Source organism: Leuresthes tenuis, unplaced genomic scaffold, assembly GCF_036924035.1.
Source record: "Leuresthes tenuis unplaced genomic scaffold, fLeuTen1.0.hap1 SCAF_23, whole genome shotgun sequence".
NCBI lineage: Eukaryota > Metazoa > Chordata > Actinopteri > Atheriniformes > Atherinopsidae > Leuresthes > Leuresthes tenuis.
Window position 1 is genome coordinate 18,930,296 of NW_027325377.1, and position 144,179 is coordinate 19,074,474.

Sequence of the window (144,179 nt, forward strand, 5' to 3'; positions counted from 1 at the left end):
GAAATGAAGGCAGCATGGCACCACCTTCTGGCTACAGTCTGTTATTTCATCATTTTTAAGCCAGCTTTAAATCCTATCAAGAAATGTAAAAGATAAATAAAGATAATCTAAAAGAAACAGTAACAGTATGGTAATCATTATATACATATGCAGAATACATAGAGTCAAATCAATGCACAATAAAGATGCTTACTTTGTACTGATATTTAATATTTAGACATAGGGCAACAGCCATTTTTACAGCACATTTTGCATAATTTATCAATACCTCCTGTGTACAATCACAAAACCATGACAGTAGATTTTTTTTTTCTGTTTACTTACAAGTGAAAAACCAGACAGGTTTTACAAGCATAATCTTTGTACAGTCAGCATACATCATCAATAGTTATAGGTTTTCTTCATAATCTCCTCCTCTAGGACATGTTTGCTCTAAATCTTTCTCTAGCTCTTTCTTGATATTTTCTGTAATAATATCTGGACACAAAAATAGTATGAACCACCAACAAAACATGCAACATCCAGTGTGAGCACATTTAAATTCTCCTGCAACTAGTTGTTAAGATAAGACTTCTGTGTTAGACTCTGGTAAACTTTTAGTGTTTAGTGTGAAGGGTTGGGTAAATTTGGGCCCCTATAGACAGACAAAGGTTCCTTTTTCCATCGATTCCACTGTACAGTGATCAAGAGATATACAACATCCTGTTACCTCTATGATCACACAAGGTTTTTTTTTGACTGCTAAAAGACCTATTGCTCCCCAAACCCCAGTATAAAAAACTATGTATTTACAAAGTTGGAAACAGAGAGATGGCATCTGTGTGTGTGTGTTAACATGTGTAATTCAGTGTGTGTTACGAGAGATTTTCAAAGTTTTTGAAAGTTTTAGACAACACTTAAAAGAAGAGATATGCATTAGAAATAAATTGCATGCATGGACTGGGTATGAAAATGCGACACACACAAGCACATAGTTGTAAAATGAAGGAAAATCAAAACAAATACAGACTTTAAAACTACTGCTTCAGGTATAATGTCAATTAATTACATTGCGTTTTTGTCAATTCTGATACAGAGACTGGGAAAAAAAACATTTAGGGGATGTGCACAAAAAAGGGATGTTTTCTTTTTCATAACTGTATAGAAGTTTTCATGTTAGAGTGTGTGTGAGTGCACAAGGGCAAAAAAGATAGGTCTCTGAGTTTCAGCCCCCCTAAACTGTTGTAAACAAGCACTACATTGTGTATAAAAACAAAATTTCAACTGCTTTTCTGTACACCTGATATGCACTGTAAACAAATTTAATACAACATATGAAATAGTCTCACAGGCAATAAATAAAGATTTGTATTGCAATACAAAATCACAAGTTAAAATAAAGAAAGAAAAAATAACTTTTAAAGCAGTAACCATTTTGTGGAGAACATGAAAAGATACAGCAGTGCAAAATAAAAGTTTCAATGTTTCCTTTCGGGCAAGTCAAGATGCTGCTCTTACGTCTTTACAGTGGATGTTGCATAGAAATCACTAAAATGTTAAGTGTAGTTTTACTGCTGAAGTCTGACTGAATATGAAAATGAACCAGATGTACTGTCTCTTCATCCCCACAAAGCACAACTGTTTTCAAGACAACATGGACGTACACAACTTCATAGACATAATAGTGACAACTTGAAGAAGATAACTTGAATATGAAAAGGAAAAAAAAAGGTGGGACTGAACCTCAGCATGGTGCTGTAACATCAGTGTTGTGTTTTAGGATGACAACAGTGCTTTTTCATGGATAGTTCCTGGCACATTTGTCTTGTTCGCTGCAACATCTCCAGCGTTGCCTTTGCCTCATTTCATCTCTCTACTTTCTCACACAGATGAGAAATCTCTATTCTTAGCGGGATGTTTGTTTTACATTCTAAGCAGAAAAAGTGCAAAATACCACAAAAGCCGTGCGTTCTTGAGTCAACTGCCCTCATGAACCAAAGCAAGACTGATGTAAGACTCATAACGTGCTGGTTGTCACAAAGAAAAACATGAAATCTCACGCTGTCAATGTCTCACATTCTAAGGGCGTTGTGGATAAATAAAACTTCTATGTCACAATCATCTAGACTTGATTGTCTGTGATAAAGATATTTATATCTCTTTTTATACCCATGTTAAGTTATGACACTTCACTATATACAAAGTGAATTAGGTGGGTTTTTTGTGCAGAACATATGGCACTGCATGCCACATAGACTCTTGTGCACAATATACTCTAAAGTGTCCAATTTGATACATATCAATGTTGATTCTCTATCAAACAATAATCACCATTTGATAAAACTTTGAAAAGGTACTGGGAAACAAATAGTCTTTGTCGCTAAAATCAAAAACATGCCTATTTTTATTTCTTAAACTGGAATGCTAGGTAGTCTCTCAGAATATATGCTTCTCTCCAATGATAGACTTTTAAAATAATTTACTAAACGAGCAGAAGACAAACCATAAAGCTCTACATGGATATCATAATACAAAAATAAACAAGAGGTCTCTGTAGCAGAGTCATAAATATCTCATTCCCAAAATGCTTTGAAAATCAATCAAATTCCTCAGATCATAATAAAGCAACGATGAGCGCACATTTCAAGAATCTTTACTGGATAAAACATCTGAATAAATCAATTATACTCTACAAGTGTGTCCTTTCCCTGTATCTATTAGAATTAAAGTTCCCCCTCTATGTAAATGACAGTGTGCAAAGTAATTGTGTTCATGTTGTATGTTTGTGAATTAAAGTGTGTAATACCTGGTTTATTCCGAGCTTGACCTCTGAACTCAGCACCTGTGTTCTCCTCAGCCCTAGCTACACAACCGTACACTTCATGTCTTGTAAACATGTGTTCGTTTTCTGTAAACATGTCTCCTCCAAATAATCACGCTGAGAGCATCGTACAAAACTCCAAAGCAATCCCAGCCCTGAAACAAAGGTTGAAGACACCACCCTTTCCCCGAACAGCCAGACAATAAGATCAGTCTTACAGATGTTGAGACACAGTACCCCCAGATGTATGACACCCTTTGCCCACCAAAATCTATTTCTTTAGACATAGCAGCATCCTATGAGTGGATCTGGGCGGTGCTGGCAAGCAACTTGTGCCAGCTCACCACACGCTTGCGTAGGTCAATTTTGTCCAGCCACACGTAGGCCTCCCCGATAAGGGTCTTCTTCATAAACTTGCCACCATTTGACACGAGGAACAGCTGGTGTGGGAAAAAAAGACTGCAGTAAGTCATATGAGTGACTACTTGAAGGAATACACAAAGTTTACAAGCAACTGCAGTTTTAATTCTTAGGCCTTTTGCTCAATTTCACTATTAATGTGAAGCCTCTTGGAGTGAATTACTAATAACAAGTATTATTAGTGATTCACTCCTAGATGCTCACACTAAAAAGTGGTTACAGTTTTCTACATCCTTCAATGGTATATTCCAGCTATATTTTTTGTGTGTGTGTAAGCAACCAGTGTAACATTACCTGTAGTGAGTGTCCGGCTGGGTTCATACAGAAGCGGAAAGTTTCATTAAAGGATGGCTCACGGTCATGACGGCACACTCTGGTCTTCTTCTTGATGATCCTTTTCTGGGTGGCAATATTCACTACATAGAGCTTCACATAAAGATCTGTGGAGACAGACACACATATGTATGTATGTATATCATTGCCAGAAATCATGCCCCTGTCCCAAATAGTTTGTGTTGCTGGCATCAGATTAAAAATAATCTGAAGTTTTCAAGGAAAAAAAAGCACAAATTCTGGTTTGTTTGGCAGTGCCAAGCCATTAAGCAGAGATGAAGAGACAGTTATCTGCAGCAACTGCCAAATAAAGTGGAATGAAATTGCTAAATATTCCGAGGAGTACACCACTCTTTGCCAAGGGCATAAAAACATTGTGGATCCTGGCCAGCAAAAGGGCAGACTGGGAACTTGCAATTTCCAATATTATCGCTGATATTTAAAACTGTGAAATAATGCTTTGTGATTTGGTTATTGTTTCAGTATTGAATCAACAAGAATTAACCAAAATAAAGATATTTATTAAAGAAGTTTATAAAAATGTTGTGATGCCCTTACTCAATGTGCACACAGCCAGTAATGTTTCTAAACAGGAAACGAGGATTTTTTAATCTGTATTTTGACAGAATAAATCCAGCACCCAAACCCCACCCTTTTCATATCTTTAAATGGCTGTAAAATAGCATGAAATCCTTCATGCAAATTGTGTCTTTTAAGACAAACATTTGCACAAAAACAAGATGTCATAAACTAAATAAATAATAGGTAAGATGTGGAAAAGAAACAGTAAAGAAACACACAAACCCTTCAAAAAGATGGAAACCTACAACCAAAGCCATGATAACAATAACCTGGTAATGTTATGTGTCACAGAAGCAAACCCTGTGCTGCAGAGCAACTATACATTGTCAGAGGGAAAAGGCAAATGAATAAATGGCAGGCAGCTTGGGTATTAGAACATACAGTAAATATTACAAGAATAGGTGCTGTGGGAAATCTGTGATTTACAAGGGAAGAATGTCTAATAGGGTGTGCACACCAGAATGCACGTTCTGTGATCATAATGTGAGGCTAGCATGCAGTCTTTCTTCTATATATTATATATTAATAAAGATAATGATAAACTGCACGGTCATGGATAATGAAACTGTATTGTTTTTTTAATTTTAGGTCTGTGTCCACCTGTCTTTTTATTTATCTATTATTTTAAATTTTCATCATATTTCCTGCCGGTGGTTATTAGCTGAAAACCTACTGGGGACACATCGCAGACCTTTAAGACTTACTGTTTTTTCTAAAAGGGCTGTCTTAGTGGAAGTTTTAGCCATGCACGTGTATAATATTCAGTATATTACTGGAGACATAAATGTTCTACATGAGAATGTGGGCTGGAAAACATTACACACCAGCTGTTCTGCTGGCAAACACTCGGGGGATGGGGAGGTAACATGTTTTTGTGTGGGCTTTGCAACTGTTACATGTAAAGAAAAAAAAGAAGGTAATGAAGAAAATCTGTTTAAATATGGTAGGGACTAAATGGGAGTACTGACATAAGTGAGCAGCAGTAGTGAAGATAAGGAGATCAGGGTGTAATAACTGATAACTGACAATGGTTGATAAAACCATAGCAGTCTTGCATATTAAGCCATGAAGGCTTCGTTTTTGTGTTGAACCAAACATGCATCGCAGTGTGCATGTAATCTATCATGTGTGTCAGTGTATTCTGTTACCAGGCAGGTGGTCTGGAGACTTGAACTTGTAGGTGATGTTGCGACACTGAAGAATCTCAAGGACCAGATTCTCACCCTCCGTCTTCATCTCTTTCTTCAGAGCAATCTTGAGCTCCCCCATTACCTGAGTCTTACCTAAACAGAAACACAGAAGGCGTCAAATATACATACTGGTATATATACTGGTTTGAAGCCGACTATCAGCTAAAAATGTCTCTGTAGTCTGATCCAGTGACTTTTCTACTGCTCTAACTGTAAGAGCTGGCCTCTGTTCTGTCAGAGTTGCTTCCCTTTAGTGGACACTAAGATAACTAACATAATGAGTAATATCAAACATGGCCTGCAAGAGGTCACATTTATTTGTTTAACACAGGTGAGGAGAAGTTATGATGAGCCCTGCCTGGCCTCTTGTTGCCTTGGCAACAGAGTGAAAATGACAGTCGTGAAACTTGGGTCAACAAGACCCTGGCAATCGACAACAGCACTCCATGTGTGCATGTGTCTGTTTGACTGTATTACTCATTTTGTGGGGACATGAATTGAAACAGAGATTCCACCTCTGTTATGTGGATAAAAATTTTTTATTTTACTGTATAATTATTAAATTTTAGAGACTTGGTATCTACTGGACTGCTCGAGGTAATTTATCAAAATGCTGTGATAGCACAAAAACATATATACAAATAATACAAAATAACAAAATAATACAAAATATGCTTGTCCAACCTTCAGTGTCACTGTGCCCCATTGATGATTTCATGACATCAGTGCCATTTGGGATCTTTCCACTAAACAGAGAAATGAAATGAAAAAAAAATTACACAACATGTAATTTACAAAATGCTTTGGATTTTTTTTCTCTGTTTTTTCACCATGAATCTGATCTAAAACTAAAACATTATCAAATTATCGCACCAGAACTCAATCAAACAAAGAGGACACAAATATTATATCATTAACTGCTTGCTTCAGGTCCCTCTGCATCTCTGACTGAGCCTTTTCAAAACTGTAACTTTATTCTAACTCAAATATTCTTTGGTAGAAGTACTTGATGCATGAACATATTTCTCCGTTAAAGCTCAGTTCACAGACAGATGTTCTGAAATTTCCTTTAAAAGGTCACAAAACTAATTATTTCATCATCATTACATCTCTTTTCCAGACTCTGTGCCTCTTATTTGTCACAGAGAGACTTCTTGTTAAAACTGGTTTGATTCTTACTTGGCTCATAGCTTCAAACTGATATGGTTCCGCTCCACAAGCTTGGGGGAATGCATAAAGATATGACCTTTATAAGGCTGTGAAAAATGTTTGTTTTTCCCCAGATGCAGCAAACCTAATATAATGCTGTACAACAATAATTAGAAAAGTTTGACTCATCTAGATACACATCTGGGTGTTTCTGTTGGTGTGAAGCACACTTACAAACACACACACGCAATGATTCAGCACAGTCATATTACGCTAGAAAAAAAAAAAAAGGTGGTGTTTTGACAGAAACTGTATAAAATCCAGGTTCTCAAGACCAGGCCATAGTTACATATCACATAACTTAAGTTTTTTCGAACACGTTTAAACTAGAAAAAATTACTTACAATCGAGGCACCTGGAAGATGGCACTGTCCACCTCATTTGTCTCTCCTTCTTCATCCAATAGGCTGTAGGCGCTGCCACTTAGTCCACTGTCCAATGATGCTGCTGTGACTGGGGCCTCGCCAGATCTATAGCTTGACCGAGCTGTGCAGAGATACAACCACACGTGTCACCATGAAGAGAAAGGAAAAACGAAAACTTTACCCCTGTTAGCTCCAACATAAAAACTATGGCCAAGAAGGATTGGTTCATATCTGCAGTGAAAGAAAGCCATTATAGTAATGTTAAGACTTCAGTTTATGCCACAGTCAGAATGGAAACTTATTTAAAGAACACAAGACTGGACCGTAATGAATAGCACACAAACACTGAGGACTAGCAACACGCATGTGGACAATGAGAGTCTCTTTTAACAGTAATTTGTTTTAACATAAAAGTATAATGTATATACGTTGATGAAGAGTATACAAGAGGTACAGAGATGCTACTGACATTGTTAGTCATCTATATGAAATATTAAGTGTTTTAATACTTTCAGCACAAGATTAGCTTTGTTTAAAGAGACAAATTGCTGGATTACATAGCAGTTTCATGTATGGAGTGTTTTTTTTTTAACAATGTTTATGTCCTTTTCATAAATGAAATTTTAAAAAACCAAAATTTAATTTCCTGTTTACATACAAAATATTTAAAATGAAATGTTTTAGGTTTTATCTTTTCCTTTGTCAAAAAGCTGATCAGGCAGAGTGATAAAGTATGGATGATGTAAGATGTGTGGATGCAGTGCAGAACAGGATCCATGACAACACGTCTTTCTTTCAGGCTACTCGACACAACATTACTCGCTGAATGTAAAAGCTCACTAATAACAGTTTGATAAAACCACAGGGAGCCCCGAAGCAGCAGTGCTAACACCCAGTGAGTCTTATCATAGCTTAAGACACCGATTTCCTGGTATTAGTGAACTGTGTTGGTAGCCATAAAGAAAGTGTGTCTCGCTGCATGAATCACTGGTGATGTGGCTGAGTGCAACTTTCTCTCTGCCTTCCTGTCCCTTTTTTTAGCTTATAAGACTCCCCTCTTTCTTTCTGCAGGTGTGCGTTAGTAGTATCGCATCCTCTCTTTCTCTCACTCTCTCTTTCTCTCCTTGCTCCATCTGTGCTTCAGTCACACGACAGAGGGGGAGACTCTTGGGCAAACTCTCACCTCCGGTGCTCTGTGGCCTCTCTTCTGACACAGCTTTCCTGAGGGTCAGGTGTCTGCCGTCTGCTCTGCTCCTTTTGGCCGACACAATCGATGGCAGGGCAGGGAGCCAGTCAGACTGGGCTCTCTGAATGGTGAGCACGCCCACTACGCTGTGTCTTTGGTGCCTCAGCGAGAGGCGGCCTCTTTGGCCTGGATGTGTTTGTTTTCACAGGCACAGGTCAGATGTTGTGGGAGGGGAGGCCAACGCCAGGGAACAAAGTCATGGGGTCGCAGTTCAAAATGGAAGGAGGGAGGAGCAAGATGGAGATTCAGAGAGCGGTTTATCTTCACCATGGTAACCAGCCTGACTGTCAATCACATGCAGCCACAGTGTGCAGTGCACATTTACCCCTCCCACATAGCAGGGTGTGCAGCATCTACTGAGGTGCATTGTGGGTCCGGTAGTTGTTAAAACAAAAAAAGGGTTGTGGTGGACTGCATGCACAGCCTATTTAGTAGAGGAGCTTCAGAAAAGCTGATCGTTGTTTTTGTAGCAACAAAAAGAAAATCATAACAAACGTCCAGAAAACAAAATAAATAAAAATATAAAAATAGGTTAATGATAAGAGAGGAGAGGGGACTACAACTTTCTTCTGTTTCTGTATATTCAAATATTAAAATACCTGGCATTAGAAACCTAAGATGTTTTTCTTTCAAACTAATTTTTCTCCATAAATGATCTTTGTAGGGTTAGGGTAGCAAACAAAAGTTCTGACTTTGCTTGTTTTGCCATTTGAGGGAGCTAGAATTGTCACAAACATGCATTTAAAGAGTACTCTCTTTCCTTCTTCCTTTTTGCCACTGTTGCCCTTCTACTGGTCCTAAGCAATGTTAACGAAAACTACAGTTAGGAATAACAAATTAGTTTTAATTTCATTAAGACTAATTTTAACTCCCAATTAGATTTTCAGTCTTGATATTGTTGATATCATATTTTATATTTTCAATTGTGAAAGGATTTCTAATAGTTAGAGTAGACCTTTTATGTGCAACCTTATGCCTCTTTGGGTTCATTGAAAGGAGGACTGTGTGTTACTGTACAGGTGAGGTGCTGGCTCTGAACACTTGTGACTACATATAGAGGAGAAGTGATGAAAAGCTGACACTGGATAAAAGGGGGAAAAGGACCAGTGAGTGTAAGGGGTGAGAGGTAACCAAGAATAAAAAAGAAAAAAGTAAATGACAAACGAAAAAAAATAACTCAACAGAACGTAGAAGAGATGAGTGCAAGGAGGCCATGCTGCGTGGGCTTTATTTGCGTCTTGGTTTACTTGGTTGGAGGCGTTGTGGCTGCTGCTGTGACTGCTGTTGGGCTTCGCCCGTTGCTATGGCAGCGCCTCCGCTGCTTCCATTGTTGCTGTCCTGATGGTGTTGCCGAGAGGCGCTTTTGCTGGAGCGTGAAGTGCCATGTGAGCGAGAGTGTTGGCTGTGCCCGTGGCTTTGGCTCTGGCCCTCGGACGGGGAAGGCTTCGATGTGCCAGGACTACTGTGAGATTTCTCGATAGTGGGCACCTGCGTGTCTAAAACAACCAGATTCACCAAATTACCAAAAAAAGCTATCTTCTGCTAACTCCTTGTGGTGAAGGACTCACTGGCTACTAATATATTACATTTAGCCAGATTGAAAGTGCCTTATCAAGTCTAAGATCTTCTAGCATTCTTATTAAATTTGAAGTTACTTTGCTATTTTTGTTCATTAAGGGAAGCATTCAAAGCCTTCCACGGCCATGTAGCCCTCTGCATTAGTGGAAAGATAGAGGGTAGCTAAGGCTAAGCTTCTGAGCTGGGTGATATCACAGCAACCAAGAAAACAGACCACGAGAAAGCAAAAAGCTTGAAGCAGAAGCTACAATGGATGAAAAAAATGGTCAGAGAAAGGTGCTGGTAATACAGGTGATTGCATTGCAAAGAGAGTAACAGGTGGACAGGTGTACACTAAGGTAGAGAAGCAGAGCAAGATGGGAGAAGGGGAGGTGACAAGAATAAAGTAGAGAAGAGCATAGAGAGGAGGAAAACAGAAATAGCAGGGAAACAGCAGAGTACGGACGGCTGTTTGGAAATGACGGGAAATAATTCAGGTTGGTTTGGGGAATTCATTGTGTCCTACCCTTGGCTGGATCTGGAAAGATGCCGTGGCTTCGGCTCTTGATGACAGATGATTTGGGAGAATCCTGATTATCATGCGCAGAGGCAGTGGTTTTAGGGGATGAATGCAGTGAGGAGGGTTTAGAGGAGCCATGTCGGCCCTGGCTTGAGTGGGAGCGTCTGTGGTGGTCCCCCTCACTCTGTTCCTTTAGGGGGAGCCATCGCGGGATGTTGTCCAACTGGGCGGTGTTGGACAGGTCAATAAGAACCTGGGAACAAACAAAGCAGTTTAGCAAACATGGCTAAAATGTAACTGATTCACATTTTGTTGCTAAAAGGGTTTACCTCTCCTAGGAAATCGTTAGAGGAGCACTTGTCATAGTCCCACACGCTCACCTCCAGAGTCTTCTTTCTCAGCTGGAACACACATAATTACACACAGTTTAAAAGCTAAAATGTCATTGTGTGTCACCACTGTTAACTGAAGGAATAATTAAATAAAATTTCAAGAAAAAGAATGTTAAGAATGTGATCAGGTTCCAACAGTAAGTGGCTTAACCCATTCACACCTGATGCAATATATGTGTGCTTTTACCTTGCAAGCTCAGGGTTATATTTTTTCCAAATGTACACAAACAAAGTAAATTATTTACAATGAGTTTTATTTCATGTTTCTTCAGGGTCTGAAAATATGAAGGATTAAGTGGAAAGCTTCAGAAGTTGTTTTTAGTTGTTTGTTTTTTAATGAGACCTTTGGACTGAATCTATTAAAGGGAACAAACAGAGAATACCAAAGACATTAACAGATTTGCCGTGACAGATCTGGGACAAAAAAAAAATCTAAATTGGTATCCAGAGTGGTACAATCTAATCTCAGTTGCACACATCAGCTCTGCTGAAAACTAATGGACAGTTAAACAGTTAACATGTCAGCAGATTACGTTAGAGCTCATACACTTTTATGTTATCAAAGCCCACTGACTTTGAATTAAGCTATCAAAAAAAAAAAAATGGAATCTAATTTGACCCCCAGGTCATTTTAGTGACCCACATGCTGCTTCTGTGCATTGAACACCTCTTCAAGAATGTGTGCTGACAACCACCAACTGTCTTTGTGAGTCTGTACTTTAGTACACAGCAGTGGTTTGACCTAATCCCAACCATTAACCATTTTAGTTAAGTGTGCATATTGTTAATGAGTCTACAGCATGTTTGCTCATAAACTCAGTGCTTTATGATAATGAATTAAATCTTCAATCTTAAAAGCAAAAGGGTCACCAGAGTCATAACAGTTGATTCACCAGGGGGTGTCATTTAATGGCCTTTCACTGGAAAACTGTCAAGACACTTAACGCTACACTAAAGCTTTCAACTAAAGTCATAAAGAGATTAAAATCTGTTGGATATTTCCTGCAAGACTCATGAACATATGAACAAAACATTATACAGTGGCAATCCAGCCTGTATTTTTTATGAGATTTTAGTCTGGATCAAAGTAACACGCTAGCATACAAGAAACAAAATACTGTCAAGAACAGATATTGCTGTGCCCACACAAAAGTCAGGCATGGCTGGTAAAGATGTTTCAAGTGTTCCAAAAAACTTCAAATAAATACGGTACCTGCTCCAAGTGGATGTTCTTATAGATGACAGTCTGGTTCCACTCTGGATTAAGACTTTTGCCAGCATGTTTGGATTTCCTCTTGTTTTCAGCACTGCGGGAACACATCATAGAAAATACCAGCTTGGTCAACATGCATGCTAACATGCAGGTTAGTGGACCACCACACTGTAATGAGCTTAAGCTATTAGAGTAGGGCACAATGTGACAAGAAAGAGGGAAAATAATGAAGGTGAGGCACATTGTTTGGATGGTGAGAACGTATGGGCCTACGTGCACGGATGGAAGGGTATGTTTTCAGAGTGTGCTGCAAAAAAGTCCATTCTGAAGTCCATCAACTCAGTTAGCCTCATAAAATGTGCCAACAGAGTAAAATGATGCCAAAGAAACAAAGGCATACCAGAGTTTATAATTCTGCTGACTACAGCTTTGCAAATATAATGACTGTCATAATAATATAAAACGTCCTGAATTAAGTCAGCTTGATAATAAAACACAACATAATGTTGACTTGTTTGAGGAACAGAATGAATGACACTTTATGATGGATGTTTTTTGCAGAGCGCAGGGTTTGATTTAAGACTGTAGGATATGAACAAGTCTAGGGAGTTAGTGTGGGAAGGAAAGAACGATTTACTTTACAATGAAAAACAATGGCATGAATCAAGACTGCAGTGCAAAGTAAGTACTGAATGTGGAAAGGCATTAATGATGCAGTATGATGTTGGGGGACAATGTAAGACATCACTGAGGGATTTTAATCACAAAACAGAGATAAACTAAAAGATATTGGGCTCAAGGTTAGGGTTTCAAATAACAATGGTTAGGGACAAAAACAAACCATCTACCAAGAGAAGACAACAGCACAGGGGACGATTTTCTTATGTGTTAGATTCAGGATGTTTAAGGACTTTTCTCGTTTGAAAGACACTCCCAAAGTTGAAGGGAACATCATGACAATATTAAGAATAATGGAATACGTAGCATTATTGACGGGTGAAGGGAGTTAGTGGGACTGATATAACGGACTTATTAATAAGTTTCCAGTCAACAACATGGCCATCTTGTGACCAAACTGACAACCAATTTTCAACCAAAACAGAACCAAAGTGGGCAAGTCACATACCTGGCATTCTGGACAACCATGACCTGACTGAGGGGTCCAGCATGCATTAAATATAGAGAACAACATACAGAAACAATAGTCAGAGGGAGGGTGGGGGAGCGGGTCAAAGAGTGTTCGTGGACTATGAGTGTTTGTAAGAAGAGGAGGTCAAGTGTAGATTTTGGTTTACTCTGTGACTTATTGTGTGTTATTGAAAAGGGCCCAAGCAGGGAACTGTGGTGTGTAGCAGCAGTGGAATAAAACTTAGCTGTGGTTCAATATGAATTGTTTGTGGGTGTGCAGAGTGGATTTTAGGTCACGTGAAGCAACTTTTGGCAATGCTAGTGGATATCTGCCACTCACTGACTCGAGTGAACCACATATTCAATTCCTCACTGATTCAGTAACTGCCGTGGGACCTCTTGATAAAGTACATAAATGCAAAGACCCATTCCCAGTCTTCCGTTTGGTGAAGTAGTAGGGGTCAATAAGCGATCCAAATGGGCCTCAATGTCTTGACTAAATGGCTAGATTACTTCTATTCCTTGATCCCCCTGTAAAAACAGGACCACTTTCCCAGCAAAATGAATGAGTAGGGCGGAGTAAAGGAACTAGGTTTGGGCCAAAATCTTTTTGAATTTGTTTGTGACATTGTGTATCTTGACTAGAAAATTACAATTACTTAATCACGTGATGCACCTTGAGTAGTTGCAGTTGCAGAAAGGCAATCCCAATTTGTATATAAATGCGAACTTACTGATGAACGTGCACTCATAAAATACAGTTGCTATTCTGCAGATACACATGTAAAATATTTGTGGACCCATTCAAAGTTTGTTGGTAGTTGTAGGTCAGCAGCCCAGAAAAGGGAATTTTCAGCTTTGTACATTACTTTCAAGTTATAGTATATTCTTATTGCTTTTTGGTCGCTGTATTTTTTAGACATTGTTCTCGACAACAGCAGGACCTTTTCTGTAGTTGCCAGGGGGTTGACGATGCAAGTGTAACATCCGTGTACGGACAGTTGTGAGAATCCATGTATACAAACACAGGATATACATGAGAATGTGCACACATGCATAAGTGTGCGTGTCTCCATAACCAGTCTCAGTCTTGTATTAATACTTTTATCTGAAATGATCGATGGATAAAAAAAATACTCTCTAAAGGGACCTCATCCCATACAAAAGAAAAGTTGGGAAAGTCAGTTGCATTACAACGCAATCAAAGAGAGAAGGAAGCCAAAGACTTGTGAGGGAGTGTGGATCGCATTGCAAGTAAATATGAGAGCTATTGATTTTGACTGCACTTACACCTACAGTACAACACCCATCGACAGAGGCAGCACAACTACACTATCAACCTCATGTTATTTACATAACGTTTATGTAATTCAGTGGTGATAAGGGGCTGATGAAGCCTGTAACAGGAAGTTCAAGTGAACCATTATAAAACAGAATGTTTGATGGGCCCAATGTGTTGTAGTGATATGGAGTTGATATCAAACAAAGGGCATGTGCTGCACATTGAAAGATGTCATGGTAAGCCAAAAATCAATTGTAAATCGAATTTAAAATGAATGGAAATTAAGTTTGGGCTTAAAAAAGCTGCTGTCTGTGCAGCATAGATGGAAAAATTTTAGTCAGCATATACTGTAATTAATACTACTCCTGTTCTAAGTCTGGCTGAAAACAACAACTTGAGATTCTAAAAGTCACCTCTTACACACCTGTCACGTTTTTTTATCAAAAAATTTGTGTGCCTACATTTCTTTAATCTTGTATCCTGTAGCCCTAACTACCCTTGTTCCTGCTATGAACCACTTAACATCAGCTCACAGTTTCCAGTCTCCTGACTCACCCTCTCCCTGGTAGGAGATACACTTTCACAAATGGATCAGAGTAGCCATTGTTGTCCCGCGGGGCAAGGTTCCTGGCCTGCAGGACATGAACGATCAAGTTGCCAAGCTGCTTGTCATAGTGGATTTGAAGCTGTAAAAAGAAACAGAATTGAATTAAGTTGGATTCAGATGTACTTGATGAAGGATGGAAAGTAGACCTCAAAGAGTTTGAATTTAGTTTGCATTGCCTTGCACTTATCTGGTTTCTGAGATGCTACATAAAACACAGTAAGACACATTCCACAAAGACTGCAGAGCTCATCGTTTCATTTCACAGACCTGTATCTCTCCAGAGATGGGTTGGGACTGGATCTTCATTCCCTCTGAAGTCTGTTGGAGATGAAAACAACATGCTAGATAAAAATCTGTAGGTGGTTGTTTACTGATGAGTGTGCATACTGTGCTTAACCTACTGTGCTTTGCTGCATTTAATGTATTGCTTAAGGCAAAACTGTAAATATAACTCTTGTAATCAATGATGCATGTGCTGCAGTATTCACTACGGATGAGTTACAATAACTAGAAATACACTTTTTACCCTTTTATGTTTGACACATTGTTGGAATTAGGTTTGAATATATATACATAGAGCAGAAAATTTAGGCTGACAGCATCGACCAAAGTTTTGTGGGAAATACAAACTAACTGAATAAGTGGGCTAACTCGTACTGTGTTCAAATTCAGTAAAATATGTACATAATCATATTTGAAACTTAAATTGTTAACTTTAAACAGCAAACATATGAAGGGCAAGTTATAATCCAGCTAGCTTTTTAAACATATTGGCATGAGAGCTGTAACATTGTGGACACTGTGGATCTAAGAACTTTGCTCTACCAATATCATATATTTTTAAGCGACACATTACTGGGAAAATAACCCAGCGCATAATTATGTAGTACCACTGCATTCAAATAGCATCCAAAATCTATCACCAGCCGTCTAACCCTGCATTCTATTGAGTCCATTATATAGTAAATACCAAATAGCGAAAGAATAATAGAATAAGAGATTGGAGATGGAGATTCAAAACAGAGCCTCAGTCATGCCTATGAAGGATAGCCTGACATGTTTATAAGTAAAATATTGTGCTTTTAACGGCCTGATTGACTTGTGACCAAAAAATATGTGTGAAATGTTCTAAAAACTCTCCAATGATCTCACCTTGCTGCTGTGGCGTTTCTTGTTGACAGAGGGGGATCCTGGCTGAGCCGGACTGGAGGTTGCTGAGGTTGGGGCAGGCAGACTGGAAGAAGAGGTGGACATTGGAGCCTGTTGCTGTGACACTTTCTGTAACTCAGCTGCCAGCTGTTTGGGATCAACACCTGGAGACCTGGGAGGTCTGTCTCCTAGAAGGTTCACACATGAAGTCAGTCATGCAAACGCATGCAGGAAGATGATGGCAACTGAAGGGTATGGACTGCATCCAGCAAGGATTTGGTCAGGTATCTGCTTCTTTAACTTTTAGGTCACATTTAACTGTAAACTAAAGTCATACGACTTTCTGTTAGCATATTCAAACATAAAACTTCAGAACACTGGCAATTCTTTAACACTTGGGCCCCCTACAGTTGTGGGACGTAATAATACTGTCATAAAAAAACAATACATGCACAAAAAACCATACACATGAATTTGATGTCATGTTGAAGAGGCCAAAAAATTGCCATTAAAAGCCCACAAAAATGTCAAGCAACTATAAAGCAAAACTGTGTAGTGCAGGACTAGAAACCAAAGTCGTGAACTGCTGTATCTCAGGCCCTCCTGGCAGTTTCAGGGTCAAAAAGTGCATGACTAAAGTCAATGTACTTCGAAATGATTTGTTGTTTTAAGGTTCACAATCTTCTCCATTGTTGCTTTAAGTAAATAATCGACTGGGTGGGTTCATGGTTATCTCTATTAGTGAATATTAGTATTTAGATTTTTCCATCCACATTTAGTTAATAGGTAAAAAGTGACTACTAAAGCAAATTCATATGGAATACAGCCTTGAATATGCATGTTATTTATTCACCAAGGATATTACATATATTTAATTTTTTTTTTAAATTTGTCTTAAACAATGTATACATATATACATATATATTTTTTTTTGTATGTGTATGTGCATGTAAGCAGTATGTGCATTTAAATGAAAAAAATCATAATGAAATGTACCAAGGTGACCATGAATCTCTGGACCAATTGCATATATGTCCCCATAAGAAGGATGTTAACTGTGAAGTAATTCTACATAACATTTTTGAAATCATAAAGCTAATTTAGTCAATTTATCTAACATTTGTAAAAGTGGCAGTAATTTTATCAATTATTCCAACAACTCTCCAAGACCTAGCATTTCTTTATGATAACAATTCACTGTTCACCCCCACAAAAAAAAAAAAAAAAAAGAAATGTAAAATGTTAAATCGACATGTCGGGACTGAAATCATAGAAATAAATACTGAAACTTACCTTTGCCGTGCTCTTGGAAATCCAGGTGGTGAGACCCCTCAGACTCAGCTAGCATGTTAAGATCACTGAAAAATCCAAAAGAAATGTTTCATATAGCTAAAAAGTAAATGTGAATTGAATCAAATCTGGTAAAAGAAAACAAAGCTACTAAAAAAAAACAGATAACCAAGATCAATGAAACAAGACTCATAACGATGACCCGTATAGAGGACCAGCAAAACTAACAATTATGACTGGCTGTCAAATGTCTGAAATCAGAAATCAATTCTAAAAATGAAGTGTTAAGAATGGATGCTGACATTGAGAAAATATAGAGGCAGGGAATATGGTCTGATTGGAAGGAAGTCAAAAAGAAAGGTCTTTGATCTAGTTTGACAAATGAGATGAAGCAAACCTTAAAATAACAGTATAATACAATCAGTATGGGATGCTATTAATGAGAGGGGGAGAAAAGAGTAGATAGTGACGGCAGTCATACTCACAGTCTGACACACACTTCTGCCTCATTACACAGCTGTCCGACAAGCCCCTGTACTTCTTCATAGGTTTTCCCCGTCAGAAGAACACCGTTCCACTCCAGGACTTGCATTCCTTTGATTGATTTTCACAAAGGCAGACTTAGCAGAACAACAACTGATTCTGTGTTTCCTCCAATATGAAACAATAAGATAAATCGATAAATAGATTTATCTCTTTAATTGATAAAAAAGATCAGTCATTGAAAGTGGACCAAATTGAATGATGAGTTTAGGGTTTTGAACATCTTCACTTCGACCAGTTACAGCGAGCAATCTGTTGTGAGAAAACAAGCTCTGATTCTTAGTCAGGAGACATGGGCATAGAACTGCACGCCAGTACTGGAAGTTAAATGCTGGTGACAGCCCAAACAGCAGCTGCGATACAAAGCTGCTCACAGAGCATCCAGAGATGGCTAGAGATTAACTAAAAAATGTCCTTGTGTTGTTTTATCTATAGAACTATCATTTGCAGGACACAATTCAAATATAATGCATGCTGGAAATAAATACTAAATCAATCCAATTAGATTGCATTTTTCAGCTTTTGCAAAAGCCTAACAAATGTCTCATTTCTTATTGCAAATTGTATGAATCCACTCAACACAGCAAACCCACTGCATTCTAAAAAAACACACCCTGCACATTGGCAGGACTTACACAGATTGAAGCAGCTCATCAAGAGGGTCTTCTGTTTGTGACGATACTCTTGAGCTGCATGTGTGTGAATGACAGTTAAGCTACTAAGTCATTTCAAGCTGATATCGCTCATCAAATTGATACTATAGTGTTGCTTTTTAAAGCTGAATTTCAGCAACCAGAAGACAAAAAAGCAAAGATTTACACACATACACACCTTCCCTCCGTGCCTCTTTGCCAGTTGAATTTGACAACATTTCTCCATATTCACACCAAACAGAGACAGTGAGGCACCGTGTTCCCACTGGCAGAACCTGAGTACTGACTCTACTGCCATTCTGCTCAGTGTTGATGACAGGGATATGGGTATTATCATGGTTGAGTTGCCATTGCAATCAACAACATGGCATATGCAGCTAGACTCTTGGGACATGGGCAATCATAAACACCACCAGTATATTATATTGTACTATATTTAAAAAAAACATTTTTTTACCCAAGATGGCATAAAATACATGCAAGAGGACAAAGGTTCGGTTTGTGGGAAATTACAGAACTTGTTGAATCGTCTGCCCTTTGAATTGTAATATCAAAATTACAACCTGAAAAACACTATAAATACATTCAGCAACGGCAACATACTACAGTAGTTTTGTGAGAACAAACCATGCTGACACCAGGCTGCATTTCAAAGTTTACATATTGGGCAGAGAAGATTATATTTCTCTACTGACAAACATCTGTATTTAAATTTATTTTGCTCAAAACTGGTAAATGAAGGCCAGTTACTCGGATAGTCCCAAAGGTTCCCATCATCTGGAACAGAAATGTTTGAGACAGTTTGGTAGAAAATGTTTATATGAGTATTTCTGCTTTTTTTTTTTTTTTTTTTTAAATAAACAGGTTGTCACTTTTTCCAGAAATGCAGACATGTGCTGGTCCAATTGGCTTTCTCCTACAGTGTTTGGACCAATCACCAAATAGTTATGTCATTGTTATGTCATGGTATTTCTTGTGATCTACACTTAATTTCCTAATTTAGAGTAAATATTTACTTTCGCATTGGAAATCATTTGAAATCTGAGGACTTTCAGTCAAAGAAATATATATATTTCTTTGCTGTATCCTGTTTGGAATATTGTTTCTAACAACTGCAGAGGGAAAAATAGAAGACAAAAAGAAGACTTGACAATGAACCAAAACTGCCCAGGAACTAACACGCATACACAGATCCACAGAGCAACGAGAGATCATCATCAATAGTATATCACACCCACTATTCAGGTTCAAACCTGACTGGACTTTTTCTTTCACTGCCCACAGATCACCAGCATGGCAGCTTTAAAATGACACAGTTTTACCAATTGTCCAACACCCTCAGTCCAACACCCTCAGTGTGCCAGAAGGAGTGGGAGGGTGATGAGGTTAACTGTTTCCAGACTATCCCATGTGAAATCAATAGCACCTTGTGAAATGTGTTCCTGTTAATAAACCACAAAGCAATATATCTTCAGGTGGTGTCAGTGAGAGGTTTTGGAGGTCATATTTATGTGGCTTAAAGCACAATGGTTACACGGTGACTGGCTGTCTGTGGCATTTAGTAGTAGTTTCATGACCGTTTGCATTTTCAATGAATAATCACAAGGAATAAATTTTTGCAATGAAATAAAGCAATTTATTTTCGGAAAAACACGAGTTGTGTGGTTATGTCCGGTATTAAAATTGAAAAAATAAAAGAATAAAAAACATTATTGTTGCTTTATGCACTCTTCTACTGTAAAATTGACATTTTTCTACATTTCCAAATATGAGTACTGTTCCTTGCTGAAACTGCATGTTTCATTCCCTATGTCTGTTTCTTTGTGACTGACGGCAAACATACGTGCGCTTGAATAACATGTCCTGGAAAAACTTTGCAGGGAATGCTTGCTGGGATTAGATGGCACGACCAATACAACTCTGTGTGGCAAATTAAAATGTACAGCCAGCAACAAAAATATGAATGGCTTTATGAGGTTAAAAACATCCATTTATGATGGGGACATCCCAGACAATCATTTGGGGGTCTTTAATGACAGGGATTTTGATAATCACAAAATAAATTAAACTGCAGTTAACTGCACGGTCAAGATCAACCCTGAGTGATGAAATTATTGTACATCGATTATTCCAACACAACTGCAGTAGCAAACATGAGTCTCTACACTCTCCTCTCCTTTAGGAAAGCCTACTATTTGAGATTTGTGTTTTTTGGGGAAGAATGTTAATATCACAGACTGAAAATATTTTCCTATGAAAGATATATAGTATCAGAGTACATATATGCTGATACAAATAATGTTTTTACAAGACAACTAAATAAAAGCAATTAAGGAGATGCCCACAGTCTACATACAATAACATCCATCCATCCATTTTCTATACTTGCTTAATCCAATTGGGGGTCATGAGAGGGCTGGAGTGCCTGGAGAGAACTCATGCAGGCATGGGGAGAACATGCAAAGTCCTGGGATTTGAACCAGGAACCCTCTTGTGATTATAAAACAACTCAGCCAGCACCCTGTCATATATTACATTTACCAAACTAATAAACTAATAGTAACTCTCTATGTCATCAGCTCCTTTTAAAGCCCATGAAAATAGAATTGAAATAGTATAAACAAATTAGTGCCCATTTTTGACATCTGAAATATTCATAATCTAATGTACTTCAGTTCACAAAAACACTTTTATTTTTTAATTTAGCACATGAATTAAAACTAAATCCATTATGATCTTACCTTCAAGAATCTTTCCTGTCTGTTCTGCAGCTCCACCTGGAAGGACTTTGGCAACATAAGCTCCAATGTCTCCATTACTACCAGGGACTTCTTTTCCTCCAACCACACGGATACCCAGACCATTTCCTGTTTAGCCCCAAAACAAAGACTGGTGAGTGGGATTATTGATTCATTTAGATATATGCTTCCTTTTGATCCTGCGTACAATAATTACAACTTAATGTAGCCTTCTTGCTGAGTCCTTTCTTGCAGTTACCTTTATCAGATAAGAATTTAAAGCAATAATGGTGAGAAAATGCAACTCGACACCATGTTGTGTCAGCTTTGAAATTTGGGATTCTTGATCCTGATAATTTTATGGTGTATCAGTTTCATCAGTGGATCAGTGGAGTGTCAAAAGCGTATTTAACAAATGTTCTTTTAACGGTTTCAAGGTTTTTTTAAATTGGAAGAAATTAGTGTGTAAAATGACACTGGAGTACAAATTCCTCATAAATTGTTATTTCCATGGCTAAAATAATCTGTTTATTTAAGGTTTGCTTTCCACATAATTAAATTTGAATAGTTAGCTAACTGAGTCCTTTTAAATGTTAAAATGTCACTCTGTTAGACAATATTACGAAGAGGGAAATATAGCTTTATTTAAGAGGAGATGCTATAGGTAGGGTTAAAAAAATTAATAACTCATTTCATTAGTAAAACAATGAAACTTCTCCATGCATAACCTTTAAATATGTAGAAGTTGGTTAATTTGACACAAAATGTTTGATGACAGTGTTCTTTTTGGAGAGATTCATCCAAAACCAGTTTCACCATGATGTAGATTAAATGGCTGCACATACGCTGTCTGCTACTCAGTTTACTGGTCAGCTGAAAAACTTCAAGCCAATTTCTTGATTTCAAAGGCAAAGAGCAGTGACTAGACACTGTGGTAAAGTCAACAGCATAGATGTCCATCTCTCCCTCAGAAATCCCTCTTCAACTTCTGAACAGCACCAGAACTTCTCTTATTTTACACTGTGAGATAGTCTAACATACTATGGAGGCCAGAAGAAAAATGACTGAGGCAAAATTACTCAATTCAGCACTCGCCATTTGTGAACAAAATTCTTCCTATGTGGACTGTTTGTTAATTGCATGAGATAGTCCTAAGCGCCAGGGATACGCCATTTTGAGCATGGCAATGAGTGATGAGCGTGGAGAGAGGCCAAACAAAAAGGGGAGCCAGGAAACGTCTGCCTGCTTTGTGCATGAAATAACGGTTAGATGGAATGTAATGGCAGGAGATGACATTGACAGTGGTCAATAACACATTAATTTACAAAATGTATATGTCTCTTAAAATGCATTTTATCTCTGTACTTAGCATGCTACTGAATTTGACCATAGTAAAACCCTCTGGTACTTTACCTGAGACACTGCGGTCTTTGGGATCCCTCCGCAGTTTGACCCTGAGGTGAGGGAATGGGTAATATGGACCTTTTCCCTGTGGCCCATACACAACAAAGATATGTTAATAGAATATGTGCAGATACTACTTTAAGATATGTGCTTCATTAAATGTGGAAATATTCATTTTGTGACGTGATTTGTCTTGGAACAACTCCAATCTCACTACAATGCATATGGGTGATTTTTTTTCTTTTTTTTCATGTTTCACCTGTCTGTTCTCCTGTCCGTTCTCTGGCCGTCCATCTCTTGGTTTGTCAAACCAGTCAGTCTCTTCTCGTCTAAGGTGGTAAGCTTCAGGGATAAAAACAAGCACTACTTTAAAACCAGTCTAATAGTGTGGACATATGCATCCAACTAGAGAGGATGGATTGCAGATCATATAAAAGTGATTACATGCCACTGGGTACAACTCTATTTGTTAAAAGTGAAAACTGATTAGTGATTGGGATAAGAACACGAGAATGGCACAAGGGCCAAACGTAAGTTTTATCTTAAAATAAGGAGAAAATGAATACAGTTTTAGGGTGAGTAAAATATATTAATACAGTGTGTATGCATAATCTTAATTATGGTGAAAAAATCCTCTAGGAATGTAAATGTTGGGTTATCAGTAATCACCAATTGTTCCGAAAAGAAAATGTAGTGTGCTCTCTCAAAACATAAATTTGTATATTTGAATTTCTTTTACACTTAAAATTAAAGTGTTAGCAGATTGCCTTTTTGTTTAATCTCCCCAACATTTAGGCATCATTTCATGGTGATGTGCATCTAATTTGTGGTGCAGGTTAAAATATTAGCCAATGCATAACTAGAAAACTAAACTAATACTCTACCATTGGTTGCATCGTCTCTGTTCAAAGCCATCAGGGAATCACTTAGGGCTGGAATCAAGGCAAATGGGTTTACATCGCAAAATAATTGGTATTAGCATATTTACACATTTGAACCAGATAATAAACCAATCCACTTTAATTTTGCATTCTGTTTCATGAAAGTACTGCAGTAGAGAACTCCCTCTGATCTAGACTTTTGGTTTTGCAACTTTTCAAACCAATTACAAGATCAAAAAGCCATACATAGTATTGAAATGTGAAAACCAAAAAAGCAGTAAGTTATTTCGATATCAAATTTCTGCAAGGCACTATATATTTCTTCTTAGATTGATAAATAGGCCATTGGTAATGGTTGAAGTGCAAACCAAGAACCTTCAATTTCTCTACAATGGTGCCTTTTACTGTAGAATTATCAGGCTGCTTTCCAAAACACTTGGTGGAGCTGTGGAGCATGACCAAAGGAATCATTCATTAAAATGTGATGCAAATCCAGATCACTTTCTTTTAACCCTTTTTCTTCTTCATCTTTTGATTAAAAGATTCCCAATTTTTTAAAATCAATATTATTAAAAAAAGAATAATGGCTTACTCTTAACACATTTATTTTGGTTAAAGTAAAGCAGTAATTCCTTTAGGAAATGCAGGATAAATAGATAGTAAAGAAAGATGGCATACACTCACTTCAGGCAAAAGAAAGTCATTGACATATCACACGGAAACACAGATTTTAAAGACAAGACATGCAGGGTAAAGTTTTATATTTATTACACACACAGTAATGTTGCCACCAATTATCATGCATTTCAAACATAAACTATTCAAAATCCCTCTACTGTAACAACATCCTGTTTTAATGTAGTTATTATTTTTTCCAATTTCACACTGAGATAATGCCTTGAGCTTTCTTGCAGTTTTATATTGTACTAACTTAATCCAAAAATAAAACTCCAACCTAAAATGTGATCATAAAATACATAACCAGTGTCCAATATCACATTACTTATCAACTAACTAAAATATATTTAATGTTGGCTGTGCGATTACAGACAGCACAGTAACATTTTGAAAATTTTTAGAATAAAGAACCTTCTCAAATGACAGAATTCTTGGCCAATTATGTAAATTGTGCAAGTGGTAGAGGCACTTTTCAGTTTATCACTTGGGAGGGAAATAAAATGAAAAAAGTTGTTTAAATCTTAACAAAGTTTTCAAGGATTATTCTGCCATTGCGGCCTAAACCCTATATGTTTAAGACGCAGGATTTGAAAGATTGGAAATCTTCTTCCAGACAGCTACAGATGACAACATGCTTGAAATGAAATGCAGATAACAACAAGTGAACAAATACTATTGGATGGGAGAATTGCCTTTCATAACATACACTTCAATTGGAACAAAGGTTAGACTATGCAGTGTCATGCAGTAATGAAAAAATGACAGAAACACAATGCAAGATATATTCAAGTTTATGCGACATAAAGAAAAATCACATACAAATTCATGCATGCACGCCAGATCTCAACATACAAACTGAAACTACTGACAACACAAAGTAAAAAGACACATTTATCAAAGTTAAGGTCAAGCATTACAACACAAAAAATCCAAGCAGAGACATGCAGACTTTAAATGGACACAAGGTACATTCTATCTACATAAGTGCTAAATGCATGCAAGGCAAACCATAAAAACAAAATCTTACTAATAAAACATTGAAAAAGGAAAAAAGTGACAGTATGACAAGTCTGTTTTTTACCTTCACTATCTGACATTGTGCCCTGAAGATCATCCAGCAGTACATAACCCCTACCCCTGGTTGGCTCTTCCCTGACATGTTGCTGCTGCTGGGAGTCCTGCAAGGACAGGCAGGAACCAAATTGGTCCCTTGAATCCGCTGAGATGGGGGGCAGGGGTCCCGCTGAGGCACGGGCCATGCCCATAGGCTGCCCAACAGGGCTTAATGGACTCTCTTCTTCTGAGTTCTGGGCCACTATGGGTATTCGGCCACGGCCACTTTGCACAATGGGAAGGCTGGTGGGTTTGGTGCGACCAGAGGGGGTTTGATAACTGGGACCATCTCCAGATGCTTCACCGTCTCCTTTAAGCCTCAGTGAAGAGCTGGAAGGGTCCCTTTTGATGGACAAGTCCAGACCATAGCAAGATGTGGGCCTTGATGAGGGTCTTGACCGGCTACCACTAGGATAGGCAGAGTCCAAACCCAAGCTCTGGCCCAAGTTTAGTGACCCAGCTAAGTTTGCTCCTAAAGTGGATCCAAGGTACTTTTGTTGCTCTGCAATATTCTTACGAAGACCAAAGGTAATCTCATCCTGCATAAGCCGGCTGGATCTTGGGGATGCACTGGTAGAACCTAGATAGCTAGTATAGTCAGTCTCCAAACCTCTGCTGTCTGAAATAGAGGAATACTTGGAGGAAATTTTAGGATCTATTAATGGGGTCTTGTGTTTTTGGTACAACATTGATGCTGGGAGTTGTTTAGCTGCCTGCTTCTCAAGAGTAAGTCGACTGATGCTGTACTTATCTGACTTGGGATACTGTCTTTGGGAGTAACCAGAGATACCAGAGCTTGGGGTATAGTAATGTTGGGAAAGGCCTGTCAGTTGTTCTAAGTTCTCTGTCCCACCTGTGCTTCTCCTAAACTCTTGCTTGAGCTGCTGCTTGAGAAGTTTCAGCTCATATGGTTCCTCCATGGTATCCTCTTCATCAGGAGTCTTTCCAAAAGTATGGAGCCTGGACGTGGATCCCAGATAGTCAGTAGACCCCAGATCTGCAGCACTTCTGCGCAACATCTTCTCTGCCTTAGCCAGCTCCCTCTCAGCCAGACTATAAGATGAAGATAGACCTGTGGAGGTCTTTGCCAGCTCTGCAGCATCTTCCAGTAGCATGTAACTACGAGGTGTATGATGGTCTACATCTGTGTAGTAGGAATCAGAGACAGCTGACATTGGGCTACTTGCGATGCTTCCAACTTCCAAGGCTCTGAGGTCAAGGTGGTTCCCATATTTATCATACTTGACACCAAGGTAAGCCGATGATGTAGGATCAGGCTGACGGCTAATGACATCATATTTTGTTGCATCAAGTTCTGAGAGGAGGGCTGCTTGTCTGGCAGCTTTCTGCTGCAATAAAAGCATCTGGTGGTAACTCTGCTGTTGAGAGCTAGTGAGCGAAGGGACAGAGGAGTAGATAGAATGAGATTGGTAGGACTGGGGAGTCTGGTACATTGATTGCTGGTATTGACTTTGAGGGTATGGGTACTGAGAGTATTTTCCAAATTCATGCTTTGTTTGAGGTGGAACAAAATCATCCAGTTCTGACTGAGGTGCTGTCCTGGGACGCTCAAGACCGTGATCCTCAATTTCCTCATCATCACCACCCGCATGCCCACCTCTTGTCTCTCGGATATTACTAACCTCACTGTCTGACATATAGTCTCTGTCCTCTGCAACACTCTGTAGATAGGCCCGTTCCCTCTTCTCTCTCTCCTTTAAAAGGGCATCTTTTCTACGATTAATTCCCATTTCTAAGTACCTAAGCTTAGCATCAATCTCCTTCTCTTCTTCATCTAATTCTGCCTGTCTTTTGCGGAGCTTGGAAGACTCCCGCTCCACCAGATCAAGCTCACGATCAATGTCTTGTAGGATCTTGGCACGAGCCATATTGGTATTACGGCACATTCTTCGGCGGGCAGAACCAGTGCTATATGCTGTCTGGCCACTGGTTGTTGACTCTTCCTCTGATGGTGGGTTGGGGAGAGTCCTTTTCACCTTCTTTTGAGTGCCTGTTGGTGTACCACCTGAGCCCTTCCCCTATGGAAACAAATAAGGATTGTAAGGAATTCAAGAAGATAACTTTTCAACTGAAAGAGCCAATTAAACTGCTTATTCATGCCTCAAAATTTTCTAAAGGTCCCATTGCATGTTTTTCCATTTTTTTTGGCCGATCTGCAGTGTTAAATTGATGCATTAACACTTTGAACATTATCCAAAGATAAAAAGGTGTACATACGTTTTAGTATTTCTATGCAGGAAAAACTCTCATCCAGTAGTCTCATATACTTGCTTGCAAAACTTTTTTTCTGTAACTTTTTACTTATTTGTTACTTGTTACTGTATAACAATGAGTGAAAGGGAGGATCGGTGGAATTCTTGTAGCAGTGCGTACCAATGGGAGCTAGAATGTGCATGTTATCCACTGCAAGTATTTTAAAGGTGGAACTCATTGAGCTGCAAGGAAAAAGCGCTCTACTTGTACTGTTTTTGGTTATGAGGGCATGTTGACCTTTTTCTGCTTCCCCAAAGCCCAGCAGTTGGTGTTTGATTGAACACATACAGCACATGTGTTGTCATTCTTGAAATATAATGGGTTTCTCAGAGTTTTTGGGAGTTATGAAGTGTGCAAAGCTTATTTAGAGGTACACAAGATGTATTACAGTGCAAACATAGCATTAAGTCATAAAAATAGACCATGGTTGGTTGTTTTACATTTAAGGTTACTGGAAAACACAATTTATTATTCACTTTACAGGATTCAGATAAGATATCTACTTTTGACTCTTTTGTCACAGATCACTAATTTGCACTCAGCAGTCTAAAAGTGTTTTTTTTTTTACATCAAATGTATCACGCTCTGAGAGTTTGTGAATTACCTGCAAGATCAACTTACTTTTCCATCTATTTATGTATGTCCAAGATTCTCAGGCAGAAAAGTAGCTTCCATATAAATATAGTATTCAACAGATAGTCTGAAGTTGGAAATACCTCTCCAATAAAACCTCTGAAATGAATTGCACTGATGCAAAATAAAACCTTGAACACAAATTGCACCTTCATCCTCTGGAAATTAAAATAAGACTGTGTTTTTGTATTGCATACCTTTCTTACATTTATGTAACTGAAAGAGGTACATGTATTAAGAGTACTCACTGTATGGCCGTCACCATATTGGGTGCCAGATGTTGCTCTTTCGTCTCCAGTTGGACTCATGGGCTTAGGATCAGACATGGATCGCTGCATGGGTTTTGGTCCTCTGGGACTTGCTGGAGAGACTTTTGATGGATCTGCATTTCCTCTTAGTTTTTGTGGGCTTGTGTCACCAAGTGATTTTTCATAGGACACAAACTCAAGGGATTTGCTAGGTGATATACAGGGGGATATGGGAGAATAGAGCACTTTGGGGGATTTAGGAGGGGCTTGAAGGGTAGAAGAATCGGGTTTGAGGTTAGGAGACTGGGCTATTTCTAAAGGAGTGGGTCGCTTTTTTGGTGATGTTCTCTCCGAGTCAGACAATTCCATCCTGGTGTCCATGTGAATATTTCCCTCTGAGTCAGTTTGAATAGAAATTTCAGTGTGTGCATTAAGAGATATCTCTGTGTGCCCACCCCTATCCCCTCTGGCAGTACGTGGCCGACTTTGTCGACTTCTAGTCTGAGCCTCCCATTCCTCTTGATCCTCATCATCAGTCTGCACACAACTATCAACACTCTTTTTAGCGCTCCTCTTTTTTCGCCCTGCTGTGTAAGCCTTGCTGACTGCCTCATCCTCCTCATCTGTTTGGCACCCACTATCAGTGATCTTTCGGGCGAGTACTGTGCCATCAGGTCCCAAAACAACTGCCTCCTGCAAGCCATGCCCCAGCATGTCCCCACCTGGGTACATTTGGCGAAGCTTTTGCTCTTCCAATTGTATGCGCAGCTGTTCTTGGAGTTTCTGTATCTGCTCAAGCTGCTGCTGTTGCTGAGCATAGGTTTCTTTTTGCATCATAAGGTGAGCCTGTCTTTCCTCCTCTTGTTGTGAAAGTATCTGCTGCTTCATGACTTGCAACTCCTCCAATTCCTTCTGTACCAAGAACTGTTCTTGTTCACGGAACCGCTGGATCTCCTGCCGTTCCCATTCTAATTCCTCAGCCAGGCGTTGCTGTTTGAGTTTCTCCATTTCTAGCCGCTCACGTTCTGCTTGATACTGACCATCCCCAGGTACCATGGGTGAAGACAGAGCCTCCAGTGAAGCAGCTATAGCCTCCAGGGATGCATCAGTGTAGGTGTCAAGCGTTAAAGATGTTGTTGCTGTAGTAGTACCATCAGCAGCAGTAGTTCCACCTCTAGAAATCTCCAGATTGAGTGGAGCATCTCCTTGCTCCTCTGCTGTAGTTATGGAAATAGTGGACAGAAAACTTTGGGATCGTGTAAGTGGCAGATTCTGGATGTTGGACAGGGAAGGCATGGTGTCACTTGTGTGCATACCTGACAGGGTGTTGTATGTTGTACTAAATATGGATCCAGGCTGGGTAGTAATAGCATATGTAGATGGGATTGGTGCTGCAACAGAAGAATAAACCACTCCATTTGATGACCTCAGAACACTGCTTGTGCCGAAGAGTGTGCTGACAGCATTCGTGACTCTGGCTTGAGAAAAGGGTGGAATTGTCATTCCTGTGTAAGTTCCTTTCTTGGAGTAATCAACAGCTTCACCTGTCAAAAGTCAAAAATATGAGTTCAGTCCCAATATTTCAGATCTATTCAATTATGAAGAAAGCCATGCCTTATGCAAATTATGAAAAAGATGGAACAAGGAAAAAGAAAAATCCAATAATGAGGTGCAACAAGCAAAAAACAGCATGCAAGCACATGCAAAAAAAAAAGTCCATGCAAAACAAATTAAAAGGGAAAAAATAAACCAAAATTGTCACATTAGCCATGAATGAGTGGAGGCAGCTCAAAGTGACATTTAAGAGACAGGTCTGCAATGTCACTGCACTGACCTGCATCAGAAATCTTTGCTGAGGTAAGATCTACTGCACCCTCTGTAGTGCCACTGAAATTATAGCTGTTCTTACTCTTGTATATGAACAGGCCAGCTTCTGCGAGGTTTGTGTCTGACATTGATGGTTTAATTCCACCAAACCCTCTCAGTCCGTAAGGTCGGTCATACTGGTAATGATCATCACGATATCCAAAACGATCTTCTGGCAGGGGTGTGGTAGGTTGCTGAGTAGCGCAACTTCCTGCAAATGGGAGCTTGTATACAACATCACAGCATACAGCTCTTTTAGAGGCTGTCAGATCAACCGGTTTGCCATCATCTGTTATTACAGCTGTAACTACTTCTGCAGATGTAGCATCCACTGATACCACAGTATTGAAAGGTTTTGTGGTGCTGAGATCAACAGCTCCTGCCACTATGGTTGTACCAGTAGTTAATCCATTGGCAGCACAGTTTGCAACTGAAGTGGGTGCAGTAATGACAGGGGTGACCTGGAAACTTCCTCCACCTGTGCTTGATCCAACTGAGAGGTTAATTGGGATCTCTGTTGTAGCAAGGGTGGAAGGCTGAAAATCAACTGGCCGATAGATAATTTGAGAAACAGGTTCAAAAACCTTGTTTTTGGTTAGCTGAAGGGGCACTGAAGATGGCTGAGAGATGTCTACATTGTCACATCGCTGGACTGTAGCAGCACAGGTCACAATGGTAATGCTATCAGTCACTATAGAAACAGTGGATGATTCAGCGCTGAGATTGACCACAGGTGACTGCACAGCACTGTTGTGACGACTGATTTCACCAACAAAGGACTGACGTCTTGACTCCAGGCCAGAAGACAGATCAACACCAACAATATTTGAATCTGAATCCATTTTCACAGTCCTAAGATCTACCACTTCACAAGGTTGAAAAACCTGTCCATTCTGTGCTGACACCTGCGGCTTAGGTTTCTCCATCGAGATTGGGACACCATTTGCCCTTGGAGCTGGCACTGGTGGTGGTGTCCTTTCATGAACAACAGAGACAGTGGTTCTTTGAAGTTCTGTAGTGACCACTTGAGAGATGAGGTTAGGCATTACTACAGGTGGCTGTGCTGAAGCTGATATAGCCTCAATTATATGACAAGAACTAGATACGTGTTTTTCTGGGCCACAAATCTCTTGACTTTCAATAGATTCTGTGACACGTGTATATGCCAGAGGCACCCTGGTTGTTTGAGGAGGAGTTTGTTGTTGATGATGTTGTGAATAGGACTGAGGTTGAGCATGTGGTTGATAATAACTCTCAGGCTGAGCTTGGCGTGAAGGAGATGCAGGCCCAGGGCTGGAGGGAGCTTGAGTTGTTACATTGTCAACTGGTGAGCTAGGCTGGGAAGGCAGTGTGATGACCACATATGTGTCACGTAGATTGCTGGCATATCTTGGAGAAGAAGGTGACTTTGGTGAGTGTTGAAATGACTTGCTCTCAGTAGAGGGGCTCAGATTGAGGACTGTGTCATTGGGACTAGTGGGAAGTGCAGTGGGTCTTGGTGGATGTGGGGTATGGGCCGGCGAAGATGGCTGTGACCCAGGCTTTGGTGCAATTGGTGGTTTGACACCATGTCCTGGTCTGTGAATGTCCCCAATCCCAGCAGCAAAGGCTGGCTTTGGAGGAACAGGAGGGGGAATGTGAGGTTTGTATGTAGGAGTAACTGCTTGTCTTATGGGTGAGCCCTGGGATGGAGTCATAGATACTGGCTCTGGTCTTGCTGGAGTTGCTGAAGCCTGAGGTGGAAGTGGAACTGGAGCTTTCCTGGGAAAAACAGTTGGTTTTGGTGGGGTGGGAGGAGGCAGAGGTGGCACAACAGGTTCCTCTGCTTTTTCCTGAGAACTGGTCCTACGCAGGACACTTGGCTTCGGGGGCACTGGTGGGGCAGTTGACACGACACTGGGTGTACTGGGTGTGTACTGAGGGACTGTGGGTAAGGGTGATACACTGGCAATCACAGGAGTTGATGTTCTTGGTAATGTACTGGATAAATCCATAACATCAGCCTGGGATGGTGTGACTGTGGTTTGAGGTTGCAGCTCTGATGTGGATGATTGGAGAGACTCAGAAACCTCTTTCACAGTCTCAATTTCTGATGCTGATGTTGTATCAGTTTTCTCCTCTTCTTTTTTAACTATACTCTCATCATCAGAAGACAATTCTCCTGAAGAGCACTGTGTCACTTTTAAGTCTGGAATGGGGTGAAGTGCCTTTCTTGATGCAGTAGCTTCCACCTCTGGCTCTAGCTGAGTTGGACTTGTTCCAGGAGTCAGGACTCTTTTCATTAGCTCCTCATAGGCAGTTTCAGCATCTAACAATGGCTTCCCATCTTTGCCTAATGTTACATTACAGCTTATGGAAAAGGTATTCTCAGCAGGTTGTAGGACAATTTCCGGGTTAGTGTTTTCTTTTTTTGGCTGCATATTTTGGTATTCCTGCTCCAACTGCATGAATTCTTTTCTCTTCTTTATCATGTCTTCGTAAACTTCATCAGGTGATCTCAGTGTTTTAGGCAGATCAGGCACAGTTATTTTCTCTGAATGTTCCAGATCAGCAGTTGAATTATCAGTAAGAGATGAATAGGCATAGTCTTCAATGAGTATGCCTCCATAAACAGACTCTTTTCCTGGTTGAATCTCACTTTTGTCAACTGTTGGAGACTTCGCCTTCAACATTATTTCTTCATAGGCCTCATCAGCAGATTTTAGAGGTTTTTTCTGAAGTTTCTCAATGTTTTGATCATCTGTTGGGGAGTAAAGAGATACAGATGTAGGTAGTTTAAATGTTTTCTGGACTTCTGCAATCTTTTCTGCATGGATTTCAAACCCTTCAGGATCCGATTCAATACTTGGGGAAAAGTCTGAGCAGGATGACCGTCTGATCTCCTCCATTTCAGCCTCCTGCCTCTGTTCTTCAGTTGGTGAGGCATCTTCAATAGGAGAAAGGTTGCTTGGTGGTGTCTTTGTATGCTCTCGCCTCCTCTGAGCGCGAATCTCCTCTTTGTCTTTCTTAGATTTTTTCCCTGAGCCCTTTTGTTTTTCTTGCTCCTTCAGTAGTTCTTCCTCCTCCCGTAACTCTTCTTCCTCTGAGGAATCTTCAATAGTTGGGAGCACCTGACCAGTCTGTCTGTGCTTGGCTTTCCTGTGCTGTTTTCCCTCACCGGTACGGACATGGCCCGGACTACTGCTGTCGCTATCTTCATCCAGTGACGAGAGAGATGTTGGGGATGTTCCAGGAGTGAAGCTTGATGCATGAAGACTGGATGACCCTTCACCTTTTGACCGATCATCTGGAGAGTCTGTGAGACTTTCCATTTCAGGCTCTCCGTCAGCATTAGGAATAAGCATAGGGCTGCTGGTTGCATACAACTCTATAGATTGGAATTTGCGAACTGCAGTACCACTCTGATTATCTTCGTTCATGTCTGGTCTTTTCTCTTTGTCTAGATCAGGTTTATCAAACGGGGAGGTAAGTTCGTTATCGTCATCATCTGGACTTATGGTGGTTTTCTTGGTTAGTCGCCTGACTTTCCCTGATGTGCTCTTCTCTATAGTTTTCTTCTGTTCCATCTGTTTCTTCTCCTCCTCTCTGATCTTTCGTCTGACTAGGTTTTCCTCATCAGATGGTGAACCATCCTCATTCTCACTCATTTCAATAATCTGTTTTCTGATAAATTCCTCATCATCTCCTGACATTGGACTTTCTTTTCCAAAGCTTTCACTGCTCTCGTCCAGAGAATCTGCTCTGACATCCATGGGCACAAGGAGCTTTTTCTTAGAGATACCATTGGTATTCTTCTCTGAAAGTTCTTTGTCCTCTTCTGAACTTGGTGAGTCGAGTGAGAGGGTAAGTACTTCCAGTTTGCGTCTGGTCTTGAGAGTGTTGGTTTGTTTCTCCTCCTCTTGTGTGCTTTCTTGGGCGTTAAGGATGGGAAGGACAGTACTTTCTAGCTTTGCTAGGTCTGAAGGGCTGGTAGGACTGCCCTCCTTGCCCACCACTTCTTTTATTTCAGGCTCTTTTAAAGTCTCTGCTGTTTTCACCTGATTGATTAAAAGAAGAGAGTTATTTTCATTTTACAATCAAAATGATAATATAGACAGAACAGTTTTAAAGTTTTAGCACAATACTTAATTGCACATACATTTAGTAATGGCAAAAATGACAAACAGAAATGTAATATGTTTCCTGAAATTCAATAACTATTTTGTATAACTGGCATATGGTATATCTTTGATACATATTTCAAGCTACCATATTAGCCCTCTTCCTCAGAGACGTGACTTATACATCTTTCATAATGTTCAATTGTATAGTGTAGAGTTTTGATACTGTAATAATTTTTGATATGGTAAAATATTCAGTAAACCCCTTCCATAACATTTATCTTGATATATACTTAAATTACTCAATCAATTGTTGCAGAATACAGCAAATGATGACAAAAGATAATTAAAAGATCTACTGCTACATCTACTAAACACTATGGTCACCTCAGAGACTGCATCTTCATCACTGTGCTTTTCCAGAGGCTGAGCTTCAGCCTCCATTTTCTTCCCCATGTTCTCTTCCTTTGGGCTTTCATCCTGATCACTAACTACAGACTGGATTTCAGGTTTTGCTACAGGGACTGAAGCTACTGATACAGACATATTCTCTGATGCTTCATCTTTCTTTGATTCAGTGCTCTTTCCTACATCAGACACAGTAGTGCCATCTTTGTCGCTCTCTGCACTCACTTTAGATACTGTGACAGTTTCCTGTGTATTGCCAGCAACAGGTTGTGACTCATCCTCTTTCTTGTCGTGTTCTGTTTCCTTCTGTTTGATTGACAGCTCAGATACTTTCTCAGGCACATTTTGATTTTCAGCAGCACTTTTTGCCAATTGTGAATCAGTCTCAGCCTCACTCAGAGAGAATTTCTCCTCACAGTCTTTATCACTGGCTTGCGGCTTACTAATAACAGCTGAAGATAACACCGGATCCACACTTTGCACACTGACCTTTTCTTGCACTTCATATTCGGGAGGTGGGGGATCAAAGATAACCTCTGCTTTGTCAGATTTTTCATCTGCCTTTAACGTAGTATCCTCAAGTGTTTGATTCTCCTCTTTTTGTGCTACCTCTGCTATGACCTGAGACTTTTCTTTCTCCCCTGACTTCTCTGGCAATAATACTGTCTCAACAAGGCTTTCTCCAATTGGTTCGGACTTTTCCTCTGGTTCTACTTCTTTATTAATCAGTTCTTCTTTTTGTATTTCCTCAACAGTCAGCTCCCCAACCTTTTCAGATTCATTCTTCTCCATTACAACACAGTTATTTTCTGTTACAGAACTGTTGACTACTGGACATGAATCTGTTTTATCAACCTCATCCTCCACAAGTTTTTGATCATTTGCGCTTTGAGCTGTTTTTGTATCCTGTTCCGAAGCTTTAGGTTCATCAGCTTTTACCTTGGTAGCCCCTTCTGCCCCCTCATTTATTTTCACCCCAACTGACAGTTTCTTGTCAGCATCCCCAAGTATTTCCTCCTTATTTGTGTCCTTGTTATTAATGAGTTCTTTAGTTTCAATAGTATTCTCTTTATGTGTTTTCTCAAAAGCTTTGGTTTCTCCTTCAAATGGAGAAACAAGAGGAGGGTTATCTCCCATATCATGTGGAGAAGGCTCCTTCTCTTTATCTATGGGTTTGTTTTCTATTTCATTTGCCTGACTCTCTCCCCCTGAAGCTGAGGCAGAACGTTTCTCTGCCTCTACTTGGGTTTCAGACTCTAAATGCATTGAGGGTTCTGGTTTTAATTCTTGCTGTGTTTCATCGGGTTTAGGGACATCAACTTCGTTGACAAGGGTTACAGGACATATTGCTTCTTCTACCGGCATTATTTTGCTTGTTTCATTATTTGCAGCATCTGATGTAACACTATCAGGCCTGAGTTTTGCTGTGATGTCTGTTTTCTCAACATTTAGTGGTGTATCTACTGGAGCTGATGGACTTTCATCAGCTGGAATGACTTGGGGTTCGTCTGTCAGCAGCTTTGCAGTTACATTCTCCTCTTTCACATCTGTAGATGTAAAATCTGGTTGAACAGGAACTTCAGGAACTGAAGTTTCCTCTGTGACAGCTTCAGGAATCATGGCAGGCATTGGCTCAACTAAATTTGTAATTTCTGGAAGCTTTTCTGGAGTCACCTCTAATTTCACATTGTCTGCTTGGTGAATTGCGTCCTTGCTTTGTGTAATTTCAGGTTTTGGCTCAGGTTCTACTTCAGCAGAGGCTGTTGTCTTGTCTAAAACTGCATTAGTCAATGGACTTTGCATCTCACTTTCCACAAGGGAAGAAAGGCTCTTTGTCACAGTACTGTTCTCAGAGTTATTTTGTTGTTGCATAACTTCTGGGATTTCACTGACAATTTCCCTCTGTGCTTGTAATTCAACATTAGATACCTCTGTGTCTGGATGAGGATCATCCACTTTCTCAGAAATACTCTGTTGTTGTTTCTCAGCTTCTGGCATTTTACTAGTAAGTTCACTCTGTGCTTGTTGCTCAGTGTTAGATATTGCTGGATCAGGATGAGGATGATCTTTTGCTGCTTTCTCACAGCTACTCTGTTGTTCTTTCTGAACTTCTGACATTTCACTGACATGTCTGCTCTGTGCTTGTTGCTCTGTGTTAGATAGCTCTTTGTCAGGATGAGGATGATCTTCTGCTGCTCTCTCACAGCTACTCTGTTGTTCTTTCTGAACTTCTGGCTTTTCACTGACATGTTCACTCTGTGCTTGTTGCTCAGTGTTAGATATTGCTATATCAGGATGAGGATGATCTTTTGCTGCTTTCTCACAGCTACTCTGTTGTTCTTTCTGAACTTCTGGCTTTTCACTGACATGTTCACTCTGTGCTTGTTGCTCAGTGTTAGATGTCTCAGGGCCAGTATGAGGATGATTTTCTGCTGCTTTCTCACAGCTACTCTGTTGTTCTTTCTGAACTTCTGGAATTTCACTTATAAGTTCACTCTGTGCTTGTTGCTCTGTGTTAGATAGCTCTTTGTCAGGATGAGGATGATCTTCTGCTGCTCTCTCACAGCTACTCTGTTGTTCTTTCTGAACTTCTGGCCTTTCAATGACATGTTCACTCTGTGCTTGTTGCTCAGTGTTAGATGTCTCTGGGCCAGCATGAGGATGATCTTCTGCTGCTCTCTCACAGCTACTCTGTTGTTCTTTCTGAACTTCTGGCATTACACTGACAAGTTCGCTCTGTGTTTGTTGCTCTGTGTTAGATACCTTTGTGTCAGGATGAGAATGATCTTCTCTTGCTTTCTCACAGCTACTCTGTTGTTCTTTCTGAACTTCTGGAATTTCACTGATAAGTTCACTCTGTGCTTGTTGCTCTGTATTAGATACATCTGTGTCAGGATGAGGATTATCTTCTCCTGCTTTCTCACAGCTACTCTGTTGTTCTCGCTGAACTTCTGGCATTTCATTGACAAGTTTGGTCTCTGCTTGTTGCTCGCTGTTAGATAGCTCTTTGTCAGGATGAGGATGATCTTCTGCCGCTTTCTCACAGCTACTCTCCTGTTGTTTCTGAACTTCTGGAATTTCACTGACAAGTTCACTCTGTACTTGTTGCTCAGTATTAAATACTTCTGTGTCAGGATGAGGATGATCTTGGCCTGCTTTTTCACAGCTACTCTGTTGTTGCTCAACTGTTGGGACTTCACTGATACTTGCACTTTGTGTTTGTTGATCACAATCAGATAGCTCTGTCTTGGGGTTAGGATGGCCCTCTGCTATTTTCTTAGAAATGTTCTGTTCTTGTTGAACTGGTGGGATTTCTGAAGCACTCTCAGCTAAAGTCTCTGAATTTGGATGTTTTTGTTCAGGATGAACTACATTTTTAGACACTGATTCATCTACTTGTGACTGTGTTTGTTCTTCTGACTGTGGTGTTTCCTGAGGACTGTTCTTAGCAGGTAGGGAACTAAGTTTAGGTGAAATTGGTGTACAAGAAGGTGTAGTTTCAGGTTCTACCTTGGTCTCAGAAGCTGGTAGGGTTACGTCTGCTGCATCTTCTACAGGTTTGCTATCTACAGCAGCAGGGGCATGGGTGGAGGAGGGGGCAGGAGCAGGGGAAGGTTGTTTCTTTGGGGAGGCCATAGATGTTGGTGGCATATCTCCCAGCTGGCCTGACATGGCTCTTTGGGTCTGACAGTTCAGGCAAAGCCATTCTTTCTGTAAGACAAACATGAGAACAAATTGTTAGTACACAGGGAGAACAAGCAAAATCTTCACAGAAAGGCCCCTCATCGGATTTGAACCAGGAGTAATGCTGCTGTTAGGTGACGGATCTAGCCAACACACCACCACGTAGACCCTATCAATGGTAATTGAAAATAGGGCTATCACAATAGCTGTATTTCACTGCATGATTATTGTAGCCAAAAGTATTGCGCTTTAAAAATTGTACCATATATAATCAGAATTCAAACATTACAGATCAAAACGCAACATAATCATACATATCCTTAACACAATATCAATGTTTCATTCATTTAATGTCACAAGTATCATTAGGTGCATATATGCACCATCTAAATATGGATATGCTTTAACAATTTCAGCACATGTACACATACCAACATACTTACAATGTTTATTAAACCACTTCAGACACTTAACACTGAAAACAACTACTGCACAACAATTGTAACTGCTTTTCCCAAGACCCTTTGCTGTCCAGTCCAAATTACTTATCTGTTCTAATGAAGTCCAGCACAGGGAAATTCAAATAAAATGTTCAGTGCTATCATTCATTTAAGTTCAATAATTGGTCACAATTCCCTCCTTAAAATAAACTGGAATGGCTGACACTTCGGTTATTTCAAATTGTGCTTCCCTGTCTTTGCTATTGTATTATTGCTGTATGTTACCAAGTACTTACTAAAGTACTTTAGTAAAGTAGTAAAGTACTTTACTTTGTAAACTAAAAGCCCTTCAGGAAGCTATAACTTAAGAGCTGCAGTTATTATTACGGTTTATTGTCTCCTTCTGCTTTGCTTCAAGTACAAAAATGATAAACAATCAATATGCTGGAATTTGAGAGCAAAATATAGTGAAAACACATCCTACCTAATAACGTGGAGACACTAAACCAAAATAGAAACCTGGCACTAACATAAACAAACACTTCAGTTCACATTTTGACAAGTGTGCCAATATTCCTCCGTAGCCCCTCTCTTATTTCTCCTTGCTTAACAGCAGGGTTTATGCTAAATTTGAGCTTCACAGAGCCTCTGTGCTAAGTCATGCAGCCTCTCTCCAAGCACAGAAAACAGAGGAAGAAACAATGAGAAAGGAGGGGGTTGGAAGAAAATGACAGAGGGAATGTTGCAGCGACGTGGTTACATTAAATAAGGCATGAACGGCCATGTTTAATCCTTTCCTAAATAGTATAAATCTTACTCTGTAGAAGGAATGACACACCTACATGCAAATGTGAAAAGGCAGCAAAATGTTTAAACTTAATTATGTATACAGCGCATATATAGGTAATTGTGTGTGTTTGTATGTGTATGTCAGTCCTTCTATCAGTCCCTGCTGAAAGGACTTGAAATGTAAGTCTCTTCAGCTTGGCAACTATATCAGTATATCCAGAAAGAGCTGGCACTGAAAACTGGAGAGATGGCTGCCGATAGGAATTGCTGAAAACCAATTCAGTCAGACAGTTGGTTAGCCTCAGCCACTTAAGAGCCTGTCATCACAGACATTATCAAGGAATCACAACAGGGATGCTTAAAGCTTTTACAGTACATCAGTGTGCCTCTTGTTGCAGTCCCATTTTACAGCTTCTTTAACCCTTAGGAGTCTGCGGGTGTCACATGTTTTATTGATTATATATATGTTTTTGATTATATCTATTATGTTGTATAAAGAATCCTATGGGTTAAATAGCTCTGATATTATACCATTAGGGACACCAAGGTGGTATGGTGGTTGGCGAGAGGGTTTCTGGTTCAAATCCTGGCTACAACATACATGTTACCTAACTGGTGATTCTAAATCCTCCCTCAGAGTGAGTGTGAGCGTGCAAGGTGGTTTGTCTTGTTTGAGTGGCCCTGTGATGGACTGGCGACGTGTCCAGGGTGTACCCTGCATCTCATCCAATGGCAGTTGGGATAGGCTCCAGCCCCCCCCCCCCCCCCCCCCCAAAAAAAACCTGAATTTTATTAAGTGGATATAGGAGATGGATAGATTATTCCATTGGTCGATTTGGCAATGTACTGATAATTTTTACAGTGAGTCTAACAAATCAAGTGATTAATTAAGTTGATTGTCTTGGCTAACAAGGGGTTCAGTGTCTTGCCCACGGATAATTTCACACGAGTCAGTAGACAACCACTGTATGACTCGAGCAACCCCACACCCACCCAACAGCAGGACCACACCAGTAAAGTTTGATTTATTTAGTGACACAAATTTAAATGAGCAATAATGGTTCACTCCTCACAAAACGAAAGACATATATCTTTCTCTTTTTTTCTTGTTTGTGGGGCCTGCCTGCTTATATCTCTGACTATTTTCTATGACGTCTTCTGCAAACAGCAATAAAGATGATTCACACAGTCAGAGCAGGGGCGTCAACACTAATCTAGCGTCACATCGACACCAAAGAGCTGGCGCATACCATCACCCACGGAGATGAGTTTATGACAGTACTAATGGCATACATACAGTCATACAAAAGGCATGACAGACCTTTGAGGAAATCAACATATCGCTGCTTCTTCCGACATGGCGTTCAATAACAAAATCAAGCTCATACATCAGAGAAAAATTCAGAACAGATTCAGAGTGAGTACTCAGAACATTTGACTCTTAATCAAAGCTTCCTCCAAAGGTCACTGGGAAAAGACAATTTGAAAACCGCAGACAGGAACCAGATATTGGGATGGGATGGGATGGGCCTTACTCATGTTAGGTTAATGTTTCCAACTGAGAGCTGGTTTGTTGTGAAGGTCATAGCAGCTCTTTGATTAAGATGAGGAATCCTTTGAGGCATTTACTCATCTAAATTTAGATATAGCAGATCAATGAGAGCGTGTGAATTCATTGTTTTATCTCTCAACACTGCCTCTACTTCATACATTCTTGCACATATTCTCATACTTGCTCAGTATTTTGTATAACTTTAAACTATTGTTTTGTTTTATTACTTTGTTTTGTGCTGAATTTTGCTCAATATATCTTTTTTTTCCCTACAGCAAAAAAAAAAAACTGTGATCTTAAAGGATCAAGTGGCAGATGGGTTGATGGAAACAAAAAATAGAGAAAAGGTTAGGTAAGTTAAACATGATATAAAGAAAAGAGGGTGATAATGGTGTGAGAGACAATAGAATGGAAGGAGGATGAGTGAAGTGGATATGAGCAAGAGGAAAAATAGAACAAAGGAGAACAGAAAACAGACTCAACTAAAAGCAGGAGGAGAAAAGGAACATGATTTTGTGAGTTAAAGGGTGAGGCAGTTAAGGACCTAAATGGTCATTGGAAATGGCTCAGCACCAGATACTGCCATCATGCTTAACATTATCACCCTGTCAATCTGCAAATCAATTGCCAGGAAGTAAGGACAAGCTGCAGTTGATGGTGACTTCAAAGAATTACCTTAAAATGTTACAGCACTGGCTTTGTTTAGAAGTATCTACATGTAAAGACCAGGTTAGTTATTTCCACATTTTAAGCCTCCATGATAATCTAACCAGCAGCTGGATTTTTTTTTTTTTTTAGATACATTATGGAATAATCACATTTTTTCCTGTGGTTGAGATTTGGGGGGTTTAAAGTCAGTGTTAACTCAAAGATTTATTGTTTTCAAATATCTGAAAATGTGTCATTCATGGAGCCATTCAGATTTACAGGTTATCCTCTTCTAATTTCAACTTCACATGATGCTGCATTTATTGCACCTTGAAAGTGGGAAGTTACCATCATAAGTTATATAGTTAACTTAACTGAAGAAGAAAAAATATCATGATGCTCTACCAGTACTTTGTTGTATGTCTTATATCCCTACAAAGAAATGTGAAACATAATTTACTTTTCTAAATTTCTATCAGTTGGAAGTTGTAAATTTGAATTTCCCATCTGTTACTGAATGCAGCATTAGTATAGCAGTGGCCAGCCATTTAAAAAACATTAAAAAACAGCCATATCATCTGTTCTTATTGTTAAACTTAGAGGGATGGAATGAAAGTTTAAGATGGAGGTCCCAATGATGTTATTAGCCAGCCAGTAGCCGTCATGGCCTGAGCTGCAAAATTGAACAACATGGCTCACAATGAGACTGTTCCTAAAAGAGGGACCGACCATCTACCAGTTGTATTTAGTTGAACTGCAGACAAGGGGAATTAATCTTTTTTTAGGAATACAACTGCCAGTCAAGTATATACCACTTTTGTGTGTGTTCACAGATCCTGAGCTATTTACTGTATGCTTTCTCATACCACAATAATGTGCTCCAAGGGTTATTGAGTATTACATGCCTCAAAAGAGACAAACCCTGAGGAGTGGGACAAAGGGGAGTCGAATGTCTAAAATTATCTGCTTGAATAGTGGCATAAATTAATGTGAGAAACAAGGGCTACTGGGCTGTGTCTGTGTGATATTTTTTACCAAAGGATTTTACAGATATTTCATTGAGACCTCTGGAAATTGTGTCAGCTTGTAAAAAAGGGCATAACGTATCTATTTTAAGGAACGCATTTCAAACTGATATTTACAGCAGATTTGTCAAGCACAGCCTTTGTAATGAAAAATAAGAATAACAAGAATGACAAAACCCTGGGAAGTAGAGACTTGTCAATTCACCTCTCAGCCCTGAAGCTTTTGCTGAAATTAAAGTCTTCAAATTGCTGTCCTTATTCTCATTGATTAGTGGCCAACTTAATTGTAATGCACAAGATTGCAAGCTGAACATCACAGCATCAGCTCCTTTGCAAGCCAAAAAAGATCTTTCTCTTAATAAATGCAACATGGTTCAAGATGTTCCCAGACCAGATTGAAGTACTGTATTTGTCCATTCTCATGTGTTGATGGAATTCTCATTGGACTCATGAAACGAAAGGTTAGTAACCTAATATTAATGGAGGTATTGCCAAACAAGAAGCAAACAGTGAGGGTAGAGGCTGAATATTTCAATTCTACTGTCAAAATGCCTTAATCACAAGTTAACTTTACTCAGAAGTCAGCGTTAAGTGAGCCTATTCTTAGAAAACTCCCAGGAGAAACACGGATTGAGCAAGTTGATTATCCCCTCTAAATACAAAGCTTTTACCTGGCTGAAACCTGACAGATGACATCTGTTTCAGAGGATTTTGTTATTTTTACTAAGTTGGTTTCTCTCCAGAACCAACTTCGTAAAAATAACCACATAAGACAGCTTCCCTTTTAAAAGTAGATAAAATGATAGAGTTTGCTTCTGACACAATAGCCATTCAACAGTCCATTCAGCATAAAAAGCCCCATTAACACAACGTTTCTGATTTTCCTGGCACCAAATAGCCCCACAGATGAAGATCACAACTTGCCTATAAATATTGCATCACATTTAGTTTAAAATCAAAATGTGGCAAATCAAAATGTATTCTGGACAGTAGACATTTTCTGAAGTTGGGTATACACAGGCAACTTTTGTAGATGTTAACCAACAACATCATCAGCAGGTAGAAAGTCTTCATGTAGCCCCCCAAAAAAACCATTAAATTAAGGATTATTTGCCAACAAAATCTAGGTTGAGAAAATCTAAAACTTTGGTTTGGACAAATAAAAAAGCATCATTACAACCATCCGCTGTTGTTGACTGCTTTGTAAAGAACTGCCTTTGTGATATGTAACTGTTAGCTGATGTTGTAGCTTTCTGCCCTACACTTCCCTAAAAATCACTTTAATGAGATTGATGAGTTTATTTATATTAGTGTCAGAGGGTGTGAAGACCAGATACCTCATACAGTATTTGTCAGACACAGGACAAAAAGTGTTCTGCCTATTCACCTGCTGATAAACATATTTGTTTTCTGTTTTTCTGCTGCCAACTATCAGTGCAAGAAAAAAAACAGAGAGAGAACCATCCATTATTATTATTTTTCCACCCACTTAAAAAAAAGACATCTAAAAGAATGTGTAAGCCTAAAGAGCTTTGGTTAACAAACACATTAAGAAGCTTGCAGTTGTCTAAAAAAGGATGTGAGGAGGTGGGGATACCCACTCAGATAAGAACCCGTGTTTCCTTAAAAGTGTCTAGCAATGTGATGTAGCATGCAATTATGCAACATGGTTTGTAGGCAACTTTTGTATTTTATGCTCTTTGATCAATTTTAGATATACTTGCATGGAATGATTTATGGTTCCATTACATAAATGACATACAAAAAATACACGGTGAAATAGTGAAGTATATTCTTGTGTTAAAGCACATCATAGTCCAAAAAATTTAATTTCTTTTAACTTTTTCATGGAAAAATAGTTTTTATTTTTGTCCAGTTATTAATTAGTCAATTACCTGATGTAAGTCAGAAAACCACCTTTGTCATTACTACCCAAGATGGTAAACACTGTGCACTTGTAAATGCCATAAGCTGGGTTCAAATAGGGGGCTCTTTAGCACAATTTAGACTTGGAACCCTTCAAAAGTGGTAAAAATGTGTGGGGGTCAAAATATATAGATGTCATCTTACTTGCATATTTAAATATGGCATGCTCATTTATGGCTAGAAGAATTCTGTGACTGGCACACTGAAAACACTGAAAACAATACCTAGTTTGGAGCCCTTAAAGCAGCTAGTAGAGCTCTCTGTCCCTGACAAAATCAAGCAAAGGTTGACTAGTCTTGTCCCTTTCTTTATGGAAGGCTTTTTTGTGAGAGATTGTGCCTTATTAAGTGCAGAAAAACTTGAATATTTTGCCGACACCAGACCACACTGCAGGGGCTTGTGAGCATTAACATGCACACGCAGTCAGCTTCAATGCCACAACATAAAGGACGGAAGCTTGGATTACAACACGCACAAAGAAAGTGACTTCTTTCTCTTGAAAGAATGCCATTACACTGCAATATCTTCAGAATTAAATGGGTGTTAGCTTATATTGGGAATTTGTGCTTTATGTTACAAGTTAGCTAATTTAAATAGTCTTACTCATTGTATTATGATAATTACTTAAAGGCATAAGCCACATCAACATTTCACAAAATTTCAAAATCCTTAAAAAAAAAACAGAAGCATCTCCAGTTCTTACACACTTATCTACTAATAAGCTGTATGAACAACTTCATTATAGTTTCAGCCCCCTCCATAGCACAGAAACTGCTCTTGTTAAGATTTCAAATGGCCTCCTCATGGCTGCTGACACTGGTCTACTAACAATCCACAGTCTTCGTGACTTGAGCGTGGCTTTTGACACCATCTCACACAGTATTCTTCTTATTCAATTGGTATCACTGGCACACCCCACAACTGGTGTAAACCCTACCTTTTTGGCTGCACTCAGCACATACAGATCAATACATTAAAGTCACAGTCATTTCCAGTCACCACCAGTGTTCCCCAGAGCTCTGTCCTAAGGCATCATTTACTTGCTTCCGCTTGGTCATATTTATAACAAATTCAATATGATTTTTTAGTGCTATGTGGATGACACCTGGCTCCACCTATCCTCCAAGTCCACAGCTCTTCTCCCTCCTTCCTCCCTCTCTGATTGCCTAGCTGAAAAAAATGTTGCTTCACAGCTAATTTTCTCAAATTAAACTGTGGTGAAATGGAAGTTCCTGTCATTGGCACTAAATCAACCATATCCAAAGCAAACAGTTGTATCTTAAATATGGATAATTCCACTGTTTCTTCCTCATCTCAGGTTAACAGTCTGGGTGTCATCCTCAATAGCACATTCTTATACTGCTCACATACATAATATTATTTGGTCCACTTACTTTCATCTTCGCCTATACTTGTTCACACCCTTGTTAAATCCTGCTTAGATTACCGCAACTCACTTCTCTTTGGTCCACCTATCAAGTCTTTATACAGACTCCAACTGGTTCAGAACTCTGCCACCCGTATGCACCCAGAATCCCCTTCACTAACCATATCATCCCTGTCCTGAATGATTGTCAGGACAGAGGGGATTGATTGTCCTTGATTTTAAAATTCTACTCCTTACCTCCAAGGCCATTCACAACCTTACCCATCCCTGTCTGAACTCATCCACATCAGTACACCCAACCGCACCTGGCTACCATGGGAGCTAGAGCCTTCAGCCACTCTGCACCCCGCCTCTGGGAACTCTCTCCCACCTGACATCGGCAACATGGACTCTCCTTCCATCTTCAAATCAATGCTGAAAACTTACTTATTCAAATGCACATATGGCTTGTGATTTTTTTTCAATCTATCTGGTATTCCCAACTAAATGAAAGATTATAGTCTCTTAACATTATTAATCGCATATTATCATATTTTTATCTTTTGTATTGTAAAGTGACCTTGGGTGTCATGAAAGGCATTGTATTTTCATTATTATTATTAGTAGTAGTATTAATATTATTCTATCAAAACTTTGTCATTATTTCAAATAGAATACTAGATTTGTAAATATCTAGACCATACTTGCACATTCAAGTAGTGATAAACCACTACAACTATAGTAGTCAAAACCAGATCCTAAAAGAAAAAATAAATATGTGTAATGGATGAGAAACAGACGATTCACGCTAAAAGTCTGAGATGTCTCAACACACTGCACAGATGGCTTCCAGCTGTTTTAACATAACAAGGCAGCAGTTTAATCTAACAGTGCTCTTCGTCAGGCATTTTTCAAAAATATGAAGAATGATTAGGAATCTAATAAAAAAAAAACAAAGAAACAACTATTCAGCGGGATTTCAAGTGCAAAGAAGCTGCTTTCATATATACTTTACAACATTTTCAATGATGTTACGGTTCTTACAATGCTGTCGATGTGACTCATTGGCATGAGTCACGACTGCTAAAACAAACTACAATAGTCAGGTTGTCATTGTCTGCACAGCTTAAGGCTCCATAGAGTGGCACCCATATCCTTTGTGACACCACCCTTTCCTCCTCCTCCATCCTCTATTGGACACCCTTTCTTGTCACAGTAGTTTTTCATCTCCTCTCCCCTCTGTTTTGTTTCTGTCCTCCCCCACACCACACTGAAATGTAATAAGGCTGTGTGTTTATTAATCATTTCATGCCTCTTTTACTTTTTTTCATGCATCCTTAGAAGACATATGATTGTTTTTTTTATCCAGGGTCTTACAGTTCTTTCATGTTGTAATTTAGCTGTCAATTAATTTAACCTGTCAATCAAATAAGTGCCAGCTTTATATATATACTCCATTACAGATGAAAGGCACCACTGAAATTGAGCAATAATACATCCGCTTGCTTCTTAGTTTTTTTTCTTTCTTTCTTTTTTAATACACAAACATGATTTTCAAGAGCGAAACTATTACCTCATTCAAGCAGAGCTTCTGGCTTTGCCAACTGAATATTATTTGGGTGCATTAAAAAAAATCCTGAGTGTGTTGAAGGGACAAAGAGAGAGCAGCAACAGTCAGGATGTAACTATAACAGCCTGTGCTAACAAGATGAGGTTGATGCCAGAGTGTGTGTGCTTAAAAGTGTTTGTGTATCTCTGCCTGCCTGTCCTCCAATATCTGTCTGACAAGGGCTCAGTCCTGGCACGTCAGAGTTCTTGGCTTTTCTCCTCCCATTTTTTGGCACTAAAGTCTCAGTGAAATGTGACTCTGGCAAATCATGCAAAAATTAGTAAATTAGTAAGGGGATTATTGGAAATCATTCTGGAGAAGAGTTGGAGGGGGTGCTGTAAGAAGAGTTAATTATGATCATAGTCATTTGGTATGGTAAACCAACCTTAGAATGAAAGGTTTAGGGAAATGCGGTGGACTAAAAAGTGGTCTACCAGATGTATTGCTCAGTCAAAGAATAAATACATTATTTCTATTCAGGTGCCAGCATTCACGCAGTGTAATATAGTAACCTATGTACTTCCCAATGAACAGATCAAAGTAATGCACACACAAAATCACTTCAACTAAAAACTAACTAAGAACTAAAAATATCCTGCTAATGTGGCCATCTGTAGGTCTCTGTGGACTGCCTGGTGCTGCAAGACCATCTTAAAGGAGGAAATATAAAAGGAAACACAAAAGAGCTACTAAAGGCTGTTAAAGGAGGGGGGGCTGCCCTGAAGTCCCTTGTGTTCTCCCCTTTCTCCCCTTTGTGGCTCTCCTTTGTGGCTGTGCCTATTTTTGTACAGTTCAGGCTCCTGGCCGAGTGATAGGAGAACTGTGAGGCAAGTGAACTGTATGGGGCAGATACAGTTAAACTCACAAACGAATCCGTGTAGTACAGAATGCAACAGATCAAATGACTGGGTAGTATATGAAAGCTGTGATGTAGATCAGTTACACAAAGCTGAGGTTGAGAGTGTGCCATTACTGTATGACAGGTCTGTTTTCTGCATGTCCATGAGTGTATGTATGATCAGCTTTTATCTGCCAGTACAGACTCATGAAGGTTCAGGCTGTGGAGGAGGTGAGGACACTATCATAAAATGACAATGAGGAAGAAGGAAACAGGAATCACCATGCAAGTGAGTGTGTGCATTAAAGTGTCAGACCAGTGAAATGTGAAAAACATGCATCAACACTCAACGCAATAACATATCTTTGTGTTACTTGCAACATCGAATTGATAAATCATTATATGTCCAAACCCAACTTCCCCAATGTTTGTAAAAGTTGTGGAATATATGGTAAACTTTTTGGAGGCCAGCAATCCTCCACATATGATGGTTTACAACTTTTCATATTCATAAGGAGTAGTTCAAGGAAGGGTTAGCATGACAAAATGCTACCCAAGCTTCATCATACAGCAATATTAAATAAATCAAATAACAAATAAATATCTCATATATTTTGACTTTTTTTGTCTGTTGCCATACATTGTTTAATAATAATTAAGGCAAGGGAGACTATTTGAGACACATTAAAGCATTAACACTGTGTTTTTTCTAGCAATTTACAATATATTTAACAAATTCAAGTTACAGTGATGAAAATGTGCTTAATGTGCAAATTCTCGCTTTTATTTTCGGGTATTTTCATGCTAATTGGAGGGAGAGTTTAAGGATTATAGCTCTTTGATATGCAATACTCAGGGATCAAATATAACCGGACACTTGACTCAAAAGATGTGTCAGGAACAGATGCTGATTATTCCTTTCTCATTTATTCACCAATTAGGCAGATAAAAGGTCTGCAATTGATTCCAAATGTGGCATTTGCATTTGGAAGCTGTTGCTGAGAACCGAAAATGTGATGTCAAAGTGGCTATGAACTCAAGCTAATCAAGTCATTCTGAGTCTAAAAGACTGGAAAAACAGATCAAATCTGTATAGAGATATAGCAAGGTCCTTAGCAGTGGCCAAATCATCTATTTGGTATATTCTAAGGAAGAAGAATGCACTGATGGGCAGCATTAAAAGAGACAGATTTTCAGAAAGGAGGAACGTTGTGGATGATTTTCATATCGTTTCCATGGTAAAGAAAAACCCCGTCACAACATGCAGCCAGGTGAGAAACACACTCCAGAAGGTAGGTATGTCATTCTTCTTTACCATAAAAAGAAGACTTTATAAGTCAAATACAGAAGGTTCACAAGAAAGGTGTGCACCATTCATGAGCCTTAAAAAAGAAAGACCAGATTAGACTTAGAACCACATTCTTGGATAAATTGAAGTGAGATCAACCTGTCAGTGGGTGAAAAAATGTCTGTGTTCAGACATGTGAAATCACCATTCGCAGTCGGAAATTATCCAATCTGAGGAGTGCAGACCATTCTGATCACTAGACAGAATCACTCCTGACAGGAAAAGCGACAAGGGTTGAAAGTTTTCAGATATAGCATGAAATACTTACCATGCTCTGGATGAAGGCAGGCACGGTTTCTGTTATATCTGCGTATCCTGATATGAATGTTTTTAAGCAGTGCTTAGCAGAATGAAGGGAAGAAAAAGGTATGACGTAGGCCTCAAACAGCTCATGATCCAAGTCATACATTATCGCCTGAAATGAACATGGAGGCAATGCGACAGCAAGGGTCCACATGGGTTCCAGTGGGTCAATAATATTTTTTAAGGATTTGACAGAAGACAGAAATATCTGCATGAATTTTAAAGTTTATATATTTATACTGTCCATTTAGATCTATCAAACTGCTATAAAAATGATTATGGTGCTTTTAAGTTCAGATGGACAACAACCAAAACACGATGACACGACTAAGGAATTATCGAGTACATGGATTATTCAAGTCAATCAACTGATCTCAACTCGTTGAGATGCTTTTCACTTGCATGTCAGAAAGACTCATGAACAGCAACAGCAACCAATGATGCCTGAAGCAAAGGCCTGGCAAAGCATAGACAATGTGGAAACATATTCTTTGGTGATGGCTTCCAAACTTCAAACAGTCACTTCCATCAAAAGATTCTCAACAAAGTATAAGAAATATTAGATATTAAACACAATTAGAAATATTTAATTCATGTTGATGTGAATTTGTACAACAGTATACCATAATCTTCCAGCTGTTGAAACACATCAGCAGGATCACTTTGCTGATTCAAATCAATATCTTTGGTAACTTCAAAGATTTGTAGTTATTGACAATGTAGTAGTCACATCGATCAACCAATCGGATGCAATTCAGCAGGTACAACAGTAGGTGAATGTATTGCTGCTGCAGTTTGTTGACAGTGCAAAAATAAATGAGCCCATAGCTTAAAACCCTGTAGTTTACAACTCAGTTATCAGATACTGATGATGATTCTGTAGCACAGACTGCTTTTTAAAGAGGAAGTAATATCCTGTAAATAAATTGCTCTGCCGATAACCAATGAATAGAGCTCTGCTGCTAAAAGCAACTGATTACGGAGCGAGAGTTGTGATTCAATATGCTGTTCACTTAGAAAAATAGACTTTGATTATATTGTACTGATTATGAACACCACTGCTAGTGAATTTGGAAAACTGCTAACTTCCAATCAAACCCCACCACAAATTTTAAAATTCAAAGGCTGTGATTTGGAAACTGCTTTCTGTAAAAATTTGTGAAAAAGTAAAAATATGATAAGAATTTTCTTTTTGTGATACAGCACATAACTCACAGCTTTTCCCTGAGCTCCAATTCTTTGATTTGTGCTCGTTAGCAAAGGGGAGCCTCTCCCATCTTATGTAAGACATCTCCAGCAAGCACTCTTTTTTACTGATAAGGCCAACATGACATGGAGCCTGAGCCTACAGTAATGTCGCTGAGCAGCACTAGACTCACATTTACAGACTTCCCCTACATCAAAGGGAGTGACAGCAGGACAAAGCAGAGGGATAGCACCACTAAGGGAGAATCTGTCAAAGAAAATACTTTCTTTAAAAAGGTTGACAGGCAACCAAAAAGCAAATATTGCTGGCATGTCTTATATGGACAGGAAAAGATCAAAAGATGCTCGGAAGAAGACCTAAAACATCTGGAAATGATACATTAAAAAAAGAGACAAAGTGACAAAAATGCCAGAAAGTGACAGAAATGGACAGAAACAAAAAGACAGCTGTGACAGAAAGAAAGCGAGAATAAAAGAGAAAACAAAACAGGAGAGCTTTTCCTTGTGGGGTGCCTAATTTCAAAACTCATATTGATGGGGATTAAGCAAAAATACCTGAGAGAGGGATCAGGCCTCCATGGAGATGACAAGCTTCCTGTTGCCCTTTAAATCCTTTTAGGAAACAGAGATTATGCCCACACACACACAAACTCATTACAGTATGCCTGCACACTCATTCAACAGCATTTCAATATAAAAAGACCATCAGGAGCATACTCTTACTGTTAAGACAAAAAGTCACTCAAAAAGCACCTACAATAGCCTGCACCAGTCTGTTGTTTCACATCTCATACACAATAAGTCTAAGTATTCCTAATAAAACAAATTACTGTTAAGAACTCCCATTTCTGCAAACACACACAGTCACACTCGCACACTCACTTGCGTCAGCAAATGAACCCTTGCTGACAGCTGCCATGATGACAGCGAGTGACACAGAGGTGAGGCACACTATGTAGGGGGTAGATGACTCAACCAAGGTGTTGTGTGCACGTGTGTGTCTAGTACAGAATATTCCACATACATGCTCACAATTGAACTTGTTCAAATTCTATTGATTTTACAATGGCACTTGCTCTTCAATATTGTGGCAAGCATGCGCAATTAGAAAAGCTAATAACTGTCAAAAGAGGAATTCTAAAGCTTTTAGTCACGTGATTATGCCATTTCAAAAGAACCTTTTTAAGCGTGCAGGAAGGTCGTTCTAGTTCTTTCAGTCTGGGGTACATTCTGGCATGTGAAAAGTTAAAATGGGAAATACAGCTTCCTGCTTTTTAGACTGGTGACCAATATCTAAACATGCAGATGTCCATTAGCTTAGCACATAAAGTGGATATGCTGAAACAGATGTGGCGTTTTTCTGTTACATGGTACGGTGCAGTACGATTTGACTTGGCGTGGATTTTCCATGCATTGTTTTCCTTTTTACATACAGTATCCCCTCTCTGTGAGCGGGATCAGCTGTTTATCAGTGCAGCTGCAGTGACAAAGGCGACACATAACAGATATGCTTATTACATTTCATCAATTCAGCAGACGCTTTTATTCAAAGCAACTTAGAAGTTAGGACTGTAGAGGAGTATTAGTAGTTATTGCAGTAAATTAGTTTATGACAGGCTTTTAGTACAAAAGGGTTTGAATGTCTTTTGGGAGAGGTCATTAACAACTGAATGCTACAGAGCTCAGCTCAGGTCAGCAGAGAAACCAAAATCGATCTGTAAATCCATTTTTGCAGTTAATAAACATGTTCATGTATTCATTAGCCATGCACGTAGTGTGGTATCTGTGTGCACAAAATGAGATATTTATTCTCTAAATGGTCGACTTCATGGGACAATGAAGTGTCTCACTGTGAGCAGGCTACTCTGGAGATATTGTTCACACCCATTCTGTCTGACCAATCAACACTATGCAATGTTTCCACATCACCATATAGTTTTTACTCAGTTCACTTGGATTTTCAGATGATGTAGAACCAAAAAAAAAAAAGAATTGGACAGTATCCATTACATGGTATAACCTAAAATAGAAAACAACAAAAAAAATGAGCCAAGCTGTTGTTTACTATGCGGTACTATGAAATTGAAAGAATCCATGGATTTTAAAAATAAAGAGTCTGCTAGCCCACTATAGCTCACTAAATAACATACATCTTAGTTATTTATTCAAGAACAAAACCAAAGGGTAAAAACAACAAGTCACTTTTGCATTTAAGTTGCCACATGTTTATGTTAAAGATATTAAATTACATTTTGTGCACTTTGCATTAACTATTCATCAATATGTGGCCTAGGAATGACATGAAGAAAAAAGCTTTTTGTAGGTGTTCTCAACAGTATTTTTCAATTTCCTGGAAAACAAAACAAAAACAAAATGTTGATGACTCATCCTGCACTCGGGGCCATTAACTAACTTTTGTATCTAATGAAACAGCAGAATTTCAGCATGGCTGAAGTAAAATGGTGGACGGTGACTGCCCTCGCCACTTAAGCTGAGAAAACAGAACTGAGTAAGAATTTCTTGAGGTGCCCTCTGTTTTAATAGGAAACATAAATATTTGGCAGAAAATAGCACCACGCTAGTTGTTTTATGGGAACATAAAAGTTTTGTACCAAACTCCAGGAGGTTATTGATCTTACTTTTCAAATAGCTGTGTCATCTGCTGGTTGCTGCATCTCGTTGAAAAGTTTTCAGAGTGCCATCTGTTATCTCATCTGACTCTCAGATTAAGCTGTGAGTAACCTACTTGCCAAATAATTTCTTTACAAGGTCACAGGTTATTGAAAAGTAAAAAAAATATTTACTAGAGCTCAGTTTCCACTCATAATAAAAGGTGATATTCTAGAAGAATTTATCAGCTTCTTTAAAAATAGATATGGTGCAGAGGTCTATTACCAGCTTAGTCCCACTAACTGTTACTGGAGGCTTCTCAGAGGGCCAGGAATACTCAGCAGATTACTAAAGACACAAATACACCACCAGCAAACAAAGTAGTCAACACATACAGCCAATTGGCAAACTTTTCAAGAAGATACAACAAAACATCCTTAGTTACCAATGTCCTTAGTTCATTTACCTATATGTGGCCTTTATGTGGCCGAGTAACAAATGTGGGACGTAAATCATGTCATACAATGTCATATAATAACTATACCTCACATAGAATACTAAGCGTGTGTAGCATATGTGGTTGTGTTATCCCTGCTGAGAAACTGCTTAACCAAAAACACTTTTTTGGACTCTTTTCCCATTATATACTGATCCTACACCATAGTGTACCATCTGTTCTGTGGTACTCATACAGCCTTGTGATGGTGCTTTCACATGAGAGAGCACTCTGTGGAAATACCAGCAGACTAGTCCTCACACCTCGGTTCATAAGCAGGCCAAAAGTGTTTGGTTTCCACAATGAATGGACACACTCACATAAATGCAAAAGAGCAAATGTGTACACGTATGTACATATTTGTATGCTTCCAATTCACAATTGAAAAAAAATACAGTGATCAGGAGGGAGCTTGTGTGGCTTACTCGCACAATCATAATGTAATACATGCATGATCACAGATGGCGAACACAAAGTATTGGGTTTCAGAGTCAAGTGTCAATGGTTTGAAGAGATAGGTGATCTTGCGACCTCCATTTGAAAAAACCTAATTTGTCTTCACTTAACTTTTCTTCCACCCTTCCAAGAAAAGCTTGACAGGAACTGATTTACAACACAGCATAACTAACCACATCTATAGAGCCACTGGCCAAACGCACAACTGAAAACTTCTTGATTGTATTTCACAGTGACCTATTTTAATGAAACATCGAGATGATGTTCTATTTATAAACAGCAGAATTACTAAAATCAATGGTAGATGCAGTGTGCTGAAAGTGCAGGAAGAAGTAGCTCTTAAAAGAACTGATATGATTATAGGCTTCTTACCTCTCCTAAGTGAGGAGTGGGGTTGAATCCACAAAGATTGCACACTTCCTTCTTGCACTCGGTACACAGACTGTAGTTGGGTGTGTCGGCTGATCCAGCACTCAGCTCCACATTACAGAGAGGGCAGTTTCTCTTGGCTGCTGTGGCTGGAGCTGGAGCTGGAGCTGGAGCTGGAGCCGGAGCCAACTGAGCTGCTGGAGCCTTCTCTTTCTGCTCCACAGAAATGGTTCTAGGGAGTTTCTTGGATCTAGCAGGAGGGGTGTCAGGAGCAGAGTCTGAATCTGGAGGAGACCCAGGACCAGAGAATGGAGAATCAGGTGGTGAACCAGGGCCAGAATCTGGTGGCGACCCAGGTGGAGATTCCGGTGCTTTGTCGTCCTCTCCAGAGACAAGATTGGTGGCTGAGCTCAAAAGGGATGATCCAAAGCTAAACATCTGAGATGCAGCAGCGGGAGGTTTAGCCGATTCTGTCAAACCTCCAAAACCTCCAAATAACTTCCCAGCCACTGACTCTTCCTGTTTTGGTGCAGCCTGTGTTTGAGGCTTCGATGACTCCATTAACCCACCAAACCCACCAAACAGTTTGCCTGTAACAGACTCAGCAGCTTGTGTAGCAGCTGTAGGAGGCTTGGCTGCATCTGTGAGGCCTCCTAAACTGATACCTCCTAACCCTCCAAAAAAGCTTGACTCCTGTTTGGCTTTAGCTGGAGACTGCTGGGGACTGGACTTCTGCTGAATGGGGCGACCTGTCTTGGGGTCAATTTTTGGGGATCCTGCCAGCGACGACCCCGGGGAGAGTGGTCCTGGAGAGGATGTACCTGGGGATTTCTGCCTTGGTGTGGTTGGAGGGGTTAATCCTTGGTCAGTGGTGCTCTGCTGCTTTATCAACAGTTTGCCTGGCTTTCCAGGTCCCTGTCTCTGAGGTGAGGGTGGTGCTGAGCCTTGCTTTGGCTTTGTCATGCCAGGGGGATCCATTCCTCCCATCGCACGCTGCATCTGACAGTTCAGACATAACCACTCTTTACCCTGTGCAAGAAAGAAGAGAGGTTAGACTGAATAAAAACACATTTTTCATACTGTTGTGAGCGCAAACAAAATGTCAGTAAGCATAATAAGTAAAACTCTTAAAGAGCTTTTTTCTCATTTAGGACATCTTTTAATCAGTGTTTCAAATTATGTTAAATTTACAATTGAATCCTGTTTTCCTCAGCTACATAGCTTCTTGAAACATAAACATTCAAATTTGGCACCAGTAAGACAGAAAGACATATACAATTCCTACAAAAATGGCAAAATCTTCCCTTAATTACAGTATAGGTAGTGTATATGTTGGTGATAAATGGTTGCCTTTTATTGTGTTTGTTTGGCCATTCCACACACCTGCTCATAAAACAGCCTGGTCACACTAAAGAGTCCTTTGTTTTGTGTTTGGCTATCTCCTTGGTTTCCACTGTGTTCAAGGTACAGAATTGAAAAGGGCCATTGTTGACAGTTTGATTAGTATCTAATGCAGTATGTATGTGTGTGTGTATAATGGTACTTATTGCTTACATTTATTCAAACAGCTAAATCGACCCAACATTTAAACAGATGGTTTTTCTGAAATGATTTGTTAGTCTATTAAAATCTGCTTCCTGAATTGCTAAAAACTAACAGGCCCCAACCTAGATGTACAGAGCAGAAAATGTAAAGACGAAGTTCAAGCAGACGGCATCAGTCACTCTGCTGTGCAATAATCATGGCCCAAAAGCGTTTATAGTTCATGTGTGACATGTCATGAGTGTTTTCACTGGCTGGCACAGTATCTTCCTGTGGCTATGATATGAGTCACCTTGATCAACATTCCCTGGGTCCATATGGTCCCTCTGTTCCTCAAACTGTGTTTGCACTCTTAGGAGATGCACTCCCTCTGCCAGACTCAGAGAATAGCAATATGCTGTTACCAGGCTTGTGTTGGATTGAGGTATACTTTAAAAGTGTGCATATTTTGTCTTCTGAAAATGCTTAAATCATATTGGTTTATCTAAATTTTGCTATGTATTTAATTTGATAACTCATTTTGACAAGACTCTTGGTGATTCTAATGTGAACAAGAGAAGTCTTGAGTTACCAGAGATCATTTTTGGGATGATATATTTGCAGTGTAATGTGGAGCCCAATGTCTTTGACAACAAGTTTGTTAATTCACATCAAGAAAAAACTGAAAAATACATGACCTTTACCACTGCCTGCATTCAATAATATAACCCCTTCTGTAACGGGTAAATGCATTATGTTGGTCGTAAATTGGAACAACAAGATATTTCTAATTCTCACAGCTATCTATAGAAGGAGATTACATGAAATTAGCAGTTTATGGAATCTTGTTTAAGTCATGATTACCCATTCTAAAAACATTTGAACAAAAGGAAATTCAGAAAAAAAGAAACAACAACAAAATAACAGTCACTGTCTTACCGCTGAGTCTGGTGGGCTGAAACCACAGAGGCTGCAGACTTGGTTCTTACACTCGGTGCAGTTGTTATAATTTGGCGGGTCCTTAGATCCAGTGTTCAGCTGGGTGGTTTTACACAATGGACAGAGTACACCTGCAGGCTTTCCAGCACCCTGCTGACCTGGAGGAGGTCCAGCACTTTTTCCTGGCACCCCAGGATGAGCCCCAGTGCCTTGTGGCCCTTGCTGTTTGGGTCCAGTTTTTCCAGGTCCTTGTTGTGGTGGGCCACCTTTTTGCTGGGCAGGACTACCCTGGTCTGGTCTGGGTGCCTGTTGCCCTGGGGGGACTTGGCCTGGTGGCCCTTGACCTTGCCTGGGGGCCTGCCCACCAGGTCCTTGACCAGGAGAACCTTGACCTGATTTTGGCCCTTGACCTGGTGGCCCCTGACCTTGCCTGGGTCCTTGACCAGGGGGTCCCTGGCCAGGAGGGCCTTGACCTGGTTTGGGCCCCTGGCCTGGTGGTCCCTGACCTTGCCTGGGTCCTTGACCAGGGGGTCCCTGGCCAGGAGGGCCTTGACCTGGTTTGGGCCCCTGGCCTGGTGGTCCCTGACCTTGCCTGGGTCCTTGACCAGGGGGTCCCTGGCCAGGAGGACCTTGACCTGGTTTGGGCCCCTGACCTGGTGGTCCCTGGCCTTGCCTAGGTCCCTGACCAGGAGGTCCTTGACCTGGCTTTGGACCCTGCCCAGGAGGGCCCTGACTCTGTTTCTGGGGTCCTCCCCGCTGTGTGCCTTTTGGAACTGGCCCTTGCTGAGGATCCTTCCCTGGTGACTTTCCTGCCTGCTTGAATTCTGTTGTTGCTGGTACATCTTCCTCCTCCTCATCCCCAAATAGTCCAAACTTGGGGATGTTGACAGCATCACCCATGGAGGATATGGAGGACGAAACAGAGGAGGTCATAGATGATACAGCATTGAGGGGGTTGGCCCCGCTGAGGAAGCTGGAGCCAAACATGCTGGGTGACTTGGTCTCGGAGGGTTTCGGCTCCTGCCGGAATCTGGATTCAAAAAGACTGAGCGATGAGGGGCTGCGGCCAGGAGTGGGCTTGCCAGGTGGACCCTGGTTGAAGGCGTCAACAGTTCGGCTTTTACTGAGTCCTGCTGGGCCCCTAGAGGCCCCTACCTGCTGGTAACGCTGTTGAGCATCAGATTCTGAAGGTCTGGAAAGGAGACACAGAAATAGTCATTGTTATGTTCATTTTCTTTAAATTGTCGCTGTGAGAAAATCCTGTTTGCCAAGTCAACACCAACTCACAGCTGCTCCAAAATAAAAATAACAGACCCAACTGTTTCCAAGACTATTTCATTTGAATACTTCTGAAAATCTACTTTGGCTACACATATTTCATCTGTTAATCCTTGTAATCCTAATGGAAAATTTAACATCTGGTAGGAGGTGAAAACTAGCATTTGGCCAACACTTGGCATTTGGTCACATTTAATAATTATTTTAAAGTTCCACTGTCCCCAAATAGAAAGAAAATAATTAACATTCACTCTGACATCCAGTTGCAATTTATTAAATTGGTACAAAAGATAGACTGACAAAACCAGAAAAAAGAAAAAAAATACCACAAGAACTAAGCATTATTTGTATTGAACTGAAGAGGATACTGCAAGCAGACATATGTTGTTGTTTTTTATGTTGACTAACTGACTGCAATGTTATCAATGTGCTTTGTTCATTCAGTCAATTTGCTTGGAATGTTTACTTGCTACACTGCCTCAAATGTTACACCACTGTGCTGATAATGCAAGACTCAGGTCATATCACTAACAGTTAGGCCTGCTCAACACATCAGAGAATACAGGATGTGTAGCTATAGCAGCCGAGGGGTGAAGCTGACCAAAGATGAATACCGATGAATGACACAGGGTGTAGATTGGTGAGATGGAGTGAGAAATACCCAGCTACACTGGAGTAGGCTGAGGAGCCTTTGTTAGGTCAGAGCTAGAGGCAACATTCACAACCCACACAAAGCACAAGCCAACTGGATCTTTAGAAAAATACATCAGTGCACTAATGGACTGCCAGGATGTTGTTTTATTAGTGCACAATGATGTATAGATGCAACACATAGATCACACTGCATTCTCAGACTGTTGTTTTGAAGTCCCTGATGTTTTTGCCTTTATCAATGACATTACATTTGCAGGCAATATAGTGTAATGCTGTAATGAATACAGCTTCTGATTATTCTAATAGGCAACGCGAGTAATACACAAACGTGAGGGGTAGCGGCCCAGCAAACACTATAAGTGGTCTTGTAATGCCTGCTGTAAGCCAGTTCACTGCAGCGGGAGTTTCAGAACCACGGACAGCAGCGGTGAGATTCAGAACCATGGACAGCGATAAATGTTCATTCCAAGACGGGCGCCTCAACAGCAGAAGATGAAACTAGTTTCTTTTTTGCACAAAAACGCTCAGAATACAGCAGGAGGAAAGACTAAGTGAGATGACATTAACGCCTCTGTTCTATTTATAGTCATATTAATATTGATGCACCCCTCCCCCCAATCTCTACCTCAGATATAAATAACAATTATCCCCAGTTGGAGCCAATTAGCAGTGACGCGCATCACTTTACCTGATAGCTACAGAGAAATATTTCCCGTTGCCATGAATGCAACTCGAAACTGGACACTTAATGGCAGCTTTTTCACATTTCCTTTCACTACACAGCACATTTCCTTCGCAACCGATTAAAATGCAAAGTGAAATTCGGGAGTGCGCAGTTTAACTGGCCATTTTAGAGAGGGAGTTACACAACAAATTGAGGTGGCATATTTGTTTAGCTGGGTCTTCAGGCGACGTTTAAACGGGAAAGGGGGTTGGGTGGGGGGCACACTAGGCACGACAGATTTGCTTTCCCAGCAGGCATTTCGACAATTTCTTACAAATACAGTTGGGGGTGTGTCTCTAAGGAAAGACACCTCTCTGATCTCACATAAAACAACAGATCAAATCAAACCGTCCTTTTTTTAAAAACGAAAAACATTAAATGTAGGATCGTCGTTGATATATCCATGAAGGAACAACGGAAGCACAAAACTCACAGCTGCCGTACAAATTAGCTTATATTCGAGATGCTGAGTGTGTTCGGCAAGAAAGAGCTACACTCTGATCGTTCGATGTTGATGATCCATCAGTCGTTTCTTAGTGCGGTTTGTATTAATGGATTAAATAATGGGCGTGAACAGGGTATCAACCTCCTTATTGCCCCTCTCTCTAAATGATGCTGCACACTAGCACAGCACATCCACTCGCCCCTCTCCAATACACTCGCTTGGATATGTTTTCAGAAAATTAAAGCATGCAGTTTAAATTCCCTGCCTTCTTGCAGCTGCTGCGCCCCCGGGCTGCCTGCTTTGCGCCCTTGACATCGCCGCGGTGAGCTGCCTCTTCTCTTCCTCGCTGAGTTCATTCAGATTGACCGGAGTCCCATCAGAGACCCGGACAAAGCCACCCTTCCCGTCAGGTGCCAGCCCGTCTGGTAGCCCAGACGTCGGCCCTTCACCTCCTTCCAGGCTCGCTTCGTTCCCCATGATCGACCCCTCCCGTCCCCCGTATTCGGATCAATGCGCGATCCGAGCTTTCTTCGCCGTTTTTTATCTCCAAAAAGCGCCAAGAAGACGGTATTCCTCTGTGTCTCGAAGCATCTCAGATAATGTATATGTTCTGGTTAGTTTCATGCCCTGTCCCGCTTCTCCATTTCCACCATTTCTAGTTGTTTTTCTGTGTCTCGCATCTCTGCAGCTGCACACCACAGTTGCCACAGTTTTCCGTGAGGGGGGTCTCCAATTTACTACTGCTCACAGGCACAAAAAAAATATTTCCGGTATGTTTCAACAAAATAAAATGCCAATTTTATTTGACGATCAAAGCAAACATTTACTTCAAGTGTATTTCCATCCAGTCCAAACTGCTTAACGTAAATTAATGGAAACATTAGAAATTCTAATAGTAATTTTATGGGAAAATCTACGACACATGAAGTCGTAGCACCACACAAAAGGAAAACCTATCAGCTAAAATACGTTAGTATATTTGGAAAAACTTTACACCGAAAAGAAAAATATGACATCCGCTCTTTTCTGTGTAACTCTAGTTATCTTAATGCAGATTCTCTGGCAGCCTCCTGCTCACCGCGCATGTCCGTCTTAAACAGGTGATCCGAAGACATCAGCAGATGAAAATGTGTATTTAAAGCGACCAGCACAACTAAATGTGTCTGGTTTGATTTTATGAGGGCCCCAGAGTGAGTCGATGATTACTGAGGAAGGTTGGGGTCACAGATGCTTTCTTAACGGGCTTCTCCTCAGTTTGTGGTTTGAAAGTAGGTCAAACCAAAGGAGACAGCTGTAAATAATATTTGTGGGTAAAGTATCAAGTGCTCTAGAGGGTGTCTGGAAGATGTTTAAGCCTTTACACTTCATGACCTCTTCACATACAAAGTCATACACATACAAATGGTTTCTAGAAGAGCAAAAATGTTAAAGAAGTGTGAATCCAAAATAAGATATCTAATATTAGAAGAGATTGTTGTCATGAAATATTCAATAACACAGATAAAACTCTGTCTGCAAAGGTTCACAGATGACTCATATCATGAATAATATGCTTTTTTTTAGTTGGCAGATTGAAGTAGGATGTCTCATGTTATATCTTAAGGCATTTATATTCTTAGATATGAAAACGTGTGGCTCAGTACTGGCAGAGGCATGTTGGGAAATCCGGTTTCAGTGACTGAAGCAAGATAAGTCCCAATTAATTCTTTATTTCCTCTCCTTATGTGATGATTTGATTACTTGGGTTATCACACAGAGCGCTGCATGCCATCGAATGAGTGTAATATAAAAGCAGCAGAGTGAAAAGACAACACAGAGACTGCAGAGCGTTGCTTCCTGAAAATGACAACACATACACACTAATGGGAACCTGTGAACTTCACTGCATTACATCAGTTCATATGCTACAAATCAAGCCTATAGCTCCACCGTTGTGAGTATGCGCAACTAGCCAACAGATCCAACAAGAAGGATATTAAAACATGTCGGCTCTGCTGTTCATCAAGACGACGTGTTGTGATCTGACAGCAAGTGCTCATTTGCTCTGTTGTCTGTGGAGCTCTCGGGCTGATGTGTCCTTAGTAGACCAAACTCAGAACCCTAAGCACTTGGATAAGAAGCCTCAGACTTAGAGCATGTGCCACTGCAGATCATCAGTTAAACCAAATTTTAGATGTGATGGCAGCAGCTGTTAGTGGTATTATAGATCTTTGGATACCCTCCACACTTCTTTGTCTATAGGTGTGGTGTGCTGTAAAACCTGGACAAACAATCTTTTGATTTTTTTGTAAATACATGCAAGAATTCGTTAATTTATCTCACTCAAAGTCAATATCTGTTAAAATGATAGTGTGATATTTCAGGAAATATATGTTTTTTTTCTTTTCTTTACCAAAATGTCAGTTAAATGATGGATACCACTTGTGTATTTTCTGTCAAATACTCTACTTGTAATTTTCAGGGAAAATTTATAATGTCATTTGTGGTTAAGAGAACTGCAGTCCGGGTTGTGCTCACATCTCATTCAAAGGCATGAGCAAGCATCCTAAGCCTCAGCTCAAACCGGTACATTTAAAAGAGACTCAAGAGTGGTGTCAGTCTTCGCATTTAAGTCTTGGCATGAAATTAAATTACAGTGTTGAGATAAACTGATATCATAGTCTGAATATAAAAGATGAACATAGCCACTTGCTCTGAAATGGGAAGTCAATGTTCTTTTGAGAGCAATACAACTAACGGCTGGGTCCATAATATCTTTATATCTTTATTCTCCTGTACAGTCATTATCACTTTTTCTTTATTCTAACCTAATGTCCCTGACTTCCGATGCAAAAACATGTCTCATTTTTTATCGTTGTCTCCCTGCAACCTCTCCTCCTCCTTCTCACCTGTATGTGTGTGTGTGAACGTGAAAAATGATGGAAGTGTATCCATTTTTATCTGTTTCCTCCCTTCCTTCCTACTGACCGCTAAAGCATGGGGGGATTGTTTTAAGAATGTGAGGTGTAAGCAGGCTACTGATGTATTTGTTTTTTTTCTGTGCAAATCTACATCACCTGCACATTCACGTAAAAACACTTTCACCCACACAGACAATCATAAAAGGGTAGTCTTTAGACTGAAGAGACCACCTAGCATTACTCAGCGTATAACAGATGTTTTTGTGTTTTTAATTTGTAGAACCAAGTTTGGTAGACCTGCATTTGAGAACTCTCAGACCAGATTCAATTTCATCAGTATCACTCAGTTATTCTTATTAGGCAGATATTTACTTTCTAATCTAATAAGTTTTATTGAAGATTTTGGTGAAATCCTAGTTTGTCCTTGTAATAAGGATGAGGAGACCTATTGTTATTCAGAATTCTTCCAAGTGTTTCTAAACTACAGAGCCCAGTTTTTCAGCTTGGCCTCACAGCTGTAGAGTTGCACAGCTGACAGAAAGTAACCCAGCGTGTAAGGGGTTAAACGACTATATCAGTACAAGAATACATTTTTAAATAAAGGGAAAAATAACATTACATGTAAAAGCTCTAAACTCTTTACACCACACAGTTATTTAGATTAAACATTTGAGATGTTTAGAAGGGATTCTTCCAATAAATTCCAAAGACAGAACATTTGGGAACTCCTGATCTAATTATTCTCAAAACATTTACATTCAACTTGCATGCTTATATGTGAAAAGTTTTATGTAAAGAGTAGCTACAGTTGTCAGATAAATGTTTGGATTCAAAAGTGTAATCTGTCCTTCTGAAATGTATTTCACTCTAAGTATACAGTGACTGAAAATAGGAACACTTATCCTGAATCTAGACTTATTGAAGACCATTTTCAGCTCCACTCCTGGACACTCACATTGTATGAGAGATACAAAGTATGTGCTTTGTGCTCACAAATGTAACCCGAGTCGGGTAACCAGATCACACACTGGACTGTAGTCATTAAATTTGAATACTCATTTGGGACATGTGGCAAAGAAGCTGAGAAAGACAGCTTCTTCTCCTCTGGAGACTGGACGGCACCACCAAACTCAAGTTTAAAGTGCTAACATCAGTTTCAAAGATATGACATAGATACCCTGGCAGACCCTGGAGGCTAATGCCTTTGGGAGAACATGTGTACTACAAGAGTCATTTTGCTTTTATGATATGTTCTAAACAAGCTATTTCAACCTTCCCTAGGAAGCATTAACTTCATAATCCCCTCTCTTTCCAAAAAGAGGTGCAAAGCGCAAACAAGAGTTACATACCTGTATGATTGTCCAGGACTGTGTGTGTGCTTAGATCCTCAAAGTGAATGTGTCATGATGAGGAGAGGCAGCTCCCAGGTGACGGTGTACTTGCAAAGTGACGTTTAATTTCTGGCATATTAGGGCTGAGCTTCTCTTATCCCGATTAGCATCCTGGCACGTGCTTAGTTCCACCCCCCCCAGTGTGAATTTCTTCTGACCAGCGAGACGCAGAGGACTAAAAATATTTCTAAAGTCACAGAGGATCCCTTGCTTTCCTTACCCTACCTTACCATCCACATGCACACAGCAGGCGTGCTTGGGTGCACCTGCTGCCTGCACATACACACTCACTCAGACGGACAAAGGCACACTCATGCGCAGACATGAGCAGTCCTTTTAATCCTCTTTTCTTATAGAGGATAGGCCAATCACTCACTGCTCTGCGCTGTAAGCTGTTTTCTTGTACACACAGTGCATGTGTGCACTGTACTGCAGTAACTCACAGCTGAGGGTCAAACTGCCAATCAAATAATCAAATTAAAGTGGAACTGAAAAAAAACAAAAAAACAACAACTAAACAACAAAAGAAACAAGTAGTCAAAGGCATCAATTATTCATTCCTTGCCTAATTTGATTCCATACTAAATAGTTTTATTTCCACCACAAAAGTAAAGCTGTACCGAGAAGCGTGGCACCACAATCTGTTGAGCCTAGTGAGCCCAAACAAAGGAAGTGGATGACATAACTGCAGCAATACAGAGAAGATATACACATATCGCTCTGCAGTATTCAAGAAATAGGACAAATTTCTTTTTCAGAGCATGTGGAGGCAGTTTCCTGCTAGCCAAATTCTGTTTGAGTAATGTTCTTCACTCCCTAAGGACACACAAAGATGTCTGTTTCAGACTCTCAAAGCGGAGTCAAAGTTATGTAAGACTCTATCTTCCAGACAAACTCACAGCAGCACAAATACAAAGAAATGAGAATGTCTGTGCGTTGAACTGGCAAAAAACCCAAGTTGACGACTGTCTGACACTTCTGCAGCATGAAATGTGTTCAATATCAACATGTACTGAAAACCAAAGCTGTACTTCAGTTTTCTCGAGGCTTAGCAGTCTTTTAGCTATGTATCATATCGTCTGCATCTCTTCATCGTGTCAGCAAGGATTTTGAAGTTGCATGGAGGCACAGTGCTCACCAAAATCTCTCATGCTGCTATGATTCAAATTTTGGCGCAGTGGAACTGATCTGAAATGGGTGTCTGTAGGCTTTCTTTCAAGGAGGATGTTACTGTGCTTGAGTGAAGGACTTTGGAAGGGGACTTTATGTTGTAGCAGGACTCTTAATAGGATTTACTGGTTGTTGTCTGGAGGCCAATCTTCAAAGCCACAAGTGCAGTAGCTGATTGATTTAACAGCACAGTTCGAAGTGTGAATATGGAGCCACAATAAATAGTTACAGTTTACACTTTGCACTTGGTTAGGCTCTTCTTCTCTCTCCACTTTCCAATGATCACTCCGTGTGACAGCAGTCTGATGTCTTTTGCCTCAGAAGTCTGAAATTCCTCTGAGTACACCAGTTGTTTCTGTGTCTGTTTCATGGAGGTGGCTGCTCATGCTTATTAAGAAAAGGTTTATTTGCAGGGTGTGTCACACAAGCTACAGTCATCTCAGGCAGACTTTTGCAGGGAGGAAAAACAAAAAGTGAATATATCTGGGTTTAAAAATCAGAAAATCTCCAGGAATGGACACCATCTTCCAAGCAAATACACAGATTATTACCCAAAAGAGTATAGTTAGGATAAACTCCATTCAATGCATTTTTGTGAAATTTCCTAAGCACATCGATTCTGCATAGCTCACTGGTTCATACAGATTAGTAAGAAAGTACATAGTTGCAGTATATATTAAATAAAATTGATTATGCAAAAGAAAAAGTAAAAATATATTTTTTAAAGTCCCTTCTCCTGGTACAGCAAGACATTGTAAAAGGTTATTGTGATGGACAGGAATAACCTCCTGTACTGGCTCTTATTGCAGCAGAGCTGAAGAGGCCTCTGACCAAAGATCCATTTTTTCAGTCACTATGTTGTGTAGTGGGTGTGCATTGTTGTCCATTATGCTTTTGCAACATTCATCTTTGCAAATTCAGCTCAAGGGACTCCAGAGCAGTTCCAAAACACAAAGTTAGCTTTCTTTATTATTTGTTTTAATTTTCTTTGAGTCACTGGGTCTGCTGCTGTTGCCCCAACAGATGGCTGCAAAGCAGATTTTACTCCACAGATATATAAAAGATATGCAGCATCTTGGTGTCAACACTGAAGGACCTAAGCTTCCTAAAAAAGTAGAGCTTGTTCTGTTTCTTGTTGTAGACCACTGCTTTTCCCAAGCATCTCCCAGGTATCCGTAGTTCTCTATCACCTCAGGTTGAAACCAGCTTGAAAATAGTGTTTGGCTCATTTCTTTTTTTTTTTTTTTTTTTTCCCCTTGTCCTGTTCAGCATTATGTCAGAAGAATTGTAGTCTGAATACCTTTGATGCCAAACAGATTTGCTTTGCCAAGGGAAGTTTTATAAATGTAAAGCTCCCCTTGATGCCCATTTATTTATTTCTGTTTACAATATATGACATGTAATAGAACTGAACCAGACCGGGGGACAAGGAAAGAAGAAGAGGAAAGAAGGGGAAACAGAACAAAAATAGAAACAAAAACCAGACAACCAGCTGCTACACCTGCAAAAAACAAAACAAACAACAATCCATGGCCTCTGAGGGGAATCCAGCCTTAGCGCCACCAGGAGCACCTGAAAGCAGACAAGCAGAGAAAAAACAAACACACAAACCAACAAAAACAAGCACAAGAAGCGGTAATCGCATACAACACAGGTGTGGATATAGATGACCTGAGACGACATGATAAAACATCAACTGCTTAGCGAGCATGCTACTGGGCTAATAAATGTGTGTGTGTGTGTGTGTGTGTGTGTGAGAACATGCAACACCCATGGCACAGGACCTACATGGTAACCGTGCTTAGTTATGAGTGTATAAGTGTACAGAGCCACAAACCCAACAATCAGAAGCAGGCAGAGAGGGCCACAAGACCCAGGCCACCAGCAGCCCCCACGGAGCACAGAACCCAGGCAGCCCACCACAGGGACAACCACGCATCCACCCAGAAGACTGCAGAGGAAGCTCCCGGACAGAGCCCCCATAAGCATAGGGCAGAGGCCCTCCGGGAGCCAGGGGCAACAGCCCACCGACCCCGCCAGGCCCCAGCCGCCCAGACATGGGCCGTGCTTGGCTCATTTCTATGTCTCCTAAAATCCACAGTTATTGCCCCTGTCTCATTTATTTAGCATCCTCTCCAAATTTAGAAAATGTAAAAGCATTAAACATTATTAAGTTTGTTAGTCAGTTAAGTGTTAAATTAGCCTGGAAAAGTAATATTACAGACACAGTTATGCAGCACTTTGCACTACTCTGCATAAATGTGTTGTACGCAAGTGTCCTACCATCTCAACATAAAAGAAGTGCCCCCAAGCATTCAACGGGGTTTTAGCACAGTATGAAAAGAGGTCTGATCAGTCTCCCTCTTCAACTCTTCATTTCTCTTTCATTTTTTCTAAGTGAATTAACAGCAGCTGACACCTTAACTACTACTTCTCCAGGATCTAATGGGCTGATTCATCAGTAGTGGCAGAATACCGCTAGCATAGGGAAAAGTTTTGATTTTAGAAAGAGAGTGGTAAGATATGAAATCAAAAGCAATGTGGCTCAGAATGCCAATCAAGTCATGGACACCCTTCCAATTGCTATTAATCTTTAACAACACAAGCCTGTTGTCAAGATAGTGCATCACAGACTGTGGCGTCATCACTTTACAAAGAGGGATGAAGTCTCTTGTGTTCAGCTAGGCCAAACACAGATGGGTCACAATGATGGCAATTCAAATGTAGATGTGCAAACAAACTCATCATATTATGAAGCCAACAAGCGGGTTATGTAAAATACTTCTAAACCAACTGTTTCTTTGGGTCTTGGGGTAAATTTCCAAGTTCTGACGCAGCTTTCATAAAATCAAAGAAGACGTTTGGACTGGACAGCTTTGGCAGTCCTTAATGATTTACCAAGTCCTTGGATGTAACTCAGCAGCTTAGTTAGAACCTCTATTCTCTCTAGAGAGAGAACGAGTTAGGTCATTGATCACTCCATCAATCCTAAGCACTCAGTGAGTGAAGCTTGTGTGATTTCAAGCTGCTAAGTAAACACAAGTGGCTGGTTGTACAGCCATGTAAAGTGCTTCTGTTTAAGAAACTTGTAGCTCAACATCAAAGAGGCAGAATCAAAGTAGTAAATCACAGCTTCCCTTTTCTATGTGACCAACAAAGACAAATTATCTGAAAATGAATGGATGACATGAATGATTAGCTTTTATTTCAGCTCAAATAGGAATATGAGATGCTATCATGATTTTGGGATGAAATTATGGCTGATTACTCATGAATTAAATGTCATGCACTCCATCAAAAATAAGATGCTTAGTTGGAACAATACATTTTTAAAGGGATGTTAGTACACTTTTGGGAGGTCATTTATTTCTGTGAACTGTATAACTTTTCTAGCACATATAATACTTAAACAAGCCAAAAGTTTTCACCAAAGTGAATCTATCACCCACAAAAATAACTGCCCCTGATCTGTCTAAAAATCTTGGTAAGTTCTTCTGTTCCTTCACATCATCATAAAATATGTTTACATAATGGCTTCCATGTGATTACTTTACCAGGTTTGTCCCATTTTCATGCTGACAGCAACCAGTGGTGCACTGAGTCTCCACACCATTTAACCTTTTTATCAAGTATCATATATGTCCACCTCAATGAACAGGATTGTTTAGATGCTAAACAACAAGGTAGTTTTAAAATGATGACTAAAGTCATTGACTCTGTTGAATGTTTTTCTTTACAGGCTTTATATGAACCAGCAAATGATTGCTGTCAATTTTTCTTTGTCTTGTCGACAGTTAATGACACAATGCATCAACAATGCTCTGGCAGATTCACTTTACTTGGCTCATGCAGTTGTTATGTTAAAAGGAGCAGACCAACAGATTAGAAAATGTCTCACACACATTTTCAGGAGGAGGGAGCCTGAAAAAGAAAGAAGCAAAAACAGAGCACTCACTTGCAACACATTTCACCTATAGAATAGAAAGTATAGAATAGTTTTATCCCAGGATAAAGCTGATGGTAATGATTTGAATCAATTAAGTGGAAAAGTGGACATAAGCATAAATGTTTTTTTACCCACTCTCTATGCTACCAAATACCTTACTAATATAGGTTTCTAGACTGTACTGCATGCAGTAACCACTATCAGTATGAGAATAAGAAAATAAACATGCACCCGGAGAACACAGCAGGGTTCAGTCTAGATGGAAAATGTCATGTGTCATCAGGGAGAGCTGCTCTGTATCAGATCCCACCCGAGTTGCCGTGGTTTCTGCTTTAGCTGCCACCAACCTGCAGGGTTGCTAATTAGGGGATCCCTTGAAGGTGAACATAATGCACGTTGCAGCTCCCTGCTGTAAAATGCTGCAGAATAAAGTATATGTGCACACATGTAAGTGTCTCTGGTTTTCACAGCAGTTTACACAGTCAGAGAGCAGGTGAATGAGGATGAAACAACTTTACAGCTGTTTTCACATCAGCCAGGCGGAGACAGATGGAAAATTAAACAAACTTGTTCAGAACAGAATAAAGAAAAAAGCAAGGAAACTGCTAATACAGAATAGATTAAGCAATCTGCAGAATAACCACACTGTAGATTGTGTATTTTCTTTTATGATTCTCTACAAAGTGTGGGCAGCAGCTTTCTATCTTGTCCTGTCATTGACCTAAATCTCCTCCTCACTGCTTGCCCACAGCCTTGATTTCCCACAATCCCTCCAGCCAGCTCATGGGCAAGTAGGAATGACTCAGAACTCACTTTCAATAATCGTGAGGAGCTATGGATGTGCATTGATATACATTATTATATTAATGTACATTATTCAAGTAACATTAATTTAGCCCACAGCAATAAGTTAACATCACAATGTGATACTATAAACAGTAAACAGTGGCTCTGTTCATGGCAACACAATAAAAATTCAACCATCACATGTTCTGTGTTGACTATTGGTTGATTATTGGCCATTAACGTATGAACAAAAATTTTCTTTAAGTTAGCTAATGGTTATTAGAGAGAACAGAAGTACTACTTTAAGAAGCATCACAGGAAAGTATGTCCTTGTGGTGTCAAAGGACACTGTCATAACATTCCAAAAAATTGTCCTAGACATCCCTGCTTTGCAGCTAAAAGTGAGTGTTATCAAGATTCAGACAGATGCCCAGGACATTCAAGGAGAGTCGTCATGGTAACAGAGCCAGCAAATTCATAATGTCCATGAAACCTGAGGGCAGGGAACATGATTGCACTTTAATCACTTCAGCTTACACATAAAAACACACACACACTCACTGTGACGTTTCTGAGCACTAGACTTGTTGCTGTCTGAGGTAATTGTGTCTGACTTTCAAAGGAAGACATCACAACATGTCAGTGTGTTACAGTTCACAACAGGGACATAAAATATCAGGGACTTGAGCCTCTGAGAGAAGGCTGCAGAGCCATCCAGACAACAGCGACCTCTGGTGGTTTCTTATGGGAGTCATCACTCTATAACCCACACAACTGTCATTTTAAAGCATGTTAACGTGAGTCACCTACACCTAACTCTACTTGTCACTATTTCAGTCACCCCTGTGCTGTTCCAACCCTGAATACCAAAAATATCGGCATTAAAAAGAGTCATGTTTACACAAAAAGGAGCTTATTTGGATAAATAGCGACATTCATAGCAAAATGACATCTGTTGTCAGTGTGTTCCGTTAAGATGATCAAGGCTGTAGTTGAGGGTTGATATGTTTCAGTGGAAAGTTTTGTTGTGCTTTGTGTATGCCAACACATGTAAACAAAATGTGTAATGAACTGGCAAACTTTGTCTCACAGAGGTCAAGACGTTCATCATCTGTACCCACCATGAAAAGCCCAAACTATGGGTTAAGGTGTTTGTGGACTTCTGTAATGCTTTTAACACAGTGTAAACACACCTGTTGAGGGAAAAACTACTACAAATGGAATCTATGCATGTTAAAATCTCTGTATTCTTTCATTTTTACCAAATAGATAATTCCCACGAGACCACTGCACATAATCCCATATGTTGCTCTCAAAAAATTCTTATAACAAGTTATACTCTGGATGCCACCTACAAGCTGAGATGAGCATTTTCTCAGAGTGGTGTGGGAAAAATGACCTCTGTCTTGAAGCCTACAAGACCAAGGAGCTGGTCAGTGATTTCCACCATCTAAATTGGTTAATGGCTGGACAGTAAAGTTGACTGTCTAGACACAAATATTACAAACCTCTTGTCACAGCAACTGACCATAAACTCACCTTCAAGCCTAACAGTGAAATAATGTTCTCCAAATACTCTGCAATGCCTCTTTTTGTCTGGGGAAACTTTCTCATTGTTTTGTGTTTGCGACATGCCTGGTCGTGTATTGTAAAACTAAACTAAACACATTAAATTCTTTTGATTTGGTTGCCAGGGGATTCCTGGAGGTTACATTCAACATGGATGATCCAACCATGATTTTTACATGCATGGATTGCATCAAATCTCTCGAAAATCAGAGAATGGGTTGCTATGAAATTCTTTTGACTTCTTAGTTCTCTCTGATTAATTTATTAGCTTCCCCAGATGCCATCATCAGGGCAGCCGCGCAGAGCAACTGGCATGGCTGTGGAAACATGAGCTACATCCTAACTTTCACATTCACAGAGTTAGATACATATTACCATTTTCTTTGTGAGAGCTTGGGGGTCTCCCACTGTGACAGGTTAAAGTAAAAAAAAGGCTTTTTTTTATACAGGCATTTTGAAAACTTTCTGTAACAAAAGGCCAACTAATGAAGTGCCTTAACGTATAATTCAACTGATTGGTCCTATAGGCATTGGCTCTAAAATATCTTTGTCTCCAAGGTTCTATTAATTCCTATTACATTCCTATTAACCACATTGTTTAATTCTGATTTAAAACAGATCAAATTTGACAGTTCATACTCATTATTACAAGTGGTTTGTATCTGATTTTTATCTGAATGCAACTTCCAACTGAAACAACCTACGAATGTGACATTTACGTAGATTGTTTCAGTTGGAAGTTGCATGAGTGACACCACTCAAGACATTAGATTGAGACACATGAACTTTCTGAAATGGTGTTTTGATAAGCAAGTTAGTAAGCTGACATTTGGTCTCAAATATTATTTACTTATACTTATTATATTATTGTCCAATCAGGTTTCAAATATCACTCTTTAGCATATAGATATATTGTCCATATATCGTCACTTCTGGCTCTAGAGAGACAAAGATGGTGATAAATGATAAGACTTCAACATGACAATTTTGCCTACTTTTCCTATTCAGCCTATGGTTTCTTTTCATCGTGCTAACAGAATCCCATAAATCAAGCTGCCAAACATGTGATCAGTTGAAGCATGGAAGCATTAGGGCTGAATGAACAAGAAAAAAAGGAGTTCATAGGTCAATAGGTAATTCATAGGTAATAAATACGTGATTCATAGCTGTAGAGGCTGCGCGGTGGTGTGGTGGTTAGCATCGTCGCTTCACAGCAAGAGGGTTCCTAGATTCTGGGGCTGTCTGTGTGGAGTTTACATGTTCTCTCTGTGCATGTGTGGGTTCTCTCCAGGTACTCTGGCTTTCTCCCATCCAAAAATATGAATGTTAGATTAAATGCTGATTCTTAATTGACCTTGTAAGTAAGTGTGAAAGTGCATAGCTGTTTGTCTTGTTTGTCTGTGTGGCCCTGTGATGGGTGTACCCCGCCTTTTGCCCAGAGCTGGAATAGGATTGGATTAAGTAATTTGTCTTTTAGGGCATGGGAATGAATTCCAAATGTACGTTCATCAGATCTGATCCAACAAGCTACTTTGTTTTAAACCCATGACATGTGTGCATGCACAGTGAAAGTTGCATGATATGTTCCAAAGTCCTGCCTCATTTGCATTTAAACGTCTTCATCACTTACCAGGTGACGTCAGTTAAGTCTATGACAGTTTGTTGTTTGAGATCTGGACATGCTCTTGTTTGAATATAAGTTTTCAAAGAACCACAAATGCAACTGCTGAAATTAATCAATTACTCAAACATACAAAGAGTGAGAACATTGTGTGCAGAAGGTTTCTTTTTCAGAAATGAGAACAAAGAAATATATATATATTTTTTTAACGGAGATGTTTATTTAGACAACTGAATGCATGCCAGAAAGAGCTGTGTTACAGCCACGGTAACTCCCAGCTCTCTCATATTTCTTACTCTTGAGGGCGAGACAAACTCCTGAGTGTTGGAACACTTTCTGCTCTAATTTATTGCATTGACATATTACTCTTGTCAGGTATTGAGGAGCGGGGGAGACGGGAGGTGCTGTTGTTGAATCAAAGATAAAGGAGCTTGGATCTTCAACAGCTTTGGCCAGAGTATCATAAGTTGTTAATATCACTGTTTTGGCAAAAGGACAAAAAGTAATTCACACTTTGCTTTAATTAAGGGAATCTTACCTCTCACACAAAACACGTAAAAAGACAATAGAAAAGATGCACTTACTGTTGGTAGCATTCACATGCAGTATATTGTGTCTTCTCCTCAGACTAGATTTAACATTTTTCTCCACTATTTCTTACAGAGATTCACAGCTAATGTTTTTCCGATTGGGGAATTATCTTACACATAATAGCTACTGGATGAAAAGAAGACGGATGGATCTGGGGAAAAGGAGGTCATGATGAAATGAGTCGCTATGGAAGGCAAAAGAGACAAAATTGTGCTTATCGTTGTCAAAAATGTGGTTAATGAATGCACAAACCTCTGCAGCCGTGCTCCTAAACTTAATCAACCCTTACATCCCCAAAAAGGGGACACTTTGACACAATTCTAACACAGTTGGTCCATCAAAGCATTTTTGTTGCTGTTGCCATGGTTTCTCCAATATACTGATGAGCCAAAAATATCATAATATTAAAAATAAATGCAACCCTTTCACAAAACAATGAACAATAAATAATAATCAAGTGGTGCTCTTGTACTGTATATGTACTGTATATACACAGAGTTAAGATTGTTGTATATATGTACACAAAACAAGTGGCAGCCCTGTTTCAGACTGTTTTTTTTTTTTTTAGCATAGCCTGAAACTGGGACTTGTGTCCAAATTCAATAGATCCCAGAAAAAGCATCAACATAATAAGTTACACAAAAACCTCGGGAGCAGAGGGGATTATGCACAATGGCTACTATGCTGCCTGCAATTTTTGCCCCAAAAACTGAAGCACATGTTTGGAAAGGAAAGCAAATATGAACGAAAAAAAAAAAAAAGAAGAAGAAGAAAAAAAAAAACTTGGTGGTTTTCTATAAAATAATCAGCTTATCAAAACATTGATTTGACAACAACATGCACAATGCTTTCCCAGCCTCAGTGGAGAAGGTTATGATGGAACACTTGATCTGCAGAGTGGCATGACTTTACTTTTTCTTTTTTTTTCATGTAACAACACTCCGGTTTCTTTGAAAACAAAATGAAAGTCACCGCTGCAAGGCGTGCGCACGTCAAGGTGAACTGTGACCCTTCTTTTTCCTCCTTTTAGGGCGCTGTTGTTGCTCTGCTTGTCATGAAAGACTAGATGATCTTTTCTCCTCAATTCCTCAAAAAATGAGTTTTTAATCCATTCCCATGTACACTAGTTCACATGCTCAGGTCAAACGGGACAGTATAATTTCTGCTTCCATAAATGTCCATGAATCTATCAATGTTTCCACAACTGTCCTCTCAGCACATTAAATCCATTTGCTTGCCAACAAATACCTCACTAAACATTTCTGTCCCAGTCTTATTTTAGTAGCTTATGTACAGGAGGAGGCTGAAGTGTCTGCCAAGCAGTATCCTAGGCAACCAGCCACATACTCACGCATTTACAGTTTGCATTCCAGTTTTTAAGTCCTCTGATCATCTTTGCCTTTTTCACAGGTTATGTGCATTTGTGTGCGTCTTTGTTTTTGTTACATGTGTGCAGTTCGTGTATTTTCACCTAAAAACTGTGCTGGATGGTTTTCGCTTGTTCTGGCTGCTGCTATGAAGAGGTCACTGATTTCACAACTTATAGCATGAGTTTATGTATTCATGTGGACGCATGGCTTTGTGCTTGTGTGTGTGTAGATCTGGTTGAATGTGTGCATCTCTGCACTTTTTCTCAAACGCTACGTGGGGGTCTTTGGAGCTCATGGGTCCTCCTGTTGCGCCCCTTCTTATTTTCCTGCATCCGTCTCCATTTGGCTGTATGCTGGCTGCTCGCCCGAGATCCCCCTGCAACCTGAGAAGCAGCCAAGCCGCTCTGCACCTTCTGGCCATTTTGTGTCTTCTGATTGCTTTTAGGGGTTTGGCCGCCCAGCATACCCAGATTTGTTTGACCTTTCTGCATATTTTGGCTCCGTGTTGGCCCTTCCACTGTTGGAGCTCCAGCCTGAAGCCATGGCCTGCTGTGTGATGGACTGGCTTGCTGCTTCTGAGCGGTGGGGGCAAGAGCTTTGGGCCGCAACACAGAGCTTGAGCTGGAGCTGATGTCAGGTTTACCCTGACTGTTGCCGTTGGGAATTTTCACTCTCTTCTGTTTGCGCTCTTTCTTCCAAACTCTGTCGCAAAACTCCTCCACGCTGTTTAGCTCCGGGTGGTCTAACAGAGACAGGAAATCTCTGTACCACACCCTGTGCTTGGCTGAGTGACCTAAGCCACCTCCTGCACTGGAAAGTCCGGGTAGAATGTCACCCAGTTTCTGGGTAGGGATGACCTGTAGGTTGAGGCGCAGCAAGGGCTGAATGAAGCCGTGTTCGACTGCCTGGCAGTGGTAGATGCCTGTGTCAGACTGACTCAGACTGCGGATCAGCAGACCCTGGTCTGTACGCAAAACCCTATCGTCCAGCTTGATCTGAAAAGATTAAGTAAAAAAAAAATTGAGAAATTAGAAAAAGGTTAGTGGACAGGTTGGCCAAACTGGCAAGAAAACATACTCCATGAGTCTGGACTGCAGTTTATGAACTTTTCAAGATCTGTGGAGGGTAGACTATTAGTAGGCCATGCAATAATTCAACACTAACTTTAATTTCAATTGTTATTGTTTTTATACATTTTTTACTTTTACCTGATGTGGAATATGTGTTGTACAGTTACTGATATGATCTGCATAGTTCCCATCTCTCACAATTTATCTTCCGATAAGCTTTTAAGTGTATAATGCTGTGTTTTCGCAAATATAATCCACTGTGCGGTCACACATTTTTCAACAAATAAAGAATTATTCTTAAATAGGGACTTGATGAAGAAATAATAATGTTAGTTGAAAATAGTTTGAACTGCTGGCTTATTTTTTTACATTTAGACAGTCTGAGAGACAAAAAAGAAGAGACTCACTGTCCACACACTTTTTAAAATTTTAAGAGAACTGATTGCTTAGGCAATGAAAATCAAGAGTTGAGTCTGCAGTAGCGCATTCCTGGCTGAATAAAGGATAAATAACAAACAACAGCCCTCAGAAAGCGCATCTTCCACCAGGCCAAGGCTGTATTTTGTGGTTTCAATGTATGTAATCTCAATTTGGACCAACATTCTTTGGGTTCTTCTTTCCCCTATGCTCCAACTTTGCCTGAGTAGTTGTATGTGTTATCTTGCTAACAAGCAGACAAACAGCAATGCTTACACATTAGCTAAAATAAAAACAAAAACTAGCTCTGCAAGTGCTCAAGGGGAAGGTGATGTCTTTTTTTCATATTGTCAACAGAAACTGAGCTAGGAAAAAAAACAAAAAAAAAAACTGCAGGGCTTCCCAGCTTAAAAGTTAAAAAATGGCACAACCTGTACAGCAATAATAAAATGATCAAGCAGCTGTCATGGTCAATCAGATAGGTGGCTGTGTAGCTGGTCATTTCCTTTCAGATAAACTTATGAAACTGCTGTGTTTTGCATCTGATAAGCCATTAGACTTGTGGATGAATAGCTCAAATTCACTTCCTGTGTCATATTTCCATTTCTCACTGGTATCTGAAATAACATGCTCTCAACGAACAGCTAGAAAAACAGAGCAGAAAAACAGCAAATTCTTGCAAAAGTAACCGGTTACATCCAAGGGTCAAAAGTGAATCTAAACATCCCCACCCAAAGCTTTTTGCCCCTCCAGGTTTAAGAGGCTAAAGATTAACAGAGTCATAGGTCATCAGATGATAGGCCAGGAAGTTTATTGCTTTGGGAAGAGAGATGATTTGTCTAAAAACAATTAATGTGAAATAGGTAGTATTATTTGTGATTTATAATTATCTAGCTGTAAATTATTATGTAATGAAAAACCATTCAACAAGGATATAGTTGCACGTTACTAAGCACAGAATGTACACATTCCATGCATTTTCACATAGTTTGAATAAGTTCTTTCTAAAACACATAAACACATACAAATACAGACCTCTTGCTTGCGATCATCGTTGGACCTCTGCAGCTGCCAGTAGATGAGCGCTCTCTGAGACTTGGAGTTGCACTCCAGAAACATGCTGCTGTTCTCCACACCAAACACACTTCTGTCCTCCACGCTGCCTGTAATGCCATCTGTATCATCTGACCAAACCAAAAGTCAGAGAGGTGAGAGTTTTGTGGCATGAATAGGAGACAGCAAATTGAGAGTGTTTGTGTGCGGCCTTTTGAATACCGTGATGCTGAAGATCTGAGCACTGGGAGAGAGGATCCCCATTTCTGATGTCTTGTCGCCTGGTTCTCCTGTGGATGAACCACAGTCAAAGTGAATGTAGGTGGTGAAAACATACTTACTTAAAATATTTAGGTATCCAATTTAAACTTATTGAGTACACGTTGTGTGTATTCTCTGTATTGTTTGATTTGGACCACTAGGGGGCAATGTTAACCAGCCTTGTAGAAAAGGAGCATTTATTCAACCTTTACTCCACTGCTAAATTACATGGACGAAAAAAAAAAAAAAAACCCACAAAACCTTGGAAGAATGGGAGAAACATAAATCTGCTGAACAGTGAGATGCTTTGCTTCATTGCTGTCCGATGAGCCGTTATTATGAAACACATGCTGAATTGTTTTGCCCTTGAAAAGCCCTGTAAAACCAGGCTCGATCTTTGTCCTCTCTGTGAAATTCCACTGTGTCATTTGGTTTTTTACTATGACAGCAAGGCATTTTCATAGTCTGGTTTTTACTGACTAGCTACGAAGATATCCCTTGCTCTGAGCTGTCATGGTTTAAAACTGTTGACAGGCTGACAAATGAAGTAATAGTGAGCCGAACAGAACAGGCTGGACAGAATGGAACAGAGCAGATAGAGAAAAGTAGAGAAGAAACACTTGAATAAAGTGATCAGTTTGCACAAGTGTATTCTGCAAACTATTACAATTTACACATCCCCTCCTAACTGCTTCCCTGATAATATTAGCTTAATATACAGTCATCCTTTCCCTCTTTTTCTTGTCCATTCTCTGTGCATTTCCTGAGCTAACATTCCAGTCTTTTTGGCTGTCTGAGCACGTGCAGAGCCCAGTGTCTGGTTCTCGTTCTGCGAGGGAAAATATTTTCAGTGTAGAGGAGAGCTGAGAGGAGACGGTTCTGGCCTTTAACCATGGGGTGTGCCACCACCTCTATAACCCTGCCAAGCTGGAGTATACCCACTGGCCTACTTCTGCTGGTGTGAGAAGTTCTGGATGAATGAGATACAGGGGTGTAGTGCTATGTGTGTGTGAGGGCTGAAGTGGTCAGCCTAAGCCTGCTGGTTACAGCAGAGGGTAATTTGAGGGTGTGTATGTTCATACCTCCCGGCTGCGGGGTGAAGCGGTCAGACAGCTCCTGTTGGTTATAATTTAGTGCATGTGAGCTGGTGTGTGCATATTCATGTGTGTGTGTGTGTGTATCCTGACAGTAGGGTGATGGATTCACAACTCAGAACAACTGGCGGGAGCACTAACCCAGGTTGCTGGATTGTATTTCTTGGAATGCAAACTTGTGCATATGTGTTTTTAATGACTGCATTTTGTGCCTGTGTAATATCCTGATTACTTCCATGTTTGGGTGTTTTGGCATGCGTCATATATCTGTGTCTAATTTTTGGATAGACTGTAATTGCTAATAGGCCAGTGGAGGTCTGTAGCTACAGAAAATAGGTATTACATCAGGGCAACTCAACGTTTTAAGGCCAACTGCAGCAGAAGAATGCAGGTGTACTGATAACTCCCAGGTGTGACTATATGCAATAACATTATAACAAAAGCAGGGTCTTGCTGAAAAGAGCAACACAGGCTCAGTAAGCCCTCTGAGGATAAATAAAGCTAAAAGAAGGGCGTTAAATGCATCCAGGCTCCTACCTCTTGGCGGTAGGAAAGTATCTTGAGCACTCAGCACCATCCCAAGCGCAATAAGGATCTCTGGCCAGGCAGCACTCAGCGCAAGCTTTCCCATACACCTCACAACGATGTAAAGACATCTGTGATACACCCAAGCCTGAGCCAAGGTACAGCTGTTGCTGTGGGAGTGAAAGAAAAAGCAAAGATGTAAAAATTAAATCCTACTGTGTGGGTTAGCTGGAAATGTTGCGGCAAAAAAAGGCTTGCTGCGGGTTTAAGTCTCAGTAGGCACATCAAATATCTTTGTTTAGGGATGTCTGTATATGAGGTCAAAGACCCACAACCACACCTTTATTTGTCTCACTTGGACCTTTTGGATTAATTATGATGTGTGAAATCAAGTTTTTACCTGCTTGGTCGACAGCTCCATAGCAGTAATGGAAGTAGGCTCCTGTGCAAAATATATAGCGACCATTTAACACCACATCTTTGAAATAAAGAGCTGCTTCACAGATAGCTGTTAACAATTTTTAATGTCATACCCTAAAGACAGTCATCTCCTCCAGCACAACCTCCTCTAAGTCATGCCAGCTCTCCCTAGGGATTGTCACCACCTTCAGCACTGTTCCCATATCTGAAAGACAACAAACAGGCACATGTAATAAGTGTACATACAGTCCTCTGTGTTGATCAATTGTAAACTCTCTCTTAACAGCAACTTGGTGGCTTGCAGTTTTGTGCATTCCTGAATAGTTGGATACCCCTCTCCATCTTCATTTTTATCATTGTGCTTCAGACTCATGGTCAGTGTCTGCCACAGCTCATAAAATTAGTTTAAATTAAAGTTTGTTATTAATGTTTTTAATTTAAAGCAAAAAGAAAACAAACTAACTACTAAAAACATCACTGGCCACCATTCATGCCCCACTCAGGAACTCACTCTGGGAGTTGTTGTGGTCAAGCAAGCTTGAGAAAGAATGAGGAGATAGAGCAGCAGTCATGAGAAAAATTGGAAAAGAGCAAAGAGATCAGCTTTTTTTTTCTCTGATTGTTTATATGCTAAAGCACAAAACAAACACCTCAAAACAACCCTGTAGGAAGGTGCAAAATTGCCATGATTTGTGTGAATGCAACCGAAGCTCAGTCCCTTCTTTAGAGAGGCCTGCAACAGTAAGAGAGGCTTTTTACTTTTTTAGTTTAATTTTCTGAATATTCCCAGGAACATTTCTTTAAACTGTCCTGATACTTTTCGTCAAAATGAGTACACTGTTTATTTACAGTTTTAGTCCCACACATTGAACTATGTGTGTGTGCCTCATTTATAGTCTATATTTTAAAAAATTAGTTGCCAACGTGTCAAAATAAGCTTTTATTTGACCAAATTGCCATGAAAAATAAGAATACCTGTGCCGATGAACATAACATCGTACTGCCCGTCCTCTGCTTCCACTCTGTCCACCACCAGCTGAGAAAACTGGTAGTCCACATCTGTTCGCACCATGATGGGTCGTCCCCCTATTGGATGCACTGGGTTGTACATGGCAGGGTGACCCCTTGCGAAGGTAATGACATCATCAGGAAGGTCTTTAGTGGAGTCAAACCCACCAAATGTCTTGCTAGGGCACTGAGATTTGGTCAATAAAGAACAAATGTAAGAATGTGAACCTCTGTTATGCATAGTCATTCTGCAAGTGTGACTACTGATCATTCAGGGCATTAGCATAAAACTTTGGATTTGTATATCAAGACTCACAGTGCCAGGGCGAGGGTAGGGCACCCTCCCTTGGAAGGGCACCCACTGGTAGGTGGGTCCATCTCTGTGGGCGTAAGGACCCAGGAAAACCCTCCTGATGTCTGCCATGTTATACATACACACTGCTGAGCCTTTGAAAATGTTACTGTGGAGGGAGAAAGAAACATGGAAAGGGTGAGAGACAGAAAGAAAAAAAGTGTATTATGAGGAGAAGAAAAAAGTAAAATAAAGACGGCTGACAAACAAGGGAGATTCATAAATGATTGGTCACAAGACAGGGATTAGGAGCTTGTGAAATACTGAGGAAAGACAACAAAATGACCCTTCATAGTACAAAGAGAGGGGAGCAAGGCTGTCATTATCTAAGTACAGGAATGACAGATTGGAACTTCTCTCTGATTGCTTCCAGCCTCTTGAGAACAGACAGGAATTTGGGCACGCCACCAGCCAAACAGGAGACCTGGTTTAGAGCGTATTTGAAATCCCCTCCAGTATTTTTGCGAGCCCTTGCTTGAGCCAGATGGATTTTGCTTTCTTTATCCAGACAAGATTTGAGAGGGCAAGGTCGAATGGTTGTGTGAAAAAAGGGGATATTACATGGATTTTCTTTCAATTTACACTCTGTCCAGGTCAAAAGGATGATAGCAGTATGGGCTCTGACTCATCTAAGTGAAGATATTGGGAGATCCACATAAATATTAGAAAATTCCACATTAGTTAATAACATACTGCTGTGGAGATTTTGACAATGTTAGCTGGCTGTCTGTAATCTGTGTACTCAGTTGAGTTCAGCATCCTCTGACCATATACACCAAGATGTGCTTCACAATTTTAAAAATAAATAACTTATTTTGCTTTATTAATTATTTTTAAAAAAAAGTCAAGCTTGTTTGTTAAGTTTCCTAGAGTCACCTTTTAACAGATGGCACATTTTGATTTGGGCAGCAAATCTGCAATTGCAGGGACCAAATGCTTCAATGAGATTCAAGATGTCCTTTGTCTTGCTGACTGCAATGGGAAGTTGTATCAGACTAATTAGGGATGTGGCTGGCATACACACAGCCGACAATATTCACCAAAGCATGGAAGATGAATGGATTAGCATTTGAAAATGTTAATTACAGAGAAATTCAATTAACTCCAGGGGCAAGAAAAGACACTCCAGTATCTGTGCTTAGTAAGAAGGTCGACTATGTGTTTGTGCACATACACACACACACACTTAGAAGGAGAGGGGTGTGTGAATTCAACCCCAGAAAAATGTACACACATACACACAGACATCGGGGCACAATCAAACATTGATCTGTCAGTGGCAGCTTCTCTGTGCCTCATTAAGCAGTGATATTAAAAGCTGGTTCCTCTGAATCTCTGCTCTATTCATCTCTGAAAAGCGGCCACTTAGAAAAACCAATTAAACCACTCTAATTCCTCAATGCCCTATAATTGAATTTTAAAGTGCACACATGTGTATGTGTGTGCGGCAGACATGCAGATACGTAGGTGGACTCCCGCCAAGGTGCACCAAGCTCTCGATTTGAATCCAATCCAGAAATCTGAGAAAAGCCATAAAAGTCCGGTGATGCGAGGCGCCTGTCCTTACGCGTTAGCTCGCACTGCTGTTCTATTCAGCGTGTCTTATCATTCGCTGTGATTGATGGTGAAGTGTTTGTCCTCTTTTCAAAGCACTTTGCACAGAGCACTGGACAAAAAATACCCCCTCCTCCTAGCCAAATGCAAATTCATCATCATCATGATAAGTGCCACCATCTGTGCCATTTCGGCTCTCTTATCTGCCCTTCCCCATGCCTTCACCTCTCCACATGCTTCTATAGAGCCACACCCGGCCTCTGAAAACCCCATTCACGGCTGGGGCATTCCTGCTAAGTGAATATCATGTTTCTCTTGCTCCCTCCTGCTCCTTAATCTGATTTCCCTACAAGACTGCCAGGGTTTCAATGAAATAGGGGACAGGTAGTGAGGAATGGGGCAATCGGATAAAAGCAATCCCAAAGCTGAGACACGGGGAGGGTTTCCATCTGAAAAGAAAGCAACCATAGGACACCTGTAAGTGGATTACAGGAGCGCTGTCTGGGAATTTGACGGCGGCACACTTGGTTGCTCGCATGCTGCAGTATCGTTTAAAATGCTTTGGAAATTAGATTTCTTAAAAAAAAGATGAAATAAGGGATGTGAAAAGAATGAATTCTTGAAAGGAGATATGGAGCATGTGTTTTTCAGATACAGAGAAAATAACTTGTTCAGGAGATATACCCAATAAAAATACTGCATTTCAACTCCTTCTGATCTCCTAGCAACAAATCAACAAAACAAATATGACACAACCAGTGTCTGTCACGCTATTTGAGAATTTGAGCCCTCGCAAAATACTCTTGAGGTCATCATGTAAAAACCTGGACAGGTTTGTACCTGGATGTGGTAAATACAGCGTAGATAACTGGATTCTTTGGGTCCTTGGAGCTCATGAGAAATACGTCCTCTAAAAATAAGACACAACGATGAGAGAGGGTTAAGGTTTTTTGTAGCTTTCTAAAGAGGAATGTGAGCTTGTTTTCTCCATATGGAAATGAAGAACACACACTTACGTAGTTCATCAAAGTGGGTGTCAATGCCATTAACCCCAGGGACTGAACACATGAGCCGGGCTTTTAGGAAAGTGGTCCACTTGTTTACAAGGCTCCTGTGGCCTCCCATGTCATTCTGCAACAACATCAACACATTTCCGTGAGCTCTATGTGTACTTATGTCTGTAACACAATCAGAGTGATGAAAGATATCTTCAAAATCGGTCTTCTCATCACTTAAAAGACAGAGAGGAAGGATTTTGTTTCACCGTACGTGTTGTTACCTTACACAGTTGTCCTATCCTGGCGATAGTAGCCTTCCCGGTGTGCTCTCCATCCATGGCGTTCTCTTTGAAAAACAGGAAGATCTTGTCGTCTTCGGGGTTGTCACTCTCAGGGATCAAGTGTACGCTTATGAACCTGGGGTCTAGGGCAAAAATGTGAGCGTGAGTAAAGCCGAAAAACTTTGCACAGACACATCCAAGGTAACAAATTCACACACAACCATACAAAATGATCATTTTACAATCCGACTTCTCTTGCAATGACAATCTTTTCACCCAATTTTACACCTCTGAAACCAATCCCGCATCATTCCCTCCAGTCACAGCTCAGTAATAACAGCTAAGCACTTTGCACCATGCTGTTACAGTATCTGACTTTACCTCAAGCGAGCGCTCTAGATCCAAATCCCACATAAACCCTGTCTCTAGACCACATCCTTGCAAACACACATGGCTCTGATTGTCCTGGGTAACGCCTGAATAAATTTATTGTGACTTTAAGCGCGAGAGGAAATCAAAGCTAAGCGGAGAAGCCAAGGCCTTAGGGCTGAGATAGCTCTGCAATGAAAGGGGGCATAAGGAGTGAGGAATAGTGGCCACAGTCACTGAGGCGTCATCACGCGTAAAACGAGCCTGCGTCTGAAATCTAGGGGGTTAGCTGGGGAGAAACAAGCAGTGCCATGTTACACCTCCATGGACACTTGGGATATAGAGTAGCTGTGAAAAAGGAGAGTGTGGCCAAAGTGGGAAAGAGATTTATAAGTGCTGTGCGGGTGCGAGACCTCTGGTATGAATCATGTGTACCCCACACAGGCTTTATATGGTGAATATGTGCCGTTAAATCTCCGACTTCATAAATTCATCTGAGCATGCGATCTCAAAGAAAAACAGACTGCTGCTGCTGATGTTGCCAACCACTGAGGTCATTCCATTCATCACATTTGATTCTCAACAAAAGGCCACTTTATACAAAGGAGGTTTAATCCAAAGTCTATATGAGTGAGGGGGTATTAAAAGGTGAAGACGTGTAAATAAAATCCACATCCACGAAAAAAAAAACTACCATTTAACCCTAAATCCTTTTACAATAATCTGCTATTACAGATTCATTCCCAAGTTTCTCTCTTGTTACATTTGAGTACCATGTAACCTTGTTGATAAAGGCTTGATAGAATATCCCCTCCCCAGTAATCCATGCAATTACAAACCCCTCTTTGTGAGGAAAGAGCTGGATTTTGCAGAGCTGAATGATTACAATCCCCAGCGTATTTGTTTGAACAAGGTGAAAGATCGATGGGGATTAACGCCATAACAAAGACTTCTCCTTTTTAAATGGCCCATATTAATATGTCATAGTGATCAGCACTGCAGAGACCAGTGTTTGTGAGTTTTGATGGTGTTGAGGGGGAGGCGGATGGTTGAGGAGAGTTAGGAAGAATTTGACCCTGCAACAGGAAAACAGCTGAGAGCGGATTAGTTCTGTGGGAAAGAGGGGAAAAAGGGATGGCACAGCTTGAGGGAAAGGTTCAAATCGACCTTTTGTGGCTCCCTAAGTCCTCTGTGGTGCCGAAAGATAGCCAGACAGACTGAACAGTCAATAACCCTCACTTCAGCTCTAATCTTACTAGCACAGGCAAATTCACAGACTTTGTGAATGGGCTCTGATATCTGATGTCTGCACATGAATGGAAATTATCAGAGACTTGAGGCCTGAGGGAAAATTTAAAGCTTCAAAGTCTGATGAAAAGGTCAACAATGTCTTTCCTTCAAATAATGACCAGTGATATAGTTCTACTTCGAGTGGTACATTGCAAAAATAGAACATTTCAATAAGAAGCAAAGCACAGAAATAATTAACAAAACGAAAGACAAAAGTCCAGCCTTTTTTTCAAAAATGTTGTGTTAAGCGGGAAAAAAAGTGTTATACTTGTTGTTTTCTGAAGTACTTTTGTGACTTAAAAAACAAGCCTACTGTTTTTTCTGAGACTGAGCTTACTTAAATATTTTTCGGGATATTTGTTCCATTGTAGTGTTTTCTGATATCTTGTGAAATTTGGTTTAGTTTGAGAAATTTAGATAAATTGTGTTGGATTTCATGACATGCTGCGTTCAATGACCGTTTGCCACATCTTTGGTTTTGTTGTAGTGTTTTGCAAAGTTTTATTGTGTTCTGCTACATATTGTGTTTTTCTGAGATTCAGTTGTGCTTTTTGGTTTTTGTGTGTTGTGATTGTGCTTTTTCCAGTGTTGCTTGGTATTTAAAGGCCATGGTACTAAACATTTTTAGCCTCCACTGCAAACAGCCCCTTGAAAACCAGATAATGGCAACATATTTTAGTGTACAGCATAATACAGATTTTAACTATTCAACTACATTTTACCATTCAACCATCTTGAATCATGCTGCTCCGTTCTGATTGGGTGATGATCCCCCAGCGTACGGAAAATAGCGAAGTCCCTTCCCATGAAATCAGCAGATGTGCCAGAGTACAGCTCTCCATCTGCCAGCGAGAGGTGATAGTCAGGAACAAATGACCAGCTCCAAAGTGAATGTATACTTCCTGGAACTAACAAAGGCAGCGATGAAACTCACCAATCAGAAGTGAGGCTGAGAGCATTTTGGGGTCATAGGGGCTTTTCCCGCGGCCATTCTCAAATAGTGAGGCCAGTCGAAAGATGTTGTCCTGCGGGTGGAAAGGGTCATAGTTCAATGTGAGGCCAATGAAAGCCACATTAAGCCTGGTTAAAAGTATCTTTATAGCCTGTGCCTCAAGTTACAATGTATTCTCATTATAGCATGCTATTTTGGGCTGGGATGCAAAACAAATTCAGCCTGACATGAGCTATGGTTAATGTCTTCTCTTTTTTTTCCTCTTCCTTTTCACACTGCTGACTTTTGGCATTGGCTACAGCAGTTTCTACAACAGTGGAACAGAAATATGTATAAATAATGAGGAGGAAAGTAGGATCATAGAAGACATCATCTGGAACGTCTCTGAATACATTAAAAGTAACAAAAGAGAGACCCAGCTTATTCACTTACTGAAAACATCACTTTAAGCGCAAGTGAACTCACACAGGGTCAGCTATACTTAAAAACTACATGGTGCAAACCCTCCCTCCACTCCCCATTGTCTGTCTGCAGAAACCATGCTGGTACGCTGATTAATCTGTGGACCTGTATCAAGATGATTGATTAAACTTTTATGTAGAAAGGAGGTTGTTTAATATCCAACAGCTGTAATTGAACAATGAGGTAAGCCATTTCCCCCACTTCTTTACACAAAAGAAAACATTGATGGAAAGACAATCGATAAAGTGAATATACACTGCTGTGTACGTGTGTATTTTCTCTCTCACCAGTTTACTGTAGCACTGTTCTCACATTTCATGGCAGTTCAATTGAGAGTTCATCTTGTGCATATATATTACTTATTAAAACCCCACAACATGTAGACACATTAAAGCAGAAAATGTATTACCTCTGCCCTCTTGCCCATTTCCAGATAAGCACAGATGGGGTGGAAGGCGCCTGTTCCACAGATGTACAGATGGGTCTGGTTGTACGGTTGAAGGACACGAATGAAGTTAGAACACTCTTTCTGCAAAATAAACAAGAAAAGGAACAGTAAGCTTCAATCTACTGTTAATTGTACTCAACAAGACAAACAGCTGGCAAATAGATTTGAATACATTTTGTAAATGCGATACCTGTCTCTGTTTATGTTGTAATCCTAACGGGTGTTGCATAATGTACAGTCTTCCAAAGCAAATGAAACTTTGTGGAGGTTTATGAAAGAGCTTGCATATTTTAGCAGCTTCTCACTCTACCAGTTCGCTATACCATGAGGTTGAAATGAAGTTTTATCCTTTACAAAAATAAAGTTGAGATCTTTAATGCAGATTTTTTTTTTATGTGATTCAGCTGAAAATATAAACTAATAAAAAGAAGAGAATAATAGGGCTTTGAGAAAAGCATTGTTGAAATTCCAAATTAAGCAGTGACTTTCCAGTTGTGGAAAGACTTGTGAAATATAGTCTGCTTCAAAGATATCCCACCTGTAAGCCAAATCAGGCAAATCTGCCACAGAGCTTTTAATGATCCATATGTCTGAATTTACCAAGGGTATTTTGGTTGGCTCTCTGCTACATGTTGATAGTCCCAGTGGTGTGAGACTGTTTATTAGAGTGCTAATCAATGGGATTGGTTAATGTAGGAGGATTATTAGCAGTCTTGAGGAGCTGATTTGGGCACATGTGTTTCAAAGATTAGGCTGGGGTTCGGCTAATTATAGATACATGCTGTATATCCATCTAACAAATAAGGTATACATTTGCAAGGGGATTTGGAAACGCAGCACATTACATGACAGCCAAATTACCCCTTTTCACTTTCTCGCTTCAACACGAGTATCAGCTCTAAGGCTCACACTTTGATGATGTGATGAAGTCCCTCTATGAGACACAAATGGATGCAGGGCATCAAGTTGATGTGATGACATTTTCCAGCTCAGCTTAAATCAACTCTGGGATCACAAACTGCAAACCTTTTCCAAAATCCAGAATTTTATGCTATTATTCAAAAGGGCAGAAACTTTCAGCTCTGTCAGTTTCTTTTCCCCAGTAATCTGCTTAAGGGGAAACTTTGACATTCTGATTTGGTCTCTTGCAGAGAATTGGATGTAAAAACGAGACCACTCACTCTGTTTGCTCAGTATGAAGCTGGAGAAAACAGTTGGCTCGCTCAGCTATTTTGTAAGCTTGTTTGGCACTACCCAAAGGTTAAATAAATCAGTCTAAAGACACACTGTTTTAATATGATGAAAACATTGGCATAGCATGATGACTGGCTGATTTTTTTCAACTATATTATGTCTTTCTACTATACATGCTATCACTTTTTCAAAAAAGTCAACACAAACTATTCATATGAGTATTGTTAAGTTCACCGAGAAGGAATAAACTTACACGATGTCTTGCAGCTGACTCCAGCCCCGCACGTAACTGTTCAACTTAATGACTTTACCCTCTGAGTTTCCTACTGTTCAACTGTGGGAGCGCATGTCCCCCTTCACATCATTCTCACGCCCTGATTATATGCATGTCATCAACGACTATAAAACCCTCTAGGGTCAGTTCTGTTAAGGATTTTACATGGCTGTCTAAGTTGGACTCATTAGCTATGTGGTAGGTAGGTTGCACCAAAACACAGACAGGCATTAGCTAGGGTCACTCGGGTCCAGCTGTGTGTTGCCCTCAAGTGAGAAATGGGTTCCTCGATTACAAACCATGTCATTATATGAAAACCAAAATACCCTGAGAGAATAAATGAGTCATTATTGGATCAAATTAATCACTCACTTTGGAATGGGTATTAATCACTCTCCATCAGAGAAATGGGTGGACAGATTTGTAAGTATTAAAGCGAGTTGAGTGAATTTAGGTAAATACTGGGGTCTTTGTGTGAATCAGGAAAATGTAGGAAAAGTACTGGATTATTATGATTTGTCTGTAATAGCTGGGAAGCCAATCAGGAATGACATCAGGCATTTCAACATGAAGTTACACTCGAGTTCCCAAACTCTTGAATCACTAAATCAAAATGCAACAACACAGGCCATGTTACAGTCACTCTACTAAGGATAGTGATAAAGACCTCAGGCATTTTGTGGGATGGGGAGGGGTCTGGGAGTGGGGGGGGGGGGGCAGCTGTTACATTTGCTCTGTGGCTGTAAATTGTGGTTTGGAGAAATGCATCACTTCGGGAGCTCTGAATGCTTTAGTAATGTCCTAATCAAGGCCTCTCCCGGTGCAGTACTCTGTGTCTGCTCGCACCGCCTCATTTTCAAGGGTAAACATTTTCACAGCACGCAAATACCTCATCACTGTATTTTTTGTGATTCTTTGATGCCAGAGTGCATTCTTTCCACTGTACGACAGAGTGTAGGTGTAGTGCTGACCCAGCACGTGACTTTGAGTGAAACATGAAAAAGCTGGTATTGAGCTGGACCCCAGTGGAACCTCTGATTTGAAAAGATGAATGTTATTCTGGATAATCCTGAAACCCTGCAGCCCTGAACTCGAGACTCATCCAGCCATGAAATTGAGATCAGATACAACACGGGGAGTAGTTTTCAAAACAACAACACTAAGATAAGATATACCAACAGCAGTGTGCACACAAATAAAGTCAGTAGCATATAGTATGTGCTCAAGCAGAATTAGGCATGTGAGCTAACATGTCACACCTGATAAGAAGAATTCAAACAAAAACACTCGAACATAAATACGCACACACGTGCAGAATCACATGAGGCAGAAACATAAACATACTCCAAAATTTAAACAGTACACCAGAGAAGCAAATAACCTCTGCATTGTCCGTGTGCCATTTACACACTGTGTGTACCTTACTGTGACTGAACATCTGCCATACAGTGAGTGTCTGTGTGTTTAGTTGTAGGTGTCATTGGGGAATGACCCGTAGAGAGCGCAATGTGGCAGAGGTGAAATGGAACACAGCTTTTATCAGAGTTCATTTTCTCCCTTTTCAGTCCCATTGTTCCATTAAAACTGCTGGGCACAGACAGCTGTGTCTGCTAATTGTTGTAATTAAGACATTTCTGAGAAAATCCCTCTCAAAGTTGAAGAAAAATAAGCTATATGCATTAGTTAACAAAAAAGGGAAACACCGCATGGAAGAGCTCAAACCTTGATGACCTCATGAATGAGGACTTACCCCGAGGTCTTTTCCTGCCCACTTGCATTCATCTCTCTTGGAAGGGGTGGCAGGCCACGCAATCTATGCAAATGAGAGAATGACAAATTAACATTACACTGGAGGTGGGGAGGAGAACTAACATGTCACTTTATGAAACGAATGCCTGAAGGCAGTGAGTCAATATCGTGAATTAGAGAAAAAAGAGAGTTATGTAATTCTAAGATAATGAATTTGGGTTCATCATGTTTAAAATAAATATTTCCTTGTTAACTAAGGTCCTTAATCCTCTTTACATAGTCGCTGTTGATATGATAAATAAGTGACAGTCTTTTAAAAAGAATGGAAAAACATAAGGATTTATTCATTAGAAGGGGGGCAGATGGGTAAGGTATAACAAAGTCTTTAAAAATATAGCTAATTTACGTCAAATTAAATTAAATATGTTAAAATATAAATCCAATATGAATGTACTGCATTTGCTGAGTTAAAATAGACACTTTTTATGTTAAAATTCAGGCTTTACAAAAAGTTGAACTCCCCCCTCGGGTTGCATAAGGTTGTACTTTTCCCTTCAAATTTGAAGAAAAAAACATGGTTTTGAAACTTTGTTTTGGATGAGATAGATCTCACTGTCATCCATCTGTGGCCCCTGGTGTCACATGAATTTTAAACCCACATGGAGAGTATGAGTGTGTGATTGTGTGAGCTGTAATAAATAAGGAAATGATCACATACTCAAAATTGGGGAAAGACAGAGCTCAGTTTTTTTTTCTTTGCTGCTGGCCACACAGATGTTGATAGACGATGGAAATGTATGCACATGCATGTCCATGCATTATTTTTCCTTTATGATACTCACAGATTATTGCTTTACTTTGTCTCTTCTTAGATTAGCTGAGTTGTGCTGTCACAGGAATATGCATTGTACATTTTATGAGAATTACATTGGGTTTGCTTAATCACCACTTTTTGGTCTTTATCTTGTAATGGTGCAGAGATTAGAACAAAAGAGCGACAAAAAAGAAGAAAAAAAGCACTTCTGAGCCTAGGGCAAAGGAATTCGGGGACACACTCCCTCTCTGCATTGACTATGCATTTTTCAGCACTTTCATTCCCTTGTGCAGCTCTCTGCAGCCTACAGGCAAGTCTGTGTCAGTCTAGTGTGTCTGTGATAGCTGCCCGAATCAGATAAAAAGACTGTTAACCTAGTCCAGGTGGTGTAATGGAATTATGAACAGCCGTGTCTGGACCAAGACAGACAGTGGGAGGGATAGAGGCAGGAGAGAAATAGATGGAGTAATGGACTCCAGAGGGGAGGGCAGCAGACAGAATAGAAGAGGAAACCTGACTTTATTTAACCCCGAAAAACAACCAAAATTCTGTTCGAGAATATGGCATTTGAATTTAACCTGTTTGTGGTCCCTGTTGATATTGACGAGGTCAAAAGAGAAGATGTGGTCCTCCGCTCCGACCAGTAGCCTCCCTCGCTCTTCATCCAATAGGAAAGTGTCGTAGCTTGAACTGTTAGCCAACCCATTGAAAGTGATGAGGTTACTGGATTCTAACATTTCTGAAAAAAAGAGAAGAACAAAGTGATCAATTTTTCAAATTTAGAAAAGAAAACACTTCCTAATAAACAGTGAACATTTGAACAGTGCACATTTGGCTTGTTTTGCTGACAGCATCTAAATATATATAAATAATGTCTACCTGATCATGATGCCCTGATGTAATAAATTACATTTAAGGAAATTTCATGTTTCCTTAACCGCTCCACACGAACTAGTCCACACACTTGAATGCAGACACATGTCAATCATGTATACCGTGAGACATTTAAAGTGAACACAGCATGTCACAATCAGGGACACAGTTCAGACTGTTCAGCCGTATGATTGGCTGAATAATTCATACAAAGTCAGGAGCAGTGGAGACATTTTGTGTAAGGAGGTATGTGTGGGTGTGTGCGCATATCTGCAAATCGTTTTTTATGTAAATCAACATTAATGAGTCTGTGACTGCACATGTACTTCTGCACAGTGTTTCATTCAGGGTGTACAAAGTCTTCAGGTATGAGCTGACAATATGTGACAAGGCTAAAAGGAAACCAATACAATGTTCTTTATACGGGTAAAAAATAAGCCAGACTGCTAGCTGTCAGTTACATTTTAACCACTGGAGTTGAATTTCATCAACTTTGAAAGGTTAGCGATCACAAGAGCAATAGTAGTACATTAACAAAGGACATCACTTCCCACTTGAAAGCAGGTCAACACAGGAATACATGTCCTACACATGCTAAGATGAAGAGTTTTTGTGTCCGTGATCCTTTTACGAGGGTTTTTTTTCATTCACTTGAGCTATACATCCAGAAAGACTCAGGAATTTGATGTGTTTTCCCCTTTTCGTCAGTATAATAAAAATATTTTGTTGCATGGAAAATTATTGTAAAATCCGCACTAAATGGAGTTATTCACTCCCATAGAGCACACTGCTCCTGATTTGTTTAGGACTCCTCACTTGTAGTCCAGGTTTTTCTTCCAAGACTTGACAATGTCAGGTTAGACACAGACAGCGATCCGAGGGGCATAGTGACCATTTATTCCTTCATAGAATATGACCCATGGTCTGCCAAAAATTGCATATTTTTGCATATTTTGCATATTAAGTACAAAAATCACATATCCCTGCCTCATAGTGGCAAGTTTGACCATATTACCACAATTATGATATTTAAAAAAACAAAAAAAATTATATTTTGTTAATAATAAACATGACGATATCTCATTTGACAGAATCACAATATTAGTGACTACAGATTGTTTTTTAAGTCTTTAAAGGAATTATCTCTCTCCACCTCCTATTTTTCACTGCAAATCATTTGCAAAAAAAAAATAAAATGTATTTGTCGAAAAGCTTTTTTTAAAAATGTTCAATATAAATTGAGATGATATATTAATTGTAAATGCTTTTGACCATAATAATTGTTGACTGAAAATCTAACATCATGACAGCCATGCTTAAAACAGAGAATCAACAGCTGTCCCTACTCCATCATTTCTGAGCAATAACCTCTTTCAGAAGTCAGGTCATAAAGAGGTGGAAGCTAAAACTAAATGTTTCAGACAGACGCTCAAGTAAAGAAGCAGCAATGTATGGCATGAGGAAAAAAATAAACATTATACCGTGTCAGCCTCTTTCAGTAGATGCCAAACTATCTGGTAACAACTGCGCAGAAGTTTCCACTGGCACAACTTCCTACAGAGTAGCCAGTACACTTCCAGTCCAGTCTGTGAAAGAGCCAATTTATCTATTGTTCTTCAGTCTGTTCAACTAAAGCTGACATGAGTGGACCACCAAGCTGACTAAACACTTAAATGCAAAAATATTCTCCATTTCCAACTTTTAAAATGTGAGTATTTGCTGTGTTTCAACTCAATAAAACCTTGTGAAATATCCAATAGATATTTTCATTGGGGACAATAAAAGCTGAGCAATTGCATTTAATGCAACATGTAGTCAAAATTAAGAATACTTTACAACTGTGTAAGATCAGTTCTTGCAAAAGAAAAATACAAAATAAAAAAAATGTGCCGTCAGCCAGTAATTTTGCTAATACAGTCTAGATTGTCCTAAACTATAATGTTTTAATAACAGCAGAAATGTTTGATTTGTGACTATGTAAAACTGAATTGAATTTGTTGGTGTTCTGACTACACAACATGTGCTTTCAATGTGTGCCACAGGTAAAGTACACTGATGCATAAGCCTCAGATCAGACAACATCATCCATCATCATCAGTGTCAACACATAGCACAGACACACATGGGTGCATGATATAGAAACAAGCAGAACCATACACAAAAACACACTCATACACATACAAGTGTGCAGTCCAGAGGGACTGTGATCTCCTTGCTCTGCCTACAAAGCTCTGATTGACGGGCTGCTATAGGAGCCATCTGCGCCCACTCACAGTGTGTAAGATCTTGGACATCTGTGTCCACATAAAATAAAGAACTGATGGAAGGGGAGGTTGGAGGAAATAGTATGTCAACCCTCTCTGAGTACGAGTACAAGTGGGGTGGACATGGGCTGTGAGAAGGAATGGTTGTCACCTAATAAAGATGGTTGCAGCTCATCTATGTCAGTTGTATTTCGGTTTGAGGCAAAGGAAATGGAGTGGGTGGATGTGGGCATGAATGGAGGTCTGTGGTTGGAAGTTTGTGTGAGTATTTCTACTGTACCACAGATGGGTTGAGCGTATGTGTGTGGGTTTTGGTATGTGTAGGTATCTATTCTACTCAGACCATTCTTTCCACACTGACATTCTGGCAATCACATTTATATACTACCTCTGGAAAGATACTCTGCAAGGCTCAGAATATGATGACAATGAATTCAATGTGTAAGTAAAACTTGCATCCTGACTTATTCACAAGTATGTACTTTTTTAGAACTGTGTTTTATCAAAAGCTTCTAAACAATGAATGTTGTTCATGAGTTATAAAGGCAAACATTCTGGAAATTTTAGTTTTTTGTTTTTTCGGTTATTTTACATACGATAAAGTTATGTTGTGCTCAAGTTGACTGTTTTTTTTTGTTTTGTTTTTTGAGATTTTCATTTTGATCACTGTGAAAATCATCTTAGAGTAAGTTGCAGAAACTGAGTCTGTAGTTTTTCTGAATTACAGGAACCAACAATACTATAATTCCTGCTTGGTTGTATTTTGTACAGGCGAAGAATCAGACTTGACACTTCTGTAATAACTAACATGAATATGTACCTGAAGATTTTATGGATTTCCAGATGGGATCTAGAAGCTGGCAGAACAGTACAAGATAGCCATCAGATAGTTCAGTGCATGCAGCTAAGGTTGGTAACTCAAATGCGAAACGGCTTAGTTCTCTTCTTGTTCTCATCACACTACAAAGAAATATAACTCTGATCAACACAAATTGGTGTCTTTAATATCTATCAAGCTCATATGAGGTTGTGGTCTCTCATATGGTGTCATTTTCAATGTCTTCAGCATCATAACTTTTTCGAGCTTTGCTGTTCTCCCTCATGCAATGCATATATATATATATACATATGTATATAAACTAGATCTTGCTACATGTTCCCACATTTTAAGTTTAAGAGGTTTCTAAACTGCAAGTTGGACTTTAAGAGGTATCTTCAGAATCGTTTTGTCATTAAGTGGCAGCCAATCACATACCCCTCTGTTCTCAGTTTACGAATGAGATGTGACGCAGCAGGCACAGGAAATTAGTCCAAGAAGTAAAGTAAGGAAATGTGTTTTCCAGTCGACAGAACGCCAGGAGGTCTCCTTATGTTTCAGCAATGAAGAAGTTGAATGAATGTGGCAGAAAGCCAGCCTGGACATAGAGATGGGAATGGAATGAAAAGTAAATAATTTTGGGAAAAATAGATTCTGTTAAAATCAAAAGGACACTGAGACATAACGACAATCGAGCAACAGAAAATGAACAAACCAGATGACAAGGAGAAGTTTCCTCTTTCGCGACTTCTATTCTCTGCCATTTTGGATATTTATGCAATGACCTTTATGATCTGAAAGCTGAAACCAGCAGCTGGTCCAATATGAGGTCTGTCAAGAAGGGTTTCCTTTAAATGGGCCAAAGAAAAAAAAAATTTGAAAAAGGAAGAAATATCAGACACACATCTCTCAACATGTGGCGATCTTTGACAAAGACAAGGTGGCCTGTGCAGACAAAATCACACAGAGAGGCTTTATCTGGGCTGGGATCTACTGTGGTTTGGAAAATGAGAGGAACTGGGGCGTGAGCACCTAAGGACCTCCAACCTAAACACAGACACGCTCGTTTGGAAATGGGAGCACAAGAGAGCGTGCAGCGCAGCTCATACAAAATATAGTAACCAAGCAGAGGACATGCATACACACATTTAGTGAAAACATAGAGCATATACACAAATACACAAAGGGAAGGGAAAGGAGGTTCAATATGAATTCACAAAGCGATTTTTAAAATGCAAACAACTACCAAACCCTTAGACCTACATGCATATATTAATATTGACTTCAATGTGAACACCAGACTAGTTCTCCCTGAATACACACACATACACACGCATGCAGGTCTTCACAATCTAAGCTTCAACCCAATAAGCATTTTCGCTTATACAGCATAAACTTGTAGAACAGTGAGCGCACTCAGCAGCTTTCACCTCTAACATAGTCTCTGGCCCCGGACCCCCCAACACACACCGACAGACACACAACTCCTCTCATGAATGTGTGTTCATACCCATGCCACGTGCCCCTTTACCACACACAGTCTGCTTACACTACCCACCAAACGAACAGATATATTTAAACACATCTACTTATGTGTGCATATGTATTCAACACACTTTAGACACACATGCACACACACACACCCACACTCTGTTCAGTCTCTGCTTCCCACTTTCTCCCATTACACACATCCTCTGTCTGCTTTCTTTCACCCGCACATTTTGACTTTCACACATATAACCTGAAGGCACAATGGTCTATGTGAACAGCTGCGGACAGACATGCAAGCACATGCATGTGCTCACACACACATACACACACCATCCCACAGATGCAAAAATATCATCACACCTTCATTTGCAAGATTCTGTGAGATCTGTGTTTCGGTTCAGTTTGTTCATTGGCATTAAAAATGCCATTACTCATATAGTCATAGCTAACTAAACACTGACACATGTGGTATACTATATCCAAAAGTCTGGACATCCTGGTCAAAATACCTGTCAATAAAAATAGTTGGGTTGAGAAAGTGAGTAAGTGGTGACCTGAATTCCAAGAGGCCAAAATAACAATTGTTTAAAATCGACATCCTGTATTTGGTTAGTATCCCAGCTCGTAACAGGTTTTGAAATTTCAGTTGTTGTTTCTGGGGATTTTTGTGCATTCCTCTCACAAAATGTTGTTGTATCTATTAGATCTTTGAGCCATCTTGCATTCACTGCTCTGTTGAAATCTGTCTATCAGTTATAATCTAATCATAATTACAGAACGATACACTTGAAGATAGCAGCAAAACCTTCAGTTTGTGCCTGTTGAGGCTGTCAACTGTGAATTTTGTTTAGGATCAAAATCATGTTGTAGAAGCCATTCTCTTCCGTTTGACACTGGCTGCAACACATGCCCAGAGTGTTACCGATTTGAGTTGAAAAGGTGTTCTATCCTGAAGCTTTTACATTGCTTGTTGGTTCTCCATACTTGTAGCCAGAATGCTTTATTTTAATGTCATCAAAACCCAGAACTTGTATAAAAATGCACCAGGCTTGTTGAGATGTTCATTGACAAACTTAAAATGCTAGTTGTGTTGAGGACACAGGAAATATGACAGACTGTCATATTTGTAATTCTACACCCTTTCAGAGTCTGCTAAATCTTTGTAGCCGTATGCACTCACACTAGGGCTTAGACGTCCGTTTATCAATCCTATGGCCAGTTTTCTCAACGTGAAAATGCTTTGCTATCCCCTTATAGCTGTCTCCTGCTTTGTCGGCATCACTAATTTTAATTTTCACAGTGAGAGGCAGCTGCTTCGAGGAGTCTAGGACTGCTAACTGTGGGAAGGAGGTTCATGGAGTCAGGGTATTTATAAAGCTTTGAGGGTTACTTCACCTGGCCTTTCTGAATGATGAATATAAACAGAAGTCTTAGAGTTTGGTTAATGGCATGCAGGAACTTAAATCTCTTTTGCACTCTGTAATTGTACATTTAAGAAAAAAAAATACTACCCACTGATACTGTGTAAAATGTTAAAATGAGTGTATTGTCTTTCATTTAACACCTCTTAGAGATATTCAACTGTCTAATCTGTTCACTGTGCCACAGCTTTTGACCAGGGATTCTCATACCTCATTGTTTTCAAATTCACATCAAAGGATATGTAAGGATATGGCCTAAAAATGGCAAATATGTGAAATTCATTCACATAAATTACCATTAATCCCTCTCTCATCCTCCATTATGGAAACTAATCTGTCTCTTGTCTCAGAAAACTTATGCTAGAGAGAGAGAGAGAGAGAGAAAAAAAGAAGCTACATTCAAAATTCAAGTGCAATTGTCTATGGAGTACCCTTCACTCCCCCATTCTCCAAACAGGCAGGCATTTTAGCCGCCTACATGCCACGCAATAGCAGAATAATGAACCTGCATGAAAGAAAGGCGACAGGGCATTAAATTATGTTTATCTGAATGTGTGTATGTGTGGCTGCCTGAGTGTGTGTTTGAGTGACTTGAAATATAAAAGCCTTGCTGCAGAAAACACTTGACTGAGATTCAACAGATACATAATATTCCATTAGAATAATGCAGCTCTTTTGAAAAGTGTTTTCTTGCTCACATTTACAACGAACGCTCAACAAGCAGAGGAGTTTTCAATATATAAAAACATCATTTGAATCACATGTTTTACTAGCTTATAACCTGTTTCAGATGTTGTGGTCTGTTAGAGCATGTAGGTCTGCAAAATTACTAAAGAGCTACAACACTGATGTGCAAGAAAAAAAACTGTGGAAAAGAAAATGGCAGCTTTAGAGGAACTCGGGCAGCCAATTGAACATCTTTCAGGCTTGCTTCAGAAACCAAACACACAGTACTGCAATATGTCCAGGGGTTTGGTTAGTCCTTCTAATGCTTTCTCCTTTTTCCTCTTTGTGTGGTGTAGAATACATTTTGCCACTCCCGTGACAGCCACGGCCACAAACACAGGTGTCAGGAGAAAAGACCAGACAGCCGCTCCATGGAAATTTGCTGAGAGCTTTGCCTGACAAAGTGTTCAAATATTATCTTAAGCTCAAGGATACCCACACACGCCTCAAAAGTTCACCTCCCCTCTCTGTTTCTCTCTTTGTAAGCACAGTAGCAGGTGTGGGTTGGTTTCCATGGTGACGATCTACACAACACAACCTGGGCCACTGGAGTTGTCATTCAGGTGCGGCCGAGCGACAGCTCTGACAGGAAACGTGCTGCCTCACAGTGCTAGTGTTGCCATTAATGCTACAACTGAAGAGCTTCTATGTGTGATTCAATTCAAAACTTTGTTGTTGGTTAACAACTACTACAATATGTAGATATGTTAAAGCAGCAATGATATTACTGGGCACACAGTTTCAATTTAACATGATTTTCCTATTTTTCAGCCATTACTGTAAAAATCATTGCCATTATTCATTCATTTTTCTCAACCCTAATGCAGGACTTTGTTGTGAACTCACAACATTCCTATTTCCCCTACAGAGAAAAAGACAGAAAGATAGAGTGCAGAGGGATACAGAATAAAAAGCATGCTGAACTAGGAGATTAGACAGGATAAGAAAAGCAGACAGCAGCAGACTAAAAGATAAAGGCAACAAAAACTTGAAATCATGGATAATGACAGCACACTGGGGCGGAAACATGAGCGCACATGAAAAATGCTCTCACACAACAAAGGAGGTCGAATATGGAACCGTTTCATTAGTGTGTGTCTCCTCCTGTCATTGGACGGCTGGACCACAGACCAGCGCTGTGACCACAGACGGCTCGAGGCCTGGCTGTGCCTGCCGCAGATAGCCCACTCACAAACCGCTAAATGCGCATGTTATAACCAGGATGTAGAGTCTCTCTGGTTCTTGTTCACTCTAAGGAAAACACACACAGGCACAGACACATGCGAATTTGCTTTTGTATGCAGATAAAATTACCCTTTTTGGACACAACAAACCGGCAAAATGGACTGTGTGTGTGTGCATAAACACACACACACTTGCAAATCATAATATCACTCTTGCAGAGATAGGAAGATAGTGGTATCACTAGGCAGTTTGATGGATGAACTTTGAGAGGAACCAGGCTGTGGTTATCGTGGTGATGTCTGGAGCCAGCGCCTGTTAGTGCAGCCTGTCAGCTGTATGGTGTAGCTGAATGTCAGCTCTGCCATTCTATTACAAATTAATGAGGCAAGGCTCCAGATCTCAATGTATCCCAGGAAAAGTGTGACAGCAAACACATTGAAACAAAAGAGCCACTTGAAGACAAACCCATAGACAAAAACACCCATCTCAGCTGTGTATGACATTATTTGAGGATCTTGGGTTACAATTGCTTGCAAAATACATTACTATAGTGTGCATCTCATCAAATGCATTTGCACTAGAAAACCTTAATGAATAAAATCACATTTCTCCCACATTGTATATCAAGCTACTTCTGTGATCTATAACAGGAAAACATTTCAGCAAATTGAGTCCTAAATTGCAGAATTTTTAAAGCAATGATATGCAAAGTTGATCTTATTGTGGTTTTTAACAGTAAAATTGGTGGAGTTAGATTAAAACCACTCACGCTGTCTCTAATTATAATAAATTGCTGCCAATCCTTAGTCGCACCAGTAATAGTCAATCTTGTTTTCCCAAAAACTATGGGAAAAAAATATTCGCTACTTTCTGCCTGTCCACTTTCTTTGTCTGTTGTTCTATCAGTTCTTCCTTTCGTCTCTCTACAGAGATGTCCCGCTCATTTGTAACACGACTCTGCTCAGATCGAACGTTGCACCCTTTCTCCATCTGACTGACAAGACTTAGCAGGTGGCAGGACCCATTCATACCCGCGATTCTGCAATCTGCACCATGTTGTAACTCAAGCCTCAAGTCCCAAACACAGATGCAAAGACACAGGATATTTTTCGTATGTGCAATTTCGTACAACGCTTACGTACACACAGACAAAAATGTACATTGAACATAAACACACACAGTAATCGCTGAAAATCAACTGCTCTGACACTGCCTCGTTCTGTGGTATTTGAGCTCTGATCATTTTGATCATCTTTGTTTAAACTAGTATCCAAAGCAAATAGCAGGGTATAACAGTGGAATGTGTTGCATTCCAAACACAATTCATTACACGAAGGGTAACATTAATACACTTGAGCCGCAGTTTGCAATGAAAACAAGTGGCAGATTTAATAGCCTTGATAAATTGGCCTTTTATTTTGCAAGTGGAGCTTTGTCATTGCATAACTATCTGTGAGGCAACGGGTGTTAGCACAAATACGCTCACATTCATTCAATTCTACCATCTTTCAACTTGTGGACTAGGGTGGTGGGAGCTTAACAAACTCTGTGGTTAGGTTTGTAAGTCAGAGCAAGGAAATGGAGGAAATTCAAGTTCAACATGGGGGCATATCTGAAAAGGAGGATACGGCAAAACATTGGTTTTTACTACATGTTTTGGAATGTTTCTGTGTGGGAGCAAATATGAGGGTAGTTTAGTGTGTGGGTGTCCTCCACATAGAGTTGAAAAGAAGGATAGACAAAAAAAAAGATATGTATCAACTGAACTGCAATCAAAAGGACAGGAAAAGAAGACACACACAGTCTGCTTGAAGATTGCACTTAGGGTTTGCGGTGTTGACGTTCCTTGAGAAGCGACTGAGCCACACGAGAGGGAGGAGGGAGAGGAAGAAAAGAACTATGAGAAAGAAAGAGGGGGTGAGATGGAGGCAGACATCTCCAAAGTTGGTGCGTTGTGAGAACACCTTGTAATTATCTACATCCGCTCTGTCAGCCGCAGCCCGCAGAGCGGACAGATACAGCAGAGACAAGCACGGCACTAAGATGCTAATGCACTTATCAAAGAATGATTTGAAAAAAAAACATAGAAACACTAAACAACATGCATGTAAATACCCACAAACATATCTAATGCACATATTTTTATAGAAAAGTAGACACGCCCACATACACACACACACACAGGCTTATTATGGGCTCAGGCCAGACTCTTCTAAGTGTGGTTCCATACCAACTATCTATTTTGAAGGCCAATTTCATATTCCTTGATTCTTTCCCAGTTTTACTCTGTCTTTCCTCCTCAGTTCCACCCATCAAGAGTGAGCTGTGATGACATGAAGAGTTCATACAACAGGGCATCATGATTACTCACAGACAGGGTAACTATTAACTTTTTTTTTTACGTTTTTAAATACTGTTCTCTGACTTCTTGTTATGCACTCAAACAGGGTCACGTTTTACAGTTTCTCACATGACCCTCTTCACTGTTTGTAATACTGTGAGCTGTATGTGCCTCTGTTGACCTTTAGGGGTCAGTGTTACTCCTGATGGCTGCTTACAAGTATGCTGTGCATAGATTGTGTTCAGGAATGTGATTGTGTGCTGGTATGCATGCAGTGTTAGTAGTTTTAGGTGTGAGTTTTAAGTGTGAGAGATCAATGGGTGAAAGCTAAAGTGATGGTTTCAGTATGACTGGATTGATCCTTTGATGCAGATCTGATTACACAACATACATTTTTTCATTGGTTGTTCACATAGTTGGCAAAATACCGGTCACTAAACACAAGTCTTACTCTATTTCTTCCTTATACCTCAATCTTATTAGCCAATGTGAGAAAAGTTATTTTAGTCTCAAGGAGAAGAGAAAATCATTAACTCTTGTGATCATCACTCTGTCCCCGATGAAGCAGCAACCTTTTAGTCGACTGTCTAACTGACCCCACTGGGAAATCATTTACTCTCCTCTGCCAGCCGTCGCTTGAGAGGTAATTTTATCTACCTGTCTCCATTTCTCAGTCGCTCTCCATCGCAAACTGCTCACTCTGCAGTGGTTTGCCTGTCCTTTTCAGAAAATCGCTCACTTCTATGTGATGATCAGTCCCTTGGGGGGTTGTCATCAGCTCTCATTTGAGAACGATTTCATGGGACTCTTGGATGAGATGAGGTGACGCTCTGCCTGCATGCTCTGTGTTTATCTGACTGGCCCAAATCACAGACCCTGCAAGCTGTTGTCTGTCCTGGGAATCCGAATGTGATCGCCCCACTTCAGGGCCCCACTCTGGAGATTTGCTTGTTTGACTGTCCTTCCCAGGAGGATTCCTCCTTGTTGTTTATTTGACTTAATTACTATGCCAGCTTCGCAGAGGGAGAGGGGATGAGTGACACTTAATTTAACAACCAGCCTCCCTTCCTTTTGCGTCATCTACTGTATATCTGCCAGCTTAGCCTTCATTAAAAGCAAATCCCGCTCCCCCACCCAACACCACCACCATCCTTAACAATGTGGGTGTTAACTGAGAATTGTCTCCTGACAGATATCCAGAGAGCCATCCAACACCTGTGGGCCCAAGACACACGAGACAACGGCGAGCAGTGACACACAGAGAAAGTGGCACATGATTCCCTCTCATGCATTTACATCCCACGTTCGCTCACACTCACGTGCATAAAAATGCAGGAAAACAGCAGACAGCGATCACATTTCATTCTAGAAAATGAATTGATTCGTGCGCTCGCGCACAAGCATGTGCACAAAACCAGGTGTCTAATTATGTGAGGACACGCAAGGCCTGACACATTTTTGCCACGCTAAAACACACACGCCGAGACACCACTTACAGTCCAGGGGGAGGAAATCACAAGAGAGGGTGTTGAGTCCTCACACCGAGACGTAGCAAGAACATTCACAAACACACACACGCCAACACTTAACACACAAACTAAATAGTTTTTCGCAAACATTTTTTTAAAAACAACATTATGTCTATTGGGAGACAGGCTACTATTTCCCAGCAGACCTGCTCTCTCAGTTTGACGATGTACATCCCTCAATACTAGTACAGTCAATGCACACTTTGATGCTTGATGACATATCTCTTGTCTAGCACTGTTGTCAGCAATGTGTTCACTTGTCAGACTAAATAGTGAAGAGGATCACAAAAGGGGGCACGAGGGAACTCTATTCACCTTTTTTAAACAGATGGTCCAGCATGAAAAAAGGATGACATTTTCTCATCATGCCTATAAACTTTGCTTCGTGTGAACTGACATGATAGAGCCCAGTGGATATATGACTTGCAGAAGGTAAGTTCAGCTCTGATTCTTTCCAGCTTTATTTTCTTCACATGTTGAGTGTATGTCATCACGCTTTAAAATCTTCACGATATGCCCACCGCACAAAACTGTCAATCACATTTTTATTTTAGATTTGAAACACATGCAATCATACTTATTTGGAAGCTGAAAGGGTGATAAAGGAAAATATACTACCCTCAAAATTATAACTTTCACTCCATCTAAAGAATAAAGCATGTCATATAGCAGGCCTCTAAACATAAGTTATACTAAACGTTTCGTCTAAAGATAGAGAATGGATTAGTGACAAACATCTTAGTCACCACTTCTTCCAGCGCAACATTTGATTTGTCCTCAGAATGGATTAAATCGTCTGAAGAACCAAAGCGTCGGGCGATAATCAAACCCATACGGGGATTTTCAACCACATTCATGCTTCAGCTGCAAATCAGCTTGTTCATAAATTTCCAGAGGGTGTGATTTGGTAAACGGGACTAAAATAAAGAATCAAGAGACCACACTTCTAGGCATATACTTTCAGTCAAAAAAATTCCCAAAATATGGCAAAAATGTTGCCAGTTATTTCTGGCTAAGATGAAAAGTCTGCTATTACAAAGAGCCTGATTTAGTATAGGGTGTGAGAGAGGAGACGAGACGGAGAGAGAGAGAAAGAGGGAGGAGGAGAGGAAGAACCGGCGCTCCGCAGTCTCCCCTCAAAATAACACAGGGTGAGAGAGAATAACATGTTTGCTATATACGTCAAAAAATGTACACGTGCACAATTAAAAAAAAAACGAACACGCTCTGTCCCATTCTCTGGTAATACCTGCAAATAGGCAATTATATGCACAAGTGTTAAATCAAAATGCAAATAAAGTCTCCAACTGTTGGATCCATTTAGGATACAGAAATGAGAAATTGAGAAACCTGCATGGCCCCTTGAAGAATGGCTCTGTGTCATGACTGAAGCAGACCCCCCCTCTTTTTTTAAATGTTTTTGGACAGAATACATTAAAACAGAGGCTCTGCTACCTTTTCAGAGTACTTAACAGCGATGTACAGTACTAGCTGAAGTGGACAGCACAAGGGGAAAATTGATACAGGGGCCAATATATACATTTAACTTCAGGCAGGAGCCCTTCCACAGCATATGGAAACAATCTGACTATTTGTAAGGAGAATAGTGAATTCTAGGAGACAGGCAGAGTGAGTGAGAGGGAAGGAGTGAGTTAATGGGAGAGGACGTTAAGGAGAGAGTTAGATTTTGTATGCTGACCAAGAGAGAAGGAGTGGAAGAGCCAAATGCAGAGGGAGAAATGGGCTCGGTGTGTAAGAAGAAGAAAAAGGGATAACTCAACATGGAAAAGAAAAGATGAAAAGAAAAGCATAAAAGAGCACCCACAGGCAAGAAAAATAAAAGTAGTTCTGGTTAAAAGCAGTAGCTATCATAGCGAGCCTATATAACCTGGAGTCAGGGAGAACAGAGAATGGGCTTACCCTTGTATGACAGCTTTAGTCTGGGTACATTGTGCTTGGGCTCAACTCCTCTTCCCGGCTGCACCGCCCCACACAGCAGCACTACAATCCCAAGCAGGTAATCCATGGCGCTGGAGTGCTGCTGGCTGGCCTCCAGACCAGGGGGCACTCACAGCCCGACCCCGAGATGAGTGTCCTCCCTTGAGGTACGCTGAGCCTGGAGAGTCCCTCCACGCGAGCTCTGAAAGTAGATGTTCCAGGGAGTGGAGGGAAATCCTGGTTGTGCTCCCCAGCTCAGAGTGCAGATTGTTGGGGGAGTTCTGTAGTGTGAAGCTGGTGGTGGGGTGCCGCTCACATGGCTCCCTGTGTGGAGGTCCAGACAATTTAGTCCCTTGGCTTATCTGTGCTCCCCCAGGTGAAGGCTCAGCAGTGCTTCAGTTTGGTTTGACTGTGATGAGATGCAGAGGCTGTGTAAAGGTGAATCACAGATCTTATCCACAATAACAAGTCTATCCTTTTCACATAAATAAATTAAAAAAAATCTTTTTCTGTCCTCTGGCTTCTTCCTTTTGAGCAGACACTCACAGCAACCCTCTAATCCTTGTGTGCAGCTCCAACAGACGGCGAGAGAGCTACACCATCCACAGGAAGGGAGGGGAGGGGAGGGAGAGCAGCTGAGAGAGAGGGAGGGAGTGATGGAGGGAGGGGGGTATGACTTGAGAGCAGTGATGAGTGGAGTGGATAGGAAGTATTGTGAATGGTCAGGATTTACAGTGTTGACTTTTTTGTTCCCGTTTCCCCCTTTTTATTAGGATTATTTGCTTTATTTATTTTTTCCCTTTTCCTTTATTCCTCCTAATATCTTCAAAAGGATTTCCCTGAGGTAACTTTGTCATTTTTGATAATATGTTATATATATGAATGTGTGACTTTCTGTGTGACCCATGGAGTATACACAAAGAATGGATATAGCTACAGTGGCATCAGCCACTTGATGGTAGACCAGTGTTTTAAAGTATTGAGTTAAGCATTGCAGCCATCACCACATTGGCTTTTTGAAACTGGACGTGGGAAGCATATCAATAGGGTAGCAACTTCGTGAAAAAAAGATAGTCACACCCAAAAGCATATATTGTTTAGTCTATTCCTCTCTAATGGACCATAACCTACAAACCCCATTTCTAGAAAAGCTGGGAAGTTTTCTGAGCCGCAACAGAACTTTCTATCTATAATTTGTTAATACATTGGAACATTTATTTAACAAAAACAGTTACAAAGGAAAATAATTTGAAAATGATTTTTCCCAAACAGGGAAAGGTTATTGCTCACAACTTTGTGTCAAACTCAAAGGGTCTGCGGAGGTCCTGGTGCAAATAGGCTAAGAAAGGAAACCACTGTTGGATAGACGTGACCTTCAAGTCCTAAGGTTTCCATAAGGCAAACCATGTAAAACCATTGTCACCCATCACAGTCATTCACAGTATCCAGAAATGTAACCTTAAATTATTTTCCACACCAAGAAAGATATATATCAACTCAGCACAGAGAGGCCACTGATTTTTCTGAGCTCAAGATCATCTCAGATGGACAGAAAGGCAGTGAAGATATGCACTGTGGTCAGTAGAATCCATGCTTCAGCTGTTTTTTGGGAAAAAAACAAAACAATCTGACATCTGGTTGTCCTTGCCAAAGATAAGAAAAAACACCTGGCTTGTTCTCAGCAGCGCAAAAACCAGTGAATGGGATGGATATGGGGATACATCAGTGCACATGGCATTGGTGACTTGTATATATGTGCAGGTAGAATTGATGGGAAGGTGCATATTGGAAATTTCTGAGAGACATGCTACAGTACCATCAAGACACAATCTTTTCCTTCGGGAGTCTGTGGTCATTCCAGCAGAACAATGCCAGACTTTGTTTTGCTTAATCTACAACAGCGCAGCTTCATATATGTAGAGTGTGTGGGCTTGGCAAGCATGCATACAGTTCAAATCTGTCTCCTATTGAAAATGCATCGTGCATCATGAAGAGGTGAATCAGACAACAACAACATCTGACTGTAGAGCAGCTGAAATTCGGCAAGAATAGACACAGATTCCTCCTTCAAAACACCACTAATCATTTGGATCCTCAGTCCCCAAACAATTAAAAAGTTTGTTCCACTTCACACCAGTTGACAAAAGCTTGTCTATTTTACATTTTACAATATTTTACATATTTTACAGCTGTATCAAAAGTTTTCGCCCCCAATTGGCTTGAGAATTATACAGAATGCTGTTTTTTTTTCAGAGCTCCAAAATCGTAGTCATGACCCTGGAAAAAAGTTCAGAGAGAAACATTTGCTACAGCAGCTAGATCATGTAAACCTGAGCAACACCTTCATCTTTGCATATAACAGTTAACATTACTTGAATAGATGTCAGAACATATATCTATTTATTTATACATTTGATTTAATTTAAATATCAATATCTTAAATACAGTCAGCGTTGCTTTTCTTCAATACAAAGCATCACTTTTGCCTTATCCAGATTTGGCGAATACATTTAGTTAACCTGTATGGTCTGAGATGAATCCTGTCTCTGGAAAAGTCATTCGAATCAGCGAGGCAGGTCAACAGCAACCCCCTCCTCTTAACTACAGCCAGCCCTTGCAGGTGCTGGCCTGTGTGTTTTTGTGTGTTTTTGTGTGTGTGCGCACCTCCTGCTTCCTCTAAGGGGTGACATAGTAGTGGTGAGGTGATAAAAGCTTTGATAAACAGGAGTGCTGATGTGTCAACACACACACTTCAAGATACTGATAGAAAACAACCTGAGAACTGGGCTGAGATAGTAAGCATGTGACTTCATGTTCGTGATATGCGGGTACCTGTATAATCCTGCTCTTCGACCCACACTTACTTACTGTTTTGGAAAACAAGAAAAGTTGGAATGTTTATTGCCGTCATCCTGAAAGGATATATCCTTTTTAGTTTAATCCACATTTTATTTTATTCTGCTAAAAATAACCCAGTATTCCATGATGTTATCTATGAGAGGGATTGCCAAACTTTCAAGCTCCTGACTCACAATATAACAGTGGCAGGGACTTATTAGCCCCAGTAACATTGCTCTAAATATACAAACATTGCTAATAAGTCAGTTATGATTAGTGCATATTGACAAGAGAACCAGTCCCAACAATCATAATACCATATTTATTATTTTATTTACTGCATTTGTCCCCTGTAATAATCATGGTGAAAAAATGCTATTACAAATAATTTTTATATTTAATTTGATTTCTAGAAGTCGTCTCTAGGCGCCCGGCTTGGTGTCTCATGACCAACAGAGGGGTTCCAACCCTCACTTTGGGAAACACTGATCTCGTAGAGAAATATTATCCAAACTGTCCATTATGAATGTTCACAATCATTGGACCACTTTAATAGATTATGATTTCAATTGGATTATTATCAACAATTCAGGTGTGTTTGTGTTCCATTTCACCTCTAACTTTAGGGTTGGAGGTAAAATGTTTTTTCAGCTTGTTGGATCATGAAAATGTCATTGTTTCAGCAGATCTCAGGATATAATTTGGTGATTTCATTAATATAATGTAAAGCAGTTTCAAGAATCACAATGTATTTCATCACTGTGATTCTTAAGATTCAAGAATGTTAAATGTAGTTTTAATTTTCCCTGTGGTCATCTAACCCTCTGTGATGTTGATGACACTGATCCGTTGATTTAAATGTTTACTTGTTTACAGCTCTTCCACGTGTTTGCATCTATCTTGCTGATCCTAATAAGTGTGTCTGCATGTAGTCATGCCTTCCATTGTGCAATCACTTCCACAACCATGTCGTCCCCTGCCTCGTACATCATCACCCTTTTAGTCTAAACAGCCTTTTTAGGTGTTTACCCCAAACAAAAAGTGGTGTGGACAGACGCATGAAAGCAACCTCTCAGCCTGTCTACATCGACCTCTGTCTCTCTCTGCTGCCCTGATCCACAAGCTTCCATCCATTTGTCTGCATTAGCCGAACTAACAGCTGCCTGACTACCTGCATTGATCCACACCGGTGGAGTGAGATGTGCTGGAACACGCCATTTCGGGTTACCCTTCAGGGAGTGCAGCAACAGTCCGGCCTATCGTTGCCAATCTATTTGCGACACCCCCTGGCACCTCGGCAGCCGAAGCAGCCCTGAGTAATGATGACTTAATAAATGGTGACACGCCGTTGGCAGTGGAGTGAGATGCCCATTGACAAGGAGCTTCCACGGGCTTTCAGCGCCTGATGGTAAAAATAGAGGACATGAGACACCCTGCTTATGAGAACGTGGCAAATGGGGGACAGGCGTCAGGCAGGTCTGGGTGTGTGGCCTGTGTGCCAATGTGCTGTTACCGATATGATGGTGTATCTTCATCCTGTGTGCTGTTAATGTTCTGTGTGTGCATTTGAGAAAACGATTACAGTAATGTGACCCATGATGTCTGTTTTACACAGAACATCGGAAATGTTCCACCCTGTACTCCATACACACTGACCTTTAACCTTTTTCAGCACACGCCTGCAGACCACCCATCTCACCCATGATAACTGACCCCGTGTTCCTGAGGCCATTGCCACTGAGAATATTGCAGAATAACTGCTTTCTCCATAAGTGACACGTAAAGTTCAAGGTACGAACAGCCATCATTTCCTTGACACAGCGGGAGTTCCCTCTTCCTATTCCCTTCCTGTTCCCAAACACCACATCCTATTCAGTGTTAACTGGGGTCACACAGCAGCCCCTTAGTCAGCAAAGGAAACAAAAGGTCAGGAAAGATAGGAAGAGGAACTAAGTAAGAGCAGTAGCAGGTTGTGCCAGTTATGACAGAGCAGAATGTAGTTCCGGTGAAATGCCAACCAAGAGCCTGACGTTGCTCAACTGACAAGAAAAGGAAAGATACTTATATCTTCTACTATACTAATATACTTCAGCAAAAGTTATTTGTAATATTTATTGAAAAAGATAGGAGAATGGAACCATAATTTAAGAATATAAATATGCAACTCTGGAGTATTTTGTCACAAAACAGACCGGAAAGAGTTGATTTATAACTGACTGCACAAGTGATTTCTCACATATAAACATCTACCTGAAAATGTGGGCATGGGAGAGAAACAAAAAAGAAAAAGACATCTGTGTAGACAATCATCACTATAACTCTTTTAAACTGTGCGCCTCTGTCAGAGCTACACAGTGAGCTATACATCACACTTATAAAGCCTCAAGGTATGTCTCTGGGTTTCTAATAATCTTAAATTCCCAGGTCTGGCATTTATGTGGCAGACTTACGAAAGATAAAAAAAACAACTCCCTATAGCGTGTTTTCACTTGTCCAGTCAAGTGCTGACACCTGTTTCTGTTCTTGTATGATCTTTTTGTCCCGCTTTTACTTCCCAAACAAAGTGGTGGTTTCATTAAAAACCCATCTTAGAGCTCATTAACAATGCTTCCAAGGGAGCCTGGAACCCTGGTGGAGGGAAATGGGAGGTTTCCCTCCATTTCATCGCTTCTCAAAAGGTCAGGGGTCAGCCTCCAGGTTACAATGGGGTCACACAACCCTATCGTGGGCATGACGGAGCTTTGGCAATCTCTTAGCAAAGCCCTCCACATACATAATCACAATTCCATGCGTGCACATTCAGATTTCCACATCCACTTAAGACAAGGATGGGAATGAGAGCATAAACAAACAAAAGGGGAACCACATTGCACCATGGGAAAGAAAACACTGCAGAGCTTGTAACATCTGTTGCACTGAGGGATGAATGAAGGGAAGTTTTGGCTGTTTTTGTTATTTGCTGATGCATTTCCATCCATCCTCTGGTGACGGAAGTCTTGCGTGGGGTACTGCCTCACCCAGATGTGTCTACCTTTTTTATCTGATGACAGTGGTACTACGCAGATTAGGAATGGTTTACAGGAAGCCATGAAATTTCCCTGAAATGTTACACTGATTCATAAAATCAGATCATTTCCTGCAAAACGCTGCTGATGACATTCACGTGGGGGAGAACAAGTCTTTTTCTTGACATAAACTGGCGTGCACTTGTTGAGCAACACTTTAACCATTTCCAGAGCACAAGTGTTATCTCCTCCTAAGAGGTACATGTGATTACCTAACTGGCTTGACAAAAGTATAATGTTACAGAAGGAATAAATGAGTCACTTTTAACTGTGAGAGGGAAGACTTCTAACTAGTTTAAATCCACAGGAAACTCATCATGAAGCATCAGTGATGTGGAAAGGACCAAGAGGTGAGTGAACTAATCCAAGAAGAAGGATTCTTTTATGTTGTATGTATATGCAAATGCTAAACACAGCATTTGTGAATGTAAGTTTGTTGGGGGAGGACTTAAGTCTGGTAGAAACCACAGTAAGAATCTCATTATTCCCTCTATACGGTTAAAGCAGGGAGCTTATAGGACTCTTAGAAATGCTCACGCTCTCATCATCCCCTTTCTCTCATCTTTACACAGAGTCAAAGTGAATGGGAGCTCTGAAAGATCTCTCAGAGAGCATTAGCTTCTCCGCTAGGTCACTGAAATTAAATAGGTAGTCCATTAAAGAGGTAAAGATTTGTTCAAGTGTGGGAGTAAAGATGAGACTAAAAGCATGGTAGAAGGACCTTGTTTACGTCTCAATGGCTCCGATTAAGATTACATTTGAAGAAATCCATTTCACTCTTATCAAAAGTTCATGGAGGTGTTCTCACAAAAATACCAACAAAGATACTGTTTTATGTTTTGCCATAAGCGAGGACTTTCATTTTCAGTCCAACTTTAACAGTGTGACACAGGGCTGATGTAATCTGTTTGGTCTAATGAGTGAACCAGTCCTCACAGCCTCCAACAGTCACTGAAAATGTTTCTCTTATTCATTCATGCTGGTATCAATACACAAACTCAGTTTGCTATCACAATTTTAGTCAGCAGTTGGCATTACCATCAAAAAACATATTTAAGAATTCCCCAAATTAAACTTAGTGGTGCATAAATGATCAAATAAAGTCAGCCGTGCTGATTTAAACTTCCTCTGAAAGGCTGAAATAATAAGAAGTGCTGATTTTGTCAAACCTGGAATCTGAAACTCTGTTTAATATCCTTCCATTTTCTATACCCACTTAATAGGTTGGTCAGGTCGCGGGGGGGCTGGAGCCTATCCTAGCGGTCAACGGGAGAGAGGCGGGGTACACCCCGGACAGGTCACCAGTCCATCACAGGGCAACACAGAGACAAAAACGAGACACAGTTTAACATAACGATTAAAAATTTTCAAACATGGGATCCTCATCAACCTGTCAAAGTGACGGCCCTTTTTTATTCATAGAAGTCATTTTTCCGGTGTTCATCACAGCTTCATTCAGTCATATCCATCACTGTGACGAGAAACGCATGGTGCATGCAATATTTTGACTTTTCTTACGACATGAAGTCCATGTTGTCAAGATAATTGATTTTAGCGTGACAAGTGTGCTGTGGTTGAGTAAACCGCACCAATGAAAGGGGGGCGCAGATAGAAATATTGCTTACATGTTGAAGCTTGCTGATCTGGTGGTGTGAGGAGCGTAGTTTTCCTTTTCTCAAGATGAACATTATCTTTGGCTTTACCTGGATTTGACAACCCCACTTCCACCTATTTGAGTGTTTGTATGGCAGCATGCAGTTCCGCGTTGACATCGAAATTTTTCAAAATTGATTTCTCAAGATTGCTGTGGCAACTTTTCCCAGAATAACAACTTGTCTGAAAGAGGCTTTCCTCGAGGAATGTTTGGTATGTTTACCTAAAAATGGATCCAAAAACCTTTGTTTTTAAGACAATCTGTCGACATTAGACTTCTCGACAGGCAGAATTTTACGATGATATTCAAAGTTTTCTGCAGTGTTCACTGAAGGGAGGAGGTATGCTATGAATAATAATTATCATTATGAATTTCCCAGAAATATTATTGTTACATTTCTTTAGCTGCTTTGACCTATTGCAGCTTTTTTACTGATATGACTTTCAAGCAATGCATCTAAAAAGGAATTTAAATGCTTGCAAGATCTGTGGGTTTCAAAACTATGGATAGACCTACCCTACCTCCACCCCCTGTCACCTCCCCATCATATTTCATACATATCAAGTTTGGTATCAACATCTATACCAACTTACATCTTCTTCAACCATAAACAACTTGTACAGCCATGCCTGTGTCACACGATCCAAGAATGTGACTGTGACGACAAATTAGATGAGTATATTAATTGTTTAGCTCCACTATAAATTTCTTCTGACAGGGAGAAATCCTCTCAGTATTTCCTCTCTCTACATCTGCAAGGCTGACGGGGCAGGAACAGTTACACAGCACTCCATTGCGCTCTTCTATTAAATATTTACATGCTTGTGAAACATATAAAACTAACCGCTGGTGCTCGCATTACTTCGCAGCAGAGGAGTCACATTTAATATGGCTCACATTCACTTCCAAGAATATGCGTGTTAAATAAGGAGAGGTGGAGCTAGATATACAGACACCAATACTGCTGGGCAAATGTGTGAGAGCCGACTGGGAGTTACTTACTTTATTATTTTCGTAAAAATCCCACATGAGAAAGCTTCCTTTACATATTTCTGCAACTCATCCGTGACTTATTAAATATATTATGTGCAGAAAAGTTAGCTATGAGGATTCTGGCTAGCATGACGTATCCGCTTCCATCATGAATGTGGTTTTATTTTTAAACAGAACCATCATTTAAAATGCAGCAACTGTGTGGACCTCTGTGGATTTAATGCCAATCATGTTTTCTTTTAAGGCGGGCAATGCACATTAGTCATTATCTAATTATTTCTCAGTGTTGTGCAGCACTGTGCGACAAATGAATATTTAATTTCCAGCACTAGCACTACATTGGCAAAGTTTAATTCAGTTCCATTTCAAGGCCTAAAGAAGCATTGATGTAATCTGTATGAATTATGTAAAACCATGTCACCACAGCTGGTAAATGATCATTAGCTGTGTCTCCTCTCTCACAGTACAGATGGGTTGAAGAGTTTTATACATAACTTTGTTTTTCACGGTGGAAGTATTTTCAGTCCTACTTTCCTATGTTTAATCATATTATATCTCTGCAGTGTCATATTTCATTGGTTATGTTTGATCACTAACAAGAAGAGAGTAATCTGAGTTATCCTAATTTTTAATAGCAGGAGAAGATTAATTTCCCAATTTAGGAGTGTAACAAATATGTTACAGGAAATCACTGCTTCTTGGAAGTAGTAAGTAAATGATGAATGGCAACTTTTTTTCAGAAGCAAGCCTGATTTTGATCACTACCATGTGATTCTACTAAAAGCTATCTGAAAGTAATATTGCGTGCTATTTTCGCTTACATGCTGAATATCTCTGTTTAATATAATAGACACGCTGTGGCATGTGGGCCACTCAGCCATCACATTCAGTATTTCATCACTGTGATTTGCTCCAGCTGTGTGAACAGACCAACACTTCCACGCCTAAACGAAAAGTTTTCTGTGTTTTATCAAGAGAACAAAAGTCATCAGAGGCATGCCACAGTCTTTCTCGTCTTACTTGTACCATCATTTTTCACCTCTCATCACTTAGAACTTTGTTTTTCCTCAAGATAAAACCACACACCTAATCAGAATTATGGCTCCTTGTTTTTGACCTTTTCACCGTAATTACCTTCTCTTATTTATTGTCTCAGTCTTCCCTTGAACCCATTAGCACAATATTATCGAAGTTATCAGGCCTCATAATGTAACCATGGGAAACTCCAGACAACCTCTGTGCCCCAGTCTGTGTGGGGAAAGCGGTTCATGTCTGTCACCTTTAACTTTTTTTTATGAGACCCTGTGTCATGAAACCTTGAGAACAAAACTGTCATGTACTCTCCTTTCATTACAAGGCAGACAAATCCTCGTATTCTTCTGGCTTGACATTCATTTAGGGCTCTGGGTGAATACAAACCATCTGTGTCAACACAGACTTCTGACAGGTCTGAATGGTGAGCAATGAATCCCACCTGTACAAAAGTACAATACTTCTGAGAAGCTCCTCTGAAGTGGTTCTTATAAAAGTCACACATGCACACTCCTGTGGACTCTTGCTTTATACCTGGGAGAGGTCATTCCCGATAAGACTAATGACTAAAATGACTCACTCCAATTCGACAAGGGATAATTGAAGGACCAGCAGCCATGTTAATGAATGATATATCCTGCCATCTCCCCTCTCTCAGAGCAATCAGCCACTCAAAAATTGATGCTTCACATTCACTGTCCCTTAGATACCTTGTAAATCAAGTATAATTGAAAGACAGAAGTGATGAAATGCAAAGCACTGAAGCTAAATGACTCCATCAAAGCAGTTTCATTTAAACCTCCTAGGTGACCAATTATCTTTCACACTCACTTGGCAAATATCACAGGCTTACTTTAAACAGAAAACTCTTGGAAGTACAGTGAAATGCCAAGTGAGCTTCATATGCAAAGACTTGTTCAAGAAGGAGGAATAAATGTACATCAACAGCTTAATGGGAGATTTTGAAGTCAAGCCAGTGTTACTGTCATTACATTAACGGTTCACTTGAGAACTTTATGTGTTGTGACATGGTCACAACTGAGGTTTATAGGCTTGGTCACAATCAACAACAACTTCTATAGAACTTAAGAGGAAAAAGATGGCTTTTGTGGCTTTTGCCTTATGAGACCACTGATGCATAAATAGTACTTCTTTGCTGATATTAAAGAAATAATCTTTTTTTTATTGTTGTTTTTTGTTCACTTTAAGGTAACTGTAATGAGGCCATTAAACTACCTGTGTGTATTTGAGCATTACAGTAGCATGACTATTCTCATTTTGCCCTAAAATCCTTCATAAAGGATTCACCACCATCTGCAACATTTGATTTTCCCTGAGGTAAAAACAGTTACAACTGATCTCATCATCATGCACATCCTTCAGTTTTTTAGATGTAAAGGAATCCCTTCTCTCAACCACTTTCCCTTACAGACTGCAGAGCCTTTCTATTCAGCGGCTCAACTCAGACTATTAAACAGATGGACGGACAGATTCAAAGCACCGTCTTCAGGGTGATTAGGTTTCATTATGGCAAATGAAACACCCCATAATTCTTTACTTGCTGACAATAAATGTCTTTAAAGAATGTATTATAACGAAAAAAAAGACCAGAGTCCAGAGATTGGGGAAATTACCGCAATGACTTTCGAAGACTCTGGTTTTCAAAGAAAACCAGAAAGAAAAAGAAAAAGACAGGAGGGGAAAAGGAACATAAAGGTCAGAAGTTTGGGTCTGTGCAATAATCCTTGTTAAAACAGATAAATCAGTATGTCATTTGGACTCTATGTTCGACCGGCACAGCACAGTCCATCTGGGACCTGGAACACAAGCATTAAGCATCTGCCTGGTATCTGGCAAATTAGGACAGAAGACAGAAACACAATCAATTTACTGGGAAAATGCTGAGTTGTAGTTTGTTTCATCACTCAGTGTCACAAACCTTCTCCAGCCTGCTAAAGTACTGACATTGAAGAGGCAACTGATCTGTACAGATAGTCTGTATGACAACTCAGGACAGTCTGCTTGGACAGCTCCCTGGAAATTCTGCTATCTATGCACAAGCAGAAGTAAATGTGGGGAGGGTGGATGGTAGCAAGATGGAGGAGGGTTTCTGGGGGTGGAGAAAATCAAGTGGATGGTGGCCCCCAGCTGAGGCTGTCTGGCAAGGGATCAGTCTCATTCCTCTTCGGGCAGAGGCTCCTTTTCTCTGACCCGTCAGTCTTGATGTCTCAAAGAACTGACGCAAGAAATGCCGCTTTAAAAACGGTCTCTGGTCCTGCTGGTGAGAACTGGGCAAAGCTCACTGGACACATACATAAAGTTGTACTGAAGCCATAATGCATTTTGGAAAAGACAACATGATACCATGCATAAGTAGGGAGCTATGTGTGTAATAGAAAAAAAAGTTTTAAGATGATACATATGTATTAAGTGTCACAAACAGCTGTATTGCAGATTTGGCATTGTGTCAGACCTTTGAAGTAGAGCCTTTTTGATGACTGTAAAATAAGATGTAGGTCGCAGATACGGTCAGAAACCACATCAGTCACCTAAGCAAAGAATGGAGCATAATGGTACACTGTTCATATTAACATTAGTGTATAATATCTTTCCAGAGCTCAGTGCATTGAGTTAAATATATTTGGATCAGCTTTTTAAAACACCTATCTGCTTCCAAATGGAGCAAGAGACAATAAAATAATTATTTCTATGTGAACATTAATGACTCAAACAATTGTTTAATCCAATAGCGTCACAAGTTTCCAGGCTGGTGCCACTGTGGTTCACCAGTCACCTCAGGCACTGAACTCTTAACATCCTGTTATTCCTGTGCCAGCTGGGTTGGACAATAGTGGCACATTTCGCTCCTGTGTTTTTCTTCGGGGTGGATTCTTGTTGGATGACAGATGAAGCAGTGTCCTCCTGTTTCCCTCTGATGTTTGGGCTCTGGATTATCCCTGAGCTCAGTGTGGTTGTTTTGGGTGGATACTGCTCTAATCTTATGTGCTTCTGTCACTCTGTGATGAAAGACAGCCTGTTGGTATTGGCTCAGTGCTGAAGCTGACTCATAAGCACAGGTGCAACATGACGGAGGAGAACTGACACCACTGGCCTTGAACCTTACAATGCATTTGCATCTTCAATATTAATTGTTCTGATTGCAAACCATACATATTCTTGTTGTGTACATCCATAAACATTCACAAAGGAGATGACACAAAATATCTGAGTAATGGGGATTTACCTTAATAACTGCACTTTACCGGAGGAAGACTTACCAGTTTGTACATGTAAAACCTGATTTTGCAGTGACTAACGCAAATCTGAATTTTGCCTTCCTCCCCCCTAATCCGTTAAAAATGTGGACGTTTTTTTAAAACAAATCAGTCACTATGTTCTTTGTTGTAGGACTTTGCAAACTTGACAAGTTTAGCCTCTGGAGCAAAGCTTTTTCTGATTAACATGACCTCTATTTCTAAAAACAGGATTAACTTAAAACAACAGTTGTCAGGACAAATATGTAGGAAAAAAATCAACATCACGAAATAGGACATGCCTTTAAACAAGATCCCTATCCTTCGAATCATCTTTTTTATCTGTCCCAACACTTTATAAACAGACTGAATAAGCTCTGCAGCAAAGACATATCTTCCAGCACCTGCATGCCACAGGTGTGTTTCATATGATATATATATTTGAATATTTCAAATGATTCCAAAGTATCTGGTTTTAAATAAAGTTGCTCAGATTGGCATTTAGTTGATGATAAAAATAAACTTGATTTGCTGAGTCTAATAAACAAAGTCCCAGTGGAGTAGGTGGGTTTCCCATCCTGCTGCTACACAGCATGAAGCCTCTAATCCTGCCAGACAACTCCTATATTTTCCGCTTGGCCAAAGAACAACATGTTTTGATTACAGCCAGTGAACATTACCGTCAGAACATATATTACTTCATCTCTGGGCGGGGAAGTCTTCTTCTATGGCCTTCTACCTGCTGTGGTGAGATGAGTAAACAGTGGCCCGGATGGTGGCTGGTGGTCCACAGCCTTCAGTGGTTTACTGGGGATTCGCTCCTCTGGGGAGCAGTCCTGAAGAGGAGAGGATTACCTCAATCTCTCTCTCTCTGCTTCTCCCCTTCCAAGTCGACACTTCAGATTCAAACAAAGGCTCAGGGACTGTGGGCCTTAGGCCCCTGGCGCGCTGCTAATCCCATTCCAGCTGGACAACAATCCGTCTGGCTGGTGGCCCCTGCGGGACTGTAAGCCCATGGTAAGAGGCTTGGAGAAGTCAGACAGCTCATCAAGGATGAGGACTTAATTAGCCATGCAAAGTCAACCTGGCTAATTGAAAAGTTTCATTCTGAGTGCTGCCAGAAGAGTAGAAAAGACAGCATTTTTTGCATTTTTTCAGCATTGAACAAGGTGTTCTGTTGCCAGGCACACAAAAATTCCAAGGATGAGGTACCCCTGCAGCTTCAGAGTTGGCAACATGAAAAAGCGCCTGATTGTAAGGTTAATTGCACTAGACACAGTGCCAAGATGAAGTGGGGGGGGGGGTACATATGTCCTTAAGTGTTTTGTTGGATCTGAGCTTAATCTGTCATGATGGGTTTTATCATTGGGGTCATAAGGGTCGTTCTGGGAGTGTTCCCAAAGGCTGACTTTATTGGATGCTTGACTTATGTCCATATGTGGATTTGTCAGTTCATGACACGATGCGATCCAATAAATAAGTGCGCTTCGAGGAGAAACAAATCAGTTTGTGTACCCAGGCTGAGCTGATGTCAAAACTCAGTCAGCACTCAATGGGCAGACAAAGCACACACACCTCACCGAAATAAAACAGAAACTCTCTTGACCCCTTCTCTCTCCACTCTCCATCAACACTCTGTTAAAGCATGCCATCACCTCTCCAGCATAATGTGTTTAGAAATGTTGCACTCGCTCAACCTCACAGACTCTGTAATGCATTTCGCTACATGACCCCATCTCTCTTATCCATAATGTGTTCGAATGCGCCACCTCTCCCTAAACACAGGGTGTTTAAAGAATGCCACACTTTGCCTCTCAGACTCAATCACTGTAATGTGTTTGAGAGCACAGAATGTCTCACTCTTTGTATGATTTGTCTGACAATTGCAGCCTCTCCGACACTACTTACAGCTAATGTGCTTTCACGGAATGACATGTACACAGTACACATGCGTAGCATTTTTCTTTCCTTTGAGCGTACAACTTATTAAGCTGAATCCAGAGAAAATAACTAATTCATGAGGCCAGGCATTCACTGGTTCTGCCAGCATTTATAACCTTCGGTTTTAATAAACAGTACGATAAGATGAGGCCTTGAATAGAAAAAAAATATATTGAAAATTAATAATTAACAAGGTGTTTTCAATGTCTTGTAAGGCCCATTATAATGTTAGATACTTATTATCATATATTATTAATGGCTGTATGGATGGCAGTATAACTATGTACCCCTTTGGTCCAGATTAAAATATTTCAACAACTGTCGAAAGAACTCTAACAAAAAATGACACTTGATTTTTCTTTCCAATGTGATTCTGATACTTTGGGAACATTCTGATAATTTGCAGCTGCAGTTTCTCTTTAGAATTAATTCCCATATGACTAGTTGGCATGTAAATATGCTAAATAAACTGTGCCAGCCACTCAGCACACATGTGCATATATGACATGTATGTCAACATACTTTTAAATAGAGTTAAAAGAAATAAAATACAATAATGGTATGGTGTTGAATACTGCTTTTATTCACATACAGATCCAAACCCCATCGCCTGATATATTTACTGATTATAAGTATTTCTAATGCAAGTTTAAACCTACTGAAAAAATGTTAAAGAATTTGTTCATCACATATATCTAATGTCTACTGTAAATAACCCCAATTCCAAAAACTGTGTAAAATGCACATAAAAGCACAGCACAATGATTTGTAAATCTCATGAACATTCTAATATTTCAAGAAAAATATTATTGAATCTTGACATTGATGGAAGCAACACATCTCAGAAAGATTGAGAAAGGGCAACAATGGCAGGAAAAGTAAGTAGTACTAAAAAGAAACAGCAGTGGGGACATGCTGAAACTTTTAAGATTAATTTGAAACAGGTCAGTAACATCAATGGATATAAAAAGAGCACCTTGGAGAGGCAGAGTCTCTCAGAAGTATAGATAAACAGACGTTCAGCAATCTGCAAAAAAAGTGTGTCTACAAATTTCAATAAAAACTTGCGAAGACTTTAAATATTATCATCTACAGTACACAATATCATCAAAAGATTCAAGGAATCTGGAGACATCTCTTCCTGAAAAGGACAAGGCCGAAAAACAATTCTGGATGCCTGCGATCTTCAGGTCCTCAGGCGGCACTGCATTAAAAACAAATATGATTCTGTCATGGCAATCACTCAGTGTGTCTACATGATGAGATTAACTTGATTATATCTATTGTTGGGTTATGCTCCTTATCTGAGCAATGGCACGAAGCATGCAATAATGCAGTACGATAGGTGGCGCTGTACCCATTTCAACTATCGCTAATAGAGCCACTTCCGGTGGACGTCTTCACCGCCAACGACAACAAAACTAAGGCATTTGGAAATGGTCATTCAGAAAAGGCATTCAGAAAGATGGCATTTGGATTGAGTTATCTCAGGGTCTTAATTCAATCACAAGTAACCTTATTCGATTTCTTGTCAGATTAAGGTGTCTACATGAATTGAATAACTCAGTCTTATTGTAATTTGATTAATCCATTAATCCGATCCGATGGCCCGCATGTAACCGCACTGACTGTACGGGCTCAGAAACATATCCAGAATTAATTGTCTGTGAACATTGTTTGCTGTGCCATTCACAAATGCAGGTTAAAGCTTTGCAGGACGAACATTTGTTGACAACAAAGAAACATGAAACCATAAGATTCTGTTACATTACTTTCAGGTTTGACATTGGATATGGCAGTCCAAAGAAAAAAACTTGAGGAGCTTGAGGAAAGCTCACATTGAATGTCAAAGTAACAAAATATTGTATTGTTGTAAAAACTAGATCATGTTTTATTACTGTTAATTTTAACTCTTTCAGTAGTTGGCTGCTGCAGGAATTTCAGAGATCAGCACACCCTTAACTAGACACGGGTAATATTAACATAATTTATTTTGGTGACAGTAGCTTTTTGAACATTTTTCTGTGTCAACCTAAATGTTTCTTTCAGTTAATTCCTCTGTCTCAGTCCGTCTCTTTTTTCTCATCTAATAACGTCACTTGCTTCCACTTCTTTCTTTCTTTCTTTCTTTCTTGCTTCCTGAGAATAAACCCAGCCCTGACCCAGAGCTGCAGAAATCAGTCACCCACAGCTATGATGCTAATGGTCTTCACGGGGTGATGATACAGCACACAATGCAGTCGTAAGGGATTAGAGTATCCCTTTGCACATGGACCCATCACTCATGGGTGAGGACAGCTGAGAGTAAAGGGAAATTCAACTGCAAATGATTTTTGGATCGGCTTTGAGCTTCCTCTGTGCAGTTTCTCTGAATGTGATTGCCATTTAAATACATACAAGAGACTGCAATTCAGCTATTTTATTTGTGTGTTTCTTATAAAATGTATTTAATCAACATATCTCATGGATTAAATTATGTCTCATTTAAAAGTATAAATATTCAGTTTGTGTATATATTTTGTTATGATCACAAATTCTTTGTCCAATTCATATCAAATGCAATGTTTCGGGAATAGACAGAAATAACAGAGCTGGTGTTTGAAGCAATTAACCTTTTCCAGTGTGTAAATGGCTTGGAGGGAGGAGAGAGGAAGTCAAGTGGGAATGAAAGTCTGCCTGTGCGCTTCACCCACTCGGGGGAGAATACATGGCACATTTCAGGAGAGGCCCCAATTGACACAGGAGTCGCACAAGAACCCTGCACAGTGTGTGTGCTGCAGATTGGGAGACGAATGCAAAAGAACTGTGGTCTGTACAGCACCGTTTGGAGTTAATATAATGGGGGGAGGGGAACGACATGTGGAAGCTGATGGCAATGAGGAAAAAGGGAGGTAAGATGTTAATAAAAACTAAATCAGTCAACCTTGACATAAACACCCCTTTGTTCTCGGATGCAATGGCAGCAGCCGCACAGTCGGCAATGTGATACATCATCCAGATGAGTGCTGAAGAGCCCCCCCCCCCCACCACCACCTTCACCAGCCCCTCTGTATTGCCTCCTGAAGACCACATATGCTCACGTTCTCTCTGGTTCGGTCTCCAACTCTCTTCCACACACATACTATGAGGCTTAATATCCCCTCCACTTCCAGCCCCTACCTATCAGCCTAATACCCAGAGCTTGATAATAGAGCACTGTGTCTGATTTGTGTCTGCAGGAAGGAGCCATGAAATTACCTTCAAATGCATCAAGGGCTATAGCATAAAGCTGCACCTTAATCACCAAGAGAATAAGACCTATTGTTACAAGCCCGAACTTTTTAAGAAAGTAAGCGATCCTTCCAAGAAAAAAAAAAGATGATAGGACTTGATATCCCTGAATAGTACGACTGTTGCCCGGAGTTAGAGCTTTAGAAAAATCCAGGTCAAGCCTCCTCAGTGTCTTTGAGATCTTGGAGGAAACTCTTGAGCATGTGATTATATATTAACCCCTAAGTGCAGGAGATACATCCTTAAGTTAAGTGTTTAAAGGAGGGTAAGTTTTCAACAAGTTTCAGTCGAGGATATCTTTCTTTTGTCTTGTTGGAAGCCAGACTTTCAGTCGAGTTGCGGCTATGAAACTTGGCAACAGCAAACTGGCATTATCCTTCCATCAAATGATATAAAGGCATGTTACACTGAAACAGTGGCATTCACTGACCCGGAACACTATAGGTAAAAAAGAGTTTTGCTTGGAAGGTCTCTAATGGCCAGAGGTCAGCGTGTCATGTTTGTCTTGCCTGCAGTGAATAACAATAGAGCAGGGTGGCGATGGACAGAGGCCGGCAGGTAGACAGATAATTAGATGGATGAGTGGATACAAAGTTGAATCTTATCAGCAAGGGACAACAGGAGGAAGCAGACAATATTTGATTACTGTGTCCCACTCTCTTTGTTGGATAGACAGAGACACATGCTCATTAGACCCACATTCAGTGTGGAGTTAAATCTGGTGTGTGGACTGCAAACAATTTGTGAACATTTTGTTTGGGCTAGTTTTAAGATGTGTATGAAATAGAGCTGACATTTGAGTTTACCAAAATCAAAACTGCTTGGGTTGTGTACATTTTCTGCTTCATTCGCCTTACTCACATGCTGTCAAATACATTGTTTATTGCTACAATACATAATATGAATAGACCATTTGTTTTAAAATGAATTATTTTTGGTTTTCTGTGACTGAGATTGCTGAGTTTTTGCAGCCGCCCCCCAGGCCACCAGTATTCACTCTGATTAATGACAGCATAATTCAGTCCAGAGAGCCGTCTGATGATTTTTTGATAAGACGCAGTTCAGTAACAGAGAGAGAGACCATCGTTTATTTAAATGAAAAGAGGACGATGAATGAATACAGAGTTTGATTAAGGTTTTTTAAGTTGAAATGCCTGTTTCAACAGTTTTTTTCTTTTTCTTTCAAAGATATCACTAAACCAAAACTCAATCGTCCTAAATAAGGCAAATCATTGGATTAACTCAGTGGTGAAGCTATAATATAGGAATACAGAAAATGCAATAAAGAATCATTTATGAAAGTTGCTATTTCATGCCATCTGGAGGGATTCAAATATATATAAATCTCAGACTCTAGCAAGTTATTTTAAATAAAGTCCAACTGTCCGATAACAAATCAAATTTTAAAAAGATTTTCAATCTCTCCTCTAAAAAGCAACACCAAACACATTTATTTTTGCTGTAGAAACAAAACTTCATAGCAATATCTGAGATTCATATTTTCTTCCTCGGATAAAAATATAAAAGATAAGCCAAGATAAATATTGACTCTATTACCAGAGCAAGAACAATAACTCCATCAGTGGCCCAAGGCGCTCAGTGACTTTAGCTGGGTTGGTGGGCCCTGTTGTAGAGACAGAATTGGACGTCAGGATCGATCGAATTTTCATTAACGCTGAGTGGCAGGCGTTTGAGATGGGTCGATCCCGAACCAGCGATGACATTGACTCAGTCCCCTCCTGTATGAGTCCTGTGTTACCCAAGTCCATCATCACTGTCATCAACAGCCAAAGCCCCCGGGGGCAAAATGTGCACAAATTGATCAGGGTGAGCACATGCAGACTATTAGCTGTAGAGGCACTGGACCTCATCCAAAAACCCACATCCATCTTTGTTGCCTCTCTGTTATCAATTCTCCATTATAGTTGAATCAAAACTCAGCAGATTGCCAGTCAAACAACTCGCCTCATTAGTTATGTGGCTGTTCTTTGATTTGAGCGAAAACAAACTTGAGTTTGTCTCACAGAAAAGCGGGAAAAGACTGAAAGACAGGAACTGTTTGTTGTTTTGTGAGTAAGAGTAAATACAGCCTCCTCGTGGCTCCGGTCACATCCTACAGCACTCCTCTCACACTCTTGGTTGATTTACTTTAAGATTCTGCGAAGTGGGTCTCATAGAAATGATGATTACATGCTAATGTGCAAAAACAAACACTTTTCAGCGGTTCAGCATTATGCCACTACAGTTTTGTTGCTCTTAACAGACTAGAGGCATCAACACTGCAAAATGTTGAAGAATGTACTGGTCACTTTTCCACATTACCCACCCTTACAAGACAATATATGATTGTGCAACTCCCACATCTGTTTAAGTCTCAAAATATACCGATACCTTTCCAGACTAAAATATTTAGACTTTTTGATAGAATTTTCAGACTATATTTGATACCAGCATTTAAATAAATAGCCAAATGATAATCGTGTAAATAGTTGTTTTAAAATCAAAGTGATATACACATCACTTTCTCACTAATCATGGCATTTTATTACCAAATAGTGACTGCCAGAAGATACCTCCAGGCAGAGGAGATACTAGCTTATACATGTCAAAACAAGCAACCCAGCCAATTTGCATTAGCAGCACTTCTTTTTGTGCAGTAGCTCCGCAGTGCTAAAATGGTAAGCAACAAGGAAGTAGGCATTTGTCCAATGCTTTGACTCTCTGAAAAAAAATGGTAATTATGTAGAAACGCTGACAGTTCAGAACTCTTCTTTTTTCTATATTTAGATGTTTGAGCACTTGGTAAAGCTTAGCAAGAAACTTATTTTTCCTAGCCCCAGCGCATTTGTTGTGTCACTTAAGTTAAGGCAGAATTCAGGATGCAGACTCATCTTAAGTGTCAATCATTGTCTCTCATCCATCCGCTCTACAACTTCTGGTAACGAAACAGCAAAAACAAATTCATACTGTGTAAACAACAAATCCCAGAGACTGAATTACCCTTTCTTTGTCAAAGTCCCTTTACTTTCACTTGGTTAATCTAAGTACGTAAACATGTATTCCTGCTCAAACATTTGGTTGCTGTGTGGCATCAGAGTAAAGTATAAAGACGGCTTTTCAATGCACTTTGGGGTAGTTAATTTTAAATGTATGTATGATGAGTAACAAAGCGTAGATGTTGCTATTATAGTGTGTTTTAGTTTTATTTTGATTCCGCCTGAGAACAAGAAAAATATTTAAGTTGTTTCCCAACTTTCAGACATTTCAGACATCTTCATAAGAATGATTCTGAAGCCATAACAAGATGACATTAATGATGGTTTAGAGCTAAAAAAGAGGCTATTTCTGCCATGTTTTTCCTGTTTAAATTTACTCAGCCTTGCTTATTCTAATGGCAACACAATCTGTTTTTCTCCTGTCAAATCAACATCCTGTCAAATCTTTCTCACGTCTTTGCCAGTTCATCCTCAATAAAACAGCAATCTAAGCAGTGTGCCTTCTCTCTTTCTCTCCCCCACCAGCTCTCCCTCCTCCCGAGGGAGTCACTCCAACAGACAGGACCAATTTTCTGCTAATTGCACCTCAGGAAATTGCTCCTCGTTTTAATTTACTGTTGGACAGCCATGAAGACATGTGATCCACCTCTGTGTTTCCCTCTCTCTTCTGTACAGTGAGTGCAGGTGTGAGGACGAGGATGAGAGAAGCACGCTGCACGGCACCTCCTCCACAGTTCTCTTTGGAAAATTAAATAGCATGCAAAAGTGGAGGCTAGAGCACAGTCAAAAGGTTAACTGTGCTACCCATATGTATTAAATATGCCACGGTTTAGGTTGCTAGGTCAGATAGTCACACAGTAGAAACGTGACTCAAAGGTATTTAAGACAAAAGTGATCTATAACAGAGCAAGTACTCTGTGTGGCCTGACTGTCAAAATATTATTCAAACCATCTGGACATGTTGTGCATACTGTCCAAACAGGAATTGTGTTCATTGGATAGAGTATTAAGATTTGTTATCAGCTGATGGCAGCCCGAGCAGTGAGATCACCAGGATCAAATGACGATATCTAACAGAGCTGCATCCACTAGAGGATTGTCTCGATAAGATTAATAGCTATATGGTGACAAAACTAACACGACAACTATAACATTAGTGACAATGATTACTCCGTTAGCAATTACCGATACAAAAATCAGGGAAAATCTACACCACACTTGAGATTTTTAAACCCAGATAATGACAAATGGGGCGAGACACTTGTACTTTCCTCTAGAGTGATTACAAAGATTACAGAGCTACATTTAAGACTGTTCAAACAACTTTTTCAATAAAAAAAGACATATTTTAACATTAGTAAGGGAATGTCATTACAAAGCGAAATTTGTTCTGGAACTTGTTTTGTAGACCAAAAATAAAACAGTATACTGATACCGTATACTGTGCTGATCATTTGTAGTCAAGTGGAATGCTTGATTTTACACTTTAAATTGATCATTTAAACTGGTGCAGGTGCTCGGTGTCACACGCAGGTTGTCTCTGGGCACGTAAAGAAAGAAACTTTCTAAGTGCATCCAAGTGAAAAATAATAAGTGCTCCTGTACTGTTGGTAATGTGAAAAAAATATTTGAAGAAATATGAGCTGTTTCCTATCACTTATAATTTTTTTCTATTTTCAATGTTTTAAAATGTGCAATTGTTTGTTTACTCTCCTAAATTAGTTTTTTTTTGTATGGTTTTAGTCAACTTTAGTATACCATACTCATGTTGCTGATATGATGCAAACTATGCGTGTCTGTATCATTGTGTCAATGAAAAGGTTTGCAATAAAAGGAGAAAAAGTTGACAGACAAAAACTTCCTGAAACTGTACTTATGTGGGTTCGATGCAGTACACGGGCATAGTTGTTGAAGTAAGGGAAGATTATTATTATTATTATTGTTATTATTATCATAGACATACAACATATTCCATTATCGAGTTGAGAGATAATCAGTTTTTTGGAAACTCTACAAGAGTGTTTAAAAGCAGTGTTTCACCTACCACTGTAAAGATGATACAAATGAATGTAATGTTCAGTGTCTTGTTTGTGTCGCATGAGACCTCTCTGTCAATACCTTTTTATGTTTAATGCCATTTGATTTCTGTGTGTGAGGGACAGGTTAACTTACAGCCTAAATAATACCACTAAGTAGAGAAAAACTTGGGGGATTAACAATCAAATACAATTACAGAGACAAGAAGAAATACAGATGGAGAAGATGGTACAGGAACAGAGGTATGAGAAGTGGGAGCAGCAGGTCAAGCATGAAGACTGTTGAAGTCAGCTGTCATCTGAAGCTGAACTAGTTGAGAAAAAATAAACGCAAACATTGAAAATGTCTTAAGTCTTTATGTATTTATTTACAGATTATACAATACGAGTGTGCGCTGGTTACCTTACACATGTGGACTGAGTTAAGTCTATGAGGTGGAAGTAGGAAACCTGTCACCTTTTCATCGCACCATGTTTAAGAAACTATATTTCACACAAAATATTCCAACATCATGTGGTTTTCATTTTGGTAGCCGCTTGGTATTTGTTTATGGGGTTGGGAAAAAAGCATTTGTGAACGCCGCAAATTACTCATGCGTGTCAGACACAAATGTAAATCTCATTTTTATTTATGAATCATGAATCATGCATATCTGTCCATAACACAATGTCTTTGACTATACTGAATTCTTCAGTACTGTGCAAAGGTTTTGAGTTACCCCTCATTTACTTAAATGTAAAATAAATAATAACAAAAAAAGAAATACAGAGTTGGTACAACTCTAACCAGATCAAAAGTCAATAACTGAAATGAGCAGAATCATTTTTCAACACAGCCTGAGCCCTATGTGTACTTGAATGACTTCTAGATCAGTGTTGTCCTTTAAAAACAGAAGGGTACAAGGACTGGACTGAAAATGACTGAAAAAGCAGGTAATGTCCAAAAGAAAACTGGAAAACCTTCAGAAAACCTGCAGCACTATTGCTAAAGACCATTTGAAAAGATTTTAGAAAAGACTTCTGCACAGTACCGTATATATCATAATGGTTTTTACCAAAACAGATTGTCCCGATGTAAACATATGACTATTTACTTTGCAGAATGAAAGTCTGCTTTCCAGGAGTCAGAGGGCTGGCTTGGTTCAAATTTAAGCACTAATGAATGATGTCAGCAGAAATCAAAGAAAAACGGTAGCACTTTAAGAGCACCTCATGGAAAATTCATCTTGGTCATCATGTATGTATCTTATGTATCTTTTTTCTCTTAGACAGCACCTACCGTGTTGAGTGCAAGCTATTGTTTTTTAGTGTTTTGTACAAGGAGGCAGTCAGCAACACTGGTTTGGAAACACTGAGGCTTACCACTTGACAGCTATATAAACTATGTGAATAATGCACTTTAGATGGATTTTAGAGATTCAGTTCAGATGAGTTTAGATGACACTTTGACATACCCTGTATACCACAATATGAAAAAGCATCTCCATAAATGTATTTTCTTATGGCTACATGCCACAGGTCTCATAGCTCTGCAGTTACATGTATAACTACAATGTAGGAAATGATAGCTTGTGAAGACAAAAATTGGTTTTGTGCTGTCAGTGGAGACACTCAAATACAGTGTGGCAAAAGATGTGTGTGCTGAGTATCAATCTGTAACTTTGTTTAAAAGACACTAAGATGCACCACTATGGAGCAATGCTACACACCCACGCACGCTCACATTGCCCCCAGCCCTTTCTAAACACGTGTTGCTGAATGACTGCATCTACCCTTGGTTGACATTCACACTGACACATCCATGGTCCCCGAGGGCCCACTTTAACCCTCGAGCCGGGTTCATTTGCATCAACTAATCAATACACACAAATATTTTAGCAGAGAATTCCTCAACTGCTGCATATCAATACTGACATGCTGCCCAAGCCAAACATCCATCAGGCAGACTGGCCTGTTTTTAAACCATGCTGCGTCATCCATCAGAGATGGACTTTTACAAACCTAATATGAATCAATAAGTCACGTTTTCAGATGTTATCGGGAGTCAATACGCAGAGCTGCTCTCGATCAACAACAGCGACCTACATTCAAGGACCTCAAAGCAGTCACAATACAGACCCACCTCTGTGGAAACATGGCCTTTTATGTATTGATGTACTATGCAGTAGGTCACTTTTAAGAAGCAGGAAATAAAGCTCAGCATGACTTGTAATGGTGTTCATTGATCCTGTATTTCTAGGGATTAGTGAGCAAACAAAGGCAGAGTTAGGTAGTCACGCTTGATATTTCTGCTGTGTTTGATAAGCTGTTTTGTTCTCTTACTATTAAGAAAAGCGACTTGTATGAGTATGCGAGGAAGGAATAACCACTGACCACACACACACACACTAAAGCATAACATTCAAGCACACGGACACTGTCAGGAATACCTCTTTTGTCTTGCACACTCAAGTACACACACAGAGCTCATTACGTCCACCCTGCTGCCTGATGGCTGGTTGACAACTTAACACCTCCAACTTACTTTCACACTTTCCAAACTTCCTAACTGCTTGGCCTCTGTGCACAGCGGAGCTTATTCACTTCAGGAAACAACTCGGCAAAGCCTTCCTCCCCCAAATTCACGGTTTCTTATCTACCTGAACTCCTGACTTTCTACTCGCACTTTAATTGTTCACATACTGCCGAAACAATGCAGCACAAAAGTACTCCTCAGTTAAAGTGGCAGACTTTCTCCCGCAAAGTGAACAGGCGGTACTGTTGTGACCAAAATCTTCATCCATCATGCAGATAGGTATGTGTCCCTTGAGGGGACTCCAGCACTCTAGCTGTTGTAATAAAGTAAACCCATCAGTCAGGATGGAGCAGACTTATTACTGTCTGTGTGGCCTCACAGTGCTTTACACACTCTGTAAACCTCCTGCTGCTCGTGCTCACTATGCAATAACATCGTTGCTTAAAACGTGGGTTTAGAAACAGTGGGAGGCAAACCCCACGGTTATAGTGCAGAGTGGGGGGAAAACAACCAAGGTTTGCAAAGTGGAATATTCTGTGGTGACAAATTCACTGAAACAAATTTGAACTGAAAAACAAATAGTTTTCATTTCACATTTAATACGTAAAGTCGTTAATAATGCAAAGACTAACTTACCGCATGCAGAGACTTCTGAATCAGGCAGCTTTTAAATATCTAAGTCAGAGGATTCATCAACTGAAAGGACATGCAACAAAAGGAAAATAAAATCATGCTGCACTGTGGTCATCACAGACAGACTGTGGCTGCAGCAACAAGACAAGACAAGACTAAGGATGCAGCAGCAGCACAGAAAAGGTGAATTTAATCTTTTTTATTTCCTTACACTTATCCCCTATTACACCAGAAAGACCACTTAAAGATGCAAACTAGCGGGTGATGACGGACTAATACTCCTAGAGAATTCAATCCATTTCACTTCCAGATAACAATACCAAGTGCTAAAAGCTGATCATCTGTGTACAGCCCTGTTTGAGAAAAAGGCTCACTTTGCTGTTGTGTCTGAGAAGTCAAACCCAACCTAAACCCAACTCTTTTGAATAAAATATCACACGTAAAGCGAAGGTTAAGTATAGCCAAATTACTTAATCTTTTTAAACTGCACAGTTATCGCTCAAAAACTAATGCACCAGGGCAAGCCTGAGTAAATCACAGCTTGCACTTTCACACAGCACAATCAAACACACGGTTTGAAAGCATGGTGAGTTTAACAGTGCGACAGGTCATCTGGACTAAGTTGAAAAACCCTTGGGGAAAATAATGAATAAAAGTGCACACTCAAAGAACTCCAAGATATATTCAACCTGGGTGGTGTGTTGTAAAGGTACAGTGGGAGATCAGTGGGAAAGATAGTTATGGATTTATGCATGTCAGGTATCACCTGTCAAAGAAGGGGAAGATATACAGGCTGAGATCAATAATGAAGAGGCCAGAACTTGTAAATGGGGTTACCATATTTTTTGTTTGAGGCGCCCTCTCTTCTTTGTCACACCTGCCCTCTCTCTTACTCAATCAATGTCTCTGCTGAAGTCTTTAGAGGTGAGGTGTTTCTTTGAACCCAATGACCGTAGACATATAAAGTTCTTTTTTCTTTTGTCGTTTTTTTCCTTGTATTTACCTGAATCTACTTTGTTATATCGCCACGCAAAAAACTTCATTAACTGGTCATAGCTTAGCAGTCTATCAAACTGTGAATTTTGTACAAGTTTTAATCATAAACAATTTCAAATGTTTTTTCAATTTTTGGATCCAAAACTAAAACCATGAGAGGGAAATGAATGGTTTGAATTATGTGTTCATGTGGCGTGTGATACAAGTTACCTTGAAAGGTAACTGCGAGACTTTGGGTTTTGTAAAAAACACTGACATAAATCAGCTTTTGTGTGTTATCATTTGAACAGCTAAGAATCTTTCTGCATTCCATTTGTATTAACAATGCTACACCTCACGATTTACACCCAGCGCCATTGCAGAAGTGCAGAGAAATTTGTGTGGTGGATGACTGTAGTGAATCTTGCTTTTGTCATAACCTTTTTTGCATCTCATTGTCAAGGTTTTGGGTTGTTACCACTGCCTGTTTAATTTTCAAATGTTCTGGCTTAATAAATTGTATCAGTCTTGCTTTCTGCCTTGTTTTTCTCCACACCTGCGTTCAGTTAATCATCACTCACCCTCCCCTTTTCATCTGAATGATTTTCACACTTTAGTCAAGCTTTATTGATATTTTCTAGCTTTGCATCTCCAGTTTTTAAGTTTATTTCGGCTTGTTTTATTACTTGTGTTCCCGGGATTTCATCATAGTGTTTTAGGAATTGTTTGTGGACTTTTCCTTTTGTCTATTTATTGCCTTTTATGTCTGCACAAGGGTCCTGCTTTAAGGGCTGCATAAGTGGGCACAGCTCAGTTTTCTTTAAAGACAGATTGACCACCTTTCTCCAAATCACAACATGGAGGCTCTGAAACTGAATAAACGAGTACAAAAAATATGAAACTGACTGAATTTACCAGCCTGGTTTACACTTGGTAGCTCACCCATAGTGTAGCTGTGTGAGGCTTAATATGCCTGTCGTAAAGTTAGAAATCCGTATAATTTCTCATGAAAGTCATGCTGAGACAATGTGTCCCACCATAGTTTGCAGGTTACAGTGTAATGCCATCGCCACATACTTTTTTAGCTTGAGGGCTTTTCCTCCCAAAGCATTGGTTCTTAATGGATGTTTACTCCTATGCCTTGGAGGTTTAACACACTACTACTGGCAAAGGGAAGGATTTTATTAGCATCTTTAAGGTGGTGTACCCGCATTCAAAAATCCCGTTAAACACACAATTTTTGGTGTAAAGAGTCCTTCCAAGTTTCAGTTACTCAGTTACCACAGTAGGTTTTTTTAATTTTAGGAAGTACTGATACTTTTTTGGTACTACCTCAGCTGAGGTTACAAACTCCTTTAGTCTATTAATCATTTTATACTTTATACTCAATTCTAAGTCATTATGGATAGAAGGATCAATGTAATGTAATAAATTCACACAGGGAAGTTGTGTCTTGTCTCTGTGTTGCCTCAGATTCACACATAATGCGATGTGAAACATCTGATCTGTCCCATGTCGACAAGATACAGTCTGCAGTGGAAATGAAGTGAGTAACAGCCATGCCATACTCTACCATGTGACGGGAAAATGCTTTTTAGAGAACCTGTCCCTATGTCACCACCTATAACCACTACATTGAAAAGGGGTTTTAGTTACCAAGCTTGACCCATTTTTTCTTTGTCACATTACCACAGTTTAATTCTTAATTCTTAATCATATTGTAGTTGTTATGACAAGATCTAAAGATACAACAATGACAATAAACAAGAGGTTTTTTTTATATAGCACATTTAATTACAAATAAATGTGCTGAACATAGACAAAAGTAGTAGAGAACCACATACACAGGAAGAAAGAATCTTGTAAAGACTTATTTAAAAATATACAATTCACCACCTATCAGAGAGAGGGTGCTGTGATCTGTGTTGGTCAGCTTTCATCTGATTTGTTTCCACAGTTTTTTTACTGCCCAGGCAGGGGACATGCTGCAACTCCCAACCCAAGCCCAAAGCAACGTTCAGGTCAGTTTCTGAAGGACTGCCTGTTCTCGCCTGCATCATCAAGTACAAGGCCTTACCAAAGAGCTTTAGGGGAGCAGAGCATCAGGGGGTCAAGGAAACACAACAGCTCTAAACTGATACCCATCACCTGTCATTATATGGCACAGGTAATGCACTTAAAACAGCCCATGGAGCCTTGGGGGTGTTTCTCTGTTTTAAGTGTCCACAGTCAAAACTCCTTAAAATATCCCAGAGTTCCCCTGGGGCTAGGTGCACCAACAACCTTTGACCTAAAAGGTCAACAGACTAATTAGCCAACACCTACGCACAGCACTGGAATGCGATGTGCTGCAGGCAAGAAAACCAGAAATGGGCTCAGTCAATTCCCTCCACCGAGACTGTAAACTGTCGCAGAAAGATACTTGAAAAAAGGGGACCGTTGTGTGTGTACAGTCAGTCGCCTACTAAGTACAGTGATAGGTCTAAGTGTAGAGGAGAAAACAGTTGACGAGAAAGCATTTAGGAAGGAAAACTAGATGTAGTTGTGTTGACAGGGAATTTTGTGTAAACATTTAGTAAAGATCAAATGGTTTGCTGCCCTGCCTTTCTGCATGTGATGTCATTCGGTAACATCACCCGTTTTTTAATGACACGTTCCATTTCATTCCCAAGAATCAGAATCTGCTCTGGTTGTTAGAGGGGATGCAGTATAATTTAATGTGTTTTGATGAAAGATTTGAGCTGAGTTCTAATGGCATACATAATGCTCCGTGTCCTACAGCAGTTTATTGACTTTTCAAGGGCATAATGGCAGTCAATGGCCATGCATTACATAGCAGACCATAGCCTCCATTAGGCCCAACAGAATCTTTCATCTTATACTTGCTTGCTTGTGGCCAACAGAGGATTCTATGTCATTGTCAAAATGCTTTCCCCATGGTACAGGAATCAACTCCAGGCCACCTTGACACAGAATTCTACATGATTGATGGTAATTGCTTTTTGTGAAATGCAACAACCACTGAAGACTCCTTTTCCTCTTTACATTTCATAAAAACTAACTAAAACACTTTACCTGCTCCATGCGGTAAACATCGAATAAAATGCAGGACACATTCAGTTTGCTGCACCAAACGGCTTAATTATGCTGATGACATGTTGCGAGTCGTTGGTCTATTCTGACGAGGTGGCTGTGGTGAGGCTAAGCCCAATTTAGAAAGGATAAAAAGGCTATTGTGTGTGTGTGAGGATGAACGAGAAAAATATATAAGGAAAGGCATTTGAAACTGAAACCAGATGTGTGCATGAATGTGTGTGAGTGTGTACTTGTTTTTAACAACATAATGAGGATCAAAACCCAAAAGGGACACCAACTTGTGGGGACTTCCTGGAAATGTGGGGACTGCAAATTTTGTCCCCTTGGGTACATAGTGATATTTGAAGAATGAGACTTTGTTTTAGGGTCTGATGTAGAGTATAGTTAGGTTTGGGGATTTGGGTTAGGCATTCAATTGTGATGGTTAAGGATCTGCTTTGTGTCAATGATGAGTCCCCATGGGCATATAAACAGGAGTATGTGTGTGTGTGTGTGTGTAAATCCAGTTCAGTCCTTGATCAAGACTGCCAAAAATGCTATTGCTTAGCCAGTGATATTTTTAAGAGTTTGTGGTCTGCAAAAAAGTATGTTTGGTACAATTAAAAAAAAGAATAAAATGATTCAGACGGGTAGAGCAAGAACCTTTAAAGAGATAGCCGCAGGCAGTGAAGTAATTTGTAAAGGACAAAAATAATAGGAAGAGAATTTATACAAAAGTGCTCTCTTGACTCGGGAGAAACAGGCCAGACGGGAGGAGAATCTGACATTCTGGATTCACATCACTCTGACAAAGGATGGGCAGGAAATCTCACCCTGAGATGACCTGCCTGAAAGAGCCATCTTACATAATTGACTGTCCTTATAAAGGAGAACTCTCCCACAGCAACTAAATGCTTTTTCAGAACGACTCACCCTGCCGGGGTTAAAACCAGCCTGAGCAACAGAAAATAATTTGTTTAAGGAAGAAATGAAAAAAGTGCTCTGACATGGCTCTGGACATTGTAAGCCAAGAGACTTATTCAACCACGACTCCACAAATGTCCCTTTTCCTTGCACCTTGAATATTTCCAGCCCAGCCAAATAAAAATGCTCCAGGTGCACCAATGAAAAAGACCAGCCTGCTTTCCCACAAGAGGGGCCAAGAGCTTTTAAACGGAGAGGCGTGAATTCAGCCAGACTTTGTATTAACTTGAAGTGCTGGCCAGTGGCCCCTGTGAAGGTTGAGTGCCCTCTCTCACCATTCTGATTGGTGTTTTACTGACAGGTGTCTGCTAAGTATTAGAGCACATGGCAGACTAATACTGTCTCATAATATCTGACACAAATAAGTAGGCATAGCCCAAGGTGAATTTTTACAAAGATACTCGATAAGCAGCACGGTCTCACATTAAAATGTGTAATAGGTAATAGGTCCAGGTGCCCAAAATGTAGTAATGTCACAATAAAGAAGCAGAGACTAGATGTGACATCTTAGGGTTTTATACTGTCTGTTGGTCTGTATAAGGCAGCGAACAAGCAACATGATGTAAACAGTAACCATGTATCTAATAATGTTTAAGCCTAATCTCATCCATGTTTTTGTTAATATCTAACCATGACCCCTAGTTTCTTCTGCCCTAACCTACTGTGACTGGCAACAAAGTAGAAGAATGAAAGTCTTTGTACAAGATTTGATCAGATCGGACACAAATTTTGCTGTGACGTGAACACGTTATATCAAGTAATAGTCATGCAATACTATGTATATCAAAATGTTTACATGTCACAATTGTCAGGAAAATGTAGGCATCTAACATTCCTCTTAAAAATGTAAATTTACAATAACACATTTTGCACCCCATGCAAACATGTTACAATTATAGAATGTAGATGGAGGATTGTAACGATTTGGATGCAAGAAGATGGTTCAAATCTCATCCTACAATTTTTTTTCCACTGTCGTTTCACTTTACAACTTTCACTGAACTTCCGCAATTACTTACTGTTCTACTTCGCTCCCACTCATTAATGGTTGGGTTAGAAGCCAAAACAACATGGATAGGGTAAGAATTAACGTACATGGTTTGGTTTAGATGTTAAAAAAATGCATAGTTAGGGTTAGAAAACTATATATTGACAAGGATGACACCCTTTAATACTCTTTGGTCGTGGTTCCGTTCATGTGACACAATGCTACGCAAAACCGCTGCCTCCCAAAACACTGTCAATTTTTAAGCCTTGGTTGTGAAACTACTGCTTACTCGATGTGTGGACAAAATGCTCCCATTTCTGGTGAGGCTGGTCTGAAATTTAGAATAACAGAAAAGAGATAGTTTGACCTTGATCAGTATAATAGGGATTTTTGTAATTAATTTTGCACATGATTTCATTTATTTGTGTGGGCTATAAATTACTGTAACTGTGCATCAAGGTCATGTGCAATGGCTCAGGAAAAATACTTAGTACTTAGAGCCTGATTGTTTCATATCCTGCTATAGATTTTGAAAAGCTGTTTAGGAAAAAAACAAAGATACCCTGATCCACATGCACATCTGCGTCTCCCTCTTAATTATCTCAAAGCGAGGTTGTACACTGTAGGCTGTGTTCATCCATTGCAGATTAAGCAGAAGCTGCAGGTCCACTGCCCATAGCTCTGATGCTGTCTTTGTGTGATTTAATGATCGTTTCTAATTCAGCCTCTTCTTTCTTATCCCTGCCTGAGACTTGCCTTGTAACAAAAGTAAATTCAACACTTTTAAAATGTTTTCTATTCAACGGTTTTTGTTTGGTTTCAGAACTTAGACCTCCAATTAAAACAGATACAGTTTTCTCTACTTTTACTGATGAGTGTTTCGGATTTAAATTTAGTAAAATTGTGCATCCTGTTTGCTGTTGCCCTCATTATCGTACCTATTTAGTTGCAGTACAAACAATGTTTTTTATATGCAAATGAAAACTATGAGAGTGTTCACATTCATTTATGGCAATGAATAAATGCACATGCATATGTTTTGATGTTGCCTGAGATTCATAAAAGAGAACCATACACACATGCATGGCTTTATAAACCTGGTGAAAAGAAAGCATATGCACATTTCTGCCTTTGTGCATAGACAGTTAAAGACACAATTAGGAGCTTGCTTGGTTTTATGCATCTGGCCCTAAATGTGGGATTGCTTTGTCCTAAAAATTGCTCTTCACCTCCTGTTAATCTCTGTCTATTGAGCTGTATGTGTATGAAAATTCATATTCATATTCATATTCAAATGGCTATATCTATGAACTCATGTTTGTCCCTTTGTTTAATCACTTGAGACACTTTGAAGTCCTATTGTACAAATAAAGCTGGCATTCGATTTCATGATGTCTGATTAAAAAATCTGCATCGTCATTTAACCTATTCAGACTCAAACATTGGATTGACAACAGAGAAAATACAGAAAACTTGCTTTCATTTAATTTTTTCAGACAACTTGACCATTTTTAGCATATGAGAGCTTGTTTCCCAATGAATATAACTATAATGTAGTTACAGCTTTCAAAAAAGAATTCAGACGGTATTGTCTAAACCCAGAAATACTGTGAACTATGGTGTCTAAAACTACAGAAATATAATTTCTAAGACATTGCAACAACTCACAATAGCTCTGACTTTCTTAGATTTCTTTCTAAAATCCTCACATTCACTATCAGAGCTCTCTGTTGGAGTCCCATCACTACAAGTAAGCTGAAATCTGAGCAGAGGAAAAAGGGCACCTCTACGTATGGAAAGGTTTAGGTGAGTAGTAAACTCCCTCTTACGGAACTGATGAGAAACACCTGGGTGTCTGAGCAAAAACATCAGCTGCACAAATCAAAGCTAAAAGAGATGATTGAAAGCGAGGCAACAAATCACGGACCTCCGATCAAACAGTCCGGAGCTGTTTAGAATGGCTGACTTGATGACGCCGGAATGAAACCTGAAACTTGTCATCAAAGACCCAAAAGAAACACAATATGAATAATAGAAAATTTACCACATTCATCAAATACTAAGTAGCAAATGTTTAAAACTCAAGTCTGGATAAATTATGAGGTCCAAGTTTATTTCAACAAAATCTGGCCAATAACAAATGCAGCTAAATGCGAAGTTCTTGGGGGCATCAAATGAGGCCTGTGCACAAATGAAATGTAGCCACTTTGAAAAGAAAACTACAATAATCTTGCATAGTTTCCCCACATTCTCTCCTGTGATATAAATGCTTAAAATAGGGCTCTGGGTTCTTTCTGTGGTGTGGCAGCACCAAATTTGATTGAATTCATTGGAGTGTTGACTTTAGAAAACAATCAATGGGAGCGGAGGAAACACAGAAAAGCTGGAACTGGTATAATCCTTGGCGAGTGCTGCCAAACACTACTCCCAAGCAAAGTGTTGAGTAAAACCAAGATTTTAAAGTGTCATGGCCAATTTTAGCTAACTGCCCTGAGTTGCAAGCTATTTTATTTAATTTGTATGTCTTCATGAATCCCAATTACACCTCAAACAAGAGTGCCCATATTTTTATGTTAAACTTCAACTGAAATTAATTATATTTTGGATAATCGTAGGGGTTTGATGGTTCAATTTCCTCTTTGTGGCGAAAAAAGTGGCCATTGGGACACAGTTTAAGAACGGAAATGAAACACAAACGTCTCCTGCTCTGTGGTCTGAGATTTGTGTTGTGTTTAAGTAGGCACCATATGAAAAGTGCCCTTTACTGGTGACATTTGTGCTTACATGCCAAGTGTGAGTTTCTAACATATGAAGAGAGGAGTCAAAGTTTTTGCCTACACTTTGTTTTGCAGGATGGATTTTTCTACTGTACTGCACTGTACCCTGTGTTTACACGCCTGTGAGTCTGACCGCTCTTTCTGGGTTTGTGTGTTGGCATCTGTACTAATAGGTCTGTCAGTTGAAATGCTGCTGAGAGCAGTTGTCATAGCCCCATGTCCAAACTGGCAGCATTCACTTTCCACTTCCAGTCCCTCGAGAGAGTTTGACCTGAGTAGAGTTACCACAATGCACTTTTATACTGCCCAGTTGGTCATCCAACTCCTTAACACACACACTTGCTCTTACACGCAAACCTAAATACAACTTGGCTGAAATGCTTGAACACTGTTACGAAAAACTATTCTGAGGCAACATTAGCTATTTTAGGAGGAATGAAAAAAAAAAGCCATTAACTGTATGGGTTTGTGTAGTTTTTCACAATTTATTTCAAATTAACTACTAATTATAACCAAACTTCACATTTTTAAGTACACCCATGTTTTATAAAGAAGAGTAGTCGCACCATGCTTCATAAAATGTTACCTGGTTGTAATTTACTTTTGGGAAACAAGAGTCCCCACTCTCTCTTTGCAGTGTGTGTGTGTGTAAGTGTGTGTGTGAGAGAGAGAGAACTTAGCTGCAGCTGCTAAGTGCATGCTGACATAAATGATTAGATTACTCATAAACAGTTGATAGGCCCAGGGTCCAAGATAACACTTATCTGGATGTTGTACACCATTTGGTTTGGAGTTGAGCGAGATTGTAACAGGACTGCTAAACTGTCGGTACTTACATGCTGTCTTTTCACCTTAGCTACGTTCTACAAAGTGCTTTACAACAAGTTTCTTGTCCACCAATTCACACTAAAACACACAGGTTCCCCCCTGCCATTAGAGCCAAATTAGTGTTCAATTAGTGTCTTGCCTAAGGTAACTTTGCCATTTGATAGGGCTGGGGATCAACCAGTAAACGCTGCAACCCTGCAATTAGTGGACAGCCCACTCAACCACAGCAGCTATGGTGGCCCCCAACTTCAGGTAAGTGGAACATTAATATAGATTTTCAATAAGCTGACATGCCCATTGTTTACTGCAAAGCTTGATTTGTCACATATTACTATACTTGTCTGTATAATTTTTGTTTTTAGTCAAGTGTTAGGTGCAAGATTTATTTTTATGTGCAGTATGTAAAGAGGCTCAGAGTTTAATCATTTAATTACTAGTAATGATGTTCCATAGTTACTATATATTGATAAATAAAATCTGAATTGAGCAAACTTATAGTTAAAACAGTCAACCTAAACTGTAAAGCCTTCCTTAGATTGTTATGGTTTAAACAATAGTTAATAAACCTTAGCCCCTTACAAGTGTGGAATGCTTTGGTAGTAAAAGTTCCTCAACATACAATTAGTTCAAGTATCCATGCCAAAAACCAAAAAGTCTTGCTAAAGACCAACATTTCAACTGGTGAAAATCCCAGTTCCACATCAGCAACAAAACAGTTATATTCCGACCACCAACTTTAACATTTATCCAAAGACTTGTTTGG

General features: G+C 39.9%; 2 protein-coding genes across 7 annotated transcripts; both read right to left on the minus strand.

Moving 5' to 3' along the window:
- Positions 1-205: 205 nt before the first annotated feature.
- Positions 206-61,763, minus strand: pcloa (piccolo presynaptic cytomatrix protein a). 6 transcript variants are annotated; one of them, XM_072377385.1, is made up of 27 exons: positions 61,314-61,763; positions 57,948-59,139; positions 55,491-56,516; positions 38,333-38,533; positions 30,283-34,351; positions 29,765-29,992; positions 28,449-29,665; positions 25,262-27,332; positions 23,506-23,553; positions 22,881-22,963; positions 22,631-22,706; positions 21,221-21,346; positions 17,769-17,877; positions 17,287-17,351; positions 15,997-16,181; positions 15,112-15,162; positions 14,793-14,923; positions 12,954-12,980; positions 11,828-11,921; positions 10,552-10,623; positions 10,229-10,475; positions 9,393-9,641; positions 6,879-7,020; positions 6,010-6,071; positions 5,284-5,418; positions 3,515-3,660; positions 206-3,240 (listed from the first exon to the last, which is right to left on the minus strand). In XM_072377385.1, exons 1-27 carry the CDS (start codon positions 61,523-61,525, stop codon positions 3,097-3,099), a joined length of 12,408 nt encoding a protein of 4,135 aa, XP_072233486.1. In that variant the 5' UTR covers positions 61,526-61,763; the 3' UTR covers positions 206-3,096. The 6 variants fall into 6 exon arrangements, with proteins under 6 accessions (XP_072233486.1, XP_072233485.1, XP_072233482.1 ...); XM_072377384.1 differs by lacking the exon at positions 9,393-9,641 and adding an exon at positions 8,083-8,271 and having other exon boundaries at positions 28,449-29,992; XM_072377381.1 differs by having other exon boundaries at positions 28,449-29,992.
- A 12,990-nt stretch (positions 61,764-74,753) lies between these two features.
- On the minus strand, positions 74,754-108,129 carry sema3aa (sema domain, immunoglobulin domain (Ig), short basic domain, secreted, (semaphorin) 3Aa). Its single transcript, XM_072377111.1, has 17 exons — positions 107,545-108,129; positions 93,556-93,716; positions 92,165-92,227; positions 88,908-89,027; positions 88,019-88,109; positions 87,807-87,926; positions 85,426-85,568; positions 85,163-85,277; positions 84,987-85,056; positions 82,557-82,701; positions 82,208-82,427; positions 81,346-81,437; positions 81,213-81,254; positions 80,825-80,982; positions 79,155-79,222; positions 78,915-79,063; positions 74,754-77,387 (listed from the first exon to the last, which is right to left on the minus strand). Exons 1-17 carry the CDS (start codon positions 107,648-107,650, stop codon positions 76,656-76,658), a joined length of 2,595 nt encoding a protein of 864 aa, XP_072233212.1. The 5' UTR covers positions 107,651-108,129; the 3' UTR covers positions 74,754-76,655.
- Positions 108,130-144,179: the final 36,050 nt, after the last annotated feature.

Coding starts and splice junctions, on each gene's coding strand:
- pcloa (XM_072377381.1), bottom strand. CDS start 61,525: ATGGGGAACGAAGCGAGCCTGGAAGGAGGTGAAGGGCCGACGTCTGGG. Junction 21,347..22,630: donor CAAAGACCGCAGTGTCTCAG/GTAAAGTACCAG, acceptor GGGGCTAAACAG/GAAATGGTCTGGGTATCCGT. Junction 10,476..10,551: donor CTAACGATTTCCTAGGAGAG/GTAAACCCTTTT, acceptor GTTTGTTCCCAG/GTTCTTATTGACCTGTCCAA.
- sema3aa (XM_072377111.1), bottom strand. CDS start 107,650: ATGGATTACCTGCTTGGGATTGTAGTGCTGCTGTGTGGGGCGGTGCAG. Junction 85,569..87,806: donor TGATTCAAGATGGTTGAATG/GTAAAATGTAGT, acceptor TTTTTGCCCTAG/ACCCCAGGTTCATAAGCGTA. Junction 82,428..82,556: donor CCTACCCTCGCCCTGGCACT/GTGAGTCTTGAT, acceptor ACCAAATCTCAG/TGCCCTAGCAAGACATTTGG.